Consider the following 144,179-nt stretch of genomic DNA (forward strand, 5'->3'; position numbering starts at 1 on the left):
ACAGTAATCACAATAATTATTCATGAAAAGCTTAAAGGTCTTGTGTATTAGCTTATGGTCTATTTCAGAGTAAACGCAAACAGTTTATTATTTTGCTATTAGCACTATCAACGACGTTTAAACTCATAATAAAGACTGTATTCACTAGATAAAGAAAACTATCAAACTGAAAACAGAAGTGTTATTGTCAAAATAATTAGCCTGCTAATTGCTAATAGACATCTGTGATAAATTCAACATCAGCATTCAACAGGCAATTCACTAGTAAAGTTGTAGAAATTTGAGTTAACCTTCTCTACCAGTTATTAAATTGCTTCTAAAGCAACATCATTATATGCTTTTAAAATGGCAACTTTCCATAACACTTTGTGGCAGTGCTGGTGAACTTCACTAAACTATTTTAAATTGCTCTGAAGGTTGAAGTGCATGACTTTGTATGGTAACCAGCATTATATACCTTGTATGTAAGTGCTTTTATGTCTCCTTGTATGGCTTTCACAGAGTCATAACTTACAAAGATAATTTTAGATTGTTTTTTAAAATTTTACAGTTAAGTAAAATTAGTCCTAGAACGATAAATACCCATCAGTGCAATTTTCCAGTTAAGTCTTAAGGTAATTTGCTAGGGAGGGGGGTGAGTGGTCTAGTACTTATTCAGTGTTTTTAAAATTTTGACTGTGGAATACCTACATTAGACTCACTTGGAAGTTTATTAAAAGTGAAGATTCCTGGGTCCTACTACCAGTCAGCCTGAATCAAAATTGGAGGAATATATATAGGAATTCACATTTTAAATAACTCTCCAGGTGATTCTTACACACTTTACAATTTAAGAACTTTAGATCGTACAAGTTGTACATGATGAATAGTACGGGATCTAGTTGTAGTTTTTTTTTAATTAATTAATTTATTTTTGGCTGCACGTGGGCTTTCTCTAGTTGCGGTGAGTGGGGGCTACTCTTTATTGTGATGTGCGAGCTTCTCATTGCGGTAGCTTCTCTTGTTGCGGAGCGCAGGCTCTAGGCACTCAGGCTTCAGTAGTTGTGGCGTGTGAGCTCAGTAGTTGTGGCTCACGGACTCTAGAGCGCAGGCTCTACTGAGCACACGGGCTTAGTTGCTCCGCAGCATGTGGGATCTTCCCGGATCAGGGATCGAACCCGTGTCCCCTGCATTGGCAGGCGGGTTTTCTTAACCACTGCACCACCAGGGAAGTCCTAGTTGTAGTTTTGACAGATTAGCTGCTGTCATTTTATTTCAACCTCATCGTGCTTCAACTTCCAATCTATAAAGGTCTGATGTTTTATTTGTACTTTAGGTGGTTCTCTGAACTTTTCTGAAGTTATCTTAAAAACCAAAAGGTTGGGCTTCCCTGGTAGCACAGTGGTTGAGAGTCTGCCTGCCGATGCAGGGCACACGGGTTCGTGCCCCGGTCCGGGAAGATCCCACATGCCGTGGAGTGGCTGGGCCTGTGAGCCATGGACGCTGAGCCTGCGCGTCCGGAGCCTGTGCTCCGCAATGGGAGAGGCCACAACAGTGAGAGGCCCGTGTACCGCAAAAAAACCAAACCAAAACAAAACAAAAAAAACCCCAAAAGGTTGTGCAAATGCTGACACTGCAACAGCTAGTGTTATGTCCTCAGGAAAATAATAACCTCTCCTGGACTTTTTCTTCTTTTACACAATGAAAGAGATTGGTTTAAAATTTATCTATCAAGTCTTTTCCAGATCTGCCATGCTAGAACTCTATGAAAATGAAAGTTATTTCAAAACTATCAATTTTTAATTTTTCCTTATCAGAACAATTGAAGAGGAAGCTGCATCGAGAGCAGATGAAACTATAGCACCTAGATAGGAGGTAAGTTCAAAGTACTGGGTGAAGCTTGATCTCTAATAAAACTAACAAGTGCTTGAAACAGGACTATATACCAGTGGTTTTCAAACTTGTCTGCACATTAGAATCATCTGGGGGAGATGTTGACTCTCTTGACGCCCAGGCTACACTCCAATCAGAAACCTGGGGTGGGGGTGGCACGTAGGCATAGTAATTTTTTAAAATTAACTAACTAATTAATTAATTTATTTATTTTTGGCTGCGTTGGGTCTTCATTGCAGCACGTGGGCTTTCTTTTTTTAGTTGTGGTGAACGGGGTCTACTCTTCACTGCCCTGCGCAGGCCTCTCACTGTGGTGGCCTCTCTTGTCGCGGAGCACCAGCTCTAGGTGCGTGGGCTCTAGAGCGCAGGCTTAGTAGTTGTGGCGCACGGGCCTAGCTGCTCTGCAGCATGTGGGATCTTCCTGAACCAGGGCTCAAACCCGTGTCCCCTGCATTGGCAGGCGGATTCCTAACCACTGTGCCACCAGGGAAGCCCAGGCACAGTCATTTTTAAAACTCCCCAGGTGATACTAATATGAAGCTAAGTTTGAGAACCACTGTTATGTTTCAAACATTTAAAACTACTGGACTTTTTCAACTACTTGTACCTTAATAAATATTAAGTATCTTAGCAAAGGTACACAATATTAATTAAGGCATAGAGAAGTGAATCACTCATCTCTTAAGCAAGGAACATTTCAATTTTTTCCATATGATTGAATAACAGCTATGGCAAACCTACCATTTAAAGATGACGAGGACTTCCCTGGTGGCGCAGTGGTTAAGAATCCGCCTGCCAATGCAGGGAACACGGGTTTGAGCCCTGGTCCGGGAAGATCCCACGTGCCGTGGAGCAGCTAAACCCGGGCACCACAACTACTGAGCCTGCGCTCTAGAGCCCGTGAGCCAAAACTACTGAGCCTGCGCTCTAGAGCCCTTGAGCCAAAACTACTGAGACTGCGCTCTAGAGCCTGCGTGCCACAACTACTGAAGCCCGTGTGCCTAGAGCCCGTGCTCTGCAACAAGAGAAGCCGCCACAATAAGAAGCCCGCGCACCGCAACGAAGAGTAGCCCCTGCTCGCCGCAACTAGAGGAAGCCCGCACGTGCAGCAACGAAGACCCAACGCAGCCAAAATTAATTAATTAATTAATTAAAAATAAAAAATAAAGATGAGGAAGTACAGGGCTGTGTTTCTAATAGAATACAGGTACCCCTTGATTATTCATAGCAACTTCCAATTCTGCCTTGGGTGACTCTGACTTGGTGTATGTTCAAAAGAAATTACTTTTAGTATTAGCCCAAGCCAAATAAAAGAAATAGTTACAAGGCCATATCCAGCTACAAAGGAAGCAAGGAAAAGTATTCTTTATTCTAGGTAGCCATGTGCTTAGCTAAACATGGAGAGAAGAACTATTACTATAGAATAGGTATTAGGGTACAGCTAGCAGTCTCTGCTAACCTTCTTATAATCCATTCTCCTTCCAGGAGACAGTGACCACTCTAAAACATGAATCGAATCAAGGCATATCACTGGCCACAAACCACTTAATGGCTTCCTAGTGCTCTGAAGATACATACTAAAATCCTTACCATGGACTATAAAGCTCTGTGTAATTTGCAAGAGCCTTTGCTTGTCTGTTTGTCTCGTCTTGTATCCTACTTTCCACACTCCAGCCATATCAGTTCTCATTCAAGTTCTCAAGCACACGTTGGGCTGCAAGGCTTTTTCACCTCAAGTTCACTTCCTCAGGAAAAACTTTCCCAATGCACCCTGCCAGCTTCCTTTGTGAAATTTATCTTATTTATTTGTGCAATTATTTGAATGTCTTTCTCCTCCACAGCACTGTAAGCTTTATGACAGTAGGGGCCATGTCTGTTTTTGCTTGTATTGTATTGTGTTCCTAGTGCAAACCCAGTGCTTGCCATAGAGTGGGCATTCAAATACCTTGGATATATGCTGCAATAACTGGGCTCATTATTTTATGAGCCCCAGGATTTAGAGAAGTTTATCTCACAGTAATCTACTAGGTGAAAATTTATTATTATTCAAACGTTTTACTTTGTGCTCAAATTAGAGTTTAAAGAAACAAACATTGGAGTTATAAGCCCAACCTTAAAATTTAATTGCCTTGACAATTTTTTTTTTTTTTTTTTTTTGCGGTACGTGGGCCTCTCACTGTTGTGGCCTCCTCTCCCATTGTGGAGCACAGGCTCCGGACACACAGGCTCAGTGGCCATGGCTCACGGGCCTAGCCGCTCCGCGGCATGTGGGATCTTCCCGGACGGGGGCACGAACCCGTGACCCTGCATTGACAGGTGGACTCTCAACCACTGCGCCACCAGGGAAGCCCGCCTTGACAATTTTACATTAAATCATTTAGTCTTTTTCTGTTTCAGTTTCCTATCTACAAAACAGATATTAAAAACGTTGTTAGGGGCAACTCCTAGATCTTAAGCGACTAGAAGTCACATGCAATAATCTCAGAATAGCATCAGAAGTACTCAAATTTTTAAAAAAAGGGTTACTTGATTTTCAATGAAAATGTGCATATGATTAAAAACACCTAAAATATTTCAGATTTCTGTTCTGAAAAAAAATACATATATGTATCAATCACTGAAAAGGCAACAAATTAGGAAGAACATTAGCAATAAAAATAACTGGGATTTAAATATTTCAATTTTTTTGTTATAATGAGCTGCTATAATTGATAATGGTCTAATCATAACTTTAAAATGTTCTTCATAGAAAACCACATTTTCATGACACACATGATAATAACACAAAGGCATTTTTACTGTTCTAATAACTATATTAACATACCAAAAGAATCATACAATTGGATGGGACCATTATTTTGCAAATTTTACAGATAAGAAAACTAAGGCCAAGCAGTTTAAGTGGCTTTCCTTAAAGTTCCACAGGGATTTAGGGACAGACCTGTGGTTAGCTTTAAATCTATTTTTTCAAAATCTACTTTTTATTTCTTTAGTATAAAGGAAAGCAAAACTTAGGGCTGGAAGTGGTATCAACATAACAATGTAAGAATGAGGGATAATATTTAGTGGGTGGTGTGACCTAGACCAAGAGATAAGTTTTTATCTAATGTTTCCATTTTGGAGATGTGACACTAATGTAATATGACTTGACTCAAATATAATCTCAAATAACTGAAATCTTCAGATAATCCCCAAATCTAGTTTTATGTATTCATTTTAACACTTTTCCCTAAAATTTCCTTACTAAAAACAACAGATTACTGAAATAAGCTGTACTGAGTAATACATATTTCACCTCCCATCGATTTACCTGCAAATTCATGGGTAGCAATGCTTAAAAAAAAAAAGGAACTGTACCTGAAAAGGTAACTAGTAAAATAGCAACCAGCTCAATTATAAACCATATAAATGACTTCAGAATAATAGAATTGGTTATAATCTATAGTCCATGTTGGCAGAAGGTATCTAGCTAAAAACAACAAATATTATTAGTGTCACCAAATAAGGGTTTCAAATTTTTAAAAAAGACCTTGTCCTAATATGAATAAAATTAGTGCAGGATAATTCCAACAAAGAAAAGTGGCAGGATAAACATGTACTCAGATTCTTCTTTTAATAGTTTATCAAAGTATTTCAATGTGTAGATCTCATGTACCATCTAAAATTAGAAACTTCAGTGAAAGATTGTGGTCTTGTGGTAGACTATGTAATATTTCATAATTTACTAACTGATTTGTTAATAAAAAAGTGACACCACAGTAGTATATTTGTGTTGCTTTGGAAAGAATCAACACATATTGTCACTTGAAGATAAGGTCTTCTGATGTAGTTTGCTATTTTTCTTAGGAAACTGCCACAGTAGCTATCCAATTTTGCCATAAACTGGAAATGTGGACACAGATGTTTAACTCCAAATTTGGATAGAAACATTACTATAATATAAAACAAATTGCCATGGAAGTTGTTTTTAAAGATCCTAAATCTTTTTTTTAATTAATTAATTAATTTATTTATTTATTTTTGGCTGTATTGGGTCTTCGTTGCTGTGCACAGGCTTCCTCTAGTTGTGGCGAGCAGGGGCTACTCTTCATTGAGGTGCGTGGGCTTCTCATTGTGGTGGCTTCTCTTGTTGTGCAGCATGGGCTCTAGGCACCCAGGCTTCAGTAGTTGTGGCACACGGGCTTAGTTGCTCTGTGGCATGTGGGATCTTCCCAGGCCAGGGCTTGAACCCGTGTCTCCTGCATAGGCAGGCAGATTCTTAACCACTGTGCCACCAGGGAAGCCCAAGACCCTAAATCTTAATAATGAGTTCATATTTCTCATTCAATATAAGAACAGAAATTACACCTGTTAAAGTGTGTAGTTTTGCAATCTCGGCCTGAGTTTTTCAGTCAATAGCCATTTAAGTATTAACTTTTTCCCTTCTCCAACTTTTATGAGGCACTAAAACTGAATTGCCTGTTAAAGTTATAATAGCTTAATACGAAAGCCCAGATTCTGTTTGATAAACAACAGTTTTCAACCCAGATGGAAGAATCATATTCACTCATTTAGCAAGCACGTGTAGGTCTAACATAGGCCAAAAATATGAAGGAAAAACATCAAATACATTCAAAATTAGATAGGTTTTAACTTCTTTAATAATACAGTCAAAATTTTAACATGAGAAGGATTCCCTATTTTAATTAATGTTTAAACACAATTTTAAAGAACAAAAGATCGAACAAGTTTATGAGAAAGCTGTAGCATCTGTCTTTAGGTTCCTGATGCCCAACACATTTAAAATGTATAGAACATGGGGCTTCCCTGGTGGCGCAGTGGTTGAGAGTCTGCTTGCCAATGCAGGGGACATGGGTTCGTGCCCCGGTCTGGGAGGATCCCACGTGCCGCGGAGCGGCTGGGCCCGTGGGCCATGGCTGCTGGGCCTGCGCGTCCGGAGCCTGTGCTCCGCAGCGGGAGAGGCCACAACAGTGAGAGGCCTGCACACCGCAAAAAAACAAAACAAAACAAAACAAAATGTATAGAATATGAAATTACAGAACCACAGGGCTAGAAGGAAGCCTACAAGTTAATAGCTTAACTACAATCAGATTCATCTTAAAACAGTACTTTTTTTTTTTGTGGAACACGGGTCTCTCACTGTTGTGGCCTCTCCCGTTGCAGAGCAAGGCTCCGGACGCGCAGGCCCAGCGGCCATGGCTCACGGGCCCAGCCACGCCGCGGCATGTGTGATCCTCCCGGTCCAGGGCACGAACCCACGTCCCCTGCATCGGCAGGTGGACTCTCAACCACTGTGCCACTGGGGAAGCCCGAAACAGTACTTTTTAACTCAAGTGATGGTCATTTTGGCTCATCTAACTAACCACGTAGATGTCAATCACAGAATCTTGCACATGTGGAATGGCCATTTACAGTTAAAATGAAGTAAGATAGACAATCAGAATAAAATCAATTCCCTTAGCTACTCTTTTATACTTTCAATATGAGCACTTAAAATGTTAATTTCAGATAAATTTTCACTATTTAAACTCACATTACATGTAGCAAAATTACAAATGAACATAGAAAGAATACAGACATACTGTAGCCTCTGGCTTTAAGACCACACACCGGTCAAAACATTTAGAAATTCAAAGGATATGAAGTCACATTAGGGAGTAGAAAACCTTAAAACACTTTAATTTAGCATGCTCTTTGTACAGCTGACCAAACTTAAGACCAAGGCAAATGGAACATAACAATCCATGTGTGCTTTTGAAAATGACAGAAACTACCTTGGTTTTGAGAAATTCAGGTTGACCACTTTAGGAGAATTTAATTCTCAAATCAGCAATTCAAAATTCCCCATTATAGCCGAATAAAAATAGAAGGATGTTAAATGTCCATGAAAAGTTACTCTTAAGTTGGGATGCTTTATGCTGAGGCTTTAGAATAAAAGTATACTTCACAAATAGAACAGTGAACACAAATTATCACAAGTCAAGATAACAGTCATATAGAAAGAAGATGAACTTTCTTGATACACACAAATTGTTTCAATGACCTTTCCAAAGAATGAATTTAAAATGAAGTGTGTTAGCTCCAAATACAAGATGAACATAAAACCACTTAACTTTAGAGTGTATGTAATATTCTTTCTGAGAAACAGTTACTGAAATTACCAACAAAATGACAGAATATCCTTAAAGCAATGCCCTCTTTATAACCTTTAATAATTTCATCTTCCAATTTTTAAGAAGTTTTATCTGGTCTATAAATTTTGTGCAAATAGACTTCTGTTTTACCGTTACCTAAATTACAGATATCCAAGATACCGACGATATGCACTTTATCCAATTCAGTTGTTGCTTTTATAATATCACCTAAAAGTAAAAAGCAGATGGTAAGTATTGTAAAATAGTTAAATATTTACTTGGATTTAGTATCACATAAGCTGATTTTTTTCTTATAATTAACAGTGTCTCTCATCTTCTCCCTCTTCCCTCCAATTCATCACACACATTCATCAAAGTTATAATATAGTAATTTCTGCCAATAACAGTGAATACATCAAACAGATGCTACCAAAAATGTCAAGATACAGGCTGTTACTCCAAAGCCTTATTTATTTGTTTGTTTATTTATTTATTTAGTGGAGCAAAGTAAATCTACATATTTTCAAGGTCATTTAGGTGCCAAGTAAACAACTGCTTACTACCGTTCAAGGAAATACAAAGATAAATTTTTCTATTTTGAAATTCAATCATCAATTATTTGCAAAATTTACAAGACATAAAGCAAAATTTTAAAAAAGAAGCTTCTTTTAAAGTATGTTTCCTTTTAAGTGGCTTTATTAACTAACACTTAGCTTTGGATATTCTTAAGAGCTTTATCAAGAATGGATCGGGTGAGTGACACTGATGAAAATGGCAGGGTACAGAATTTCAGGGCTCTGTTCCTCCACTAAAGCAACTTATAAGCTGGCAAAAAACTCTCAGATCAACTTTTCCAGAACTCTGGAATCGAGATAAAAACTTAACAACGTGGTGAAAGATTAATGATGAATGAAGCTGCTGCACTGTGGTAAGAGTGTGCTGTGGTGTTTTAAGTTGCCCACCTACTCCCCAGATCAGTAGCAGCCATGAAGATGGCAGCTCATACTCTTGGTGCAGGTTGCTAGCACCAGAGGGAGCTACGCAGACCTTATTCTCAAAGATGTGGTTGTGTATTTTAACCTGTCACGCAGCTCCCTCAAGGTCAGATGCAAGAGCTTGCTTGTGTTTCACCCAATTTGGAGCATCCCATGACTAGGGTAGCTTTCCCTTTTGTTAAAAGCATATAAAGGCAAAAGCATTTGTCAGAGCAGATAGGGCAGGGTATAAAGTTGGGACAAGCAATAGACAGACCAAAAAGCCTTGGGAGGAAGGGGCTGGGAAAAGAGATATGTGGGGGAATATGGGCTTTTAAGAGCTCCTGTGTATTCCAAGGAATCAAGAAGGCCACATATATGCCCAGTGCTGGATGTATGTTCAGAAAAGGCCTAAGAAAACTCTCATTGTTCACCTCTGGCTGACCATCAGTCTCTGTAGAGCAGGAAGTGAGGGCTAAGACAGAGTCATAAACATCTTGGCTAAGCACTGAAGGGGTGCCACAACACAGAGACAATCTGCAAAAAGTGAGAAAGTAATGTTTTTCTTTTCTTCTTCTTCTTGGCTAAAATGGTATTTATGGAATCTCTTTCAAAACACTAACTGACCACTACCAAGCTACTGTATCACAGACTCCAGTGGTTACACATGACAAAGACCTCATTTTAAACATGAGAAAGCTAAAACATTTAGAGGTTAGGTAACTTAAGCGAAGTCACAGGGTGATTCTAATCCAGACAGTCTGGCATCAAGACATGGGCTCTTAACCTTTTGTGCTAGAGCTACATCTCTATAAAATTGTGACCAAGGGCCAGTAGTGGATCTAGATTTTGTGGGGCTTGAAAGGTATACTATTTGGGGGCCCTCTTTATGAAAGAGAAAACAAAATACAACAACAACAACACACACACACACACACACACACACAAACCCAGAAGGGCTGTGGAAGGGATTTACACAAGTGAGAGCTCCTCACACTTAGGCTTCATTAGCTGCACAGGACAGCCACATCTGCTAGGCATGTCACAAAATCTGATGAATGATTTAAAATTGTGCAAGTTCACTAAAGCACAATGAATATAATAACAACTGCTGGTACTATATAGTTTTCTTCTTCTTTGAATGGGATGGACTTTAATCCAGATGCTTTGGAAAGATTTCAAGATCTTCAGATTTGATGCTAACAGCAGAAACCCAAACCTTAATAATTCTAATTGTCATCATATCATTCTACAAATAATGACTTACGTAGTACCTGCAACATAACGTATAATTAAGCCTTCTGTTTAGGTAACTCTGCCTACTTGTGTAAATGACAACCTATCTGCGCCTCAATCTGCTCATCTAGTACCTATATCATAGGCTGTTGTGAGGATTAAATGCATGTAAAACATTTAGGATGGTAGCTGACACATAGTAAGCACTTAATTAAATGCCAGCAACCATAATTTTCTACTTAAGAAAACCTAGTATTAAATTAAAATATTATTATTTATATTACAAAGGAATTGTTTTAAAAGGATTATAGATTTTACCTATAAAATGAATTTCTCTACATGTCACTTTAAAATGTTGGAAGTACTAAAATTGTACATTTTTAGGAACATCACATATGCAGAAGGTGAGTGTGACAAAGGCAATGCTGTGTGTTTGCCACTCCATTTCCTCTTCATGGTCACATGGGAGACAAAGTGTCCTGGCCTCCCTTGTAGTTAGCTTGGGATCATGTAAATAAGTTCTGACAAATGAGATTGTGAGCAGAAATGATGTGGCAGTTTGGGTCCAACAAAATTAAAAGTCAGTGTCTCCTTCATCTCTTTCTTCCTCTGCCTAGACAACCCTAGAAGCCATTTGTTCCTGTTGGAGGTGCAACAGGATGGAAGCATGCTGGATTCCTGAATCACTGCTGGGGAGAAAGCTAATAACTGATTGCATCAGACTTGACTTAAGCAAGAAATAAATTACTACTGTATTAAGTCACTGAGACTTAGGAATTGCTTTGTACTGCAGCACAGTCTAACCTATCTTGTAATACAGTGTGGTATTCCTGCCTCTGAAAATAATATCGGAAACTCTGATTATCTAGAGAATAATAAAATTATTTCTTACATGTGTTAAAACCTTTCCATATCATGTTATGCTTCTGAAATGTTTATCAATGAAAACAATGCTTTCAAAGAGGTGGGATATATATATGTGTGTATATGTATGTGTGTGTATATATATATATATATATATATATATATATATATATATATATATATATATATATATATATATCTCCTTGTACTTCATAGTTAAATATAATACCAATTACAACACCATAACAGTAAATATTATTCAATAAATGATTTGGGAACTATGGCTAATCCCTTGGAAAAACATTAAGCTGGATCCTTATCTCATTCTCTATACCAAAATAAAATTCCAAATGGATTAAAATTTTAAATTATAAAAATGAAGCCATATCATCAAAAGCAAAAAACCCCCCAAACAACCCAATTCAAAAATGGGCAAAGGACTTAAATCGACATTTCTCCAAAGAAGATATGCAAATAGCCAACAAGTTCATGAAAAGATGCTCAATATCATTTGTAATTAGGGAAATGCAAATCAGAACCAAAATGAGATACTGCTTTAGGATGGCTGTTATCAACAAACAAACAAACAGAAAATAATGTGTTGGCGAGGATGTGGAGAAATTGGGATCCTCATGCATTGCTGGTGAAAATGTAAAATGATGCAGCTGCTGTGGAAAATGGTTTGGTTGCTCCTCAAAAAGTTAAATATAGAACTACCATATGACTCAGCAATTCCACTCCTAGGGATATTCTTAAAACAATTGAAAGCAGGGACTTCTTAAACAGGTACTTGAATACCAATATTCAGAGCAGAACTATTCATAACAGCCAAGAAGTGGAAACAACCCAAATGTCCATCAACAGATGAATGGATAAACAAAATGTGGTACATACATTCAACAGAATATTATTCAGTTATAAAAAGAAATGAAATTCTGATATATATTACAACATGGATGGATCTTGAGGATATTATACTAAGTGAATAAGCCAGATACAAAAGGACAAAACTGCATTACTTCACTTATATGAGATACCTAGAATAGGCAAATTCATAGGGACAGAAAGTAAAATAAGAGGTTACCAGGAGCTAGGGAGAGGGGGGAGTGGGGAGTTATTGTTTAACAGGTATAGAGTTTCTGTTTTCGGATGATGAAAATGTTCTGAAAATGGGTAACAATGATGGTTGCACAACACTGTAAATGTACTTAGCGTAAATGTACTGAATTGTACAATTAAAAATGGTTAAAGTGGTAAATTTTACGTTATGTATATTTTACCACAGTACAAATTATATATGAGTAAAAAAAAAGCTATAAAAGTATCAGAAAAACACATAGTGAATTAAAAAAAAAATCTTGGGGGCTTCCCTGGTCGCGCAGTGGTTGAGAGTCCGCCTGCCGATGCAGGGGACATGGGTTCGTGCCCTGGTCTGGGAAGATCCCATGTGCCGCGGAGTGGCTAGGCCCGTGAGCCACGGCCGCTGAACCTGCACGTCTGGAGCCTGTGCTCCACAACGGGAGAGGCCACAACAGTGAGAGGCCTGCGTACCACACACACACACACAAATCTTGGACTGAGTGATGCCTTTTTGAGTATGACATAAAACCAGCCGCCATAGAAATGAAAGATTGATATATTTGAGTACATAAAAATAAAATTACTTAAAATATCAAGATTCCCACTGAATAAATGTCAAACTGGTAAAAGTATTGCAACACACAATAAAGGGTAAATTTCTTCAATATGCAAAGAGAACTTACAAATTTATAAGAAAAAGAATGCTCATGGAAAAATGGAAAAAATAAAGCTCTCATAGAAAGTTCATAGAAAGAAAAAATATAAATGGCCAATAAACATAGGAAGATGTTCAAGCTTAGAATAATTAAGATATGCAAATGAAGATAATGATATAATACTTTTTTGCCTATCGTCTGCCAGAGATTAACAAGACTGATAACACCTAGTATTTTTAAGGGTGTGAGTAAAGTGGCACTCTTTCTTTTGGTTAAAGTGTAACTTGTTATAACCTTTTTGAAGGACATTTTGACAGTATCTACCAAAATTTTAAATGCATATATCTTTTGAGTCAGTGACATCTAAGAATTCATCCTACAGATGTGTAAGTGCACAAAGATTATATTATATACACACACACAGATAGATATGCTCATTGCAGTACTGTTTGCTAATATCAAAAACATTTGGAAACAATCTAAATGTCCATCAATAGGGGACTGATTAAGTAAATACAGGTATATCTACACAGTGGAATATTTATAGTTACTAAAACGAAAAAGGTAGCTCTCTCTATACTAATATGAAAGTTATTCAAAACACAGTGTTAAAAGGAAAACGTAGGTTATGAGACCATGTTTATTATAATTCCATTTGTGTGTACTTAAGAGAGAGAGAGTGTGTATGTTTGTGTATGCGTGTGTGAGAGACAGAATATAGTGTTATATGCAAAAATAATTTCTTAAGGATTCAAAGAATACTGGTTACCTCCAGAGAGTGGGTGAGTGGGTTGGCAGAAGGGGATGGACCTTCAAAGGCAGGGAGGGGAACTTTCACTTTTACCCTGTGCCTTTTGGTATTGTTTGAATTTTTAAATTGTGAACATGTATAGCTTTTATAATAAAAAAGAAACTAGTTCATAAAAATGTTTAAAAGATGAAACCAATGTTATACTATAAGCCACTGCATTACATTATTCTGTATATTTTTATCTTTCAGTTTGTAATTATGGAGGGAATAGAAATGTTTTGAATCAGACTGATCTGGGTTTAGATCCTAGCTGTTACCCATGCTGGTGAGTCTCTCTGATTTTCAGTCTAATCATCTATAAATAGGGGATAATAATGTTTACCTTGAAAGTCTCTTGTTAGGATTAGTTGTAACTTATGTAAAATGTCCAGGCACAATGCTTTGCACAGAGATAAACGGACACTATCATTATGTCATGAAAAATACGGTATTCCATGTTCAAAACGAATCACCTTGCTTTTGATTACATCACTTTTCTGGTGATTCTTGCCCTTCATGTTCCAAATACTAACTTCTTTGGCAGAATGGTACCAGGTATTTTCACTTGACCATGTTAGTGACTGCTGGAAGACTACTGGCACTAGCAACTAGTAGATACCTGAGGATTTTGCCTTGATTTTTTATATCAGTAATAACATACACATATAGCAGAAGAAACGTGACAGAAGTGGATACTGCAGGAAGCAAGAACATGAGTGCACAAATATTTAAAGTACATATTAGGGCCCTAATTATTAAATCTGGGTTACTGTAAGTCTAAGGAGCTGAAATGTAAGAAGTAATATTGCAAGTTAACTAATATACCATCTTTAAAATGGACTGTGGAAAAATAAAAAACCTCATCTCTTACAAAATTAGATACTCAATTTAGTTTGCAGTAACCATTACTGCCAAAAGCTACTTCATCATCAGGTACAGCTCATAAGACTTGTTTAAAAACAACATCCACTCAAGGGTTTCATTAGCTTAGAAAGACCCACCACAAAAATCCCAAGATAACAAAGGCTTTCTTTAAAGCTTTTTAAAATGTAATATTCTTATAAGCTCAATGAAAATGGCTAGAAACTTTACCACATGCTTAGGAAATAGAAATGACAACAGAAAGTGAATAGGATAATTATAATTGGACACATAATTTTACTGGTATACAGAAATGATTTAAAGTTCAGGATATTATGTAGCAGCCTAAACAATTAGTTGGTTGAAGGGTTTCACTACTGGGCTTACATACACTCCTAGCAGTCCTGAAGAAATTTATTGCATAGCACTTGAATAACTGAACATTTATAAGAGAAAACAATTGTACTCTACTATACTATGGAGGTATTGAGATTTCAGGCAAATATAAGGTGAAAGGCCTGAATTAAAAGGAGAGAAGAGTAGAAGTTGCACTGCTCCATGTGCATACCACTTAGGTCTAAAGAATACTTACATTTAAAAATGTATTATAAGAGAACATAGTTAATGCCTGCCTGGAATAGAGCCATTAATCTATCCAATTTTATTTAAAAATATATTCTCATTTATAAGTCTTTGGGTACTTTTACCTAATAACTCTTTAAACTATATCAAATGTTAAGGCTAGAACTATTTATATAAAAACATCTTAAGGTTAGGACTGTTTGCAATATTAATTTTATTTTCTGAGTGAAAAGATCCTGAGATTGTCTTACCTGTAATTGCTTTTGAACCTTGCAATCTGTCATTGCCAGTTAATTCCTGGGGAAACACACAGCTGTAATTCATGCAGGTTAATAATGTGTCTATTTGAGATGTTCGGACATCTTCTGGAGAATACTCGGGGAGGAATGCAACACTGATTGCTATCTCATGATTCAGACCTGTTAAAGAAAAATCACACTTTATTAAAAGTGCAGTGGGTTAGTACATGGTGCTAACGTGGCCAGATTTGCTGGTTTGATCCGCACATGTGCCAAATAGCTTCAAAACTGTAAAAAAAAAAAAATTGAAGCAATCTATCTCCACCGCTGGAAATAACAATCCCATGACAGAAGGCTTAAATTTCAATATCCAGAGGATAGCCTGGTCACATAAATGAAGACATGTAGGGTGTTTTCTTCATCATTCATGACAGGTGCCATTACAGGATAGGAGAATTCAGAGGTAACTACTGGTTCACTTACTGCCATTTGGACTTAAGGATATAAGATTCAAGCAAGGTCAGGGATGGTAGTAACACGGTTCCATTTGTCCTCAAATATACAAGAAAAACTTTAATCACTCACCATTAGGGCTAGAAAAGGTTGCAGTATGGGGAAACAACCAACATGAATCCTGACCTGTGTCTGTTATCTCTTTATGAGAGTCAATGTCAACTAGGGTGGATAAAAAAAGACTTCCTAGAGTCAAGGGTTTGAGCTGGGTATTAAAGGATGAGTAACATTTAAATAGACAGAGAGAAGGGTATTTCAGGCAGGACAAGGAGAAGCCAAAAGTAAAGACCAGAGTTAAGGAGACCATCTTGGCTGGAGCAAGGGTAAATGCACAGAGCACATCTGGAAAACTCTGAATTCCACCCAGTCACCCAAACCAGAAACCTAGAAGTTATCCTTAACTGCTCCCTTTCATTCTTCCCTGATATTTTAGTCAGCAAGTCCCATAGATTCTATATCTCTCCTATTCAGCCTTATAGCAATGTTGAAGTATGGAGTAGGAGCAAATGATAAGTAAACAAGTCCTTCCAGTTAAGCTGTAAACTGATCCAGAAATGCAAGTCCGTTCTTTGTTTTTTATGGGCAAATGACACTAAGTTCCATAGCTTTAATTTAACAAACAACTAAGGGCTACTTAAAGCTTTTTAAGGATTACTAAAATCTGGTATTCATAAACTAAAATAGTCATGCCATCTAGAACTTACTGTGGATTCCAATTCAGTATTATAAGTATAGCTACCTCAGAACTCTTAGCAATGCTGCAAAACTCATGTCAGTGTGCACACGATGGCATCCCATTTCCTTGATTCTAATACCAAATCTAACTCTAAGACATACCATCAATTTAGTAACAGTTTTTTAATGAAAAAGGAAACACTGTATTAATGTACCCATTGACCATAAGATGCATTCCAACTTGCAAATGTAAAAAAAAAAATGTATGCTTTAGAATTGAGAAAATATCAGAAGTTGGAAACCCTGATATTTTCAGGAAGATAGCTTCATTATCAGTGTGTTACTGATACTATTATGAGTTGCTTTCTAAATTACAGAATGCTGTGAGTTTAGCTTCAACATTATTGGTAAAATTCATCATGAGTTGTTTGGTTAAAACTAGAGTTCAGAGTGCAAATGTATAAGTAAACACGCCTAGGCCCTCTGTACTTGATGTTCCTGTACATAGAACGTTCTTTCCTCAGATAAACACATGGCTTGCTCCTTCACATCCATCAGGTGTCTGGTGAAATGTTATTTTCTCAGGGAGACCTCCCTTGACAACTCTATTTAAAATTTAGCCCTTTCCTACAACAGCACTCTCCAACCCTTTTCTTCTAGCACTTATCACCATCTCATTTTACCATAGGCTCGTTATCTGTTGCATTAACGCATGTAACCTCAGCCCCCAGAACAGTGCTGGGCATGCCTTAGGTGCTCAGTAAATATTTGTTAAATTGAGCAAAAGAATGTATATGTGTGTATTTTTAACCTATAATTTTCGAATATTAGACTTCAGGACATTTGTGCATTGTGTTCAAATATGAATTCATCCATATTCCCAACAGCAAAAGAGATGAACACAAACATCCTCCCCACAATGTACATGTATAATGCACTTCAATGGTGACTTACTGTTTATGTGTTACTTAGATAACTTACAATATACTATTTAGGTAAATGTGATAATATATGTGGACTATATTAAAAATTAGAGGCAGATATAAAATCAAACAAGCTCATATTCCTCTTTTGTAAAGTGTATTGTATGCAATTTATATATCTTCCTCTCAAATTCTTTGTTGTCACTGAATTTCTTTTCCAGTGAAAAGTGTGTATGTGTGTGTGTGTGTTGTGGAGGAGGGCAATTTGTAATCCCAGCACACAGCTAAGGGTACTTGGCATATACCATGTTTCATGGAATCTAAGATACCATTGATTTTTAAGATAATCATTATTTTATATACCACTAAGAAATAAAAATGCTACCAACAGAGGCATGACATCGATTATAAGATCCATATCAATTTTCAAAGATGTTAAAATATGGGGAAAAAAGTGTGTCTTACACTGATGAGATCTGATAGTAGCTACTTAAGGTTTAAGGATTAAATTACTTTTATTATGCAATGGAATAAGGGACAGAATTAAGGGGTGGCAACAGTAACCAGCTCTGGAACCCATATAATCCAGTGTGCTGCTCCATTCAAGATACAAGAATGGGAAGCATGCCAGTGGGATAGAATATCCTAAGGATATAGCTAGATAGGGAACCAAGAGTGAGGGAACCCAGTGCTACTCAGTTAATGGTTCAAGTAGTCTTCAGTACGGAGGGAGGCATACCTCAGGGGTACAAATATTTGGTCCTGAGCTTGTAGGCCAGTACCAAGGAGGGCTGGAATTATGTTGGCCTGCTTGGTTGCTTTAATAGGAGAAAAAAATCAAGGTAAGTAAAGCCTTATGATTTCCATGTAACTATAGCATATTATATTACTTTGATGTTACAATTAATGCTATTAAAATTTTTAAATTATCATTTAAATGCATTTTTCAGAAAAGGAAAAGAACCATATAAAAATTTTTTGACAAAAAATCTTTTGACAAAAAGTCTAGAAAATACTGTCTTGACAGCTCTCCTTAAATTATACCTATTGTTACTGGGGTTTGTATCTCTTGATTTCCAAGAGATAAACAGATGGCTTTCAGAGGTTTACTAAAGACTGGCTGAATATTTTCCTTATTGTCTAAGTCAAATGCAAATTGAAGAGGGAACTCTTAAGCTTTAACTGACTCAGCATTTCATGGGTAACTAAATTAGTGTTGGCAGAGTCATTGATATACTAACACCATCTATGAGTCCAATAAAGCTTTTGAAAAATACCTTCTTATATTTAAAGTGAGAAATAATTCTTAAAATTGACCAATAGATTAAAAATTTTGTACCTGGGCTAAAGGCATTGAAAATTTAGTCTGTTACTCCATCTCAATATCTTCTCTTTGAAGTGTGTTATTACATAATAGGCAATGGGCTGAGATTTTAGCACTTATTAATACTATCTACTTAGTTGAGTCAAGTGAGATGGCATAGCAAGAATTTTAACACAAGAATTGGTACTTCTGAGATGGGTTTCTGATATTGCCACAGTACCCAGGTGGTTGTTGGGAGCCATTAGAATCGTGGGAGGTAAGATTACAAATTCCGTTCAATATTTTCAATAATGATTCACCCTAGACCAGTCAGAGCTAATGACCAAGTAACAGGGTTATGGTCTGAATAACCTTTCTGGCTCCCAGAATAAGACACTTCAAAATTACTGGGTCCTCCAGAGATCAGCAAGATACAGCAGAGGGACAATAAACCACTAGAAGGTAGTATCAGTGTAGGCTGGACAAACTTCATGTTGGAAGAACTTTAAAAATCATACAGGGGCTTCCCTGGTGGCACAGTGGTTGAGAGTCCGCCTGCTGATGCAGGGGACACGGGTTCGTGCCCCGGTCGGGAAAGTTCCCACATGCTGCAGAGTGGCTGGGCCTGTGAGCCATGGCCGCTGAGCCTGCGTGTCTGGAGCCTGTGCTCCGCAACGGGAGAGGCCACAACAGTGAGAGGCCCGCGTACCACCAAAGAAAAAAAAAATCATACAGACTTATCTGCCTTGATTGGTTTAATCAGTTTCATCTAAAAGCAGGAATCTAGAAGAGGGGTCAGCAAACTATGAGTTGGTGGGGGGAAGCGCCAAATATAGCCTCTACCTGGTTTTGTACAACCCATGAGCTAGGAAACTTCTTAAAATTTTAAATGGTTGAAAAAAATCTAAAGAAGAATATTTTGTGATATGTGAAAATTACATGCAACTCAGATTTAAGGGTCTAAAAATAAAGTTTTATTCAAACATAGCCATGCACATTCATTTACACATTGTCTATGGCTGCTTTCACACTAAAAGAGCAGAGCAATGAGATATCACCTCACACCTGTCAGGATGGCTATCATCAAAAAGAACACAAATAACAAATGTCAGCAAGAATGTGGAGAAAAGGGAATCCTTGCATACTGATGGTGGGAATGTAAATTGGTGTAGCCACTGTGGAAAACATTATGGCGGTTTCTCAAAAAAGTAAAAATAGAACTACCGGATGACCCAGCAATTCTACTTCTGGGTATATATCCGTAAAAAACAAAAACACTAATTTGAAAAGATACATGCACCCCAATGTTCATAGCAGCATTATTTATAATTGCCAAGATGTGGAAGCAACATAAGTGACCATCAACAGATGAATGGATAAAGAAGATGTGGTATACGTGTACAATGGGATACTACTCAGCCATAAAAAAGAATGAAATTTTGCCATTTGCAGCAACATGGATGGACTTGGAGGGCATTATGCTAAGTGAAATAAGTCAGATAGAGAAAGACAAATACTATATGATATCACTTACATGTGGAATCTAAAGAAATACAACAAACGAGTGAGTATAACAAAAAAGAAGCAGACTCACAGATATAGAGAACAAGTTAGTTGTTATCAGGGGGGAGAGGGAAGTGGGAGGGACAGTATGGGGTAGGGAATTAAGACATGATTTTTAATCATGGCCTGGCTTTTACCTAGTTAGGGGGAAACGACTAGAAGATATCCAGGCTTCTTTTACCTTTAAAATTAAGTACCTCATTAGGAACAATCCTTTTTCTCCCTTCCTTCCAGAAAGCTCACAGAAAATTACTACCGAATGGTAATAATTTTTTATTTACAGGCACCTAGTAATACCTACTTTTTCTGTCTCCTTTTAAATGCTCTGTTTTGTTTTATCCATACATAGCGTATTTTTCACTGTCTTTTATCCCTGTAAACCACTTATGTCCTTGAAAAATGGTAGGATATAAAACAGCCCAATTCTAACATGGATTACAGCTGGTTGGGCAGAATGACAAATCTGCCTTCTTTATATCTGATTCTTGCTTTTAGGTGATGCATAGTAAAGCTACAAAGGTTCACAATACTTATAAGACAGCTGAGATGTTTAGAGGATCAGTGACATGTTGAAAAGAAGAAAAGAGAAGTATTCAATTTCTGTGATTCCAGATGAACTCATGGTTTTCATGGTTACTTTTTGTGATGTATGAAAAATCTCCGCTATAATTTTTGTTTCCTAGATATAAAACTAAGATTGATAAGTTACCCAAAGATACCAAGCAATGCAGTCTAGGAAAAAGAAGCATTTGAAACTTAGGTCTGAGAAGGTCGAACAGAGTCAGTGGGAATTTATACTTTTCATAGATTATATACATATACACAATCACATGTATATACATATTTATGTGTGAGGAGGTAGGGAAGAAGGAGTGGGAGAGAGTAAAGGGGAAACAGGAATCTTGATAAAGGGCAAGGTAATTCACTTCAGTACTGTAGGTGTAAAACTCTATGAAATGCATCTTCTTTCAGGCATTTAATTAATTTACTAATGGCACTTCATCATTCTTTCATTTTAAGGTAACAAGATCTTCCTTTCAAGTACAAATAAAAAACCTAGAGAGTAGCTCATTTTGGTTAAGATTTTATTTTATAATTATTTTTGTGTACATTTTTCACTCATGAGAAACAAACTTTAAAAATAAACGTAAGTTGGGCTTCCCTGGTGGCTCAGTGGTTGAGAATCTGCCTGCCAATGCAGGGGACATGGGTTCGATTCCTGGTCCGGGAAGATCCCACATGCCGTGGAGCAACTAAGCCCGTGCACCACACTCTAGAGCCCATGAGCCACAACTACTGAGCCCGTGGGCCACAACTACTGAAGCCCACGCACTTAGAGCCCATGCTCCACAGCAAGAGAAGCCACCGCAACGAGAAGCCCGCGCACTGCAATGAAGAGTAGCCCCTGCTCGTCGCAACTAGAGAAAGCCTGCGTGCAGCAGTGAAGACCCAACACAGCCAAAATTGAAAAAATAAAAAATAAACATAAGTTTAAAAATGTGTTGACTTTAAATTTTTATAAGTTCTATAGCTACCTGTCAGTTTAGAACAACCTGAGAAAATCAGTTTATTGTCCCTTGTCAGACAAGATAGTTTTTTGAATAGCTTCCTTCTGTTCAACCTGTTACTTGAGAATTTTATTTTCTTCACAGGCTAAACAGACGTCTGTTCATAGGATCTTCTCTCAATTAGTATGCCTTTCTCTTTAACCTACATTTTACCCTTCAGTGGTTCAGATGCACTGAGAAAGAGGCAGAGAATATGAGCAAGAAAGTGGTGGCTAAAGGAGAAGAGAATCAGTTTTAGAGGTAGTAGGAGAGTCAGGGCTAAGGAAAGTTCCCTTGGTTCCCATTCTTCTCTCCCCAGTACTTTCCAAGGACTTGCCAATATTTAAAAGCCCACAATTAAAGCTTAATGTATTCCAGAATTACTGCTCCATTCCTTTGGTTTGAGCCAAACAGGAGTTCTCCTTGGGCTTAACTTTTTTGGTGGTGGGGAGGTGGAGCACTTAATTTTTTAAAGCAAAATAGTATCATCTATATTTAAATTATGTCAAATTAACAATATTTAAAGAGAAGAAAAGGTGACTTACCTAAGATGGTTACTTCAAAATGTCCAACGACTAGGGCATTCTTAAAATCATAAAGTTTTGGGGGCCTTCCTTCTTGTGGTATGTATTTTGCAGGCTGAGAATTATACTGCTGAGTAAGAAAATTTCTGTGTTCTAAAACAAATCTCCGTGTAATACTTTCAGGATAAATACAGCTGTATTGTAGGTGATCTATTAAGCCGAACTTCTTCTCTCTCCACATCTGACTTTCCCATTTATCAGTTATAGTTTTTCTGGCTTTCCCTATGCTACCAGTGCTTATGCTTTCTTGACCTGTTAAAGAAGCGAGATGAACACAATTGAGACCTATAAACTAACCAAATCAGGTAAATCACTACAAAAAAGGACAGACTAATGAGAAATAGCTTAATTAACTTTAAAAATCAACCACCTACAAAATGTAAACTGAATGTCCAAAAGGTAACTCTTATTAAAGTGAGGAAAGAACTAGAATTCACCTTCAAAATAAATTTTTACTCCAAAATATAAGTAATATTGTTTTTTCTGTTGCTGGAATTAATGAGATTTGTAATTACCTTCTTTATACTTTTTCTATATTTCCTAAATGCTCTTAAATAAACAAACATTCCTTTTATATTCAGTGACAAATTCAAGCTAAGTAAAATTCATGAGAATAATAACCTTTAGAGATTGGACCTCCACTCACTATTGGCGGAATTTAAGCTTAAAATAAAATTTTGTTAATCTTTGCTAAAAGTATCCTGAACACACACAGAATGCAGTCTATTTTTTGGATATAACTCTCTTTCAAAAGGACCGGTGATATAGTTTTTTATATTCCTTTCAGATATAAATAACATATGGAAAACAAAGAGGGAACTAAATTGAAATGAAAGACCACTTCAACTCTTAATTGTTCTCTATCATCAAGTCAGTTTATCATTTATATACAATTTATCTAACATTTAGTTTCTAAGGCAGAATATAATTTCCCTCTTACACATTATGACATTTATCCATTCATTCAATACACTCAGCAAATAATTATTGAGCACCTATTATGTGCCAAATACTGCACTAAGGAATTTGGTAAAATAATATTTTAATTAAATAATACACCCTGGGAACTGAAGACATAGAGAAGAATCAGAAAAAAAATAGATGTTGGAACTTCTCACACTGTCAGTTCTGCTAGCTAAGGCAAGCTGACAGCAACTCTGTTCCAGAGTTTTAGCAAGGTTGCTGAATTGCTTCCTTGTAGGCTGCCTATGCCTTGGCATTTATTATTTTCCTAGCACAAAAAAAACCATGCTGAGACAGAAGGTGTTTCAACAGCAAGGTTTCAGTGTGGTTAATATATTACTTCTGTTTTTGAACTTTATACCATATCCCCAGACTACTTTCTTGGTTTCTTAAACCTAGACAGAGACTGAAAATTTATTACAAGGTAAAATACTACATTGAATTTTTAGAGAAGATGAAGAGGTGAACTTCTTACCAGGTATTCAAAACACTGTGATATTACAGAGCATTTTTTTAAACTTAAAATTTAGTTGATGAACACACTTAACTTCCTATAATAACGCTTGATAACAAATGAAAAGGATAAAAAATTTAATCACACATGAAAAGGAAAGGAATCAATAAAAGCCAAGAGAAAAACTCAAAGTTAATAGGAGTAAAGTGAGGATTGGGCAATGATTTATCCTTTTTATCTTCTAGAAATGAATTTCCCTTACCCAAACTAATAAAAGTACATAATTAGATTAGCAATAAGTAGCTATTACAACCCAAGTTATAGGGAGAATTCCTGACTGATTTGTTCTAAAATAATGCATGCAAAGAACAAGTTATGGGCCATTCCAATCTTTAAAAATTAAGTAATTACATCCATTGCATAGGGAAAAAAATCCTATGATTGACACTGTCAGGAATAAGTCAGAATATTTTCTATGGCTGTTTTCTTATTTGAGTGTTAAGAACTGGCAAGGTTTAATGTTTATATGAAAAGTTCTTCTGAAAAAATCATGCATTGGTTTTTAATTTAGTAACTTGGGACTGTAGTTAACTATCCCAATTATACGTTCATAATTAATACAAATGGGTATGAAATCAGTACAAGAGATATTGGCAGTCACTGGTTGTGAATAGCAAGATTTCAAAGGCAATAATTAGGAAAGAGACAAAATGCATCTAGAGCTCAGGTTTTTCTAAAAATAAGATGGAAAATTATACACTAGAATTCTTTTATTTTTAGCTTGAATATTACTAAAATTACCAAATGAAAAACATTATTGTTTAGGCCTAATGCGTAACTAAGATACAGGTTAATTACCTAAAAAAATTATATTTTTGTATATATCTAATTGTATGTCAGAATTATAGTGATCACTGTTATTTTAATGATTCATTTTACCCTTATTTCTGGTGAGAAGGGGTTTATGTTTTAATAAGGAAAAAATTCAGGAGAAGACCACATTTAGGTTGTGAAGTGAAAAAGGACATGCTATAAATGTATGTGTATAGGCATAGTGATTTTGCTTCTTCACAAAATCTACTCTAAGCATTTCATTATGTGGATAAGGGTGATAGGTAGGGGTGTATGGAGGCATCAGGGTGGGAGAGGAGCTATTTCCTTTGCTTCTTTCCCCCTTGCCTTCACTGACCCCATGCTGGTGCAAGATCTACAAGTCTAGAAAAAAACAGAGTATTTCAATCAGTGATCAGGTCTATTCTTGGTAGCAAGTATGTAATAGACTTTTTAAAGAATTGTGTAAGTCAGAGGCTACCTATAATGTCTTATGATCTCAGTAGTACTGTTATTGTTTATTGTGAACTTTTCAATGTATGTCTTACTTACTTATCTAAGTTACCAGATACAAATGATAAGATGTTATACATTGTAGTCTTCAAAATAACTAGCACAATCAAACCACATACACAAATTAGCTATATATTCACAAAATGAGTGGCTTTTGAATTTACAGACACAGTAATTTCCAAAGCTATCATGAAACATATCTGGAAATACATCAGTAACCATGTTAACACATATAGATCTAATTCATTCATTAAAACTGCAGTATAATAAGCAAATGGGACTATATCAAACTAAAAAACTTCTGCATGGCAAAGGAAACCATCAACAAAATGAAAAGGCAACCTACAGAATGTGAGAAAATGATTGCAAATCATATATCTGATAAGGAGTTAATATCCAAATATATAAAGAACTTGTTCAACTTGATAACAAACAAACAAACAAATAAACAATGTGATTAAAAAGGGGGCAAAGGATCTGAATAGACATATTTCCAAAGAAGACATACAGATGGCCAACAAGTACATAAAAGAGATGTTCAACATCACTATTAGGGAAACGCAAACCAAAACCACGAGATATCATCTCACACCTGTTAAAATGGCTATTATCAAAAAGACAAGAAATAACAAGTGTTGGTGAGGATGTGGCAAAAAGCAAACCCTCATACACTGTTGGTGGGAACGTAAATTGGTGCAGCCACTATGGAGAACAGTATGGAGGTTCCTCAAAAAAGTAAAAATAGAACAACAATATGATCCAGCAATTCCACTGCTGGGTATTTATCCAAAGAAATAAAAAAACCCTAACTCAAAAAGATATATACACCCCCCTTCGGGGTGGGGTGGTGCTGTGATGAATTGGGAGATTGGGATTGACATATATATACTAATATGTATAAAATGGATAACTAATAAGAACCTGCTGTAAAAAAAATAAATACAATAAACATAATGGTTATAAAAATAACATTAAAAAAAGATATATACACCCCCCCTGTCCACTGTAGTACTATTTACAATAGCCAAGACCTGAAAACAACCTAAAGGCCCATCAATGAAATAATGGATAAAGAACAGGTGGTGTATATACAATGGAATATTATTCAGCCATGAAAACAATGAAATCTTGACATGGAAGAAACTTGAGGACATTATGCTAAGTTAAATAAGTCAGACAGAGAAAGACAAATATTGTATGATCTCACATGTGGAATAAAAAAAAAGACAGACTCCCCCCAAGAAAAAGACAAGCTCATAGATACAGAGAACAGATTGGTGGTTGCCAGAGGTAGGGGTTTGGGAGGGGGTGGGTGAAGTGGGTCAAAAGGTACAAATTTCCAGTTATAAAATAAGTAAGTCATGGAGATGTAATGTACAGCATAGTAACTATAGTTAATATCATATTGCATATTTGAAACTTACTAAGAGAGTAGATCTTCAAAGTTTCATCACAAGAAAAAAAATTTTGTAACCATGTATGGTGACAAATGTTAACTAGACTTACTGTGGGAATCGTTTTGCTATATATACAAATATCAAATCATTATGTTGCACACGTGAAATTAATATAATGTTACACGCTAATTATACCTCAATTAAAAAAAGAAAAAGATAATGAACGTAAAAGAGTTTCCCTATTTTAAACAATGCTCCAATACTCATCTTAGAACATGTCTCCCAGTGTGCCCAACATATAGGTCACAAGGTGTAACATTTTCAATAAATTAGGTCTTGTCAAATTGCTCTCAAAGGTAGTTGGACATTTATCTAAGAAAGGGGGGGTGGCGTGACTCTTTCTCTCTCTCTGATATACATACATACCTTCTTATATTATAAAACAAACAATGCAAAGACATACCATAGAATGAATTAAAAAGTTACCTATAATGGGGGAGAAGGAAGAGGATGCAGGGAACAGGGGTAGAAGTTAAACTTCTCTAAATATATATTTATACCACAACAGTTGAATACACATTCTTTTCAAAAATACACGAAATATCTCCAGGATGGACCATATGTTAGGCCACAAAATAAGCCTCAATAAATTTAAAAAGAATCACATAATACAAAGTATCTTTTCTGACCACAATAGAATGAAGCTAGAAATTAATAATAGCAGGAAAACTAGAGAATTCACAAATATGTGGAAATTAAACAACACACTCTTAAGCAACTAATGGGTCAAATAAGAAGTCACAAGGGAAATTATAAAATACCTTGAGATGAGCAAAAATGAAAATACAACATAAAAACTTATAAGATGCAGTGAAAAGTGGTGATCTGAGGGAAATTTACAGCAGAAATACTGATATTAAAAAAAAGAACTATGAAGAACAGTATGGAGGTTCCTTAAAAAACTAAAAGTAGAACTACCATACGACCCAGCAATCCCACTACTGGGCATAGGCCCTGAGAAAACCATAATTCAAAAAGAGTCATGTACCAAAATGTTCATTGCAGCTCTATTTACAACAGCCAGGACATGGAAGCAACCTAAGTGTCCATCAACAGATGAATGGATAAAGAAGATGTGGCCCATATATACAATGGAATATTACTCAGCCATAAAAAGAAACAAAACTGAGTTATTTGTAGTGAGGTGGCTGGACCTAGAGACTGTCATACACAGTGAAGTAAGTCAGAAAGAGAAAAATAAATACCGTATGCTAACACATATATATGGAATCTTAAAAAAATGGTCATGAAGGACCTAGGGGCAAGATGGGAATAAAGACACAGACCTACTAGAGAATGGACTTGAGGATATGGGGAGGGGGAAGGGCAAGCTGGGACAAAGTGAGAGAGTGGCATGGACATATATACACTACCAAACGTAAAATAGACAGCTAGTGGGAAGCAGCCGCATAGCACAGGGAGATCAGCTTGGTGCTTTGTGACCACCTAGAGGGGTGGGATAGGGAGGGTGGGAGAGAGGGAGACACAAGAGGGAAGAGATATGGGGACATATGTATATGTATAACTGATTCACTTTGTTATAAAGCAGAAGCTAACACACCATTGTAAAGCAATTATACTCCAATAAAGATGTTAAAAAAAAGAAAGATCTCATTCAATAACGTAACATTAAACTTTGAGGAACTAGAAAAAGAGAAAACTAAACCCAAAGTTAAGAAAAAGAAGTAATTATGCTTAGAGTAAATATAAATGAAATAGAGAAGAGAAAAAATAATAAAATCTAAGAAACCAAAAGCTTGTCCTATGTAAAGACCAACAAAATTGATAATCTTTACCTCAACTGACCTTCTCCCCAAGGAGAGAAGACACAAAAACTAAATGCAGAAATGAAAATGTGATTTATTACAGAAATAAAAATGATTATAATAGAATACTATGAACAATCATACACCAACAAATTAGAAAACCTAGATGAAACAAACTCCTAAAAGCAAAGAAATTACCTAAACTCACTGAAAAAGAAAAAAAAAATCTCCACAGACTGGTAACAAGAGATTCAAAAGGAAATTAAGAAACCTATGCCAAATATAATAGCAACTAAAAGAATAAAATACCTAGGAATAACTTTAAGCAAGGAGGTGAATGACTTGTGTACTGAACACTACAAAACATTGTTGAAATAAATTAAAGAATGTCTAAAAATGAACAGAATGAAATCCCATGTTCATGGACTAGAAGAGTTAATATTATTAAGATGTCAATACTATCCAAAACAATCTGCAGACTCAATGCAATCCCTATCAAAATCTCAAAAGCCTATTTTGCAAAAATGGTAAAATGGATCCTTAAATTCATATGGAATTACAAGGAGTCCCAAATGCTAAAGCAATCTTGAACAAGAAGAACAACGTTGGAGGACTCATACACCCCAATTTCAAATCTTGATACAAAGCTACAGTAATCAAAACATTGTGACACTGACATAGGGGCATACATATAGACCAGTGGAATAGAATTTGATGTTTAATAAGGGTTCTAATTCAATTCAGTGGGTACTAAGTCAATTCAATTTTTCCTGCCCATTGTCCAGGGAATACAGGAAGCTTCTTGATACTTCCCCATGCTGATGGGAATAATTTTTCTGGACCTTAATAACCTTCCAACTTTATATTAGTTCTACTTCACATGTAAGAGGCCTGTGGTCTGGACTCTCTTTTCCATGTCGTTATTACACCTCAGCCTATGATCATTTAGGCCGCTATCTAGTTCTGAAATACCCAGGAGCAGTTTTAGTTTTAGTTCCTACTCGCCACTAAATTTAAATTCTTTTGTTTCTGCCACTTAGCGATTTTTCACTCTTGCTTTCAGCTTGGTTATATATTTATATTATAATGATCTTCCCCTTATTTTCTATCTTTTATTTTTTGGGGGGTATAGACCAGATCCCTTTGTGGGTTCTTAATCTGTCAGACTGACTAGAAGTCAATCCCCAAATAAGAGTAACTCAAAAAGCAAGAAGGATCTAAAGTGCTAAAAAGTCTAGAGAGATGAGCCCTTATAACATCTGATCTAAACAAAACCACTCTAAGGATACCCTACCAAAACTAAATTGTGTCATGAAATCACTTCAGAAATGAACCCAAATATTCAAACCAGTCAACCTAACATCAAAGAAAGGAACTACAACTATCTTTTAAGCTTTACCTATATTTATTGTCAAATAAAAATTAAACTTCCTACTTTAGTATTCTTCTGTTAATTCAAAATAGTACATTTGAAGAGATGTGCTACCAAATAAACAACTTAATAAGTGCTTAATATAAACAAGTTTATTTATATTTACTTGCACTTTGGTGATGATACCAAATTGTTCTAAATTTGGGACCAGTACTTTTGACAAGGACTTAAGCTAATATAAATAAAAATAGAAACAAAAATAACTAGCTACATATAGTTTAATACAAGTACTTATATTATGCTAGTGGCAGGCATGACCCAAAAATGCAGAATCAAATCAAACAGCAATCTGTATATAACAGTGTTCCATAAAGACTTTATAAATCATCATCATCATCATCGTCAAAGCAACATACGTTGGAAGGTGCTTCGCATGCCTTGTTTATTTCCTTTTGTTTGTGCAGAAGTTTCTAGCTGAGGCACAGGAATTCTACAAAAGATTTAAAAAAAGATAACAAATAGTTAACAATAGTTATAAAAAGAGACTTGAATGGGAAAAAAACTAATTGGTTCCATTCAGAGTTTATTCTAATTCAATACATTTAGAAAATTTATAGGTTTAGTTTCTTAACGTAATGCATTAGGAATTTAAGGAAAACACATTCAAACTATGAACAAATATCCATACTAACATAATTCAAATACTGCAACAGATTTAAATGTTCTCTTAAGGAGTATTACACAAAAGAAAGTATTCAACTTTATTAAATGTCAACTAAAGATGGATATATATTTCATTCCCTATGATAGGAATTTAAAAATTTGTCCAATGGCTTATTTTCATCTTTGCTTTGTTCAAATACTCTGGAAAACTATTTGGCCTAACTCTCCAACTTCATTTCAGAGTTTTCTATAAGCCTCATGTTGGTTCAAACCTTCGTGTTTTTCTTTCAGCCAGGAAAAACCCTATGCTCCTTTTCCTTTGCCTAGTTAACTCTTCTTCCTCTTTCAACATTTAGCTCAGGCATTATTTCCTATAAGAAGCCAACCTTGGGCTTCCCTGGTGGCGCAGTGGTTGGGAGCCCGCCTGCCAATGCGGGGGACGCAGGTTTGTGCCCTGGTCCGGGAGGATCCCACATGCCGCGGAGCGGCTGGGCCCGTGAGCCATGGCCGCTGGGCCTGCGCGTCCGGAGCCTGTGCTCCATAACGGGAGAGGCCACAACAGTGAGAGGCCCACGTACCGCAAAAAAAAAAAAAAAAAAAAAAGCCAACCTTGATCTCTAGTCAAGGCTCACTGATCCTTGTATATGCTGTCATAGCACCATGAATAAACTTTATCATAGCATTCATCACACTGTATTAAAATTACTGGTTTTTCAATCTGTCTCTTCTACCAGTTTCTACCATAAACTCTACAAAAATATATACTTTATTTTTTTGTATCTCCACAGGATATCCACTCAATAACTGTTTATTGAACTGAAAAAAAAAGTGAAAAGGGAAGCATCTTATTTTGAAGCTGAGGAGAGAAGCTTGCACTTATAATAAAGACTTATTTCTTACAAACTTTCAGTATACTTCTATGATGAGCATTTTCCTTTGTTGTATTCCCAAAACTAAAAGCATAAAGCAAAACAGAAGTGTCATGTTGTAGAATGCCACATAATATTGCTCAACTTATTTTATCAATAGATTTGTCTCTTATAATAGTATTCTTTATTTTACTAATGAGTTATTAATGAATACAAAGAACTAGCTTTCATGAAGACTGCATCCATTTCAATATAAAACTCCAGCAAATAAAAACACATTTTACAGTTGTAATTTAAACTTTTTTTCTGAGTATTGAAAAATGGTATTTCTAGAGATTAGTAAACTGAAAACATCAACTCTGAGAGATATTTAAATAAATAAAAAATAGTTAAATTACATGTATTTTGAGATCATTAAACAGTATGTATATACTTTTAAATACATGGTGTTATAAAGTGATTTTTTTATCTGAAATAAATTAGAAGAAATAATTTTCCAAACTCTAACAGCATCATTATATTGTATAGAATTTTTTTAAAGTGGCTTAGGGAATTTTTACTGGAATATACAATCATTCATTTGTATGCCTTAAGTGTCTTAAAGGTGAGGGGCTTCATAACAGAAGTGGAGGTATACAATGTCTACGGGTATCAACTGAGGAAACTGAAAAAAAAAGAGATGAAAAATGAAAATATAAGAAATAAAAGGATACCTGAGGAAAGAAAGGGAAACAACGGTTAAAAGAAGAGGCAATAACATTACATATGATGGATAGCGGCCGAATATTATAAAAACTGTCAGAGGCAATAAGCTGTACTCTAACTTTTCCCTTTACACCAACTTACTGACCTTAGATAAAAGTCATATAGATTGTATAGTATGCCATGCCCTCATCTATATAACAGTATTATAGTTAATATTATTGTAGTCTTTCCTATAATAACTCTGCTTTTCTTAGAAGGAGACACTGATAACGATTTTTAAGGATTCAGATAAACCTGGTATGGTTCATTTTCTATCTTTATGGAGTAAATATTACCAACAGAATGCAAAGAGTAAGTTTTAATGTCTCATTGTTATATTTTATTTCTCAGTGCTAACTTTTGAATGAGTTGATGTATTTTGACTACATTTTACTATCTAACATAGAGCACCATGGTTTACTATCTACCATTTGGATTAAAATGTTCTTTAATACAACCTCTTAAATGGTCATATTTGTTACTATCATAAATTGTACAAATGGAAGCCGACCAACAGGTAATACAGATATTGGAGTCAGCAAGCCAGGATTTAAAATACAATGATGTGCCAATAGAGTAACATGCCCAGATTCCACAAGGAGAGGGCATAGAAGCTCCATGTTCCCTCTCAGACCTTTCTCTATGTGTCTCCATTTGGCTCTTCCTGATCTGTATTCTTTACAATAAAACTGTGATTGTAAGTATAGTGTTTTTCTGAGTTCTTTGCATCATTCTAGTAAGCTATTGACTCTGAGGGGGACATGGGAACTCCTGAATTTGTAGCCACTTGGTTGGAAGTGAGGGTGGCCTGGGGACCAGCTGAATTGTGGCTAGCATCTGAAGTAAGGTCAGTCTCGTGGAGGACTAAGCCCTTAAGAGTCTGATGTTAAGTTTGGGTAGTTAGTATTAGAAATGAATCACAGTATAGCTAATTGGGTTGGAAACCCAACAAGAGCTCAATGAACCTAACTGATAGGTTTAATAGCAGATTGTACATAGTGAAAAAGTAAACGGAGTGACAAGTCCAAACTGAAACATGGAATCAAAGACAAAAATGAAATATGTATATGAATAAAAAAGAATGTAGTGTAAGAAACTTGTTGGTCACAGTTAGAAGTGCTAACAGAATCATGGAAAGAGAGGAAATAATGAGGAAGAAAATATATTTGAAGAGATAATGGCAGATGGTTTTCCAAAACTGATGAAAGATATCAATACACAGATTCAAGAAGCTCAGTAGTATAAAACAAAGAAAACCACTCCTTGGCACATCATATTTAAACAGTTGAAAATCAAAGAGAAAATCTTAAAAGCACTCAGAGAAAAAGGACGCAATATCCTTGAAGGAGCAATTAGAAGACACTAGCCTGATTCTTAATAGAAACAATGAAAGCAATAAAACAGTAGAATCAGACATTTAAAAAAATCTGCAACCTAGTGAAAATATCCTTTTAGAAGTAAAGGTGAAATAAAGATGCTTTTAAGCAAACAGAAAGAGAGAATATATCATCAGCAAGCTGTACTGAAATAAATGCTGAGAGGAATTCTTCAGTCAGAAGGAAAATGATCCCAGAAAGAAGTATGAAAATACAAGTAGGAATGAAGAGAACCAAAAACAGTGTGGTTAAATATAACTGAAAGCTAACCGTATGAGAAAAGCAATACTAATAATGTCCTACAGAATTTAAAATACATGTAGAATTAAAATACAAGGCAAAAATAATGAAAATGGAGACAAATGGAATTGAAGTGTTCTAAGGATCTAGCATTATCAGGAAATGGTAAAATAATTTGTATTTAACTTCAATAAGTCAAGTGTTCAGGTTGTAATTTATAGCGTGACCACTGAAGAATATATACCTATCAAATTAAAAGAGGGGAAATTGAATAATTAAAGCTATTTGATTAAGCAAATAGTATAAAAATTGATATAAGCCCCAAATACATATCTTCCTCAACTTATGATGGGGTTAAATCCCAATAAACCCACTGTAAGTTGAAAATACCGTAACTTGAGAATGAATTTAATTCACTTGACCTATCAAACATCATAGCTTAGCCTCGCCTACCTTACACGTGCTCAGAACACTTACAAAAATAGTCTACAGTTTGGCAAAATCACCGAACACAAAGCCACTGTTATAATAAAGTGTTGCATATCTCATGCAATTTATTGAATACTGTATTGAAAGTGAAAAACAGAACGGTTGTCTGGGTACAGAATGATTGTAAGTATATCAGTTGTTTACGCTTGTGATCGCATGACTGACTGGGAGCTGTGGCTCACTGTCACTGCCTCACGTCACAAGAGAGTATAGTACTGCATATCACTAGCCCGGGAAAAGATCAAAATTCGGAACTTGAAGTATGGTTTCTACTGAATGTGTATTGCTTTCGCATCATTGTAAAGTTGAAAACTCATAAGTTGAACCATCATAAGTTGGGGACCACCTGTATCATTAACTCCATTAAAAGTGAATGGAGGGGAGACGCAAGAGGGAAGGGCTATGGGAACAGATGTATATGTATAACTGATTCACTTTGTTATAAAGCAGAAACTAACAAAAAAAAGTGAATGGAGAGTGATATCAGCATCATGGCAAAGGGAGATGCTCTCTTTGTCTCTCTCCTTCTATCTACTATCAGTAAAGCATCCACGACTTAACAAAAGTGCCTCTGCCCAACACACCAGGACACTGGAGAATTCCACATATCTGTACACCTAAAGGTGGGTGGACTAGAACACACAGAGGAGGTGGAACTTGGGGAAGAGTGGAGGTGGCACCTGCCGTCCTGGTCCCCCAGCCATGGCAACTGAACCTGCAGTCCCAGAAAACCCAGTAGTGACAGGGGAGGGGGTGAATACAACTCTGGCCTCCTGGCTGCAGTGGTGCCCACAGCCACAGATAACTGGGCAGCAGTGGCAGTAGGGTCTGGGACCCTGTCTCTCCAACTGTGGAGGTGCCCATGACTCTCTCTCCTCGCCCCCTGCTTACAGCGGCAGAGTCCTCAAACCTGACAATACTGAACACAGCAGAGGTTCCTGTGCCACCTGAGCTATCCCCCATCCTGCAGTGGGAGTGCCTGCAACTCAGGAGGTCCTAAACATGGCAGAATTGTCCACCATCCTGGTGTGCCAGGCAGTGACACCAGCCACACCAGCAGCAGCATGGCACTAACGACACTGGAGGCATAAGCAGTGACAACTAGGGCACTGGCTGATACCTCTGACAGAGGCGGTAGAAAGTGGAAAGTGCTGACTGTCAAACATAACTAGAGGCAGCTCAGGTAAGAGAAACCAAAAACTTGTGGTATAGCACCACCTACTGGAAGATAAAAGAAGGGCTTAACCTGTTGAATTGTTAGAAACAAGAAAAAAAAAAAAAAAAGCTTTACCTAAAGAAGGTGTTTGCCACTTGAAATGAGCTAGCAGAGGAACAACTCATCAAGCACCATGAAGAACCACAGTAACATTGTACCACAAAAAGAAAATGACAATTCTCCAGAAACCAAACTGAAAATCACAGAATATTGTGATCTAACTGATAGAAAATTCAAAATGGCTATTATAAAACTCAATGAGCTACAAGAAAACTCAGAAAGTTCAATGAGTTTAGGAATAAAATTAATGAACAAAAGGAATACTTTACCAAAGAGACTGAAACTAAAATGAACCAATCAGAAATTCTGGAGCTGAAGAACTCAGTAAACGAGTTGAAGGATGCATTACAAAGCACTGGAAATAGAGCAGACCACATGCAAGAGAGAATTAGTGAGCTTGAAGACAGAAATATAGAAATGATACAAGGAGAAGAGGAAAGATAATTAAAATATATTTTTTTAAATGAGTAAATTCTACAAGAGCTAGCTGACCCTTTTAGGAAGGGCAATAGTAGGGTAATGGACATCCCAGAAGGAGAAGAGAGGGAGAAGGGAGGAGAGAGTTTATTTAAAGAAATAATAGCTGAGAATTTCCCAAGTCTGGGGAAGGAGGTGGATATACAAGTCCATGAAGCTAAGAGAAAACCTACTTGCCTCAATGCAAAAAAGACCTTCTCCAAGACCCCTTATACTAAAACTGCCAAAAGTCAATGACACAGAAAGAATTTTAAAGGCAGGGGGAAAAGGATGGTAACCCACAAAGGAACCCACATTAGGCTATCAGCAGATTTCTTAGCAGAAACTTCACAGGTCAGTGGAGGGAGTCGAATGACATTCTCAAAATACTGAAAGATAAAAACTGTCACCCAAGAATACTCTATCCAGCAAAGTTATCACTCAGATATGAAGGAGAAATAAAGAGTTTCCCAAACAAAGCTGAGGGAGCTCATTAACACTAGATCTGCCTTATGAGAAATGTTGAAAGGAACTCTTCTACCAGAAACAAAAAGGCAAAAAAGGACACAAAACTTTGAGTAAGGTAATAAATAGACAGAATCAGAAAACTGTAACTCTATATCAGAATAGGGTTTTTGTTTTTGTTTTTTAAAATTTTTTAGGCCATGTCTCACGGCATGTGGGATCTTAGCTCCCCGACCAGGGATTGAACCCATGCCCCCTGTGTTGGGAGCGCAGAGTCTTAACCACTGGACTACCAGGGAAGTCCCCAGAATAGGTTTTTTAACAATTTATTATAGCATAAAGGTTAAAGGCGAAAAAAGAAGAAAACATAACTATAGCTACTTCAATTTGGTAACAAACTCACAACATAAAGAGGGGTAATTTGAGAAACAAAAACACGAACAGGGATGAGGAAAAGGACGTAACTTATATAGGTAAATGAAGATAAGATGCTATCAGCAGAAAAGGAACTATTTTATCTATGAGGTGTTGTATACAAACCTAATACATAAAACATAAATCTAAAGCAGAGACACAAAACATAAAAAAATAGGAAACTGGGGCTTCCCTGGTGGCGCAGTGGTTGAGAGTCCACCTGCCGATGCAGGGGAAATGGGTTTGTGCCCCGGTCCGGGAAGATCCTACATGCTGCGGAGCGGCTGGGCCTGTGAGCCATGGCTGCTGATCCTGCGCGTCCGGAGCCTGCGCTCCGTGCTCCGCAACAACAGTGAGAGGCCCGTGTACTGCAAAAAAAAAAAAAAAAAAAGGAAACTGAGAAAAACATCATAGAAAACCACCAAACCAAAATGGTAGATTGAAATACAAGGAAAAAGAAACAATGGAGATATAGAGCAACCAGAAAACAAAAGAATAAATGGCAGTACTAAGTCCTCATCTATCAATAATCACCCTAAATGTAAATGGATTGAATTCACGAGGCAAAAGACAGAGTGGTTGGATGGATTAAAAAACAAGACACAATTATATGCTGCCTCCAGGAGACTCATCTTGGCTCTAAGGACAAACATAAACTCAAAGTGAAGGAATGGAAGATGATGCTTCAAGCAAATTGCAGCCAAAAGAAAGCAGGTATAGCCACACTCACATCAGACAAAATAGACTTCAAGACAAAAAAAGGTAACAATAGACAATGGACAGTATATAATGATAAAGTGGACAATTCATCAAGAAGACATAACAGTGATTAATATATATGCACCTAACATTAGGACCACCAAAATACAGAAAGCAATTATCAACAGATTTAAAAGGAGACATTGACAACAACACAATAATAGTAGAGAACTTTAACATCCCACTTAACATCAATGGATAGATCATTCAGACAGAAAGTCAACAAGGAAACAGTAGCCTTAACTGAAATATCAGACCAGATGGATTTGATAGATTTGTATAGAACATTCCATCCAAATGCTGCAGAAAACACATTTTTCTCAAGTGCATGGGAAACCTTCTCAAGGACAGACCATATATTGGAACCCAAAACAACTCTCAATAAATTTTAAAAGATTTGAAATTATATCTTTTTGAAAGTATCTTTTCTGATCAAAATAGTATGAAACTAGAAACCAACTACAAGAAGAAAGCTAAAAAAAATCGCAAATGTGTGGACACTGAACAACATGCTAATGAATAACTATTGGGTCAGTGACAAAGTCAAAGGAGAAATCAAAAAATACCTGACAACAAATCCAAATGAAAATTCAACAAAGCAAAATCTAAGGGATGCAGCAAAAGTGGTACTAAGGGCTCCCCTGGTGGAACAGTGGTTGAGAGTCCACCTGCTGATGCAGGGGATGTGGGTTTGTGCCCCGGTCTGGGAGGGTCCCACATGCCATGGAGTGGCTGGGCCTGTGAGCCATGGCCACTGAGCCTGTGTGTCCGGAGCCTGTGCTCTGCAACAGGAGAGGCCACAACAGTGAGAGGCCTGCATACCGCAAAAAAAAAAAAAAAAGTGGTACTAAGATGGAAGTTTACAGCAATACAGGCTTACCTCAAGAAACAAGAAAAATACCAAATAAATAATTTAACCTTACATCTAGAGGAAGTAGAAAAAGAAGAACAAATGAAGCCCAAAATCAGTAGATGGAAGGAAGTAATAAAGATCAGAGCAGAAATAAATGAAATAGAGACTAAAAACAAAAAACAATAGACAAGATCAATCCAACAGAGCCAGTTCTCTGAAAAGATAAACAAAATTGAGAAACCTTTAGCCAGACTAAGAAAAAAAGAGAAGACTCTGATAAATAAAATCAAAAATGGAAGAGGAGGGACTTCCCTGGTGACGCAGTGGTTAAGAATCCGCCTGCCAGTGCAGGGGACATGGGTTTGATCCCTGGTCCAGGAAGATCCCACATGCCGCAGAGCAACTAAGCCTGTGCACCACAACTACTGCGCCTGCGCTCTAGAGCCCATGTCCCGCAACAAGAGAAGCCACCGCAACGAGAAGCCCGCGCACTGCAACGAAGAGTAGCCCCCGCTCGCTGCAACTAGAGAAAGCTCGCACACAGCAACAAAGACCCAAGGCAGCCAAAATAAATAAAAATATTTTTTTTTTAAAAATGGAAGAGGAGAAATAACAACAGATACCACAGAAATACTAAGGCTTATAAGAGAATATTATAAAACAGTTATATGCCAACAAATTGAACAACCCAGAAGAAATGGACAAGTTCTTAGAATCATACAACCTTCCAAGACTGAATCAAGAAGAAACAGAAAATCTGAATAGACTGATCACTAGTAAAGTGATTGAAACAGTAATCAAAAACCTCCCCCCGAAACAAAAGTCCAGGACCAGACAGCTTCACAGGTGAATTCTACCAAACATTCAAAGAGGATTTAATACCTATCCTTCTCAAACTCTTCCAAAAAATTGAAGAGGAGGGAACACTTCCTAATTTTAAATGTCCATATCACCTAAAGCAATTTACAGATTCACTGCCATCCTTATCAAAATCCCAAAGGCATTTTTCACAGAAATAGAACAAAGAATTCTAAAATTTATTTGGAACCAAAACAGACCGCAAATAACCAAAGCAATCACGAGAAAAAAGAACAAAGCTGGAGGTATCATACTTCCTGATTTCAAACTATATTACACAGCTATAATAATCAAAACAGCATGGTATTTGCAGAAAAACTGATACATAAATCAATGAAATAGAATTGAGATATCAGAAATAAACTCATACATAAATGAACAATTAATTTATAACAAGGGAGCAAAAGTACATACAGTGGGGGAAGGAATCTCTTCAATAAATGGTGTTGGGAAAACTGGACAGCCACATGCAAAAAAATGAAAATGGACCATAATCTCACACCATACACAAAAATCAACTGAAAATGGGTAAATGAATTGAATGTAGGCCCTGAGACCATAAAACTCCTAGAAGACGACATTGGCAGTATGTTCTTTGACATTGGTCTTAGCATTATCTTTCTAAGTAGGTCTCCTCAAGAAGGGAAACAAAACCAAAAATAAACACAAATGGGACTACATCAAGCTAAAAAGCTTCTGCACAGCAAAGGAAACCATTAATAAAATGAAAGGACAACCTACCAAATGAGAGAAGATATTTGCAAATCATATATCCCATAAAGGGTTAATATCCAAAATATATTTAAAAATGAATACAACTCAGCCTCAAAAAACCAAACAATACGATTAAAAAATGGGCAGAGGACCTGAATAGACATTTTTCCAAAGGAAACATACAGATGGCCAACAGGCACATGAAAAGATGTTCAACATCACTAATTATCAGGGAAATGCAAATGAAAACCACAGTGAGATATCACCTCACACCTTCACACCTGTCAGAATGGCCATTATCAAAAAGACAACAAATAATAAGTGTTGGTGAGGATGTGGAGAAAAGGGAACACCCCTACATTATTGGTCAGAATGTAAATTGGTGCAGGCACTATGGAAAACAGTATGGAGATTCCTCAAAAAATTAACAGAACTACCATATGATCCAGCTATCTCACTTATGGATATTTATTCAAAGAATATGAAAACACTAATTTGAAAAGATATATGCACCCCTATGTTCTCAGCAGCATTATTTGCAGTAGCCAAGATATGGAAACAACCTAAGTGCCCATCAACAGATGGATGGATAAAGATGTAATATATACAATGGAATACTCCTCAGCCATAAAAAAGATGAAATCTTGTCATTTGTGACAATATGGATGGATCCTGAGGTTATTATGCTAAGTGGAATAAGTTAGACTGGGAAAGACAAATACTATATGATCTCTCTTATCCGTAGAATAAAAAAAAAGAGAGGCAAAAAATGTTTATTTTTTTGTAATTCCCCATTTTAAACTCACATTCAATTAGTCCATGATGAGCATGGCAGATAAGAGAGCTTCTGTTATGTGTTGAATTGTGTCTCCTGAAAATTCATGTTGAAGTCCTAACCACCAGTACCTCAGAATGTGACCTTATTTAGATATAGGGTCACTGAAGATGTAATTAGTTAAGATGAGGTCATGTTGGATTAGGGTGGGCTCCTAGTCCAACATGACTGATGTCCTTATCGAAAGGTGAAATTTGGACACAGATACACATTGGAGTGATGTTTCTACAAGCCAAGGAAAGCCAAAGATGGCTAGCAACCCACCAGATGCTAGGGGTGAGGCATGGGGCAGATTCTTCCTCACAGCCCTCAAAAGGAATCCACCCTGCTGACATCTTGATTTTGGACTTACAAAGCTGTGAAACAAATTTCTATAGTATAAGCCAAACAGTTTCTGGTACTTTGTTATAGCAGCCCTAGAAAATTAATAGATTTCGGTACCAGGAAGTGGTGTGCTGCTGTAACAAATACATAAAAACGTGGAAGTGGCTTGGAATTGGGTATTAAGTGCAGGCTGGAAGAGTTTTGAGGTGCATAACAGAAAAATCCTAGATAGCCTTGAAGAGAATGTTGGTAGAAATATGGATTTTGAAGGAGAATCTGTTGAGGGCTCAGAAAGAAAAGAGCTGTAGAGAAAGTTTCTGCAGTCTTAGAGAATACACTCATCGTCATGAACAGAACTAGATATATGAATGTAAAAGGTACTTCTGGTGAGGTCTCAGACAGAAATAAGGAATGTGTTATTGGAAACTGGATTTCTAAGCAAAGTATTGAAGGCACAGCCTGGTTTCTCCTTGCTGCTTATAGTAACATATGAGAGGGGAGAGAAAAGTTGAAAAGGGAATTGTTAAGAAAAAAAGAACCAGAATTTCAATACTTGGAAAATTCTAAGCCTATCCATATTGCAAAACATAAGAAAGCTTGCTTTGGAAAGAACACTAAGGGCATTGCTAGATAACCATTTGCCCAAGAGACTGTGATTTGTGGATCCAGTCAACCATCTCAGTAGGCATGCTGTTAGTTTGCCTGAAAGAAACATAGGTGGGAAGAAATGAAGGAATGCAATTCCTTTGGACTTCTGGGATTCTACAGTCAGGAAATGAGCTGCTAGAGATATCCAGCTGTGATCAAGTATTATCCTTCAAGAAAAGGGAAGAATGACCCTGAGGGTGAGGCCATTTCCTCAGTTCTAGAGGGCAGGGACACCTCCTCAATTCTAAAAGCCAGGGCCACCTTCTCAGTTCCAGAGTGCAAGACCACCACTCAGTGCCAAGGGGGTGGGGCTGCCATCCCAGTGGGCCCAGAGGACACAGTATTCTGCCAGGGAGGATAATTCTGGGGCCTTAATGCCAAATGGAATTTGCCTCATTAGGTTTCAACAAGGTTTCTGTGACCCATAACCCCCTTATTTCCAGTTTCTCCCTTTTGAAATGGGAATACCTATCCTATGTCTGTCCCACCATTGTATTTTGGACAGAATTAAACATGTCTAGTTTCATAGGTTCACAGATGGAAAAGAATTTTGCCCCAGGATCAATTACCCTGCATCTCGTCCATGCATGATTTATATGATATTTAGGACTTAAGAGTTGATGTTGGTATAGATTAAGACTCTTGGGGATGTTGTGATGGGATAAATGTATTTTGCATGTGAGAAGGACATGAATTTTTAGAGGGCAGACTGTTATGGATTGAATTATGTCCCCACCAAATATCACTGTGACTACCAATATGTAACCAATTACATCTTCAATGACCCTAAGAATATGACTTTATTTGGTTGTAATTGGTTTAGATGAGTTCATACTAAAGTAGACCAGTACTCCAGAGTGGGTCCCTAACCCAGTATGGCTAGTGTCCTTAAATAAAAATTTGGACACATATACACATAGGGAGAATGCCATGTGAGGATGAAGGCAGAGATTGGGGTGATACTTCCATAAGCCAAGGAATGCTAAAGATTGCCACTAAACCACTAGAAGCTAGGGGAAATGCATGGAACAGATTCTTCCTCATAGCCCTCAGAGGGAAACCACCCTGCCTATATCTTGGTCTTGGACTTTGGCAGCCCTAGAAAACTAATACAACTTCTAGTAGAATTGCTCATTTTACAGGACAGAAACAAATTAAAAAGTATATGCCATGTATATACTTAATACAAATGACTTACGGTTTGGCACATGGCCCTTGTAGAGCTCTTTTTTTCTTGGGAGGGCTCAAACTTGCAGATGTAGTATGACAAGACTGAGAACTCACAGGACCATCATCTTGAGGTTTTCCATCTCTTTCTTGACTTTGACTTTCTCTTCTAGCTGCTTGGGATGTTGAGGGTCGGTTAGCATTCTAAAACCAAAAATTTGAAGAAAACGTTTAAAACTGATTCACAAAAATTATTTCTCTCTTAAAAGACTCTATAATTTTAGTTTACCCATTTTTCATAACTTAAGAGTTGTGACAAAACTTTGCAATCGTAACAATGTTTTTATAAAGTTGATTTATCTTAATCTATCTGCTATTAAAATATTTTAATAAGATAAAAGTCCTTCTTATATTAGTATAACTGTAAAGTTGGATTAGATGCTTATTTCCATAAGAACAGTAATCTTAGAAATAACTTTTTAAAAGATAAGCTCATGGAAAAAATTAACTTATTTGTCTTGATTTTGCCTAGATTCTAGAAGTGGCCTTTTCTGTAGCATTTATCCTACAAGAGTCATTGCTACCTCTTATAGAACCTGGGTAGAACTGCCAAGACTGACAATAGAGCTAAAAACTTCTGGTGGGAGTGTGCCTATACCTTTGGCCTAGACAAAAGGAAGGAAAATAAAACATAATCATACATACCACCTGGAAATTTAAATAAAGACAATCATGATAAGCTCATATTACACAGAAAACAAAAACAAGATACCAAGTTTTGAGGGCAGCCCAGACTGCTCCAAAATAAATGACATAAAAAGGAAACAAACTAAAAATCATTTTTTTCCTTTTAGGTTTACATCATTAAGGGTTAATACATGTGAGTTCTGAATGAAATTTATAAGATACCAGTTGTGATTATAAACACAGTGCTTTCAGAGATATACTATTAATCTTCTGGCACCATACCCGTAGTGTTTCAGATGCTGAGGCACTTGCAGTTGCACCGCTATAGGGGACATACTTTATAACAGTAATTATCCCCTGTATTGCAATGCGCTTTTGTTCCCTATACTGCAAGTTTTCAATCTCCTTCCTCACTTCACTTATAGCTATGAAGAACGACTCAACTGCAAAAGAGTAATTCCAAGGAAACTGTAAGTTTTAAAGAACTGAAATGACAAAAATAACAATTAGATTTGCAATGTAATTTCACAACATGAAAATTATAAACTTGCTACATAACTTAAATATGTGAGACTTTGTGTTTATATTTGGCAACCCCTTATGTAATTTTGGCAAAATTGGCAAAGCACATTTGTCAGTTAAATTGTGATACAGCCTTCTAGTCTGGCATCTTAATTTGAAACAGAAATTTTACATATTGAACGTAATTTATATATCATACTTCAACTATAAAGTGTTGCCTAGCCACTGCATAGAAACACACATTTTGTTTAATATTTTCTGTATTCTATATGCTATTTACAGCATATATTACATATTGCTGGCATTATGAAGTACAGGAGGGTGTCAATATTTAGATGATGATTGCTGGCATTATGAAGTACAGGAGGGTGTCAATATTTAGAAGATGATAGGTCAGTATTTCAAAGTTTCTCTTTTTTCCAAAACCATGCATTATCCCATAGCTTTTTAAAAAATAATATACTTATGTTAAAGTTTTCAACTGTCATATCTTAATTCTACTAAAATAATGTTAGGCCTCTCATTAATACTTATTCTGAATCTCACTGATTTTGGTATCATTTTTATTTAAAGGTAGAGCTCAATTGTGTTATATCCAATACACAGTTGGCCCTCCATATCCACAGGTTTTGCAAACGTGCAGATATAAAGGGCCTACTGTATTCATTGTAGTGAGCCATTTTATATAAGGGACTCGAGCATCTGCAGATTTTGGTATCCATGGGGCTCCTTGAACCAATGCCCTGCAGACACCAAGGGATGTCTATATATCATTCCACAAGAGTGGCCTAATACAGTTGTCAGTACCTTGGTACCAAATTGTCCAGTGTCTCCTCTGATATCTTTAATCTAAGTAGTGTTATAGGAGTTGGGATCTACCAACTCAGATTTGATCTCAATGACTTTAAGTCAAGATATTACCTCCAGTTAGTCATAGTCTATTTAAACTCCTTCTTTTCTTGCAGTCTAATAAAATAAAAATATTAACCTTTATGGGTCATGACATATGTTTTTAGATCTTGATAAAGATCAAATTATTACCAGTGAGTGTTTCTACACTTTGGCTCACTCCCATTAAAGAATAAAGATGACTAACTGATATGGCATATACCATACATACCACATATAAACATATAAGGGACTAGCAATTACATCAGTACCTTTAACAGAAATATTATACTTCAAAAATGTTTCCGGCACTGGTGGATAGGGGTAATATCCACCAATAACAGTGTTCTTCAATTCCCCAGAATCGGTCTTTGTTTTAACCCACTGAATAAAGTTTTTTACCTTGGTATCGTTGGTATACGGCTGGCCTCTATGACCTTGCAGGAAGGGTAAAGTGCAAAAATATGAGGAATAAAAAAAAAAAAAAGACAACTCACTGTAATAAACCACCTGGACATTTTTGGGTATAAAAACAGTTTAATATAAAATCATTCTTATAGCACCAAGAAAAGAAGTTAACTTATTCACTATGTAGCAGATAATTATACTGAATATGCATATGAAAATTATCAGTTAACAAATCCTAAGTCAAGAAGGAAATCAGACATATTAGTTTACGTGGATTAAACTGTAACTGTCTACAGGACACTGAAAAGCCAGAAGAAAAAGAAAACTAATAGTCTGGCTTTTGCTAACTATCCAACTGTTTAGCATCTTCTTAGAAAATTGATTATGTTTTAACCTGAAGGTATGACATCATGTATTAACTAAATTGCCTATGAATATAGCTCAGCATTTAAGTTCATGTTTTTGAAACATACTTAAAAGTGTCATTCATATCTGATATTATTAGTATATATTAGATCTGATAGTATTCATATTTATAAAATGAGGTATGGACAAAGATGTGTGTTACATCCTTCCTAGGACTCTTCTTCTGACAAATTTCCTAATTACCAACATGGTAGCATTCTAGTAAATACATCATTCCATAGTACTCCCTCACTCATCCGAAAATTTTTATCTTTATTATTTTGCCCCCCTTATCCGAGGGAATAGAGAAAAATAGTACACTTGTAGATAAGTAGTGAGACTTTTCTTGCTATATAAGTAAAATGTGAGATCTGGGGACCAAAATTTAATGCACATTTTTGTTTTATTTAATATTTAAAAACTGTTGTTAATTGAATCCATATTGTGATACAGGGCCCAACAGTCTTCAATCTATGAAGCAATTTATGGTTATTTAACTTCTTATGTCAAGCAGGAATTAAAGTTATCCAAAGGACATAAACAAAATTCTTCAGTAAGTCACAAAATCATTGCTCTAACTGTAAATAATCTGGAAGCAATAGATTTCATAGGCTAAATATTCTTTCTTAAACCATTCTTAAAGTGAGAAAGGAGTTCAAAATAAAGCTATCTTGTGGTTGAATCTTATAACAGAAAAGTTAATTTAATGAAGAGAAAATACATTACATTTCCAATAAAGTATATACAAAGAAATTGCTCACCAGTAATAAACATGTGACTCTCATTTGTAGTAGTAAGGTAAAGCAATTTAAGTACTTGAGTGTCATTTCTGACAACTTTCAACTGTGTACACGTGAAATGTGCCACTGTAGAAAATGAAAACACTTACGAAATTATTTCTGCATTTCAAATGGGAATACCAAGAACAGGATCTAACAGAGTGTTTCTCAAAGTTTAATGAACTGAGGAATCACCTAGAACAATTGTTAAAATGCAAATTCAGATTAAAGTAGTTTTAGTGTAGGGCCTGAGATTTTCCACCACTAATGAGCTCCTGGGTGATACTAGTGCTGCCAGTCCTTTGACCACACTTGGAGCAACAAAGATCTAACACTTAACCTTTTCCTTTAAATAAAGGATCTAACGCTTAACTTTTCCTTTAGAAAGTACAAGGTCTCACCAAGGTCCATACAAACCTTTCTTAAAAGATATATTTCACATTTTCACAAGAAATAGAACGTGCATGGATGGCAACATTTCTGTGAAAAATCGTTATCCAAAACCTGTGTCAGTTTGTTGTTTAAAGTGGCTACAAAGAGAGAGGGACCTGGCCCTAAAGCCCATCTAAATTGTTATCAGAGATCATCATTACCAATCATCTGTGACCTGAGAGAGGTTATATGAAAGGTCATGGCCCCACTTACCTTGGAAGCCCATGCCTTGGTTTTGGCCAAAACTCTCTTTCTGCCCTCTCCTCCAATAACACTTGGGGTGATGTTCAGTTCTACTCATATATGTTTAAAAAATTTAATCTCACAAGCACAGGGTGGATTGTAATGAGGTAATATCCGAATGGTGTGTAATACTGTTTTATAACAGAGAATAAAGGGGTAGCAGAACAGCCCTGTATATGGTCTCTAGGTCTCCTGATATTCTACAATTTCTATCTTGTTGCTCATTAAAAAAAAATACATGTAGTCAAGATTGGGAATTTCCCCAATGTTGACAAGCACTTAACAATCAGTATTTTATTCACATAATCATTTGGAAAATAGGAAAATAGCACACCAATACCTAAAATAGCTTTATGTTACGAATTCAAATAAGAAAAAATTCACTGAAGTTGTTAAAAAGTATTAGATATACTTTTATCCTTATCATAGTAGATCTGAAGACTAACTTGTTATATAAAACACATAATAGGACAAACTTAAAATGTCTTCAAATAAATAAAAGTAGTGGAAAAAATCAACACCAAATTAAGTAAAATATTGACCAGCTGGTATAACACCACCAACCTAATATTAATTCCATACTCAAATGACATCATACTTACCAATGTCATTATTTAATTACACAGTATCCTAATCCTCTACTACTTAATTCTACATTAGTAAAGCCTTCACTGTGTTTAATGGGGTCTACTAAGTCAATTTCCAAATGGATACAAAGGAAATGGACTATCTATGTTTTAGTTTCACTGAATTTTAAGTTTTTATGTCTAAAATGCTAAAAATGGGAATTGATAAGAGCACATGTTTTCTGAAAAACTAGTATAAATCCCAAATTAATTCTGAATAGAAAACCAGAAGGTGGTTAATATCTGTTAATACCAATTATAATATTAATATAGAGAAAACTTAAACATGCTATCAGACTGCTTGAATTTGCTAACTCAATATCATGGCATTCTGTAAGTAAGTCAGTATACTCTATCATTTTTTTAAGTTAACGCCCCCACTTCCAAAAATAAAATGATAAAAATATTGAAACTGAGTACTTGGGTAAATATTTTCAAAGACTTCTGGCTGAGATGTAGAAAACAGTCCCATCAGCAATGTGAATCCAGCGATATGACCAAAGATCTTCACGGCTTTCTACATGGATAGAATGTTAGAATAAATGAAGGTAACTGATTATGCACATATGAACACAGAATTATTCACTGAAATACTTTTTATGACTTTCAGTATCAAAAGCTTACCCTTCTTTTTTGACCGCTGGACTCTTCCTACAAAAACTAAAACGCCAATAACATCACAGATACTCTTTTCTGGCATATCATCCAGTTCAGATCTAAAAAAAGCAGAATTATTAAATAGATATTGTATTTTTAAACAGTGAAAAAGCATTCTGCAAATATGACTGTGAAAATGCACATCTATCTAACTGCTACAGCATAATTTTGGGTAGATTCTGAACAAATTACAATACATTGTTTCAGTAACTAACATTGAAAATTAATATTTGAGATATTTTACAAGAAGCTATTTTACCTTGTGATAAAATGGTAGTTTAATTTTGGCAATCTCCATTCTGGTTTCACCTGCTTTTCTGGAATGATAATTATATTAGTTGGAGGATCTCGAAGGTTCAGGCAGATTTCTGAAAAACAAATATATTACTTTAGTATGATATACATATAAAATAATATATGCATATAAATCACACAGCAAAAAATAGATTGAACACTTTTGAGCCCACCACTAAACCTAACAACTAGATCATTATCAATAGCTTTCTTCTACCTATTCCGACATTATCACATCCACTTATCTCCCCAACTAAAGGTTAACCATACCTTAAATTTTGTGTTTCATCATATACTTAATTTAAAAAAGAGGTTTTTTTTATCACTTATGTGTTCTTGCCCAAATAGTATACTGTTTGAATTTCTTTGTTTTTGAACTTTAAATGAATGGAATTTTACCATAATGCAGTATTCTAGGGCTACTTTTTTCACTTAACTTTATGGTCCTAAAATTCATCCATGCAGCTGCATGTAGCAATTTTTTTCTCATTTCTACTGCTGAATAATGTTCCAGAGTGTTGATATACTACAATTTTATTTACTCTTTATTGTATTGCTGGACATCTGGATTATTTCCAGCTTTTGTTTTTACAAACATGGTCACTATGAGCTTTTTTCTACATATCTCCTTGTACACACAGGCAAAAGCTTTCTAAGGTATTATATCCAGGAGGGAAACACTGGATTGTAAAATATTCAGATGTTCCACCCTATAGGATAATTTCAAACTATCCTAAAGTAGTATTTATTATTTATTTATTAATATTAATAAATATTTACTAATATTTACTGAATATTAAATATTTATTTAAACTATTAACAGTTCCAGCAGCGATGTGCAAGAATTCCCACTGAGCCACAGCCTCTCCAAATTTTGGTACTGTTAAAAAATTTTTTTTTGGCCTCACCACGCGGCATGCGGAATCTTAGTTTCCTGACCAGGGATCAAACCTGTGTCCCCTACAGTGGAAGTGCAGAGTCTTAACCACTGGACCACCAGGGAAATCCCTAAATTTCTTAGTTTTTGTCAGTCTAATGACAGAAAATGACAATTTGCTGTGGTTTTATTTTGCACTTCCCTTATTACTAATTATGTTCAACAACATTTCATTTACCTATGGTTCATTCATGCATCCTCTTCTGTGAAATACCTGTTCATATTTTTGCCCATTTTTCTACTAGATTGTCTTTCTCTTATTTATTTGTATTACTTCTTTCTATATATGTTGAATACTAATCCCTTGTTGATTATACCAATGCAAATATCTTCACCCAGTTTTGGGATTGTTTTTTCATTTTGGGGGGCTGTCTTTTGATGAACAAAAGTTCTTAATTTTAATGTAGTTAGGTTTATTAATCTTTCTTTTATGGCTACCATTTCTGTGTCCTATCCAAAAAATCCTTCCTTATCCCAAAGTCAAACAGATACTTTCTATAAGTTCTTCTAAAAGTTTTGCCTTTCACATTTAAGTATTTGATATACCTGAAATTTATTTTTATACGGTATGATTTAGGGATGTAATGTCATTTTTTTCTCATATATAATCAATTGTCTCAATACTGTTTACTGAATGGCTCTTCCTTCCTTGATGATCTGCACAGCACATCTGTTGTATATCAAAATGTTATATGTCTAGGGCTGTTTCTTGACTTTGTATTATGACTTGCTGGTCAGTTTGTCTATATCTATACCAATACTACATGGTTATGCTTTATAATAATTCTTGATATTTGTAGGATAAGTCCTCATTCCCTCTTCAGCCCCTTATTCTTTTTCTTCAGAGGTGTCTTAACTATTCTTGATAATTATGTGCTTCCATATAAATTTTAGAATCAGTTTGTCAGTTCCAGAAAAAAATCCGATGGAATAGCACTAAATTTATAGCTCAATTTGGGGGGACTTGACATACTTATGAAACTGAGACTAACCTCCTGCCTGGGAACATGGGATATTTCTCCATTTATTTAGGGACTCTTTAGTGTCTTTAAAAAAGAATTATAATATTCTCCAAATAGGTCTTACATATCTTCTGTTAGATTTATTTCTAGATAATTTATAGTTATTTTTGACAAGGTAAATTATGTTTCTAAAATTATAATTTCTAACTCTTTGTTACTGGAGTGTACAAAATCAACTGACTTTGGTATACTGCTGTTACAGCTAGCTTTGCCAGTATCTTATTTTTTTCTCTCTCTCTTTTTTTTTTTTTTTTTTGGCTGAACCATGCAGCTTGTGGGATCTTACTTAGTTCCCCGACCAGGGATTGAATCTAGGCCCTCGGCAGTGAGAGTGCATAGTCCTAACCACTGGACTGCCAGGAAATTCCCTATATTTTTCAATTTTATTGAAGTATAGTTGAGTTACAATATTGTGCTAGTTTCAGGTATACAGCAAAGTGGTTCAGCTTTATATATATATATATATATGTGTGTGTATATATATATATATATATATATATAAAGTATATATACATATATTAATTTCTAAATATATTTCTAAATATATATTTATATATATATTTCAGATTTTCCATTATAGGTTATTATAAAATACTGAATACAGTTCCTTGTGCTATACAGTAAATCCTTGTTGCTTATCTACTTTATGTATAGTAGTTTGTATCTGTTAATCCCTTTTTCCTAATTTATCCTTCCCCCGCTCCCTTCCACTTTAGTAACCATAGTTTGCTTTCTATGTTTGTAAATCTGTCTCTGTTTTGTAAATAGATTCATCTGTATTATTTTTTAGATTCTACATATAAGTGGTATCATATAATATTTGTCTTTCTCTGTCTTACTTTACTAAGTATAATATTCTCTAGGTCCATCCATGTTGCTGCAAAAGGCAATATTTCATTCTTTTTTATGGCTGAGTAATATTCCATTGTATTGATATATATGTAAATATCTCATCTAAGCCAATCGTCTGTTGATGGGTACTTGTTTCCATGTCTTGGCTATTGTAAATAGTGGTGATATGAACACTGGGGTGCATGTATCTTTTTGAATTAGAGTTTTTGTCTTTTCTGGATATATGCCCAGGAGTGGGATTACAGGATCATATGGTTAACTATTTTTAGATTTTTAAGGAACCTCCGTACTGTTCTCTATAATGGCTGCACCAATTTTTTTTTAAATTTCTGTCTCAATTATCCTTTATTTGTAGTTTACCTTGAATTACTCTGGTAACCTATTGAGGTTTTTTTTTTTTTCTCCAATTCGCGCTGTCTCGGCGCACGTACGTGTCACCAGCTCTTTTTTTTTTTTTTTTAATTTATGGCTGTGTTGGGTCTTCGTTTCTGTGAGAGGGCTTTCTCTAGTTGTGGCAAGTGGGGGCCACTCCTCATCGCGGTGTGCGGGCCTCTCACTATCGCGGCCTCTCTTGTTGCGGAGCACAGGCTCCAGACGCGCAGGCTCAGTAATTGTGGCTCACGGGGCCAGCTGCTCCGTGGCATGTGGGATCTTCCCAGACCAGGTCTCGAACCCGTGTGTCCGGCATTGGCAGGCGGACGCTCAACCACTGCGCCACCAGGGAAGCCCCAGTGGCTGCACCAACTTACATTCCCACCGACAGTGCAGGAAGGTTCCCTTTTCTCCACACCCTCTCCAGCATTTATTATCTGTAGACTTTTTGATGATAGCCATTCTGACCAGTGCGAGGTGATACCACATTGTGGTTTCTTATTATTTTTAATACTTTGTGTTATTTAGGATTTTCTTTGTAGAAGATCTAACTTGTGAATAATGACAGTTTTGTGTTTTTCTTTAAAATTCTTATGCCTTTGGTGGGTGGCCAAGATGGTGGAGTAGGAAGACCCTGAACTTACCTCCTCTCGTGGACACACCAAAAGTACAACTTACAGAGAAACTACCTAACAGAATGACCTGAAGACTAGCAGAAAAGATTTCCCACAGCTAAAGACATAAAGAAGAAGCCACAACAAGTCAGGTAGGAGGGGCAGAGATGTGATATAGTCAGGAAGCACCCCCCTCAGGTCGGTGACCCACTAATAGGAAGGATAATCATAACCACAGAGGTCCTCCCCAAGAACAAGGCATCTGAGCCCCACACACTGGGCTTCCCAGCCTGGGGGTCCTGCGCTGGGAAGATGAGCCCCCAGAACATCTGGCTTTGAAAAGCAGCAGGGCTTATGTACAGGAGAGCCAGAGGACTACAGGAAACAGAGATTCCACTCTTAAGGTCACATGCAAAATGTCACATACTCTGAGTTCCAGCACAGAGATAGGTAGTAGTTTTAAAGGAGCCCGGGTCAAACCCACTTGCTAATTTTGAAGAACCTCCTAAAAAGGCAGGAGGGAACTGGGACTCTCTTGGGGACACAGATGCTGGTGGCAGCCATTTTGGGGAACTCCTTCTACCAGGAGGACACTGGTGTTGACAAATGCTAATTTGGAGTCCTCCCTCTAGCCTATTAGCTCCAGGGGCTTACCCACCCACCAGCTGGCCAGCACGGGTCCTGAGACACACCCGACACCAAGCAGCCAGTCCTGTAGTGACGCAGCCCCACCCACCAGCAGGATGGCACAAGCCACGGCCCCACTCAACACCCCCCCAGGGGCTGCCCCGCCTACCAGCATGCCCAGAGTAGTCAGCTACAACAGGAGGGCCCACACAACCCACAGAGGGGGCACTCCTAGAGCATACAGCCCTGGTGACCCATGCTTATACAGTCAATTAATCTATGACAAAGGAGGCAAGAATATACAATGGGGAAAAATAGCCTCTTCATTAAATGATGTTGGGAAAACTGGACAGCTATATGCAAAAGAATCAAACTGGACTACTTTCTCACACCATATACAAAAATAAACTCAAAATGGATTAAAGACTTAAATGTAAGACCTGAAACCATAAAATTTCTAAAAGAAAACAGAGGCAGTATGCTCCTTGACATTGGTCTTAGCATATATTTTTGGATCTGTCTCCTCAGGCAAGGGAAACAAAAGCAAAAATAAATGGGACCACATCAAACTTTAGCACAGCAAAGGAAACTATCAACAAAATGAAAAGACAGTCCACTGAATGGGAGAAGACATTTGCAAATGATAATCCAACAAGGGGTTAATATCCAAAATAGACAAAGAATTCCAACAAACATCAAAGAAAAAGAACAACCAAATAAAAAAAAAATGGGCAGAGGACCTGAATAGACATTTTTCCCACAGAAGACACACAGATAGCCAACAGACACATGAAAAGATGCACAACATCACTAATCATTAGGGAAATGCAAATCAAAACTACAATGAGCTACCACCTCACACCTGTCAGAATGGCTATCATCAAAGAAGACAACAAATAACAAATGTTGGAGAGGATGTAGAGGAAAGGGAACCCTGTGCACTGTTGGTGGGATTATAAACTGATGCAGCCACTACGGAAAACAATATGGAGGTTCCTCAAAAAATTAAAAGTAGAACTACCATATAATCCAGAAATTTCACTTCTGGGTATTTACCTGAGGAAAACAAAAACACTAATTCGAAAAGGTATATGCACACCAATGTTCACTGAAGTGTCATTTATAATAGCCGAGATATGGAAGCAACCTAAGTGTCCATTGATAGATGAATGGATAAAGACGATGTAGTCTATATATACATACAATGGAATATTACCCAGCCATTAAAAATAATGAAATATTGCCATTTGCAACAACATGGATGGATCTAGAGGGTATTATGCTAAGTGAAATAAGTCAGACAGAGAAAGATAAATACCATATGGTCTTACTTATATGTGGAATCTTAAAAACAAAACAATCAAACAAACAAAATGAAAAACAGACTCACAGATACAAAATAAACCAGCTGTTGCCAGGGGAGGGAGGATGATATAGGTGATGGGAATTAAGATCTCCAGTTATAAAACAAGTAAGCCAAGGGAATGTAATATACAATAAAAGAAATATGGTCAATAACATTATAATAACTTTATTTGGGGACAGACGGGTACTAGACTTATCATGGTGATCACTTCATAATGTATGCAAATGTCAAATCACTATGTAGGACACCTGAAACTAACATAATATTGTACAGCAGTATGTCAACTATATTTCAATAAAAAATTCTTATGCTTTTAATGGATTTTATCTTCTCACATTGGCTAGGAGAGCCTGTACAACATTAAACAGAAATAGTAATAGGAGGCCATCAATGTTCCCCATGTAAAAAAGGAGTGTTTCTAAATTTTCCCCATTAAAAGTTGTGTTTGTTGGGCTTCCCTGGTGGTGCAGTGGTTAAGAATCCGCCTGCCAATGCAGGGGACACAGGTTCAAGCCCTGGTCTGGGAAGATCCCACGTGCTGTGGAGCAACTAAGTCTGTGCGCCACAACTACTGAGCCTGTGCTCTAGAGCCCATGAGCCACAACTACTGAGCCCACGTGCCACAACTACTGAAGCCCATGTGCCTAGAGCCCGTGCTCTGCAACAAGAGAAGTCACCATGTTGAGAAGCCTGCGCACCCAACGAAGAGTAGCCCCCACTCACCGCAATCAGAGAAAAAGCACGTGCGCAGCAATGAAGACCTAACACAGCCAAAATAAATAAATAAATAAAATAAAATAATAAAATTAAAAAATTTATTTTAAAAAAGTTGTGTTTATTGTTATGTTTTGATTTTGCAAACATCCTTTATCAGTTTTGGAAGGTTCCTTTTCTTGCTATTTTCTTTTTAAAATTTATGAATGTGTGTAAAATTTTAGCAAATGTGTTCTGTGCCTCTATTAGGATGACCTTCTTTAATCTGTGTGGTGAGTGACACTTATAGATTTTCATATGTAAAACCAACTTCACATTGCTGGAGAACAATGCAACTTAGTCACAGCGTGTGATCATTTTCCACATATAACTTAATTCAGTTTGCTAATCTTCAATTTTGAATATCTGTACATATGTTCATAGCTGAAGCTAGCCTTTAATTTTCCTCATTCATAATATTCTTGTTTGGTTTTGATTATCAAAGTTATACTGGTAGCAAAGAATGAGTTAGAGAGTATGCCCTCTTATTCTATTCTCTGGAATAGTTTTGGAATGGTACATTCCTTGAATGTTTGCTAGAATTTGCCTGTAAAATGGTATCTGCCTGGTATTTTCTTTGTGAGATGATTTTAAACCTCTGGTTCAATTTCTTTAACAGTTATAGAACTATCTGGGCTTTCTATTTCTTTAATGCCAGTAATATTTTTTTAAGAATTTGCTATGTAGCAAAGATTAAACCAGGATGAAAATAATTGCTTTCTTATTTTACCTATTACCATCCATGTGACTACAAAATCACTTTTACCTTTGCATATATGAATGAGGAAGGTTTGTATTACACCTGCACCTAGAAAATGGTTTGCATTTTACAAAGCACTTTCATAGCCATAGTTACTCAGTTATATTCAAGGTCACCCCCTGCTCTAAAATGCTAGGATTTTGAATAAATTAAAAACCTCCTTTGCCCCAAACCAAAAACACTTGATGCTATTATCTCAATATGTATTATGCCATACAGTCTGAAAATCTCAAGACTTTAAAAGGTTTATTTTTTGTGTATGCTGACTGAATACTATTTTGTATACGGGGACAGAATGATATACAAAATGGCAACATACAAAGCATACATTACCAGCAAATAATATGTCCTTTTTTTTGCATAGAATTTTCATCTTTATAAGCTTCCATTTATTTAGTTTTTTTAAAAAATTGCATCTTAGTTTGTATAACTTGGAACTATATGTGTAAGTATGAAAAAATAAACCAAGCTAAATTACCCCAATAATTTGTCTTCCAACATCGACACCTAGAAGGCAGTGATGCTATCACAGATCTTTATTCCTAAACTGACCAAACCGGCCCCAACTACATATGCTCTCTCATTTTTCCTCTCATAACATTTAAACTACCCTGTTATTATTCCTAACCCTCACTTATACTTTCTCCAATTCAACCCATTCTCCCACTCTCCAGACCATTCATTCTTTCCTCAATTTCTGTTCATTTCTTCTCCCCTTCCATTCATTCTTTTTTCTTACTGTTTACTGTCAGCAGTCTTTCATTTTACTGTAATTTGTTCATTTTACATATGTTACCCCGTTAGACTAATTTTAAGGGTAGAGTTCTGTATTACTTATCTTTGTGTCCCTTGTGCCTAGCATGGTTTACAGAACTTTTTTCCCTTCAAAAGATCATTAATCATACTGAGGTTTTAAAAGATCATATATCAATAGTTTTCAACCCTGGCTGTACATTAGAATCACCTGAGGAGTTTTAGAGACACACCAACGTCTTGGTCCCCTCCTCAGAGTAATTAATTCAGAATCTCTGAGGGTGGGGTGCTCGTGATTCTTTAAAGCTCCCCAAGTGATACTAATGTACAGCCAGTATTGACATCTACTTATACACATAGACTTGGCAAACTATGGCCTGTAGATGGCTGCCTGTGTTTTGCAAATAGAGCTTTACTGTAACACAGCCAAGCCCATTCGTTTACATATTATCTCTGGCTGCTTTCACTCTATAAAGGCAGAGCTGAGTTGTTGTGAAGAAGACTATACTGCCTGCACAGCTTATAGTACTCACTGTCTGGTTCTTTATAGAAATAGTTTGCTGACCCCTGATAAAGAGGAAAAAAGTCCTATTACTTACCAAAAAGGTACGGGATAACAGAGACTGATGCTAACACTAATAAGTAAGACTGTTGTAAAGGCTAAAAGGCACGTTTTCAATATATTCTCATCAAGGCTCTCACTTTAAAAACGATTTCTATATTTGCAATTATTCACTTGAAAGTGTAAATAGCTTCTCGTATCCTAAAAAGAGAGTTTCCATTATGAAAATCTGGCCCTATAATTCTATGTAGCAGAGGTAGCATACAGCTCAATCAGTTTCACTGTTACATTCTTATGGCTGTTTATCTACTTGTCACATTCTGTCTATTGTCCCACTTTCCATATGTTTTTAAGGTTTAGAAGCAGCTATTAGTACAGACACATTTCTAGATTTGTCCACAGACACATAAAAACTGTGATAGAAATTAATTTTCTTTACACCAGAAAACACTGTATTTAGTAAAAAGAACACTAGGTTAGGTATCAGGAAAACTAGGTTTCAATTTTCACTATGCCAGTGATTTATTATGTGACATCAACAAAGTTACTTACTTTATCTGTTATTGACAAAGAATGTCTCAATTTTTACTAAAGCAATTTTGTCACCTGGAGATACTTGGTTGTGGGAAAGAATTTATAAATTGGCAGACACAATAATACACATTTTGAATTAGCTTCCTCTTGCCAAATTTTACTACATTTTCTTAATTAAGTCTCAATAGCAATATGAGGTTAATTTCTCCTGTAATAAAGAGTAATGAGATTATGGACTGGTTGTACCAAACTATCTAAGTAATGACCTGTTCATCCAGCAAGACTGATGTCTACCAAATGCTTAAGATTTTAATAGAGAATCATATGAAATTTTCCTAAATATATATTTCAGTAAACAGTGAACAAAGGCTACATTATTTGCACATTCTTTACATAATTAAGCTTAATGGGTCAGCTGGGGAGTTCAGAATACACAGAAATAAAGGTCCAGTATAAAACTATGACAAGCCAAAAACAATGCTTAAAATTGTTGAATGATGTGGCCTACAATTTTGAAAAAGGGAAATGCAAAAAAAAATCACATCCACATCTTAAAGCAATCACTTACTATATTAATTCTAATGCTCCCAAAATATTTAGGATGATGCCAAGATGTCAATACTGTGATTTCAATACTAATCAGGAAGAGCCCTTTCAAGATTGTAGCAACTGGCAACATTTGAATATTGACCATAGGTTAGATAATAGTATTATATCAATTTTAAATTTCCTGATTTTGATAACTATACAGTGATTATGTAATAGAATGTTCTTGTTCTTAGGAAATATAGAGTGAAATACTACTGAAGTGTTTAGAGGTAAAGGGGTATGTATGATGACTGCCACTTACTGTCAAACGGTTCAGAGGTGATAAATACATATGTGTGTGTGTGTGTGTGTGTGTGTGTGCGTGTGTGTGTGTGTATATGTAGTGGAGGAATGATAAAGCAAAGGTAAATGTTACCAATTGTTGAATCTGTGTGAAAGGTATATGGGAGTTCTTCATACTATCCTTTCAAATTTTATGTAAGTTTGAAATTATTTCAAAATAAAATTTTGACAAAAGCCTTTTCAAATAGCACCTCGTAGTAACAAAAATTTATATTCAAGTCATTAATTTAATATTTTAATACAAAAAAATGAAAGAAAAATAAGTACATCCCAAGCGGCACTCATTCATTAATCAACAATATATATCTCAGATGATTTTTCTTAAAAAATGCAATAATAAATAAACATATTTATTAAGTGATTGCTCAAAAATTTTTATGGACAAAAGAATTTAAAGTGTGTCAGGTTCTAACAGCTTCAGTAATTTTTAAGGGCTTTTGACTGATATGGTACTTTGCAAATTTATACAAACAAAATAGCGATAAAATAACAAATTCATTGAATACTTAACCTATTGTAGAAATTAATTTCATGTGTGGATCCACAGGGAGAGACTGCACCTTGAAGGGGTGACTCTTTCTAATAGAATAATCTTGAAGCAGAAGAACTAAATGAACGTGCAAACTTTTATACCACTCAGGACACAGGGCATTCCACATAATCACTGACATGGTGCCTGAATTGTCAGCAACTTCCAAAAAGGTCTAGGAAAAAAAGAGTAAAAGCACATGCATATTTGTTACTTTAATCTACAGGGTGTTCAAATTTTATTTTAAGAATGAGGAAGCAAAACTATAGGAGAATCACTGAATAATTTATGATATGAGAGACTCTGTAATGATGAAAAGTTATAAATGAAGAATTTTTAGTAATATGAGAAAATACTTAAGAAAATGTTAAATGATACAAAATTTTATGTACAATATGATTCCCATTTTGTAAGATAATTTACTATGATATATGCCATAGTTATATGTAATATATGATAGGCATACATATATGCATAGATGTGCTATCTATGACATACATAAGATATCACAGATATGTGTATATATATGATATACACATACAAAAAAGGGGAATAAAATACACTTTAATATTAACAGTGGTCCTCTCTGAGTGGTAAGATTTGGCTTGATATTATTTATCAGCTTAATATATCTTTATACATTTTCCAAATTCCCTGTAAATATGTATAACTTTTACTATAAAAGCTTAATAAAGCACCTAAAATAATTCTTGATAACGTGGAAATACAGTAAAATGTTAAGTTTAAAAAAAAACACAGGACAGAAATCAGCACCATATGGCATAGAGAGTCAAGATAACAGAAAAGTGTCAGATAGATTGGACAATTAGGTCTCTGGTGAGTGACCAGCTGAAGCAAAAAGTCAAACTAATTGTGTTGAGAAGTAAAAGGGAGGCAAGAAAGTGAAAACATATAGTGTAGACTACTTCTTCAAGGAGCTTGCCTGAAGAGAAGGACAGAGGGAATACAGGAGTCCTGATGTCAAAGGAGATTTTTTTTCCTCTTTTAAAATGGAAGACTAGACTATATTTATATGCTGGTGTAGAAAGCACAGTAAAGAAGAAGAAGTTGAAGATACAGAAAAAGGTGTGAAGGAGACCAGCTGGATCAAGGGAACGAAAGGGCGCTAATACAGAAAGGACTTCTTTTTCTATAAGAAACTACATAGAAAAATACCTTGAAATATATATTTGTTCATTTTCAAAATTATTAAATTGAACTTTAAAATATGTTATTTAAACATAAATTATCCTAATAAAGAGTCAGGTCTGTAAGTTATAATTTATGAGTGCTAAATTAACATATAATATCTTATCACTACTTATACCAGGTATGGCTCAATCATCTTTTTATTGGGTTTTCCATAGTATTGCAGTTTTTTTTTTAATTAGTTTCTGCTTTATAACAAAGTGAATCAGTCATACATATACATCTGTTCCCACATCCCCTCCCTCATGCATCTCCCTCCCTCCCACCCTCCCCATCCCACCCCTCCAGGCGGTCACAAAGCACCGAGCTGATCTCCCTGTGCCCCGTGGCCGCTTCCCACTATCTATCTACCTTAAGTTTGGTAGTGTATATATGTCCATGCCTCTCTCTCGCCTCGTCACAGCCTACCCTTCCCCCTCCCCATATCCTCAAGTCCATTCTCAAGTAGGTCTGTGTCTTTATTCCCGTTTTGCCCCTAGGTTCTTCATGACATTTTTTTTTTAAATTCCGTATATATGTGTTAGCATACGGTATTTGTCTTTCTCCTTCTGACTAACTTCACTCTGTATGACAGACTCTAGGTCTATCCACCTCATTACAAATAGCTCAGTTTCGTTTCTTTTTATGGCTGAGTAATATTCCATTGTATATATGTGCCACATCTTCTCTATCCATTCATCCGATGATGGACACTTAGGTTGTTTCCAGCTCCGGGCTATTGTGAATAGAGCTGCAATGAACATCCTGGTACATGTCTCTTTTTGAATTATGGTTTTCTCAGGGTATATGCCCAGTAGTGGGATTGCTGGGTCATATGGTAGTTCTATTTGTAGTTTTTTAAGGAACCTCCATACCGTTCTCCACAGTGGCTGTACCAATTCACATTCCCACCAGCAGTGCAAGAGTGTTCCCTTTTTTCCACACCCTCTCCAGCATTTATTGTTTCCAGATTTCTTGATGATGGCCATTCTGACTGGTGTGAGATGATACCTCATTGTAGTTTTGATTTGCATTTCTCTAATAATTAATGATGTTGAGCATTCCTTCATGTGTTTGTTGGCAGTCTGTATATCTTCTTTGGAGAAATGCCTATTTAAGTCTTCTGCCCATTTTTGGATTGGGTTGTCTGTTTTTTTGCTATTGAGCTGCATGAGCTGCTTATAAATTTTGGAGATCAATCCTTTGTCAGTTGCTTCATTTGCAAATATTTTCTCCCATTCTGAGGGTTGTCTTTTGGTCTTCTTTATGGTTTCCTTTGCTGTGCAAAAGCTTTGAAGTTTCATTAGGTCCCATTTGTTTATCTTTGTTCCCATTTCCATTTCTCTAGGAGGTGGGTCCAAAAGGATCCTGCTGTGATTTATGTCATAGAGTGTTCTACCTATGTTTTCCTCTAAGAGTTTGATAGTTTCTGGCCTTACATTTAAGTCTCTAATCCATTTTGAGCTTACTTTTGTGTATGGTGCTAGGGAATGATCTAATCTCAAACTTTTACCTGTCCCTGTCCAGTTTTCCCAGCACCACTTATTGAAGAGGCTGTCCTTTCTCCACTGTACATTCCTGGCTGCTTTATCAAAGATAAGTTGGCCATATGTGCGTGGGTTTATCTCTGGGCTTTCTATCCTGATCCACTGATCTATCTTTCTGTTTTCATGCCAGTACCAGACTGTCTTAATTACTGTAGCTTTGTAGTATAGTCTGAAGTCAGGGAGCCTGATTCCTCCAGCTCCGTTTTTCGTTCTCAAGATTGCTTTAGCTATTCGGGGCCTTTTGTTTTTCCAAACAAATTTTGAAATTTTTTGTTCTAGTTCTGTGAAAAATGCCATTGGTAGTTTGATAGGGATTGCATTGAATCTGTAGATTGCTTTGGGTAGTAGAGTCATTTTCACAATATTGATTCTTCCAATCCAGGAGCATGGTATATCTCTCCATCTATTTGTATCATCTTTAATTTCTTTCATCAGTGTCTTATAGTTTTCTGCATACAGGTCTTTTGTCTCCTTAGGTAGGTTTATTCCTAGATATTTTATTCTTTTTGTTGCGATGGTAAATGGGAGTGTTTTCTTGATTTCATTTTCAGATTTTTCATCATTAGTGTACAGGAATGCCAGAGATTTCTGTACATTAATTTTATATCCTGCTACTTTACCAAATTCATTGATTAGTTCTAGTAGTTTTTCGGTAGCATCTTTAGGATTCTCTATGTATAGTATCATGTCATCTGCAAACAGTGACAGCTTTACTTCTTCTTTTCCAATTTGGATTCCTTTTATTTCCTTTTCTTCTCTGATTGCTGTGGCTAAAACTTCCAAAACTATGTTGAATAAGAGTGGTGAGAGTGGGCAGCCTTGTCTTGTTCCTGATCTTAGTGGAAATGGTTTCAGTTTTTCACCATTGAGGACAATGTTGGCTGTGGGTTTGTCATATATGGCCTTTATTATGTTGAGGAAAGTTCCCTCTATGCCTACTTTCTGCAGGGTTTTTATCATAAATGGGTGTTGAATTTTGTCAAAAGCTTTCTCTGCATCTATTGAGATGATCATATGGTTTTTCTCCTTCAACTTGTTAATATGGTGTATTACATTGATTGATTTGCGTATATTGAAGAATCCTTGCATTCCTGGGATAAACCCCACTTGATCATGGTGTATGATCCTTTTAATGTGCTGTTGGATTCTGTTTGCTAGTATTTTGTTGAGGATTTTTGCATCTATGTTCATCAGTGATATTGGCCTGTAGTTTTCTTTCTTTGTGACATCCTTGCCTGGTTTTGGTATCAAGGTGATGTCGGCCTCGTAGAATGAGTTTGGGAGTGTTCCTCCCTCTGCTATATTTTGGAAGAGTTTGAGAAGGATAGGTGTTAGCTCTTCTCTAAATGTTTGATAGAATTCACCTGTGAAGCCATCTGGTCCTGGGCTTTTGTTTGATGGAAGATTTTTAATCACAGTTTCAATTTCAGTGCTTGTGATTGGTCTATTCATATTTTCTATTTCTTCCTGAGTCAGTCTTGGCAGGTTGTGCATTTCTAAGAATGTGTCCATTTCTTCCAGGTTGTCCATTTTATTGGAATAGAGTTGCTTATAGTAATCTCTCATAATCTTTTGTATTTCTGCAGTGTCAGTTGTTACTTCTCCTTTTTCATTTCTAATTCTATTGATTTGAGTCTTCTCCCTTTTTTTCTTGATGAGTCTGGGTAATGGTTTGTCAATTTTGTTTATCTTCTCAAAGAACCAGCTTTTAGTTTGGTTGATCTTTGCTATCGTTTCCTTCATTTCTTTTTCATTTATTTCTGATCTGATCTTTATGATTTCTTTCCTTCTGCTAGCTTTGGGGTATTTTTGTTCTTCTTTCTCTAATTGCTTTAGGTGCAGGGTCAGGTTGTTTACTCGAAATGCTTCCTGTTTCTTAAGGTGGGATTGTATTGCTATAAACTTCCCCCTTAGAACTGCTTTTGCTGCGTCCCATAGGTTTTGGGTCGTCGTGTCTCCATTGTCATTTGTTTCTAGGTATTTTTTAATTTCCTCTTTGATTTCTTCAGTGATCACTTCGTTATTGAGTAGTGTATTGTTTAGCCTCCATGTGTTTGTATTTTTTACACATCTTTTCCTGTAATTGATGTCTAGTCTCATAGCATTGTGGTCGGAGAAGATACTTGATACAATTTCAATTTTCTTAAAATTACCGAGGCTTGATTTGTGACCCAAGATATGATCTATCCTGGAGAATGTTCCATGAGCACTTGAGAAAAATGTGTATTCTGTTGTTTTTGGATGGAATGTCCTATAAATATCAACTAAGTCCATCTCGTTTAATGTATCATTTAAAGCTTGTGTTTCCTTATTTATTTTCATTTTGGATAATCTGTCCATTGGTGAAAGTGGGGTGTTAAAGTCCCCTACTATGATTGTGTTACTGTCGATTTCCCCTTTTATGGCTGTTAGTATTTGCCTTATGTATTGAGGTGCTCCTATGTTGGGTGCATAAATATTTACAATTGTTATATCTTCTTCTTGGATCGATCCCTTTATCGTTATGTAGTGTCCTTCTTTGTCTCTTCTAATAGTCTTTATTTTAAAGTCTATTTTGTCTGATATAAGAATTGCTACTCCAGCTTTCTTTTGATTTCCATTTGCATGGAATATCTTTTTCCATCCCTTTACTTTCAATCTGTATGTGTCTCTAGGTCTGAAGTGTGTCTCTTGTAGACAGCATATATATGGGTCTTGTTTTTGTATCCATTCAGCCAATCTGTGTCTTTTGGTGGGAGCATTTAGTCCATTTACATTTAAGGTAATTATTGATATGTATGTTCCTATTCCCATTTCCTTAATTGCTTTGGGTTCGTTATTGTAGGTCTTTTCCTTCTGTTGTGTTTCTTGCCTAGAGAAGTTCCTTTAGCATTTGTTGTAAAGCTGGTTTGGTGGTGCTGAACTCTCTCAGCTTTTGCTTGTCTGTAAAGGTTTTAATTTCTCCATCAAATCTGAATGAGATCCTTGCTGGGTAGAGTAATCTAGGTTGCAGGTTTCTCTCCTTCATCACTTTAATTATGTCCTGCCACTCCCTTCTGGCTTGTAGGGTTTCTGCTGAGAGATCAGCTGTTAACCTGATGGGGATTCCCTTGTGTGTTATTTGTTGTTTTTGCCTTGCTGCTTTTAATATGATTTCTTTGTGTTTAATTTTTGACAGTTTGATTAATATGTGTCTTGGTGTATTTCTCCTTGGATTTATTCTGTATGGGACTCTCTGTGCCTCCTGGACTTGATTAACTATTTCCTTTCCCATATTGGGGAAGTTTTCAACTATAATCTCTTCAAATATTTTCTCAGTCCCTTTCTTTTTCTCTTCTTCTTCTGGAACCCCTATAATTCGAATGTTGGTGCGTTTAATGTTGTCCCAGAGGTCTCTGAGACTGTCCTCTGTTCTTTTCATTCTTTTTGCTTTATTTTGCTCTGCATCAGTTATTTCCACTATTTTATCTTCCACCTCACTTATCCGTTCTTCTGCCTCAGTTATTCTGCTATTGATCCCATCTAGAGTATTTTTCATTTCATTTATTGTGTTTTTAATCGATGCTTGATTCATCTTTAGTTCTTCTAGGTCCTTGTTAACTGTTTCTTGCATGTTGTCTATTCTATTTCCAAGATTATGGATCTTGGAAATAGAATCTTGGATCAGCTTTACTATCATTATTCTGAATTCTTTTTCAGGTAGACTGCCTATTACCTCTTCATTTGTTAGGTCTGGTAGGTGTTTATCTTGCTCCTTCACCTGCTGTGTGTTTTTCTGCCTTCTCATTTTGCTTATGTTACTGTGTTTGGGGTCTCCTTTTTGCCGGCTGCAGATTCGTAGTTCCCGTTGTTTTTGGTGTCTGACCCCAGTGGCTAAGGTTGTTTCAGTAGGTTGTGTAGGCTTCCTGGTGGGGGGGACTAATTCCTGTGCTCTGGTGGTTGAGGCTCGATCTTGTCTTTCTGGTGGACAGGTCCACGTCTGGTGGTGTGTTTTGGGGTGCCTATGGCCTTATTATGTTTTTAGGTAGCCTCTCTGCTAATGGGTGGGGTTGTGTTCCTGCCTTGCTAGTTGCTTGGCATAGGGTGACCCGCACTGTAGCTTGCTGGTCGTTGACTGAAGCTGGGTGCTGGTGTTGGGATGGAGATCTCTGGGAGATTTTCGCTGCTTGATATTATGTGGAGCTGGGAGGTCTCTTGTGGACCCGTGTCCTGAAGTTGGCTCTCCCAATTCAGAGGCACAGCACTGGCTCCTGGCTGCAGCACCAAGAGCCTTTCATCCACCTGAGCTTCGGCTGCTCGGGTCTGCAGTTTTGATTTATACAAGATTCTCACAAGCAATGCAGGAAAATTCCTTCTGTTAGACCAGGTCATTTCAAGGCGAGAAAGGGAAATTATTCTGGTATCTAGAACACAAAAAAGAAAAAAATCCTACTAAATATGTCATGGTAATTTCAAAATTCTATTTTATTGGTTAAAAACTGTAGCCAGATCATACCCAAAGCAACTCCTTCTCACCAGCTAAACGAGTCTGTATACTTCTCACATATAAAACTTAGTAATAAACATTATCCCTAATAATAATAGCTAAAATATATATATGACTTACTATGTGACTAGAATATAGGTAAACACCTATGTTAACTAACACATCTAGATGGAATGTTCCATCTGGAATGCCCTCTACCTCATCAAACTGCGTGATTACTTCCTGGAAGACTTGGATCAAAACTTACCTCCCTTAGGAAAAAACTCAATACCATGGAATATTTTCCATGGCACTTATATATTTAACTGATAGAATTGTTTCATGATATATTTCTTTACTGCCCTCACCTTAGTCTCATATGTATAAGTTCGAACTTTCCCAAACATTCCAGACATGGTCCTGTAACAGGGCCTTTGCACTTGCTGTTCCCTGGGTCTGGAATGTCTTCCTCTTAGATACACGAGTGACTTTCTCTTCTCCTTCAAGTTTTGCTCAAAGGTCACTTTCTCAGTGATGTTAGCCCTAACCACCCTATAGAAAACTGACCCCCTTACTTATCTTCCATCCCATTTTCTTTTTCTACATAGTACCTATTACCTTCTCATATGCCATATAATTTACTTTGAAATGTTTTAATGTCCAAGCCTGCTAGCAAGTGCCAAAACTGCTTAAAAGCTATTCACCATCTTTAAAAGATTAACTTGTATTTCTAATTTTATTCTTCCTTAGTTAAGAGGGGTTCTATCTGCAATTTTCTCCACATTTTGCTCTCTCATAGCCCACAGCCCCAACTTTTAAAATGTGTATTTGTATTTTTTCCAATATTTATTTCTCTAAGGCATCCTCCACTTCCATTTTTATTTATATAATGTATCACCTACTCAACTTTGGCATGAAAACCATTCTTGTAATTTCTTTTCAATAAGAGTTTAAATGGCCTTTTATAACTACAACTGTACCATTAACACTGCCCCCCCCACACACACTATTTTCAGTATTAGGATATCTTGTGTAAATTTCCCTCCAGATTCTCCCAATACATTACTAGCCCAGGATCACAGGTCCTAATATTTGATGTGACATAATTAAGTGATCTCCTTTTAAATATGGTCAAACAAGTTGTAGATCACCTCTGAATTATCTAGAAGGTATGTGGAACACTCTTCATCAATGAAGGCACATACACCTCCTTTACCAGCCTGAATAAATTCAAGAGCTACATGGTTTTATAAAACCACAGTTGTGGGCTTCCCTGGTGGCACAGTGGTTGAGAGTCTGCGTGCCGATGCAGGGGGCGCGGGTTTGTGCCCTGGTCCGGGAAGATCCCACATGCTGCGGAGTGGCTGGGCCTGTGAGCCATGGCCGCTGAGCCTGCGGGTCCGGAGACTGTGCTCCGCAACGGGAGAGGCCACAACAGTGAGAGGCCCGTGTACCGCAAAAACAAAAAACAGACAAACAAACAACAACAAAAAAAACCCCCACAATTGTAAGAGCCACTGTTTCTGCTACAACTGAATCCAGACAGTTAGCCATGATCAGACATGTGCCTGGTTAACATATTCCCAGATTGGGTAAAAACCAAAAAAAAAAAAAAAAAAAAAACCTCATTAACTTCATAGAATATACATATCTCTGAAATCTAAAAAAAAATTACAGGTTATACATAGACAATGAGGAATCTGTGTAAATTCATAGAAATAAGTGGGTTCATTATCAAAAGAAAGAATGAAAATAATAATAAACTACATATTCAGTATAAAAAGTTAGTAAGCAATACAATAGTGTTTCTCAAACTTTGTGGTCCCAGGACCCCTTTACAGTCTTAAAAATTACTGAAGACCTCAAAAAGCTTTTGTTTATGTGGGTAATATTTATCGTATTTACCATATTATAAAGTAAAACTAAGAAATTAAAATATCCCTTAATTCCTTTAAAACAACAAAAATAAACCTGTTAATGTATAATAAAAAGGTATATTTTTGAAAAATGACTATATTTTCCACAACCAAAAATGTAGTGGGAAGAGTGGCATTGTTTTACATTTTTGCAAATCTCTTCAGTGTCTATCTTAGTAGAAGACAACTGGATAAATCATATTTTCTTTGGCATTTATTCAGTCTGTTTCAATGTCACATGACATGTACCCTCTGGAAAACTCCACTCTATACTTCTGAGAGAATGAGAGTAAAAAAAGATAAATAAAGCCTTAATATTATTATTATGAAAATACTTTTAACATTGCAAATCCTCTGAAAAGATCTTGGAGAAACACCTAGGGGTCCTTGGACCGTACAGTGAAAACCACTGCAAAATAATAAATCTAAGGAATATAGAAAGGAATAAAGATTAAAAACTGAAACTAATGAATTACAAAACAGTATAACTGGCAAATCCAATTCCCTGGAAAAATTAATAAAAAGATAAAACTTTAATAAGTGCAATCATGAAGAAAGCAAACAAAAAATAATGTTTGGAATGTGATCAACTATAAACATAGAGAAAATCATCTTAAAGATTACTATATATAATTATATATCACTAAATGTGAAAATATCAGTGAAATAGATAATCTTCTAGAAAACTTTTAACTACCAATATTGTTGCCCTAAGGAACAGAAGAACACTGGAACAGGTCAATAACCATGCAAGAAAATGAAAAAGTTCACAAATAATGACCTCCCAAAATTGCACCAGGTTTATATGGTTTTTAACAATTTTCATTTTAATAATTTTCAAAGAATAGCTCTTTCTCTTAACTATAAGTTGTTCTAGAGCACAATAAAATATAGAAATTATACCAATTCATTTTATAAACTTAGATAAATCCTGAAAAATTATGACAGAAATAGTACAAAAGAGAAAACTATAAACCCAAAACATTTACGATGGCAAAAATCCTAAATCAAATACTTTCAAATCCAATGTAGCAGTATGCCAAATTACATTATGATCAAGTAGAGTCGTAAACCTCTTGTTCAGGAGGAGAATATTATAAATTCTAAATAATTCTGGAGATTGACATAAAATGTAAGTTCAAATGATTTTGTTAAAACATTAAAGAGAATAAAAATATAATATATTACTTCTAAAGCACTAGAAGAAAAAAAATTTTTAATCCTGTGAAAGCAAAGCAAAAAAAATAGTAAAAAATATAAAGCATGGCATATAGTAAACAAAGTAGGACTGCAAGAACAGGTACAATCATTAATTACATTAAATTTAATTGGATTAAATTCATCTATTGAAAGAAAAAGAATTGGTTTGGGTCAAAAAGCAAAATCTTGGCTATAGAAAGAAACCTAAAACAAAATGGAAATAAAGTGATGAACAAAGATACATACACTAGGCTAGTGGTTATCAAAGTGTGGCCTTTGCACCAGCAGCACCAATGTGTTAGAAATGTAAACTCTAGGGAAGAAGTACTGAATCAGAAACTGGTGATGGGGTGCAGCAATCTGAATTTTAAAACACTTTTGAGGCAATATGGATGCCCAGTCATGTTTGAAAATCATTGCCCTAAATGCTAACTAAAAGACAGTGGAAGTGGTAAACAGTACTATCAAAATATACAAAATATAATTCAAGGCAAAAAGGGACTAAGAGGGACTTCCCTGGCGGTCCAGTGGTTAAAACTCTGGGCTTCCACGGCAGGGGGCAGAAGTTCCATTCCTGGTGAGGGAACTAAGATACCCCATGCGGTGCTGTGCGGCCAAAAAAAAAAGGGGGACTAAGAGATAAATTCTATATTGATAGAGTAAAATCCACCAAGATATTAACAAGCTATGAAACTTTACACATTACAGCAACATCTAAATCGAAAACTTAGATGTTGAGAAATGAACAAAACCACCATCATAAAGAGAAACCAATATTCCTCTCAAAGAAATGGGCAAATAAAACAGATTTTAAAATAAGGATATGGAATACTTTAATTTAAAAACTTCATATAATAAGGAACTTCATGTCTAATAAGTAAGCTTTTTCTAAACTATTGCGGGTAAAGAGGAACTCAAATTTAAAATCAGAAAATATGAGTAAGGAGTAATAATGAAATTTCTATACTTCAAAACCGGGGGGATACAGCCAAAGCAGTACTCATGGGAAACTTCAGAACTGTTAAAGCTTTTGGAAGAAATAAATAAGGAAATAAATGAACCAAGCATTGGACTCAAGAAGGTAGAAACCCCTCCCCCCGCCAAAAAAAGAACAAAGGAAGGAAAAAGAATTAAAGAGGACAGCAAAAATAAAGTAGAAACATCTCCCCGATACAGACTTCTTAATTAGTAAAGCCATAAGTCTTTTTTAAAGGTGTTTTTTTAACTTTATTGGAGTATAATTGCTTCACAATGGTGTGTTAGTTTCTGCTTTATAACAAAGTGAATCAGTTATACATATACATCTGTTCCCATATCCCTTCCCTCTTATGTCTCCCTCCCTCCCACCCTCCCTATCCCACTCCTCCAGGCGGTTTTTAATTTTTATCTTTTTTTTTTTTTTTTGCGGTACGTGGGCCTCTCACTGTTGTGGCCTCTCCCATTGCAGAGCACAGGCTCCGGACGCACAGGCTCACGAACCCGTGTCCCCTGCATCGGGGGGGAGGGGACTCTCAACCACTGTGCCACCAGGGAAGCCCCTTTATTTAAAATTAATTAATTAATTAATTTACTTTTAGCTGTGTTGGGTCTGCGTTTCTGTGTGAGGGCTTTCTCTAGTTGTGGCAAGCAGGGGCCGCTCTTCATCACGGTGCGCGGGCCTCTCACTACCGCAGCCTCTCTTGTTGCAGAGCACAGGCTCCAGACGCGCAGTCTCAGTAATTGTGGCTCACGGGCCTAGTTGCTCCGCGGCATGTGGGATCTGCCCAGGCCAGGGCTCAAACCTGTGTCTTCTGCATTGGCAGGCAGATTCTCAACCACTTCACCACCAGGGAAGCCCTAAAAGTCTTTTCTTAGTTTTGAATACCAAGAAAGTAGACAAACCTCTGGCAAGGCTGACCATAAAAAAGGGTGAAGACACAAACATTAGGAATGCATCAGGGGATGTAACTGACAAGACAGAGATTTAAAAATGTAGACTACTGGGCTTCCCTGGTGGCACAGTGGTTGGGAGTCCGCCTGCCAATGCAGGGGACACAGGTTCGTGCCCCGGTCTGGGAAGATCCCACATGCCACGGAGTGGCTAGGCCCGTGAGCCATGGCTGCTGAGACTGCGCGTCCGGAGCCTGTGCTCTGCAATGGGAGAGGCCACAACAGTGAGAGGCCCGCATACCACAAAAAAATAAAAAAAAAAATAAATTTTTTTAAAAATGTAGACTACTATGTACAACTTTGAGATCTAGGTGAAATGAGATCTCCTAGCGAAATATCAACTCTCAATAATGCACTAAAAGCGTTATTGGTTTTACCACTTTTTTAAAAAACTGAAAAGGAATCATTCTCCCAACTCCCAATCCCGGCCCAAGGTCCCAGGTTCAAATCGTTTTAGGGGTAAGTTCTACCAAACTTTCAATGAACACATGATTTCTGCTAAGTACAGAAAAACAGGTAACATCCTACTAGGCTAATATTAATTAACCTGCTATCAAAATTGAACTGAAATAGTACTCTCCTAAAAAATAACAAAACTTATGGACCAAATTCACTTGAATATACAGATATAACAACAACAAGCATGACCAAGTCGAAACAAAAGTGGTTCAACGTTAGAAAATCCAGGAATGTAATTTATTTCATTCATTCCTTTATTCAGTGAACCTGTATTGGATGCCTACTATGTTCCAGACATTGTTCTGGGTATAGGAGAAACAGCCCACAGCAGTGAGGAAAAAAAAAAAAAAGAGTGCTTGCCCTCCTGGATCTTACAAACTAGTGGGAGGAGAAAGAAAATAAAATAATTTCAGTGTGTTACCAATTCTATGAAAGGCATTTGCAAGGTGATGTAATAACAATAAATGCGGAAGGAATGCATATTTTAGAGAGCCCCTTTCTAATATATTTTATATATCTGAGTTGAAAACTGAGGATGGGAAGGAACTTTCCAGAAAGAGGAAAAAGCAGGAGCAAAGTACCTGAGGGCAGGACAGAGCTTGGAGGTTTAAAGATTTAAAAGGCGCCTGGCGTGGCCAAAACAAAATGGCGGAGGAGAGCGGTTAGAGAGGCGCATACGGGCACCTTTCTTATAGGGCAGGTCTCCGCAAACTGCGGCCCTCAGGCCAAATCCAGGCTGCTGCCCGGTTTTGTTAATAAAGTTCTAATTTTAACACAACCAAATCCATGCAATTACATATTTTCTGTAATTGCTTTCCATAAACAATGGCAAAGTATAATAGCTACAGCAGAGACCATAGGTCTCGCAAAGACAAAAAGATTTACTATCCGGCTTTTTACAGACAGTTTGCCAACTGCCGTAGGGCCACGTGGACCCGGGTAGGAGGTCTAGATTTTCTTGCAGTGCGGAGCTACTGGAAGGATTTAGGCAGGAGAGTGGCACAGTCTAACTTCCTTTTTATTTTATTTTACTTTTTTGGCCGCGCCCTCGGCTTGCGGGATCTTAGTTCCCCCACTAAGGATCGAACCCTCGCCGCCAGCACTGGAAGCGTGGAGTCCTAACTCGGACCACCAGGGAATTCCCCTAACTTCCCTTTTAAACCGCTGCCTCTGAGATCGTATTGGTACCTTTAGAATAGGGTATTGAACGAGGAGAGGGAGCCTTTGGGGGTTCTTGAAATGCTCTATATCTTGATCTAGGAGGGTGGTTACATGGATATATATAGATAGCTGTATTTTTAAGACTCTTCTATTTTACTGTGTACACACTACACCTAATAGAAAAGTTTTAAAAGCACAAAATCGCACCATAAAACTAAGAGGAACGGAGTGGGAGAAAATAATTTGCAAAATACGGCAGACAAAACTTAATACCCATTAGCAAAGAAATCCTACAAATTAATTAGAAAAAGTCGAAAGATATAATTAAAAATAATAATACAGGGAAATGGGCACTGTCGTATATACGTTAGTGGTAATGTAAATTAGCAAAACCTTTTAAGAAGTTGCTTTGTCAATATCCATTTAATTATAAAAGTCAAATACTCTTTAACCCAGCAATTTCAGTTCTAGGAAGCCAACCATTCAACAGAAATACTTGCACATAGTGAACAAATACAGGTATATCCTAATGATGCTCAGCACTGGATCTAAAACTGAAAAACCAATAACTGCCTAAAATTATAATTACCCATTAACGTGGGCATGGTTATATAAATCATGGTACGTCCATACAATGGAAAAGTGTATAAAAAGATGTACGTTAAAGATGTTTGAGAGAAGTGGAAATAACAAATCATGCAATGTAATATAATTCATTTTTCCCCATTTTAGGAGGAAAGTTGAAGGCATACGAGGACGCAAAAAGGGTCTCTTACTCCACCCAAACATTATATTATTAAAAATTTCAAACATACAGCAAACCTGAAAAGAACACCAATATACCCACTTCTATATTTTGTCATCAACACTTTACTGTACTTGGGTCTTACACTTTTTTTTTTTTCTTCGGTACGCGGGCCTCTCACTGTTGTGGTCTCTCCCGTTGTGGAGCACAGGCTCCGGACGCGCAGGCTCAGTGGCCATGGCTCATGGGCCCAGCCGCTCCACGGCATGTGGGATTTTCCCGGACTGGGGCACGAACCCGCGTCCCCTGAATCGGCAGGCGGACTCTCAACCACTGCACCACCAGGGAAGCCCAGGGTCTTACACTTTTAATACAATATACTTTTAAATATAAAGTTTGGATTTTTTAGCACATGGACATTGCCTTTTGTAATAAAAATATGGTTTCAATAATGAATAGATATTACTTTCACAATCAGAAAAATGAAATGTATTTTTACAAATTATTGTTCCCCTCAATTCTTCTAGAGCACGAATTTTTCATTTGTATATTCAATTCTAAAAATAAAAATGATCAACAGAGTACTAATGCACTACTGCCTTATTCCATGCTTGAGATAAAAAATCACTCCATTATTTCATCCCTGAAGCGAATATCTTGTTTTTAAAGTTTAAGTTATTTAATCATCCTTAGCTACACAATTTTACAGCCATCTTCTTTTCCTTATTACTGGATATTACTTTAATTGCATATTTTCGTCCCAGGTATCTTTTCACTTTCAAGTTTGTTGCTGTTACACGTCATAATGATTATCTACGATCTAGCATTATCACTGCAATGTTTTAAAAAAAACCTGAAAAGTAGTAAATGTAAAAGAAATCTTTCTCACTCCACTACTTTCGCCTTATATTTTTTGCACTTTATTTCTTCCCCATTCCATACACGTACATGCCTATAGTACTATCATTCCCCTTATTCCATCTCTTACAGATAAAAATATATTTTAGAGCATTTGCTGATGACGGACGAGCTAGCATTATCAGGTTAACTTCCTACTTCTGAAACAGAAGAACTGAACTTCTCAGGTTAGTGTTGTTCGTGGTAAGTAATAAGAAACATAAAAATGAGAATTCCAAGCTTTCCCACAAAATCACACATTCAAAAAACATTTACATAATTGCCACACTCAAAGGTATAGAAAATGGCATTTCATTAAATGTGAATTATTAAGGAATAAATCACGGAACATCCTTTTTTTTTTTTTTTTTTTTTTTTCTTTTTGCGGTATGCGGGCCTCTCACTGTTGTGGCCTCTCCCGTTGCGGAGCACAGGCTCCGGATGCGCAGGCCCAGCGGCCATGGCTCACGGGCCCAGCCGCTCCGCGGCATATGGGATCCTCCCAGACCGGGGCACGAACCCGTATCCCCTGCATCGGCAGGCGGACTCTCAACCACTGCGCCACCAGGGAGGCCCCGGAACATCCTTTTTTGAACGAAAGTTAAAACAGGCAAAACCACAAATATTTACAACCTTTACGCCAAATTCAAATCTATACACTTTCCAACCAACACAGAAAGTACTACTTCCACGACTGGAATGGGGACTAAAACTAAGATGAATTCCACTGTAGTCAAACGTATAACGAACACATGAGGAATACTGACTGCAACATCACTACGTTGGTCAGATTAAATTTAAGATGTATTCGAACACTTCCTGAATGGCCACTTTTACAATCAAAGCAAGACGCGAGCTGGAACCCCGTCACCCATCAAAGCTTGTCTCTTACCACTCCCGGCTTATAATTAACAATACCAAAGCACCTTCGTTTCCTTTCCTGTTAAAGCAAGCTCCCGAAAACCTTAACCCCTCCGTCGTTCCCTCCAATTACTTACCGTTAAAATTGTGCTCTTCAGGTTGCTTGTTGCTTAACCAGATATCTCCATATGGATCTTCGTTATTCCACAGGGCCAGGTAATGGCTCTTTCCGCCTCTTAACGGTCTCTCCGGGATTTCCCGGTGCGCTCTATTTCTGAAAGGAATTTCTAAAGAAATAGAGTCCAAGGACCCCCCACAGTGGACATTATCTATGCACAGGATCCCCTGGCCTAATCTTTTCTCATTGTAAATACACGAGACTCGGGAAATTTTCACTTCTATGCCAACTTTGAGAATATTATTATATACGAGAAAATTCAGTCTGGGGTCCAGATAGCACTTCTCACGGAACACCCCGTCCGAGATCGTCACATCATAGCAATAAAGCGGACATCTAGGTTCCATGTTACCTGGCTCACCCTCTAACAGGTACCTCTAGACGGCCAAAACAGCGACAGGCACCATCTCCGACGGGGTGATACATTGGCGAGGTGAGTCCGTTATTTGCTCAAGAACCTTTTGGATCCAGGACCTGCGCCTTGGGGCACCGACACTTTGGATCACACTCCTCTTTACCTCAGCCTCATTTCTCTCAGGTTTCGGCAGATTGAGCCCAGAATGTGACGGGCCTTCCTGCGGCTGACCTAACTCAGCAGACATTGCGGGGTGACTGTGTACCCTCTTCGCTCCCAAAAGCTAACTTTCCCTGTCAGAGGCTGAGAGAATGCAGAGCGCGCATTGCGCAACGATCGCTACCGGGCCCGGGCTGACTGGAAAAGCTCCGCCCAGTCGAGAAGCTACGAAGCCTATACGAGGGCGTGCGACGGCTCTCTGGCTCCGCCCCTCGCTCGGCGCGTTTCCGTCTCCCCGCACTGTTACTAGTCAGTCACTCCCGGGGTTACGTACGGGGTCGTCTAACCTAGTGCCCGCCCATTTGCCAGGATAGGAGAAGCGGGAAAAGTGTTGGTCACCATGGTTTCCAAAACAAAGTAGCAAGAGGGAGGGGTAGGAGCCCTCGTGGCTCTTCTGGAAAGGAGGGTGCAGAGAGGCAAGAAAAGAGAACGTGTAAGCTGTGACAAAGCGAGAGAGAGGCATGGACATATATACACTACCAAACGTAAGGTAGGTAGCTAGTGGGAAGTAGCCGCATAGCACAGGGAGATCAGCTCGGTGCTTTTGTGACCGACTGGAGGGGTGGGATAGGGAGGGTGGGAGGGAGGGATACGCAAGAGGGAAGGTATATGGGAACAGATGTATATGTATAACTGATTCACTTTGTTATAAAGCAGAAACTAACACACCATTGTGAAGCAATTATACTCCAATAAAGTTGTAAAAAAAAAAAGAGAGAGAGAACGTGGCTGGAAGCGGGAGGCAAGTAGCCATAGCTCAGGAGTTCTGGACTTTTGGCCTTGGGCCAGCCACAGAAGGTAAATTAGAGTTTGATATACGTGAATGTGATAATATGGGTCTCCTGTAGTATGAACAAAACTAGATAATGTATGCACAGCCTTCAGGACAGTTCCTAGCACAAAAAGTCCTCTATAAACATTAGTTGTTATTGTTATTAGCATTTGCATAATTGTAGTGGCTCACTGAGTGCAGGGTGGGCGAATTCGTGATTAAGTGCAAATGAAGCCAGAAAATTATAGAGCTGGCTTGGTGGAGAGCTGCCTTTAGATTACACTTCTGAAAATATACTTATGGGGCTTCCCTGGTGGCGCAGTGGTTGAGAGTCCACCTGCTGGTGCAGGGGACACGGGTTCGTGCCCTGATCCGGGAAGATCCCACATGCCGTGGAGCGGCTGGGACCGTGAGCCATGGCCGCTGAGCCTGCGCATGCGGAGCCTGTGCTCCGCAACGGGAGAGGCCACAACAGGGAGACGCCCGCATACTACAAAAAAATAAATAAATAAAAATTAAAAAAAATATATATATATACTTATGTTTTATACAATACCTGGCTTAACATACAGGTAGGATATAGAATTTCAGAAGCTGTATTTCTAAACAAGGATTGTATACGGAATGAATGTAATGTGAAAAAGCTGATAAGAATAGTCAGAATTAAAAATAAAACATTTATTCCATGTACCCAGATGTGCCAGTATACACAGAACATAGTAATTGTCCTAAGAATACTTTTCAAAGACAGAAACAGTCATGTTTTGATTATATTAATCTCCCTTGGCTGTCTATTTCATCATTCATTATTCACGATTTATGAAGTCCCTACCATGAGGCAGGCACTGTTCTAGGCTCCTTTACTCAAGCTTCTTCTCACTGCCATTATTAATATTTAACTAATTCACTAATTCTACATATATTTCTTGAGTGTCTGCTCTAGGCCTGGTACACTCTTGCTTTGGAGACCAAAAAACATGTTAAGGGGAAAGGGAGGGGAGGGGGCAGGAGTTAATCTTTTATATACAATATGATTAGGGAAGGGTTCTCTATTAAGAGATTGAATAGAGCAGAGATCTGCAGGAAGTGAGGGAGTGAGTGGACTTCTTGGGAAAGGACACTTAAATCAGAGGGAACAGCAAGAATAGATTCCATGAGACAGAAGCATGCTTGATATTTTAAAGGAAATGCAAAAAGCCAGTTGACTGGAGTGGAGAGGTGAGAGGAAGAGTGGTAGGAGATAAAGTCAGAGAGGTAGAAGGGCCCTGTAGGCTTTCCTCTGTTTTGAGCAGAAGAGTGACCTAACACTTCAGCTTGAGCCCCACTTCCTTCATGAAGCCTCCCATAATCAATTTATTCTAGAATGATCTTTCTCTTATCTGTATCACCTTGTATGTATCACTCATTTAACATTTATCATCTAATACCTTTTAGTTAAAAACAAAACTTCTAATGTATGTAGCTCATCTCCTTAACTTATGGTTTCTCAACCTGGACACTGTTGACATTTAGGGTCAGAAAATTATTTGTTGTGAGAATGTCTTGTGCACTGGAGGATGTTTAGAAACGTTCCTGGCCGCTACCCCCTAGATACCTGTAGCACTACTCTTCCCTCCCAGTTGTAACAACCAAAAATATCTCTAGATATGACAAATGTCCCCCGGGGGTAAAATCACCCCTTGTTAGGAGCCACTAATTTAGCTAGACTGTAAGCCTTTTGAGAGTAGAAATTCATTTTTTCTTTATTGTTTCCTGTAGTTCTTTCACTATTGCTATAAGTAAAAGGCATTCAAATATTTTAAATAAATGAAACGTAATTTCCACTGCCTCTCCACCAAAGGGAATATGTATATTTGCCTCTCTATAAACAAATATAATAAACAAAAATACAAACTTACAAAACACAAAATAAGTAAGCTCCCCACGTGTAGGTACTTTGTTATGTTCGCTGCTGCATCTCCAGTACAAAAATCAGTATTCTAGCAGATAGCAGGTGCTCAATAGTAATTGTTGAATGAATAAATGAAATTATGGGTTTTTATTGGATTTACTGCAGGAGTCATTAAATATCAGCTATCTCTGTTGTTTATCCAAGAAGAACTGGTTTTAAGTCTTTCAAATCTTTTCCATCAGCACCCCCTAAACTATATACTCAGTGGAATTTATACATAATAGTATTGTATCATCATATTCTGAGTCTATCTAATTCATAAAAGATGAATATTGGCAATGGTGCTCAGTAGTTGAATAATTACTGGAATTGGGAAGAAATAGCACCCATGTTTGTTTTTACAATACCACACAATAAAGATATACATTAACTATCAGAACACAGTTGAAGTCTTTTGTATTGTTCTACTGACAATCTGCTGATAGTGCATCTCCCTGAGAATTAAGGTGTCTTTTGAATAGTTATCACACCTATGTATGAATGTTCTATGAAGGCATTATAAGCACCTGTTTTGGGATTAATTACACAATAATAGAATAAGTAAGAGAAATGACTTTTAGAGCCAATAATAGGTATCCTTTAGGTTATTGATTTTTTCTCTCCCCTGAGATCTGGACAATTTGTTATAGTGCCCTCCAGAGCTTAAAATAGTAAAAGCAGGTGCTACACTACTTTTATTTCATGAAACGGTGATGTTCTGAGATACTCAAAACACTTCAAATACAACGTGAAATTTATTTTGGTAGTCCATTAAATTTGGTGCAGATTATCTGCCACATTGATTTTTCTCATCTTTAAAATTGGACTAATGAAAGTATTCACAGTAGTTGAAAAATTAAGTTAGTTCATATAGATAAAGTGCTTAAAACTGTGTTTGGCACATCCTAAGAGTTCAGTAAATGCTAGCAATTGTTATTATTATTCTGAAAAGAAGATAGAGGCATAACATAAGATCATAGAATTCTAGAACTACAGGAGCCATTATATACCCACTAACTAGTTCAGTGTTCTTCATACTGTGGGTGGTAAGGCATTAATGATGTCATGAAGTCAATTTATTGGGTTACAACCAGCCACTAAAAATATGAAAAAGTTTAGAACAGAAAATGTCAGAGTACCTCACACATACATAGTCATGGTAAAGATTGCTTCATAAAATTTTTATTTTAGATTTGTTGGTAGGTACATGTGTATACTGCATCATGATGTAAAATGTTTTTCTTACTATAGATTGTGACCAGAAAATTTTTAAAAAACGACTGCTATAATTCAACCCTCTTTTACTACAGTGAAGGAACTGAGGCCCAGAAAACAAGACTCTTGTGACCAGGATCACACAGTGGTAAGTGACAGAGCATCAGAACTATTAGCCAAGACTCCTGCTTATTAAGCCGATGTCCTTTCCACGACATGAGGTTGCACAGGTCCTGGATTATCCCCCTGATATATCAGTTTTTTATTGAATAATCTTGTTTTGGTTATTTTTATTTGAATAATCTTGGTTGATCTTCTCATTCATTTAACTATTCTTTCATTTATTTGCCTCATTCCCTGGCCATGTGCATTGGGCATTGGAGGTACACTTGTAGGTTCATCAAATTCATAAGATTATAACAGTATGAGTAGAGATGTGGGGGAGGAGGAAAAACAAGTGTCATGACTAGTTGGTGCTAAAAGGATGTGTAGAGTTCAGATGCTATCTCAAAGAGTATTTAGGTAAGCTCTCCAAACATCACCACGGTAACAAAAGAGGGCCTGAGGGTGGCTGCCTGGCAACCAGAGCACTACAGCCTCCAGCATAATGCTGCCCTTTTCCAACATATTTCCCTTTTAATGCTGCTTATGATGATTTTATTAACTAAATTGTCTCTATATACAAGGATGTATCTGCACAGCTTATAATACTCCCTACCTCATTGGAATCAAGGATGTTCCTATGTTACCTTTCTATCAGATGGCAAATCTGTTTTGATTTACTTGTCGAATGTACTTAAACAGAAGTCTCTAACACAGGCTCACCATAACAATGGTTCCAGACTCCTTTTGCCCCTCTGTATCTCAAACAAATGTTCCTGTTTGTCTGCATTCCTTTGCTTATCCTGAGCACATATTAGATGCACGATAAATGATTGCTGCTGTCCTCACTTCTTTTCTGTTCATTCAAATCCTACTATTTTCCATAAATATCTCAGTGTGTTAGCTTTTCTTCTGAGTCTCAATATTATATATCTGTAAGAGAGTTGGATTTTAGAATATGGATTTGATCATTTTCTTTTTTTAAATATTTATTTATTTGGTTGCACCAGCTGTTACTTGCGGCTCGAAGGCTCCTTAGTTGCGGCAGGTGGGCTCCTTAGTTGCGGCATGTGAACTCTTAGTTGCATGTGGGATCTAGTTCCCTGACCAGGGATCAAACCCTGGCCCCCTGCATTGGGAGCGCGGAGTCTTAACCACTGAGCCATGAGGGAAGTCCCGGATTTGACCACTTTCAATTTATTAGGTCTCTGTTTCTCTGATTATTAGATGAAGGGGGACTGACTGTAAACTCTCAGTATTCTACAGATTAATTTATTCCCATTTGTCTTCATTGGTCATCCTAACATCATGTATCTAGCATGCTTCAATGTTTACATTCCTCCTCTCAAGAATTTCTGTTTGTTGAAATGTGTGGCTACAATTTGATGACATTTTGGAAATCCAAACACCAGTGTTTATGCTGGGTTGCCTTACATGAAATAGAGCTGGGTCAGAAAGTTGGTTCTCAGTAGGCTATTTATCTAAAGATGTTTGTGTTAGTTTATTATTAAAATAACAGCTTTATTGGAATATAATTTACAAAACACACAATTCATTCATCGAAACTGGAGAATTTGATTGCTTTTTGTATACTCAAAGAGTTGTACGTCTGTGGCCACAGTCTAATTTTAGAATATTCTATCATGCCATAAAGGAACTCTATACATATTAGCAGCTACCCCCAATTCCAGCTCCCCGCCCCAGCCACTGGGAACCAGTTATCTACTTTCTGTCACTATGGATTTGCCTATTCTAGACATTTCATATGAATGGAAACATACACTGTGTCTGAGTACTTTCATTTAGCATAATGGTTTCAAGTTTCATCCATGTTGTAGCATACTTCATTTATTTTTTTGTTTGCTGAATAATATTTCATTTTATGGATATACCACATTATGTGCATCAGTTCATCAACTGATGGACATTTGGGTTGTGTTCACCTTTTGCTACTATGAATAGGCTGCTATGAATTTGCTACTATGAATATTAGTGTATGAGATTTTGTGTGGACATGTGTTTTCAAACCTCTCGTATAGATACCTAGGATTGAAATTGCTGGCTCATATCGCAATTCTGTTTAACTTTTTGAGGAACTGTCAAACTGTATTCCAAAGTGTTGTGTTATTTTATATTCCCACTAACAACATACAAGAGTTTCAATTTTTCCACAACCTTGCCAACATTTGCTATTGTCCGTCTTTGTTTACCTTAGTTTATCTTAGTGGATGTGAAGTGATATCTCATTGTGGTATTGATTTGTATTTCTGTAATGACTAATGATTTTTAGCTTCTTTTCTTTGTGCTTATTGGCCATTTTAATATCTTCTTTGGAGGAATGTCAATTCAGATCCTTTGCATATTTTTATTTTTTATATACTTATTTATTTTTTTTCCTTTGCCTATTTTTAAATTGAGTTGTCTCTTGATTATTGAGTCCTGAGGTCTTTATATATTTTGTATGTTCTAGGTACAAGTCCCTTATCAGATATATGATTTACAAACATTTTCTTTGAAGATGTGGATTGTATCTTAATTTTCTTGAATGCGTCCTTTGAAGAATCTGCTTTTCCTTCTCCTCCTCCTTATTCATTTTACTTATCTTATTCTTTGCCATTTTCATCTTATAATATTGAACCTGTTCATTTAAGGCATCATTATCATCTCTGATAGCTTCTCTTGAGTGATGTTCTACTGATCCTGGGACTCATAGAAAATGTGCTCCACTTCATCTGCAGTAAGGATAGCTTCAGCAGCAGCATTTAGGGATCCTTTCTTGGGAACTTCAAGAGGACAAAAGCAATTAAAGAACGAATCATTATATACCCACTTGACTGGCAAAAATGAAAAAGTCTACAAATGCCAAGTTTTGTAAAGGATGTCATGCAATAAACCACCGGTGGGAGTGTAAATTTGTTCAATTAGTTGTAAAGTTAAACATGCGCATACCATATGATCCATAAATTCTCCTTTGTATATACCCAAGACTAGTGTTTGTCAAAGGAGAAGATGGTATTAACATTTCGTGGGGGAATGATTTTTATTTGTACTGGGTAGTACGAAACAGTATAGGATGTTTAACATCTGGCCCTAACCCTCTGAATGCCAGTTGTACTCCCTAATCACTGTGACCATCAACACTTCCCAGGTGAGAACCACTGGCCTAGAGAAACTTTAATAGCTGCAGTAGTACATATGTAAAAGAATGTTCAGTAGCATTATTCATAGTAACTCCTAACTGGAAACAGCCCAAATATTTATAGTAAGAGAATGAATAAATAAATTGTGGTGTAATCACACAATGGAATACCCTGATAACCTCATGATGCCAGCATACCAGCCCTCACTTGATTATATCCAGGCTTTTTAATTTAAGAGTAAAATAATCTTTCTATCTTGTTTAGCCACTCTTTTTTTTCCAGTCTCTAAAAAACATGGGTTTGAAAATTAATGTGACTTGGAAATGAGCCCTGGTCTTTGGTAAGGACCCCATTAAACAAATGTGGTATTGTAATGAAATTTTCTTCCCCTTTAATCACTAGGTTGTTCCCTAAAATATATGAAATGTGTAGGACTTAGACATAATGCTGGCTGATGCAATTTCATTATGATATAGCATTCTGAATTTAGGTGCTGCTCTTATTTTTGAAATTAAAGTGTAAGTTGGCTTCTAGCTATATGATTTATAAGGTGGATTACTATGCCTTAACAAACCAGCCTTTGAATGTCTGGTCTTTTTTTTTTTTTTCTTTTCTTTGCGGTACGCAGGCCTCTCACCACTGTGGCCTCTCCCGCTGCGGAGCACAGGCTCCGGACGCGCAGGCTCAGCAGCCATGGCTCACGGGCCCTGCCGCTCCGCGGCATGTGGGATCCTCCCGGACCGGGGCACGAACCCATGTCCCCTGCATTGGCAGGCGTACTCCCAACCACTGCACCACCAGGGAAGCCCTGTCTGGTCATTTTTGATGTAGTTAAGTTGTTCAGATCCTGGATATCTGGAGGTCCTCCATGTGCTTGGATAGCCTGGACCTTGAATGTTTTGCTAATTTTCATAAAAACCAGGACTTGGCTGGCTTCATAAGATAGAAGCTTTAATGGATTTCTCTCTTAAACAGCTTGGAAAAAATTCATATCACTAGTCTGTGCTGGTGCTGTTTTAACATCTGACACATGGTTAAGGTCATGTTGTTCCCTCCCTGACTAGACACAGTTTTCTGGAGGACCCAGTTTCTTTGGTGGTATCCCTAGGCTGCTGAAATTATTTCATGTACCCTTATCCTTTTTCAAAGTAGCCTATATTCTGGAGAATGATGAGAAATTGTAACTCATAATTTCTCTTTGGTTGGGGATCTTTCACCTTCTTCCCTACCAGATCTCAGAAGACAGGCATCAGCAACAATATATGTATGTTCTTTATCTATAGTTTGCTCCTAGTTTAACTACTAGAAATGGAAAGCTAGCTTTTAATTAGACTAATACAAATTTGAATTCTCATTCTCCTATTTACTAGTTGTTTGATCTTGACCAAGTTACCTAAACTCTCTAAACCTGATTCCTCCTTTTAAAAATGGGGTGGAGGGAATTCCCTGGTGGTCCAGTGGTTACAACTCCTCACTCTCACTGCCAAGGGCCTGGGTTCAATCCCTGGTCAGGGAGCTAAAATCTCACAAGCTGTGCAGTGCGGCCAAAAATAAATAAATAAAAATAAAAATGGAGTGGAACACCTACCTCACAAGGTTGTTATGAGATTTAAAACATAGTTTACCTAGAAGGTCTGGGATGTAGCCTGTTAGAAAGTTTATACTATTTACATGGTACAGATAATAATTCTTAAAGAGCAAATGGTCAGTAAAAAGCTGTTTCATAATTTAATGTGCAGTATATAACACAAGCTAGAAGATGTGTTAAGAAATAAATGAGGGACTTCCCTGGCAGTCCAGTGGTTAAGACTCCGATGCTTCCACTGCAGGGGGCACAGATTCGATCCCTGGTTGGGGAACCAAAGATCCCACATGCCGCATGGCACAGCCAAAAAAAGGAAAGAAAGAATCATATGAAAAGTATCCTAACTTCTTTAGTAGTCAAGAAAATGCCCATTAAAATTACTTACAAAACTGCCAAAAATTTTTTGAAGCATCATAATCGGTTATTCGTTGGCTGCCATTTTGTCTAACCTCCAAGTTGGATGCTAGTTAGGCCAGAGGAACAAGAGGAAGAAGTTCATACTAACTGAACTGTAGGGAAGGTGCCAGTCTCAAGGATACTGAGCTTCACTGGAATACGGCCAGACTGCTCATGTATCTTTTATGCATTTCCTCCTCCCATACTATGGGACTGATCTAAACTCTCAACACCATGACAAGGCCAGGAGATATCTCTTTTCTTCTCTGTACTATAGGAAGGTGTCTCTAACACAGTGACATATTTTTAAATATAAAAATTATAACTTGGAAATCATGCATCGGGCTTTTACTTTCAGCTACAATGGAGCAGCTGGTATCGAACTAATTCTACTGCTGACAATAACTATAAGTGCTTGACAAAAGTTTTACAAAGCTGTTTGGAGACATTAGAGAGAACCAAGGCAGCCAGGACATGAGAGGACACATTGTAGTGTATGGAAAACTTTGAGATGAGTCTTCCATTTGCTGCTACTTTTCTCTCCTCAAAAACTTTTTCAACTCATAGAATGTGTGGCTTAAAGGACAAACAAAAAGCAACAATTAGAGATTAGTGGATGGGATAATAGGACAGTAGACAACATCCAAACTAAAGCTCAGAGAGAAAAACATCGGAGAATACAGAAAAAAGAATGAGACTCGGATAACATGGTGAAAAAGTCTAACGTGTATGTAATTGGAATCTGAGAAGAAAAGAAAAAGAGGGCAAAAACAGTATTTAAGAAATACTTGTTGAGGATTTTCCACAAACTGAAGAATGGTCTCAAGCTGTATGTTCTAGATGTGATATGAATCTGAAGCAGTATAATGACTGTTTCAGACAGAATACTGAACCGCCAAAGATGTCCACATCCTAATCCTCAGAACTATGAATATGTTATATTACATGGTGGAAGGGAATTAAGGTTTCAAATAGAATTTAAGTTGTTAACCTGGATCCAGCTGGGCCTTTAAAGGTGGACGAGGCAGGCTTCCCTGGTGACGCAGTGGTTGAGAGTCCGCCTGCCAATGCAGGGGGCACGGGTTCGTGCCCCATTCTGGGAGGATCCCACATGTCGCAGAGCGGCTGGGCCCGTGAGCCATGGCCGCTGAGCCTGCATGTCCAGAGCCTGTGCTCCGCAAGAGGAGAGGCCACAACACTGAGAGGCCCACGTGTCGCAAAAAAAAAAAAAAAAAAAAGGTGGACGAGGAAAGCAGCAATTTTGGTTAGTGAAAGATGTGGCATGAAGACTTGAACTACTGCTGGCTTTAAAGATGGAGGAAGGAGGTCATGAGTCAAGGAATGAAGGTGGCTTCTAGAAGCTGGAAATGGCCCTCAGCTTACAGCCAGCAAGAAAACTGGGACCTCAGTCCTGCAAGCACAGGGAATTGAATTCTGTCAACAACTTGAATGAACAAAAAAATGGATTTTCCCTTAGAGCTTCCAGAACAGATCTCATCCCTGCTGACACTTTGATATTGGCCAGTAAGACATATACTGGACTTCTGACTTATGAGACTAAAAGATAATGAATTTGTGTTAAGTCATTAAGTTTGTAGTAACTTTTTATGACAATGATAGAAAACTAATACAGTGAGAAAGAAAACCAGACATAGGTGCATCAAAGCAAAACTGACGGATAGTGGAAACAAAGAAGAAGTTTAGAGAAACTAGAAAACAAAGACACATTATCTTGCAGGAACATCAATTACCTTGACAACGGAATTTTCAAAAGAAATAATGGAGGAAGACAATGGTCTGACATATTTAAAGTGTTGCAAAAAAAATTTCCAACCAGGCAAAAATTCTTTCAAAATGAAGGTGAACCAAAATTGCTTCAGAGAAACAAAAATTGAGAGAATTTATAACCATCAGACATGCACTAAAAGAAATACTAAAGCGAGTTATTTAGGCAAAAGGAAAATGATCCCAAATGGAAACAAGGTAATTCAAGAAGGAATGAAGAACACTAAAAAGAGTTAATATGGGTAAATCTACATGAATATTGGCTATTCAAAACAACAGCAATAATATCTTTTGGAGTTTAAAATATATGTGCAATTAAAATACGTGATACCAGCACATAAGGTAGGAGGGTGTAAATGGAGTTGAAGTGTTGTAAGGTTCTTACCTTGTCTGGAAAGATGAGATCAAACCGGACTAGGACAGGGCCTAATCCAATATGACCAGTGTCCTTATAAGAAGAGAAGAGAAGAGATGCAGAGACAGAGAGAAAGAGAGGAGGATAACATGGGAAGGCACAGACACAGAGGGGAGAGAATGCCATGTGAAGACAGAGACAGATATTGGAGTGATGCATTTACAAGCCAAGGAATGCCAAGAATTGCCAGTAACCACCAGAAGCTAGAAAAAGCAAGGAAGAATTCCTCCCCCAGAGCCTTTAGAGAGAGCATGGACCTACCAGCAATTTGATTTTGAATGTCTAGCCTCCATAACTATGAGAGAATAAATTTCTCTTGTTCTAAGTCACCTAGTTTGTGGTGTTCTGTTGTGGCAGCCCTAGGAACCTAATACACTATTGATACATTTTTAATAAACTATTTGAAAATAATTTTAAAACTCCACAGCATATTTAACATCCTTCCATGCTTGTACTGTCTACATCATTATTTTGTTAATAAGTTACAGAAGGAATAATTTCTGCATATCTTCAAATTTTAAATTTCATTTACTTTTCTGACTACAAAGGTAGTATATGTTTTAGATTAGAAAAGAGTAGGGGAAATCTGTAAAATAAGATTTAATTGCCCTGTAACCCTACTCCTAGGGCCCTTTCTAAGATATTGTCTATAAATAGCTTTGGTGTATATTATTCCAGGTATTTTTCACTTCAGATTCAGATTCAGTATCAAGAGAAATGTAATTCTCTTATTCTCTCCCTCCCTCTCTCACTGTGAGATGCATGTGATTTACTGATATAGTATATCAGCAAAGAATGCTTACTGAAGCCTTGCCTATAATGGCAAAATGCTAGAAACTAATCAAATGTCCACCAATGGGTAGAAGCTTGAACAAATTCATATATTCATGGGTATATATTCATATATTCAATGGGTAGAAGCTTGAACAAATTCATATATTCATAATAGAGCATTTTTTTCAGCTTTTAAAGGAAGGATAAGTTATATCTATATTAATGATGAAATATTCATGATGTATTCAGCGAAATACACACACACACACACACACACACACACACACACACCAAATATGAGAAAAGTGTGGAATAATACATAGAAGGTTATTTGGAGTTTGCAGGTGAAGAAGGAAAGGGGTGGGTGTGGGTGTGGGTGTGAAATTATATATATTTTTAATGATATCATTATATTATTTCATTTCAGTGAACACATGCTAATTTTATAATTCTGGAAGAAAATTTGATCACAGATTGAAAAAATATACAAATTTGAAAACTTTTAATTTAATATGAATATATCAGTTGAAAAATTTATTTTTATTATTTATCAGAAGCTTAAAACTTATAATAAACTTATCACATAAAAGTAGAAAAAATAATATATTGCATAAACTCTGAGTATTTAGTGCCATGAACATAAAACATATGTTTAATTTAGAGTCATTTCACAGAAAAATTTCTATTTGTAATATAGACTTATTTCTCTAAAAAGGCCAAACATCATTCCTATAATATGAGTTACGAAATTTTATTTACTAAAAATTACTAATTGATGACAGATAAAGGTTGGATAAAATTACTTAGGAGATATGGTAATATAGCATTTGCAGAAGCCAGATAAAAGGATGTTACGAACAGCTCTTTTGAGAGGTTCTTCAGGGTCATTTACTTGCTTTTGCTGTGTGTTTCCTTTTCAAATTTCTATTTCAGCTTGTAATTTGGGAGTAGCTCCTGATTATAGTAAATGACCATGGTTCTACAAAATTTATGACGTTTTAGCAAAATGAAATAACCTCTGTCACATTAATTTTCTTCCCGTCAACACATTATATCATCATGGTCTTCACTCTAATCTACTGTGGGGACTACAACAGTGTCAACATTTTTCCAGTCTGTCAAAAACTGGTAAATGATGGAGAACTGTAGTAATCCATATGTTACAAGTGGTACTGCTATGATGTCCCTGAGATTATCTGCAGCAGATTTTACTGGTCATAATCACAGCTTAGTGGATCACAGTGTCATTATGCACCATGCAGCATATAGAATAATTAATTGAATGCTTCCTGTGTGCCAGGAACTGTGCTAAGCATTGTACAAACATAATATCATTTAAGATAAATAATTATTTAATTGGATAGGCATTATTATCCATACTAAAGCTCAGGGTTTAAGCCATTTGTCAGGTGGCAAATAGCAAAGCTAAGCCTTGAATTTAAGGTGTGTGACTCCAGATGTGCTCTTTACCTATAAGCTATGCTACTTCCAGTAGTATCTGAGGTATACATTACTAAAGTTCAAAAATATCTGGTTTTCTTCCATTTCATATGCATTGCAAGGGTATATTTCCTAGTGTTCTTGTAATTGGTAAGGGCTACCTAACTAGTTCTGGCCAAGGGGCTGTGAGAGCTTTTGTTTCCAGGTGAAAACATTTAATTGCTAATGTGCAACTCTTGCCATCTCTCTTTCCTAGCTGCAGCAACTGAAGATGGCTTGTGTTGAGATGCTAGAGCTTCTCAAATTTGAAGAAGCCTGATTACTCAGTCACCATAGAGAGGGAAGATACTCTGGAGAGTTATCTGAATCCACAACATAATTTGTGTGAGTCAGAAGCATGCTTTTGTTATGTTAAGCTACTGAGATTATACGACTGTTACCATAGCTTAGTTTAACATGTCCTGATTAATACAGAAGACTGGTACTGCGAGTATTACCACAACAAAAACCTGAACTATGACATTGGCTAAGTGGTTTTGTGGTAGTATTTTTCAGTGGCAAAAATTTGGTGAAAAAAAATTTGGTGAAACTGTAACTTGCAGTAGACTCAGCATATATAATTAGAGAATTTGTAACTCTAAGAGAAGAGATTGGAAAGCAATGTTAGTGGAGAAATATAGGGGAAGAAGCTAGAAAATAAAATGTCAGTACTGTTTTTAATAGTGATGATAGTGTTTGGCAATAGCTGCTGGCTTTGACTGGTGTGACGGTTAATTTTATGTGTCAACTTGATTGGGCTAAGGGATGCCCAGATAGCTGATATAACATATTTCTGGGTGTGTCTGTGAGGGAGTCTCCAGAAGAGATTAGCATTTGAATCAGTAGAATGAGTAAAGAAGATCAGCCTCACCAATGTAGGTGGGCATCTATCAATCTGTTGAAGGCTTGGATAGAACAAAAAGTTGGAGAAAGGGCAGTTCATTCTCTCTGCTTTGGTGAAACACTCATTTTCCCCTGCCCTTGGATATCAGTGCTCCTGGTTCTCAGGCTTTTGGATTCAGACTGGGAATTACACCATCAGCCCCTTGATTCTTAGGCCTTCAGACTCAGACTGAGTTACACCACTGGCTTTCCTGGTTTTCCAGCTTGCAGATGGCAAATGGAGGGACTTTTTGGCCTCCATAATAGCATAAGCCAGTTCCTGTAATAAATATGTCTCTGTCTCTGTCTCTCTCTCTGTCCCTATCTATCTATCTATATAATTTGTTCTGTTTCTCTGGAGAACCTTGATTAATACAATTGGCAAGAATAGCTCAAGAAAGAATTAGCTGGTTTGCAAACAGAAATAAAGGAGAATAGAGAATACAAGAATTTCAAACATTTTATGGTTGGAAAACCCAACTGGGTTTCAACCTCAAACTGTAAAAAATAAGACTGAGAGATCTTTGGAAGGACAAATGCTCAATGAAATGTTTCAAATTATCAAAATGTATCACGGGAAAATTAGACTAACGGTGTGACACCCTATAAAACTTTTCATTTAAATAAAATGCTCGGGTCAAAGATTACCTTAATGTTGTGGTTTTTCCACAGAAGACTGACAACCTCAAGTTAATCCACATTAAAGAAACAGGGAGATACAGAAGCAAGCAAGAAAAAAAAAGCTATAGCAAATCTGAAAACTACGCCTGCATAAGAAGTGCAGGTGTGGTTATTGGCACATATGGCTGATTGAAGCCAAGCCTGTTTTTGAGACAATGGAACTGTTAAACAAACCATAAGCCTGAACTAAGAATGCCTGTGAAAAAGACTTAAACCAATGCTTGGGCCACCAGGATTAAAATAATCTAGGTTATCAGACTCAATTTAGGCCATAAGACTTAAAACAACCTTTAGGCCACCAAAATTCTATAGACAAGAAGCAGGCATAACCCCCAAGGAAGACATATTCCATAATGCTCACTTCAGATATAACATACACACAAACGTGTATAGAGATTCAATTAATTTTATGAAACGAGGATAACCTTAACACAAACTTTGTAAAGATAACTCAGAATAGTAGACTAATTGCATTTATGAATAAAGGTACATAAATTTCTAATAAATGTACTAGATATTGTGGATTGATTAACTCAACCTCCATTCTACCTTACTAATTGCAGTTAGAGTTCTGATAGTAAATTCAGTTGTGCCAATTAGATTGACTTGTTGGATATTTGTAATATGTGTAAGTGAGATGGAGGACATATTCCTGCTGCTGTTGCTGAGGGCAATGTCATGGATAAGAGAATAGTGACTCCATTCAACAAAGACTACTTTGGGCCCAGGTGTGGCAGACACATTTGGTGCCTAATACTGCTTTTGCACAAACTTATCTGTGACTTGCCCTGTGCATGTCAGCCAGCCTCCATCCTTGGCCACCCCAGCATGTGCACAATGGGCCTATGAGTGGAGTAGCCATGATGGTAAGGATGGAGGCTATACACGGGCTCAAAAGCATGGAGTACTCACCAAAACAAGCTACCATCTTGGTGGCAAGTTGATTATTTCAGAACTTTCTACCATGGAGGATGGTGTGATTTGCTCTTAACAGAATTGACATCTTCTCCAGATATGAGTTTAGCTTGCTTTCTCTGCTGGCATCACAATTTGAAGTTTACAGAATGCCTGATTCAAGGGATCCATTTTATGGTGAAGGAGATGTGACAATGGGTACACGACCACAAGGATCTACTGGTCCTATAATATAACATAGAACTCAGTATTAGCTGGTCCAATAAGCTGATTGGATGGCCTGTTAAAGGCACAGCTGAGGCACCAGATAGAGGAAAACACCGCAGTGTTGGGATATTGTCCTTCAGAGTGAATATTATATACCTACATATCAACAAATGATATGCGGTATTATATTTCTAATAGCTAGAATACACGTCCGGGAACCAACTCAGTGACCCACTTACAGAATTTGTGTTTCTTGTTTCTACATACTCATGTCTGCTTCTCAAGGGTGATGCTTCCACCAGGAAACACTTTAAGCGTTCCTCCTAACCCGAAACTACAATTACCACCTGGTCACTTTAGGCTTCTCATTTTGGTAGAGCAGAAGGCAAAGAAAGGAATTACTCTACTAGTGGGCATAACTGTCCCTGATTATCATAAGAAGTTAGGGTTTCTGTTACCTAATGGAGGCAGGGAAGAATATGTTTGTCAGTCACTCAGATGATCCACTGGGGTGTCTTTTAGTGCTTCCATGCCTGATGATAACAGTGAATGGACAGTTACAGTAACAATGACCTAATAATGGCAAGGCAACAAAGGGCTCTAACCCCTCAGAGATAAAATGTTGGGTTGGCCCAAAAGGTAAATGACTTAAACTAGCTGCAGTGTTGGTCAAGAGAAAGAGTAATCTAGAATGAATGATAGAAGAGAATGTATAGACTATGGCTTCAAAACCAATTGAAGCAGGGGGACCATAGCCTGTTCAGTTAACTCTCCTGTATTACTTAATTTTAGAGACTATGGCCTGTACCTCCTTGAAAATTTTGATGTCAGAGTATACTTAACATAGGGTATGAGTGTATCTGAGTAGTGCAAAGGGTGAACCAAGGCAGACACACATATGTTGTGCAAAGGGTAAATTGTTGCACATTAGAATCTTTCTTGATTATTTTAAATTTAAGATTTCACTTTACATAGCAAAATTGTACTTATTCCTTTTCGCCATTGGACTCTTCATGGCACCATTAAAATGATTTCATTGTCAGTTGATCAATATTTTATTTACTTCTATTTTTAGTGCTCCTCCGAAGTCTCTTTTTTTGGAGGTTACTCGAGATGGGGCTCATAGACTTAGCTGCAACTGATGTTTAACATTAAGTTTTTAGGTATCAACATTTTGTTTTTAAAAATAGTTAAACCATTCCAATCCATGATTATGCAACTAGTTTACTCTTCAGAACACTCTGTAAGGCATGCATACCAAGATGAATATACTGATAGACAGATAAGTAAAAATATAGATATAGACAGTTGATTTTACTTCTGGAAACTGTAAGCAACAACTTGTGGGAAGAATTAATTGTTGCTAATTGGAATCTTGATTTTTTTTTTTTTTTTTTTTTGCGGTACGCTGACCTCTCCCTGTTGTGGCCTCTCCCATTGCGGAGCACAGGCTCTGGACGCACAGGCTCAGCAGCCATGGCTCACGGGCCTAGCCGCTCCGCAGCATGTGGGATCTTCCCGGACTGGGTCATGAGCCCATGTCCCCTGCATCGGCAGGCGGACTCTCAACCACTGCAGCACCAGGGAAGCCCCAGAATCTTGATTTTTTAAAGTGAGATTCAAATTAACCTTTTCATTTTGTTCCACTGTGCTCCTCGTCATTTCTTTAACCAACGCCATACTTTTAAAAAGTATGTACAGCAGACCCATTATATACTTTGGTGCCTGCTACTGCCAATGCTCCATAGCAAGCTCCTTTTAGAGGTAAATCTAGGAGGTTGTCATTATGTAAAGACTTCATGTGATACTTAACTAAATATTGCATAGCATTATGGACTGAATATTTGTCCCCTCCCCCAAATTCATATGCTGAAGCCCTAACCCCCAATGTGATGGTACTTGGAGATGGGGCCTTTGGGAAATAGTTACACTTAGATGAGCTAATGAGGGCAGTCCCTATTCTGATGAGATTAGTGTCCTTATAAGAAGAGAGACCAGAAAGCTTTCTCTCTTCCTGCTTCACTGTGTGTGCACAATGAAGAGGTCATGTGAGCACACAGTGAGGTGGCTGCCAAGAGAAGAGGCCTCAGAATGAAACCTACCTTTGGTGACAACATTGACATTCTTGGTATTCTGTTTGAAAATCAATCAACCATAAATATACAGGTTTATTGTTGGGAAAACCTCTGGAGGATCCCCCAACCTGGCCCATGAGCACTCCCAATGCCCTGAGTGCCAAACCCATACCTATCTCAGTCCGAAACCAGCTCCTTGTCCGTACTTCTCAAGGGCAGAAGCAAGAGCAAGTCCTGGTAGACAGGGAGTATGCTCAGAAAATGCACTATGGCAAGGGAGAAAACACAAATGTGAGCCATAGCACCACTTATGAGAAGACAAAAAGGAGGCTATCAGCACCAGCCTGGTGTATTGTGAAATGGAGAGAAGATACACAAGATGAAGAATTATGCCACAAGAGGGAGCAAGAAGCAAGGAGAGGAGGTGTATCCAAATAAGGTCTAAGAAAGCTTCAGAGTTTATAGCAGGACTGATGAAAGGTTTTTCTCCCTTGAAGACAGATATTAAAGATTGGAGGAAGTGACTCCTATTTCAAAAGCAAAAACAGCAATGGAAAACTCCAAGGAACATGAAAAATCAAGGGAACATGACATCACCAAAAGATCACAATAATCTTCCAGTAACCAAACACAAAGACATGGAGATTTTTGATTTACCTGATAAAAAATTCAAAATAGCTATTTTGAGGAAATGCAGTGAGCTACAAAAAACACTGAAAGACAATTCAGTGAAATCAGGAAAATAATGCATGAACAAAATGAAATTTAACATAGAGAAAGAAACACAAAAAAGAACCAAACAGAAATTTGGGAGCTGAATAATTCATTGAGTGAAACAAAAAATGCAACAGAGAACATGAATAGCAAAATAGACCAAACAGAAGATAGAATCAGTAAGTTAGAGGACAGGAAGCTGGAAATAACTCAGTCAGAGGATAACAAAGAAAAAAAGAATGAAAGAGTGAAGAAAGCTTATGTGATCTATGGAACATTATAAAAAAGAACAAATTTCAGAATCATTGGAGTTCCAGAAGGAGAAGAAAAGAAGAAAGGGTAAGAAAGTTTATTTAAAGAAATAATAGCTCAGAACTTCCCAAACCTGGGGTGAGATCTGGATGTCTAAGTTCATGAAGCTAATAGATCACCCCATTATCTCAATTAAAAATGACCTTCTCCAGGGCTTCCCTGGTGGCACAGTGGTTGAGAGTCCGCCTGCCGATGCAGGGGACACGGGTTTGTGCCCCGGTCCGGGAAGATCCCACATGCTGCAGAGCGGCTGGACCCGTGAGCCATGGCCACTGAGCCTGCACGTCCAGAGCCTGTGCTCCACAACGGGAGAGGCCACAACAGTGAGAGGTCCGCGTACCGCAAAAAAAAAAAAAAAATGACCTTCTTCAAGACACATTATAATAAAACTGTCAAAAATCAAAGACAAATAGAGAATCCTAAAAGCAGAAAGTAAAAAGGTTGTAACCTACAAAGCAACATCCATTAAAGAGTCACTAGACTTCTAAGGAGGAACTGTATAGGCCATTAGAGACTGGAATGATATATTCAAAGTGTTGAAAGAAAAAAATTGCCAGCCAAGAATACTCTACCTGTCAACATTGCCCTTCAGGAATGAAGGAGAAATAAAGACTTTCCCAGATAAACAAAGCTGAGGGAGCTCATCACCATGAGACCTGCCTTACAAGAAATGCTGAAAGGATTTCTTCAACCTGAAATTAAAAACACTAATTGTTAACATGAAAACATATGAAAATATACAACTCAGTGATAAAGAGTGACATAGAGTCAGATTCCAAAAATTCTAATTCAGTGATATGATGGTGTATTAACCACTTAACTATAGTATAAAGTTTAAAGGTAAATAATATAAGGAATAACTATAGTGACTATAATTTGTTAATGAATGCACCATATAAAACGAGGTAAATTGCGACATCAAAAACATAAAAGGGGGGAGTAAAAGCGGAGAGCTTTTGTATGTGATCAAAGTAAGTTGCTATCAGCTTAAAGTAGACTGTTAAAAATATAAGACGTTTTATGTAAGCCTTATAGTAATGACAAAGCAAAAACCCATCATAACTTCACAAAAGATAAAGAGAAGTGAATCAGAGAAATAGCTACTATGAAAAGTACCAACTCACAAAAGTAGACAGAAAGAGAGGAAAAAAGGAACAATGGAACTACAAAACAGCCAGAAAACAATAACATGGCATTAGTAAGTGCTTACATATCAATAATTACTCTAAATGTAAACAGACTGAATTCTTCAGTCCTAAGGCATAGAGTGGCAGGATGGATAAAAAAAAACACGACCCAACTATATGCTGCCTACAAAAGACTCACTTCAGCTCTACGGACAATCAGAGACTAGAAAGGAAGGGATAGAAAATGGTATCCCATGTAAGTGGAAACCAAAAGCAAGTGTGGGTAGCTATACAACACCAGACAAAATAGACTTTATGCCAAAAATGATTTACAAGAGACAAAGAATATCATTATATAATGATAAAGAGGTCAACTCATCAAGAAGATTTAACAACTGTAAATACATATGCACCCAACATCAGAAGACCTAAATATACTCCCTAACACCATACACAAAAATAAGCTCAAAATGGATTAAAGACCTAAATGTAAGGCCAAAAACTATCAAACTCTTAGAGGAAAACATAGGCAGAACACTCTATGACATAAATCACAGCAAGATCCTTTTTGACCTACCTCCTAGAGTAATGGAAATAAAAACAAAAATAAACTAATGGGACTTAATGAAACTTCAAAGCTTTTGCACAGCAAAAGAAACCATAAACAAGACGAAAAGACAACCCTCAGAATGGGAGAAAATATTTGCAAATGAAGCAACTGACAAAGGATTAATCTCCAAAATTTACAAGCAGCTCATGCAGCTCAATAACAAAAAAACAAACAACCTAATCCAAAAATGGTCAGAAGGCCTAAACAGACATTTCTCCAAAGAAGATATATAGAGTGCCAACAAACACATGAAAGAATGCTCAACATCTTTAATCATTAGAGAAATGCAAATCAAAACTACAATGAGATATCATCTCACACCAGTCAGAATGGCCATCATCAAAAAATCTAGAAACAATAAATGCTGGAGAGGGTGTGGAGAAAAAGGAACACTCTTGCACTGCTGGTGGGAATGTGAATTGGTACAGCCACTATGGAGAACAGTATGGAGGTTCCTTAAAAAACTACAAATAGAACTACCATACGACCCAGCAATCCCACTGCTGGGCATATACCCTGAGAAAACCATAATTCAAAAAGAGTCATGTACCAAAATGTTCATTGCAGCTCTATTTACAATAGCCAGGAGATGGAAACAACCTAAGTGTCCATCATTGGATGAATGGATAAAGAAGATGTGGCACATATATACAATGGAATATTACTTAGCCATAAAAAGAAAGGAAATTGAGCTATTTGTAATGAGGTGGATGGACCTAGAGTCTGTCATACAGAGTGATGTAAGTCAGAAAGAGAAAGACAAATACCGTATGCTAACACATATATATGGAATTTAAGAAAAAAAAATGTCATGAAGAATCTAGGGGTAAGACAGGAATAAAGACACAAACCTACTAGAGAATGGACTTGAGGATACGGGGAGGGGGAAGGGTAAGCTGGGACAAAGTGAGAGAGTGGCATGGACATATATACACTACCAAACGTAAAATACATAGCTAGTGGGAAGCAGTCGCATAGCACAGGGAGACCAGCTCGGTGCTTTGTGACCACCTAGAGGGGTGGTATAGGGAGAGTGGGAGGGAGGGAGACGCAAGAGGGAAGAGATATGGGAACATATGTATATGTATAACTGATTTACTTTGTTATGAAGCAGAAACTAAAACACCATTGTAAAGCAATTATACTCCAATAAAGATGTAAAACAAACAAAAGAAAGACTGAACCTCATTCAAATCATTCATTCCTGTGGTCAGATCATGAAAGACTACCATTATTCACCTTGTAAATCTCAGCTCATCCTAGCAAACTAGGAATAGAAGATAAGTTCCTTAACTTCATAAGGGTTAATCATAATATATCTATAGTATTATCTCAATAGGGAAAGTTTACAGCAGAATTTCTACTAAATTGGGGAAAAAGACAAGTATTTTCTCTATCATTGTTTCTATTAAATATTATACTGGAGGTCTTAGTCAACGCAGCTAGATAAGAAAAAGAAATAAACATTATAAAAGATGGTGTGGAAAGGAGGAAACAAATCTTCCTACACAGAAAAATGAAGAAAAATCTATGGGTAAACTCTTAGAACTAAAAGGAGAAAACTTGTTGGGGAAGAAGGTACAGAAAAGTAGTGGTATATATAAAATAGATAAGCCACAAGAATATACTGTATAGCACAGAACTTATAGCCATTACCTTGTAGTAACCTGTAATGGAGTATAATCTGCAAAAATACTGAATCACTTTGCTGTACACCTGAAACTAATATAATATTATAAATCAACTGTACTTCAATTTTTAAAAAAGAGTAGTGGTATGGAGCATGGAAGTCATCAACTCTGTTTTCCTTTCACCACTGTAAATAATAGCCACATGGCTCCCCTGATATATTACATTTCTTAGCCTCTCTTACAATTAAAGGTGCCCATGAGACTAAGTTCTCATCAATGGAATAGGAGTGTAAGTGATGTGTGACATTTACTGGCCAGGGCATGACAACTGTTGAGTCCCTTCTCCACTCTCTTTATGCCTCCTTTGAGCTAGATCACAGACTTACACCATGGATCCAGCTTTGACTGCCAAGTAAGTGAAGAATTCTTTGGCAGTCTGGTGAAAACTATGCATCTCTTTTCAGAATATATTTTAAATGCCAAAAAAATTATTTAGGATAACAAAGGGCACCAATAATGTTGAAATGTAATTATAAAAATACTACAATGACAAATTAGTGATATACTGTTGTGTCAGTCTCATCCCATCAATAGTAGTCCTATCGGCTAAGACTGCCTGAGGCACTCACCCACTGGTACTACCTGTGAGGAGACCCCCACGGACATTTCCCCAACCAGAGCCACTGTTGTAGCTGCACCGGCCCTTGTGGTTCTTATTATGATTGTAACATACACCTCAGCAACAACCATCAGGAAACTTTGAAAAAGCAAAGTTAATTACTCACAGGTCATGGAGGGTATATGGCACACCTGAGGGACATACAGCAAGGTCATGGAGAGAGAAAGAGAGACAAAGAGAGACAGAGACAGAGAGAAATTAACTTGAGGTTTGCATTTATTAGGGTCCAAGGGCAAGGTGGCTAGGTTCTCTATTTATTGGTGAATTTATTTTTTTTTATTTTTATTTTTTTTTGAAGTACGCGGGCTTCTCACTGTTGTGGCCTCTCCCATTGCAGAGCACAGGCTCCGGAAGCACAGGCTCAGCGGCCATGGCTCACGGGCCTAGCCGCTCTGCGGCATGTGGGATCTTCCCGGTCCAGGGCATGAACCCGTGTGCCCTGCATCAGCAGGCGGACTCTCAACCACTGCGCCACCAGGGAAGCCCTATTGGTGAATTTAAAACATAAGAGGTGGGACTTCCCTGGTGGTGCAATTGTTAAGAATCCGCCTGCGGATCTGCCTGTTTAATCCCTGGTACAGGAAGATCCCACATGCCACAGTGCACCACAACTATTGAGCCTGTGCTCTAGAGCCCGTGCTCCACAACTACTGAGCCCATGTGCCACAACTACTGAAGCCCACGCACCTAGAGTCCGGCACTCCGCACCAAGAGAAGCCACCGCAATGAGAAGCCTGTGCACCACAACGAAGAGTAGGCCCCACTCGCAGCAGCTAGAGAAAGCCCGCACACAGCAATGAAGACCCAACACAGCACTAGAAACTGAGCCAGTAGAGGATGGGAAGCTTGGGGAGAGAGGAAACGAGGGAGGATTTCTGAACAACAGTGGGAAGTTCCTCTTTACCAAGCAGCTTGAACCCATAGGCATCCCACAGTTTCACAGTCCAGTTGGGTCACCACTTAAGTCAATACAGGCTGCATTAACACCTTCTGCTATGAAATCTTCCCCTCAGATTCCTCATAAAACATACAGCAGCATTCTGAAACATCTGAACTAAAACACTCAGCAGACATTTCCTTTTGTATTCTTCATGAAATGTGTTTTGTCTTTTTTTTTTTTTTTTTTTGCGGTACGCAGGCCTCTCACCATTGTGGTCTCTCCCGTTGCGGAGCACAGGCTCCGGACGTGCAGGCTCAGCGGCCATGGCTCACGGGCCCAGCCGCTCCGCGGCATGTGGGATCTTCCCAGACCAGGGCACGAACCCGTGTTCCCTGCATTGGCAGGCAGACTCTCAACCTCTGCGCCACCAGGGAAGCCCGTGTTTTGTCTTTTTTATTACTAGTGTTTAAGTCATTTTTTTACTTGAATCTGATGGTGTCATTTAGAAAGGATTTTTTCTTGGTTTTTAAAATCCAGACTTTTTTTCTACATATGAGATGGTTTTCACTTTAACTGGCATGTCGTTTGCACACAAAAATAAAGAATAGAGCAAAATAATGCAATGCAGGAGGAGACAAAAGAAATGCGCTAAGACAAGTAAAAATCATTCTCTCATGGAACAATGATCTGTTTTACAGGAAACAAAAATTTTGCCTTGAAACCTACACAGTGAGACTGTACATAATTGGATGAAAATATCTATTTTTTTCCTAAAATATTTTTCATTCATGAGTATTTTCAAGTTTTTCGTATTGTACACATTTCTTAAAAATACATGATACCAGCAGCAACTGAAAATGAATGCCAAATTTGGTACACATGTATTATCTACCTCAAGGTAACAAAAGTATGTGGCAAAACATATACCACCCATGGTGCTTCACAATATGCACTTCTATTTAGCCATTGTTTATTGTAGCAAACTATTCTTAATAAGATTCCCTCACCATTTATAAATCTTCTGGTATGCATTCATTGTTTGGGGGGTTTTTTAAAAGAAATTTATTTATTTATTTATTTATTTATTTATTTATGGCTGTGATGGGTCTTTGTGCTGTGCATGGGCTTTCTCTAGTTGCAGCGAGCGGGGGCTACTCTTCATTGCAGTGCGCAGACTTCTCATTGTGGTGGCTTCTCTTGTTATGGAGCACCAGCTCTAGGCACATGGGCTTCAGTAGTTGTGGCACGCGGGCTCAGTAGTTGTGGCTTGCGGGCTCTAGAGCTCAAGCTCAGTAGTTGTGGCGCACAGGCTTAGTTGCTCTGGGGCATGTGGGATCTTCCCGGACCAGGGCGCGAACCCGTGTCCCCTGCATTGGCAGGTGGATTCTTAACCACTGTGCCACCAGGGAAGGCCCTGGTATGCATTCTTTATAGTGAAGTGTTACTACATCACATCTTATTTATTTTAGCAAATCATTATATTTTCTGTAATTAATTATAAAAAGTTAACTTAGTTTTTGAAATTTATTTGCAAATACACTTTTTTACATTTGGCACTATGCTTTTTTGCCTACTTAGCTGAATATTATAATGTCAGCTTATCCTAAGGCTGTCTACATACTTAATTTACTTAAGTATTCATTTTAAGTGAAGCGCTCACTGTGTATAGGAGTTTGTATTTTGGAGGTGCTTGATCTATCTACAAAGAAAAATTAGGAATTACTTTATTGTAAAATGCTCGTAGAAGTCTCAGTTGTGTTTATTTTTTTAAAAAAACTGTAATGCTAGACTTGTGTGCATGGAAGTAATTAAGGTACATCATTATTGTATTTTAAAAGTTGTACATGTCAAGACATATTTTGTTTTTACTTTATGTGTTTACTGAGTGATCTATTCCCCATCCCAAGGCAAGCATGAATAAAATTAGGTTAAATGTAAAAAAAAAAGACCCAATGCAGCCAAAAATAAGTAAATAAATAAATTTAAAAACATAAGAGAGGATTTAGGCACAAGAAGGGAAAAATGAGGTCACTCACCTGGTCAGTTATCTAGGTTACCCAGAGCTTTCTAAAAGAAGAACTTAATGGGTGTCATGGGTGGGTGTAGCCTGGGTGCTTATCTAGTTGTGTAGCTGCCATACAGCTGGCATGTGTTTATTCTAGATGGATGTCTTTGAACTTGATGACTTAGCAATCAAAAGCTTAATGTCAGACACTTAACACTGCATATAGTAAGATATGTGTTCTATACTAAAAACATCATTCAGCAGCTACAATAAATACAGTACTTCCGAAGTCATAGGAAGTATAAATGATATTTTGAAATCTCTACAACAACTGAAATGTTCCTTGAGATTGTGTGTGATTTTGTAACATGCATTATGATTTTTGGAGTATGTACTGTGATTTTTTGTGAACAGAAATTACAGGTATGACTGCCACTACAGTGGTTCTTTTTTTTTAATATGTTTATTGGAGTATAATTGCTTCACAGTGGTGTGTTGTTTCTACTTTATAACAAAGTAAATCAGCTATACTTGGCTTGTACACTCGGCTTGTACATGCATGATTCCAGTCCCTTTCTTCATCTTTACATAGTGTTTTCCCCTGTGTCTCTGTTTCTATGTTCTTTCTCTTCTTATAAGGACAGCAGTCGTATTGGATGAAGGGTCCACCCTAATCCAGTATGACCTCACCAGATCTATATTACACCTGCAAATACCCTACTTCCAAAGTACATCTGCTTTATAACAAAGTAACTCAGCTATATCCCCATATCTCCTGCCTCTTGCATCTCCCTCCCACCATCCCTATCCCACCCGTCTAGGTGATCACAAAGCACCGAGCTGATCTTGCTGTGCTATGCAGCTGCTTCCCACTAGCTATCTATAATGTTTTTATTTTTTTTTATAAAGTAAATAAGAAAAAATTGTTGAAATTTAGTTTTGGAAAAACAGTTTAATGTTAATAATGTACTTGTATTCTAGATGATATAGAAGGAAGTGTGTTCTGAAATGTATCTCATTTACAGCCACAAGTCCTTTGTCCTGTAGCTTTAAGTCTACTGCAGATAGGAAATTTATCAGACCTGGAAATAGAGACCTATATTTTTTTAGAGGTCTAAAATATAGAGACCTATAGTTTTAGAGACTGGTCACCAGGAGAAGCAGCTAAAGCGCCTAAGCTGTGCACTAGCTGTACCTTCATCACCTGGCCACAGAAATGAAGTCTCTTGGAATAACAATGCCTTTGAGAAGGTGACTCCTTAAAAGTAGTAAAAAGTTAAGGATTTCAAATAAGACTGCATTTCATGAGTAATTCACAAATATTAGTTCAATTTAGATGTTTTATTCAAAAGGAAAGAAAATTAGCCATAGTATTATTATTGGCTATCACTGAGTTGGTAATTCAATCCTAGTTTCTCTTTCCACTACCCATTCATCTTTTCCTTTCTCTCTCTCATCTCTCTCTCTCTCTCTCTCTCTCTCTCTCTCTCTCTCTCTCTCTCTCAGTATCACACTCTTTCTTTCTCCCTTTCTTAATTTTCACACCTGTGGACGTTTGATAACAGCCTCATTCTCATTTTACAGATACGGAAACAAGGTCTGGGAATATAAGGGATTTATGATTTGTGTAAGGAGCATAGGCTTTTAAGGGGGAAAGACATTTAAATCACAGAGTGGCCTTTCAAGAAAAAAAACTAGCATTTATAGTGGTAGGCAAGAGAGAGATGAGGTTGGTGTGATGAAATGATGTGCACCCTGATAACCAAGGGTCTTGGTTACAAGAAGAAAACATTTTGTTTTTGCCTTGGAGAGCCAACAGATGTGCATAGTATTGACTCATATTTAGAAAGTCCCTGGTGCATGTTATTGGTGTACAATTGTTAATTGACTCTTATCCCATCCTACAGTTGGAAGACATAAAAAGAAGTGTACAGCGAAAGAAGACAAGAATTTGTTCTCCATGGATATTCTAGTTTTCATTAGCCCACAACACAGATTTTGTTTCAAAGTTCAACATTCCAAAATGATATTAACTGCTATCTGACTTTATTCTTACCTTTTACATATAAATTTGACAGTATTGTTCACATTGAAAATAAAAGCTTGTTTGACATGAATAAGCTGCAGAGGTTTTTTTTTTATCATAAATAACACGGACTCCAATGTATCTTTGTTCTATATATTTCGGCCCACCTTACTGTCATTGAAAGGGATTTCTTTCAAGTATTTGGTAAGCCTGTTTGACATCCTTTTATAGCAGCCTCAAATAAATTAAAATATTAGATTATAAACAACTTGTGTGACGATAGAGATGGTGACCCAGCCTCTAGTATATGTTATTGAAAGAAACTGATGGATGACCTAGCTTGCCTGGGGACCAGATGGTGCTATTGGCCTGCCATGGAGCAGCAGCATCAGCATCAGCATCAGCTGGGAACTTGTTTGAAATGCAAATTCTCAGACCCTGTTCCAGACCTACTAGATTGGATATTCTGAAGGTAGGCTGCTAGCCATCAGGGTTTTACAGGTCCTCCAAGTGCTACTGAAGCACACTAAAGTTTGAGAACCACTGCTTTAGAGCAATGGTGGAAACATTTAACTACACCTACAGTAGAACCAGCCTTAATTCACTGACTTGGTACTATTGCAGGTAAACTGAACAGGATGGTAAGATCTGGACTGAGGAAGGTACTAGAATTCTCAGGGGCCTGAGACACAAAGACCTCCCGGAGGGAGGTGTTAGTTTCCTAGGTTTACCGTAACAAATTACCACAAAGCAGGTGGCTTAAAACAACCGAAATTTATTCTCTCACAATTCTGGAGGCCAGAAGTCTGAGGTTAAAGCGTCGGCAGGGCTGGTTCCTTCTGGAGGCTTAGAGGAAGCATCCGTTCCATGCCTCTCTCCTAGTTTCTGGTGGTTGCTGTCAATCCTTGGCATCACTCGGCTTGTACATGCAGATTTCCAGTGTCTTTCTTCATCTTTACATAGTGTTTTCCCCTGTCTCTGTTTTTGTGTTCTTTCTCTTCTTATAAGGACACCAGTCATATTCGATGAAGGGCCCACCCTAATCCAGTATGACCTCATCTGATCTTTATTACACCTGCAAATACCCTATTTCCAAATAAGGTCACATTTACAGGTTCCGGGGGTCAAGACTTCAACATATCTTTGCGGGGACACAATTCAGCTTATAACAAGGGGCAAAGATTCAGTAGTGGAAGGGTCAAATAGATAAAGGAAGAACCTAGTTCCAACACGATAAAAGCATTATGATACCATGCACATATGAAGTTTAAAGGCATTCAAAATTATTAGATTGATTATACATACATCTATTAGTAGTAAAAGGCATACATAGGAGTAATGCATGCATATGTAGAATGCAGAAAGGTGTGTATGAGAACAATAAACTTATTTAAGACAGTGGTTAAATGTATGGAAAGAGAGGGAGAATTCAGTTGGGGAGGGGAATACTGGGTTTCAATTTTATTTGTAAGCTTACGTTTCTTAAGACGGCTGATGGTTACATGGGCGTAGCATTCTCTGTACCTTTGTCGAGGTCTGAAATATGTCCTAATTTAAAGAAAATTGAAAGAGGAAATGGGCGTAGTATCTGGAACTTCTTTAAGGGAAAAGAGTGAAGTGGTCCTTGAGCAGAGCAGACGATCAGAGAAGGGGAGGACCAGGGGTTTGAGGGTACAAAGCCTTATTTCTACATTTAGTTAAGGCTGCTTGAGAGCTTCCTGGTTAGCATCAATACATTTTCTGTTTTCCATGCTAGTTCCTCTCGTATCCTAGAGTAGATTAACATTATTTATGTGTATATCGCCCCAGCTCCCTAAAATGTGAGCTTCTGACTTGTTCAGAACGTAAAGGCATTTATTGATTTCTCTCTTCTAAAGCACTGTGTTTTCTTCTTCATAGATGCTTGATAAAGTTCTGTTAAAGTGAAGTGAGTGTAATGTATCCACAACCCTTTCCCCTGTCAGTGGGGTTGACATTTAAAAATGCATTGTAATGTAGTAACACAGAGTATTCCTCATAGCTAGAACAGCAACAAAAAATGGCAGAAGGCCTTTTGTCACCATTGTTTAATGAAAGAACAGTCCAAGTAGAAATTTATCCATGTATGGTCCCTCAAAAGTCCTCAGATTGGTTTGGTTCTGTATGGTTCATGCCATGCCAGCAGGGGACGTGTGTGTGTATTTCTGTGTTAATATAGTTAACATATTAACTATAGTTAATAGTTAATATTAAAGGCCTTTACCTGGACTTAAGAATTTTCAGAGGTTCACTTTATTTATTATTTATAATATTTTTTTGGCCACGTCGTGTGCCATGCAGGATATCAGATCCCCTACAGGGTTCGAACCCGTGCCCCCTGCATCGGGAGTGCAGAGTCTTACCCACTGGACCGCCAGGGAAGTCCCGGGAGGTTCACTTTAGACAAACACATGCACACGTCTTTTTGTGATAAGCCTTTCTTGGTGCATGCTCGGAGTCCATGTCCCTGCCCCTTACCGAGCTCCAGTTACCTAGGGCCCTGAATTTACTCCCCAGGTGGCCCCATGTCCCAAACACCAAGAGGCATGTGTGTTCCTCTTCACTGAGTCTGTGCTTCTGAGGACTGAGTGGCACTGTCAGGGTTATACATTTATGGCTTAGAGGTATCTACGAGGTGATGGCCGTGTATACATGTAACAGGACAAGTGGGCTACGTTATCCACATGTATGCACCTGAAGCCTCTCATGTTGAGGGAGGAAGCTCAGGCTTGCTGCTCTGACGGTTTGCTGTAGCTCTAACATATCAGGCTTCTCTGAGTCTCTGAGAGACGGTCCCTAAATCAGGTCAGGGACAAATCCTGCATTTCCTGTTTCTCTGGGTGTCTGTGGGTTTTTCTGTATCCACATGTATAAAATATGTTCTCAGTGAGTCCTTCAACCATGAAAATGTGTGCTCCTTGTAGGAAAGACCTGTCTTGTCCCTCTCTGCCTGGTCCAGGAAAGGTTAGGATGTTCTGATATTTTCCTTGGTTATGGCTCCATCTTCTGAAAAGGTTTGATCCAAAAAATCTCCTTCTATTCCACTACCTGAGAGGGACCATTAGGAGAAAAATAGAGGGGTAAGGTGGGTGCCGGAGTTGGAAACAGTTATCTGTACCAGTTAGGGATATGCTAATGACACTAAAGTTAGTGATGAAGAATCACTTTTACTGTAAGCCATCTATTTTCAGATGCTTATAACTCCAAGGAATACAAATGAGTACAGGTTTACAAGTCTAACAGGGCAGGATTCTCAGACAATGGTGTTTTGTGAAATGTGGTATTATCCACTCCTGAGAATCACATCATATAGTAGGATCGGTTTTGAGGCATAAAATGTACATTTCTTAGAAGTCTGAGCAATGAATTATGTGTGTTTATAGATAAGGAATTGATTTCATCCCCAAATCTATGAAGAAAATGAGTTTGAAACGATTCAGAGAGGCAAGTAAAAGATGGCTCTTCCCTCTCTCTCTCTGTCTCTGTCTCTCATCCAATTAGTTATTTACTCTGCTGCCTTTCTCTCCATTTTCCTGCGTTATTTTAGACCACATCACTTCCTGACAAATTATGAACTGTTTCATGTATACAGAAGATAATACAGCATATATGTAAGGTGTATCTTAATAATATGTAAACCTGTGTACTCACCACCAAGCTTGAGAACTAGAACATGGCTAATGCCTTGAAAGCCCACCTGTGCCCTTCCAGGTTCATCTCCTCATTCCTTCCCAGAGGTAACCACAATCCTGATCTTGTTAATACTTCACTTTTTTATACATTTACTGTAGAGGAATGTTCCTTTAAATAACGTTATTTCTTCTTCATTTTGGACTTCATGTAGATCTAATTATACTGGATGTACTACTTGTCTTACTCTTTCTCTCCCCCCCAAATTTGTGTTTGTGAGATTTATCCATGTTGATGTGTAAAACGGTAGTAATCAGTTTTCATTGCTGTATAGTTATCCATCATATGAAAATTCCACAATTTGTCTATTTCCTGTTGATGGACATGTGGCTTGTTTCCACTTTTATGCTTTTGCAAATTATTTTGCGATGAACTTTCTCATTCATATCCCGCTATGCCCATATACAACAGCTTCTCTAGTTTCTCAGTTGAGAGCAATTTTCCGCACTGCCCCATCCGCCCCAGCCAGGGTGATATTTGATAACGTCTGGAAACGTTTTGGGTGTCATAATTGAGGGTGTGCTACTGGCATCTAGTGGGTGGAGGCCAAGGATACTGCTAAACATCCTACAATGCACCCGACAGTCCTCTACAACCCAGAATTATCTTTTCAAAATGTCAACAGTTGAGAAACCCTGATCTACAGTATAGGCCTAGACATGAAATTTCTGGGTCCTAGGTTCTGCCCAAGTTCAGTTTACTAGGTAACACCAATTATCCTTCAAAACGGTTGTACTAGTTCATATTCCCAAGAGCAGAGGATGAGATTTCTATTTGCTCTACATTCTTGCCAACTCTTAGTATCATTACCTTCATTACTTCTTGCCTGAACTTTGTCCTAGACTCCTAATATTCTCCTACCCCATATCTTTCCCCACAGATACATGCTTCATATACTTGCTAAGTTAACCTTCCTAAAACCCAACTCTGGCCATGCCAAATTCCTGTAAGACAATTTTGATGACTCTACTGCATACACAATAAACTTGGCATTTAAGATGCACACAAAAGGGCCCACTAGCTCTGTAGACCTAGTAATACCAACTTATTAGGTGGTTTTCAAATAAGCCTCGCCCTTTCTCTGCTCTCTGCAGCATGTGTGTTGTTGAAGACTTACCCTTTCTTATGTCAGTTCTACATTCATTTCTATGTCCATTAATTCAGCCAGTTATTAATTCTTTTTAAGTTACTGAGTATTTGTCTTTCTCTGTCTCACTTATTTCCCTTAACATAATACCCTCCAAGTCCATCCATGTTGCTGCCAATGGCAAAATTCTTTTTTATGGCTAATTAGTATTCCTTTGTATATATACCTCACATCTTCTTTGTCCATTCATCCATTGAAAGACACAGAGTGCTTCCATATACTGGCAATTGTAACTGACACTGCTATGAACATTGCGGTGCATGCATGTTTTTGAATTCGTGTTTTTGTTTTTTACAGATGGATGCCCAGGAGTGGAATTGCTGGGTCGTATGGTAGTTCTATTTTTAGTTTTCTGAAATATATCCATACTGTTTTCCACAGTAGCTGGACCAGTTACAGTGCCACCAACAGTGTAAGATCGTCCTGTTTTCTCCACATCCTCGCCAAAATTTGTTCTGTGTGTCCTTTTGCGAGGTGATATCTCATTGTGGTTTTGATTTGCATTTCGCTGATGATTAGTGACGTTGAACATGTATGCATGTGCCTATTGGCCATCTGCATTTCCCCAGAGACAGCAGTGGAGACTTCATTCTTAAGGCTACAAGAAGCCATCAGGGAGGTCTAATTTGGGAAGTAATTTGTGTTTTAGACATGTCACTCTGAAAGATATGTGAAGAAAGGATCAGACAGGAGTAAGAATGCAGTGCTCATTACAGCACTGATTTATGTGAGAGATGCTGAAGTCCTAGACTAAGGTAGGAGTAGTGACACACATGAAGAAGTGTATAGAACTGAAAGTCAACAGTTGATTGGCTATGGGTGATAACTGGATGTGGAGATACAGAAGGTGTTATAAACATAGAAGAATAAGCGGTGGTACATGTATTGACAATGTAGTATGCCTGAGTGTGAGCAGGAAAAGAAGGAAAACAGGAGAAACCCCAGGGAATTCCCTGGTGGTCCAGTGGTTAGGACTTGTCAGTGGCCCCAGGCCCGGGTTCGATCCTGAGTCAGGGAACTAAGATCCCAGCAAGCTGCGGGGCACGGCCAGAAAAAAAAAATAGGGAGAACCCCAAACCAAATCAATAGTGACAGGAGGGAGAGACAGAAGAAGGAGAGTGCAGATGGGCAGAAAATAGAGAGGCCAAGGAATAGGAGGGCTCAGTGAGATAAAAGAACACGTGTAGCGAGAGTAAAAGAATGAGAGAGCAGCATGGCCAGGGGCTTGCGGTCCAACACTGGGATATTTTCCTTTTAGATGTGAGAGGTAGAGTAGTTTAGGGTGAAGAATAAACCAGAGTGTGTCTGTGAGAGGGGTTGGCTAGTATGTTGTAAAGATGTTCATTGGAAATGAGAACGTCAAATTGTTGAGTGATTGATGTGGACGTTGGAGTCATGTAGAAGGTGGTAGGATGGGGCAGAGAGCAGTGGATGGCTAGGGTCAGTGGATGATAGTGTGAGGGAGTTATAGAAGGTGGCGTAGCAGGATAGCTTAAACCTCAATGATAAATTTTATGACTGTAGGGACTGATAGATACATTAACAATGAGAACTGGAGATTTTAACCCACCACTCTCAGAACATGAAAGTCCAAGCAAACAGAAATAAGCAGTGATATCAAAGGCCTAAACACAGTAATACATTTGAGCTATTAGATACTATAAAACTTTATACCCAACAAGCAGAGAACATAAATTCTGTTGAGCATATTGACCATTTACAGAAATAGACCTTAATAAGAAAAAGGAAGCCTCAATAAACTGCAAAGGATCACTGGCATGAAATCTAGGCTCTCTGATCATAATGCTTAACGCAGAGGGTAATAACACAGAGATAGCTTTAAAACACCCAAATGTTTGGAAACAAAATAGCATACTACTAACTAATCCTTGGATTGGAGGAAATCAAGAAATATGTAGAACTGAATAACGGGAATATTCAGTATCCCTCAAAGTTTAAGATATATTTACCCTGGACCCACTAATACTACCAGTAGGAGCTTCGCCTAGAGAGCCCCATGCCCACGCAAAGCAGATGACAAGGCCAAGGATGCACAGAGCTGCATTGTTTGTAATAGTACAGAACTGGACACAACCCAAATTCAAAAACTAGTTGGGTAGGTATATGAAATGAGATATGCATCAGTGGAATGTCATACAGCAAAGAAAATGAACAAACTTGGCTACATACACGTTAGATGAATCTTATGAATCAAGATATCAAGCTAGAGAAAAAAAGAACAGACACACACAAGAATACATTCTATAGGAGGCCATTTTTACAAAGTACAAAAACAGGCATGCATAAATAAATTACAAGAGCCTACAAAATACCTGGATGTATGAGAGAAAAGCACGAGAGACTTTTGCACGGGGGTGGTGGTAGTCATGTTTGTTTTAACTCAAGTAGTAGTAATAATTTCCAGAATTGTTTTCTTGAATAATACCCCAGAACTGGGACAATCAGGAGGGTGGAAAGTGAAGAAGACATTGGACCACTCTGTTTCTGCTGAGAGCATCACAAATTGTGGCTTTGAGACCACATTGCCTCCTTCTCCATCTATACAAAGTTGATGTCCCATGCCTTGCCTTTTGATACCCACAAAACTAGGAACTGTACCCTGGGACCTCTATTATTACTGCTGCAGGAGAAGCGAAAGTTTCTGAGCCCATTCTCACTAAGAGAAACCAGAAACCACAGAAAAAGCAGCATAGACTCCACCTTCCTGCTCCCACCAAATCTCATGGGGGTTTATTATCTGCTTGGCAGAGGCTAAGTATGTGTAGAATCCAGGCCATAAGGGCGGGAGTTCAGGAAATGTAGACTTGGTCTGCAACCTTGACCGAGCCTTACCTGCTGTGATTGGGATTGTAATGGAGTCAACTGAGCTAACCTACGATATTCGCCACAGGATATGAAACTGGAAGTGGGGAAGCCAATTAGGAGGCTATTGGAGTAGTCCACTTGAGAGACGATGGGAGCTTGGACCAGAGTGACAAAAGCAAGGTGTTAGAAAGTGGTTGGATTTGTATTTTACTCAGAAAATAGGACTTGTCTATAAATTATGGCAGGGTTGAGGGAAAGACATAAAAGTGTGAAGATTAATACTTCCTTTCACTCCTGCCCCAGACATCCAGGTTTCTCTGCAAACCCTCAAGCCTGGTTCAGGAGTCCCTCTTATGTATATCACTGCACCATGTGTTTTGGAACTCCTTGGCTCATCATCTATATTTCTACTAAGGAGTCATTTCCCAGTGGGCAGACCGTGTGTGTGGCTGTGCATGGCACAAGACCTGGCATATGGTTCTCTCTCAATAAATACTGCTATCATGAGGAATGGAGGAATATCGGATCACCTTGAGTTCACCAACTCAGTGACCTGGGGAATTCCTCTGTATTAAGGGGCCCTATGACTCCTTGCTTATTTCCAGTGTTGCCAGATGGGGCTACATCTTCCAGTGTGCATTGTGAACACATTTGGGTAGTCAGAAACTGGAATCCAACCCCAAGGGAGGGGCACGGGACTGAGGCTTACTCAAGTCAACACACATTATGTTCCGCTAAATTTCCCCTTTGCTCTCCATGGGAGTGATTGCCTTAAGCACACTTATCCCTCATTATAGTAAATCAGAAACACAAAGACATTCTGCATTTTGCCCTGGGCTCCAGTGTGAACAAGGCTGTATCCACATGAATATCTGAGACAAAGCTGCTGACAGAAAAGTATAAATGCTGAAGCTGCTCTAGGAACTACTTAAGAGTACTAACTGAAAAGTAAAGGGGAAGGTAGTTTGATATGGACTAAGGGCTTTGAACAAAGTAATAGTTGAAACCATTTACATTCTGTGATGACAACGGAACACGAAGTCCAGCCATTAGAAATTATAAGGTAAGGTGATAAGGTGGCTGTGTGTCACTCAGGGGTTTGACATCCGTACTGGGTAAGCCAGAAACTGCTTCAGGTCTCCCAAAGAAAAACTATGATGAACAATCAGTTTCTTCATACATTGCCACTTGTAAATTAAGAGGGTAAACTAGTACTTTTAAAGTGAATTTATTGTGATTCATTGAGCTTAGTAATTTGTATATTCCTTGGGGTTCTAAATGCTTCCTGGAGCCTGTGTGGGAAAGGGCCTTCTCTCATCTCCGGGATTCCAGGAGCTTCTGGCTGGGCAGACACATTTGGGACATATCTTAGGCACTGGCTCCCCATGGAGTGCATTCTCCAACCCTTGTAGACACCTACCCCTGCCCCCAGTCAGGGTCACACAGCTCATTTCAGGAACTATGGATAATAAGGCCAGGCTGCTCCCATGACCCATGTTTCTTCTTCTAGTTGGCTTCAGTGATGCATATTTTTCCTTCTCATTCGTGCTATTAATTGGCCACAGAAAAATGGCCTTGTAACTCTAGAACAAGTAGATTTTCCATTTTTTGAGCACTGATTGTATGATTGGCCATAATAATTTAGGTGCTTTCCAGGAATAAACTCATTGAAGCCTCTAAAGAAGTCCTATTATTATCTTACTCTAGAGATGAGGAAACTGAGGCACCGAGAAGCTATGTAACTTGCTTAAGATTCCACGGCTAGTGGATAGCACAGGTGAAATTCCAACCCAGGCAGCCTGGCTTCAGAGTCTAACCTCTGACATATACTATATCATCTCCCCTCCTGGCTGGAAAATGGGAAGAATAATACCTACCTTACAGAGCTGAAGTGAGGATTAAATGATTATTATTCGTCCTCTGGTGGAGGGTGGCCTTTTTCTGATCAGTGGGATGGGGTAGAGAGTACATTTTGTAAATTAATATTCACACATAATCCTCAAGGTGAAATAAGCATTTCCATTTACTTTTAATATATTCAAAGTGAATTTCTGTATAAGCAAGTTGCCATAATATTGCACTTGAGTGGAAAGAAGCTCTCTTTATATGTTTGCATTAAATGGAACACAAGAAAGGTCACTCTTACTTCATTCCCACAGCTGACTCCTAAATAGGATCTGCAGGTCCACAGAGAAGCTTTTCCAGACCTAACAGCTCCTGGAATAGGTTCATGCACTTGAAATTCTTCCTTATCCCAATCAAGGTGACACATAAAATTAACCATCATAATTCCTATGGAGAATACCCACCCCTTTTGTAGCCCATGAGATGACATACTTATAGGATGATGACCATTCATGAATGACTAAGACAATTTGAACAGCTCCTAGGTGTCACGTTGCTCTAAGAAATAGATTTGTTAGCAAATGTATTTTATTAATGAAGAATGAAATGGATAACGTTTATAAAATAGTCTTTCATGGTAAGTCTGAGAAAAAGGTAATCTAAACACCAATGTCTAGAGGCCCATCCCCTTGTCTTTATTTCTTCTGCTCCTGCCCAAGGTCAAGATTCATTATCTCTAACTTGGATCCTTAACATAGCCTTCATTCTTTCTGATGTCCTGCACTCACATTATGATGCGTCTAGGAGTGAATTTCTGTTTTGTATCCTGCTGAGAATTCACTAGGCTTCTAGAATCTGTAGATTGGTGCATTTCATCTGCTCTGGAAAAATTTTTGGCCATCATCTTTCCCATTTCTCACTCCTTTCCTTCTAGGATTTAAATTAAATGTATATTAGACTTCTTCACTCTATTTATTGTGTCTCTTATCCTACATTTTTTTTCATATAATTCATTTCTCCAGGCAAAATTCTGGATGATTTCTTTGGTCTATCTTCGAATTCAGTAATTCTCTCTTAGGTTTATTTCTCTTCATCACATTTATCATCATGTAATGATTATGTATAGCCTTCTGTTAAACTCATCCATTAAACCCTCAATCGCTTTATTGTTTAGTCCTAGATGTCCTATTTGATTCTTTTTCAAATTGGCTATGCCACTTTTTAGGATTTTCTGTTCCCTGAAAATATTTTAAAGCTTATTTTTTAATTTTTTGAACTATAGTAGGCCATAGTGATTATAGTCTGTGTCTCATAATTCTGATATCTGAAATATCTGTGAATTTGTTTTCATTGTCTATTTTTTCTTTGGGCTGTCACTTACAATGTATTTTTTTGCTTATATGTCCAATTATCTTTGACTATGTGGCAATATATTACTGAAAAATTATTTATCAGACTGATTTCAGGCATAGGAAGACAAAACCTTCCTGCAGAGAGCATTTTTACTTGCTGCTGTGAAATGCCTGGGGTCACTACCTGTCCAAGACCACTTTAATCCAATTCAGGGCTTGAAGTTCCTTGGGTCACTCTGGTGATGGATATCTAGATTGCAATTCCATGCCAGGGCTTGTTGCTTCTGGTTCACCATTATCCCAAAGGGTTAGCCACTTATTTTAGAGTGGCTGGAGGGCTTATCAGAGCTACTCACTTGGGATGAGAACTTCAACTTTTCATCTGTTTTCCATGAGGCCACCAAAACCACAGCTCAATGTCACAGTTCTTTCCTGTGGATTCAGCTAATGCCCTCAGGCAAAAGTGGGTTTGAGTGCTGGGCTTTCCTATTTGGTTTTTTCTTTCTTCTAGATTTTAGCCTCATAGTTTCTTAGCACTTAATGAAGACAATTTCTATTCAGATTTCACCCAGTATTTTTTTTATTTTTATTTTATTTATTTATTTATTTATTTATTTATTTATTTTGAGGTACATGGGCCTCTCACTGTTGTGGCCTCTCCCGTTGCAGAACACAGGCTCCAGATGCGCAGACTCAGTGGCCATGGCTCACGGGCCTAGCCACATGGCGGCATGTGGGATTTTCCTGAACCGGGGCATGAACCCGTGTCCCCTGCATTGGTAGGTGGACTCTCAACCACTGCGCCACCGGGGAAACCCCATCCAATATTTTTCACTTGTCCTCATTTGGATGGTGAGTGCAAATGACTTAGCCTTCCGTTACTGGAAGCAAAGGTGTGCACCACCCTCCTATCTTCTCTCCTTGTCCCCATTCTCTCTTTCTTCCAGTTCTTCCTCCAGAAGGTAACTGAAAGATTCTTCCTGATGGTGTCATTTTCCTGCCCAAATTCTCCAAAAGCTTACTGTTGAATGTAAGATAGAAATCAAATTCCTTAGTTTGGACAATCAGGTCTAAAACTCTCTTTCTGAGAAACTATTGTATAGCACAGAGAACTCTACTCAGTACTCTGTGGTGACCCAAATGGGAAGGAAATCTAACAAAGAGGGGATATATGTATACATATAACTGACTCACATTGCTGTAGAGCAGAAAATAAGACAACATTGTAAAGCAACTATACTTCAATAAAAGTTAACTTAAAAAAAAAGAAGAGATGCAGATAGAAAATGGAGTATGTGGAAAAGGTTATGGAGAGAATGGTTGAAGAAGAAAAGTTCTCTGCCAGTCAATCAGAAGACTTTGAACTTATTAATGTAAGAAAATGATGTGATTTTATTTGGGTTTAGACATGGCACTTTGTGCGCAGTATGGAAATTGCTTAGGAGTTCTAAATAGAATGTTTGCATTCCCCCCAAATCTATGTGTTGAAATCCTAATCCCCACGATAACGGTATTAGAAGGTGGGGTCCCTGGGAGGTGCCTAGGTCTTAAGGGTGGAGCCCTCATGAATGGCATTACTGCCTTATTTAAGAGGGTCCAGAAGGATACGTTGCCCCTTCCACCACGTGAGGACATAGCAAATAGTTGCCATCTATGATGCAGGAAGTGGCCTTCACCAGACACCAAGTCACATGGTGCCTTGATCTTGGACTAACCAGCTACTAGGATGGTGAAAAATAAATGTTTGCTGTTTATAAGTAAAAAAATAAAATAAAACTCTCCTCCTTAGCTTCACTTATTCAACGAGGAGGTATTTTCTGTGCACTGACTGTGTGGCCCTCATTAGGGCAGGTGCTACCTATTCTTTTGCTTCTTATCTATTTTACCTCTTACCTTACCTCCCAATCCACCTGATACTCTAGACAAACTGGAATATTTGCAGTCCTGTGTCAGAGCTGGGTCAGAACTCAAATGGGCTAACTCCTAGGTCAGTGCTATGTCCTCTACACCATGATCCCATATTCATGTTTAATTCCATTCAATGTGGTTATTTATATACATTCTAATAAATGAACTAGACAAAACTCAACAAGTACAAATTATACTGGCTTTTTCATATTCCTTGCTGCCTTTTGGGCTCTTTGTCATGTGAGTGTGGGACGTAAGCTCTGGAAATAAATTCATTCTTGCCATCAAGTTTTTGGCCGTATCCATAATCACAAGGACGCCTAGGAGAAAAACTTGAGGCTTGCTTTTCCTGTCAGTTGAGACACTGATTGAAGAATTTGATTCCAGGAATAGGAATAACCTGCTTTCAAACAAAACAATTCCCACATGCCTGTGGCTGCCGGAAATAGCAGTCAAAGCTGAGTTTCACTAGAAAAACACACTTTTCTAGAAGTAGGCCAACCTGGAAATAGAGTTCTAGTTTCGCTCTTTGCCACTGTGTAACCTTGGGCCCATCGACCCTCCTTCTCTAGGCAGTCCCCACACATCCTCGCCCATATACAATTCAGATGCTCAGACAAACTGAACTGAAATGGCCTTTTCATTTTTAACCAGCAAGCATTGCCTGGACGAGGATGCCTGGGTGACCAGAGACAAGGGGTGCAGGATTAAGAGCAGTAGGGCTGGGCTCAACTGACCCACTGCTGTTGTGATGGTTCGTCATAGAGGGATCCCCCACCTAAGTAAGTGGGTTAGTTCTATGTGGATCTGCCCCGTAAGTGAGAAGAGAGCACTTACTGCAATAGAAGGAAAAAGAGGGGGAAAGGAGAGGGAAAACGAATGTGTGAAGATGCTCTGCTGGTGAAGAGAAGGAAGGAAATTAAGAGACACATTTTAAACACATGTGATTCTAAAATCGTTTAAAAAAAGACAGAAGAAGAAAGAGGGTGCTTGAGAAGAGGTCGAGGTGGGGTAAAGAGTTAAATTTTTAGCTGTACAAAACACTCAGCCACCCCAGAGAGTTCCATGCAAGTAAAGCTGTGCAATATGCTGGACACAAGCAGTCCCAGCTCTTTTCACCAAATACTGAAGGAAAGGGGAAGGGGAAGAGTGTTTGTTTGAATATTCTTGTTGACCGAGTGAACCTGAAATCCATTTTGATTTCAACACTTTTACATGACAGGCCTCACGAGGTCCAGCGCTGGTGAATATGACTGAGGTCTATCTGTTCATTGCCCATGTGGCTTATGTGCTCTGAAGAAGCCTCTTTCTGACCTTGCTTCATCAAGGTACCTGAGATGGGAAGGATGAAGGGTAGTGAATGAGTGGAAGCATCTCCTCTTTCTCTGAGATATTTCTACTCTATGTGGCAATGTTCAGGGTAGCGGAAAGAAGAGAAGCCCTCTAGAAAAAATGTAAGGCTTTTTTTCCCCCACATGCAGGGCCAGAATGCTGGAGCATTAGAGTGGCCTGCTCTCCAGGGGCTCACTGCCTTGAAGATCCGATACACTGACCGTTGCCTTCTTTTCCCCTTCAAAGCTGTCAGCCAAGAACCCTCACTTCAACTGTGCATCCCTTAGCTATGGGAGGGGGGCTCCTGGAGCCCAATTTCGGTCCTGATGATGGGCCAGAACCGTGTCACAAAACGCACTGGTTGAACCTCCTCTATGCCTTCCAGAGGACAGGCAGTCTGGTTCACTGGAGGCCCGAGGGTCAGGGAATGACCACCAGTCAACTAGGTCCTGATTCCTCAAAGGTGTCCAGTATTTTCAAAACGCAGATTGAGCCTGGGTGGTCAAATTACTACTTTCACCACAAAAAGCAAACTCTTGGGGATACGCTGTTCCAAGTGAAAGGCACATTTTGCCTTTTTGCAGAGGGGAGGCGCAGGACGGGGTGCCCCACGCCGCCGACCCCCGGCCCAGCTCTCCAGCTGCAGCTGACCTGGGAATGACTGCAGACGCCAGAAGGAGCAGAGGGCTGGGCGGCACACAGGCTGTGGTAGGAGGCGGGACTATGCATCTCGTTAAAAGGCTCCAGGCGCCTGCCTGATTGGCGAAGCTCGCTTGCCATCGGGGTGGGCGGAGCCAGTTGTGCGCCGGGCCTCAGGCCCGCCCAGCGGCTGCCAGAAGTGTGTCAGACCCCGCGCTGTCTGCAGCGGCTGGGTTCGTGGTCGGGGTGCTGCGTGGAGTGAAGTTGCTGGGCTGCTGCTCTTCTTGCCCCTCCCTGGCTCAGGGCCGCTGGTCGACCCGCACCCTCCGCGCTCCCCTTGGCCTCGATGTTGTCACCTTACAGGCGGCTCTTTGCAGAAGCACGACCTCCTCGCCCCGCTCCTCTTGGTTATCCCGCGCCGCCCCTCGTCTATCGGCCTCCTACTCCGCAGCGGTCTCCAGGGTTCTCGGACGGTCGGAGCTATGGCGTCCCGACATGCGGCGGGCCGCTGTGTGCCTACTCCTCATCAGGACCCGGCCCTTGGCGGGCGACGACCCCAATCCCAGGTGGAAATTCCACTTTGGCTTCTGACCTCCCCTCGCCTGATGTTCCTGACGTCGTTCTGGACTTCTTTGATTGGTGAGCGGGGTCGCCAGGCTGCCATGAGCTGGGCGGGCAGAGGGTGAGTGGGCGACCTCTTAGAAGGAGACGGCTGGAGCAGACGTGGGTCTGGGCTTTTGAACCGCTGCCCACGCGCGCTGCCTGCTGGCCAGTCCGTAGAGGAGTTGGTGGTGGGGCTGGGCACGTGCAGCTGCGATGGAGCCCCCTTGTTTCAGCCCCTGTGTTGCTGTGGTACCTAATAGCGCTGAAATGGCGGGGGTCGGGGAGCTACCGCCCCAGGGTCCACCCCTCCATCTCCAGGGACTGAGTTCTCCTCAGCCAGGTATACTGGCCCCTGTGTGTGTGCGCGCGGGGGGAGGGGGTGATGGTGCGGTGAGGGCTAAAGTTAGTATTCCGTGCTGAGTTGAAGGCTGGTAAAACTGGGAGGGCCTCGAACGGCCTAATCCCAGATTCCGCTCCCCACTCTGCTCCGCCAGATAGGGTCCTCTAGCAACGACCCTTCTTATTAAATGCACTGGATGCATTCCTGCTTCTTACCCCTGAATAGTGTTTCCTTGTCAGCCAGCAGAACGATTCAAACAAGCCAATCACATCCTTGCTTAGGCACCAGGGCGTACCTCACCCTCTTAGTACTGCAAAGCCCGCCTCCCACAGAGCCTTCTGGTTCACGCTGTTCCAGAATGCAACCCCCACGTGTCCTGCATGGCCTGCGATGTCCTCCTCTCCTGGGCTGCCCAAGAGGTGGGTCAGTGTGCCTCCGAACCTGTCCCCATAAGCACCGAAAAGGTCTGGACCACTCATGATTAAATGGAGATAAAACCCAAAGCTGTAAATTTGCCCTGGTAGAAATCTAAAATATTCTGAGGGAATTTGTATAGAGAGAAAAGACAAAATAATAATAATAATAATTCCATGCAGCGCAAGTGGCAGCACCATAGCAGAAGATGGTTTCAGTCCACCCACCTCTGGCTTGGGGGCCCAGCAATCTTCTGCTGTGCCACTCCTTTGCGTATGCCTCTGTTGCAGTAAAAATCCTGATCATCCTAATGATAGGGAAAAGCAACCATGGCACTTTTGTGACACAGTGATGAAATTAAACCCAACTTAAGCCAGAGTCCTTAAGACTTAGTAAGCAACCATTGCCATAGGGGAGGCTCCTAACCCTAATGAAACTGGTTTGATGCTCTCTGAAGAAATCTATAAATATGAGCAGATTAGAGAGGAGACCCCCTCACACACACACACACACACACACACACACACACACACACACACACAAAGTGCATCCAGTGACAAACAAACAAGCAAAAAGAATCAGAGAGAAAGAAATCAGAAAACTTGAATACAGAGGGAGGAAACAATTTAAATTGATACAAAAGTCCACAATTCAATCCAGTTGGAAGTCTAGAATTTGCTGAAAGAATTTATACCCTGGTGAGACCTTTGTCCTTGGCAGATAGCTGGCTTCTCACTGTGTCCTCACATGGCCTTTACTTTGTTCAGTGTGGCTAGAGAGAGAGCTCTGTGGCGTCTGTTCCTCTTTTTATAGGGATACCCCCCTATTGGATTAGAGCTCCAAGCTTATGAGCTCATTTAACCTTAAGGCCATATCTCCAAATATAGTCACACTTGGGTTAGGGCTTCAACATACGAATTTGGGGGGAACAGAATTCAGTCCATAACATCTTTTTTTTTTTTACTTTTGGCTGTGTTGGGTCTTCGTTGCTGCGTGCGGGTTTTCTCCAGTTGCGGCAAATGGGAGCTCCTCTTTGTTGAGGTACACGGGCTTCTCACTGCGGTGGCTTCTCTTGTTGTGGGGCACGGGCTCTAGGTGCGCGGGCTTCAGTAGTTGATGCATTCGGGCTCAGTAGTTGTGGTTCATAGGCTCTAGAGCTCAGGCTCAGTAGTTGTGGCGCACGGCTTAGATGCTCCGTGGCATGAGGGATCTTCCCGGACCAGGGTTCGAACCCATGTCCCCTCCATTGGCAGGCAGATTCTGTTTTTTTTTTTTTTTTTTTTTTGATTTGCGGGCCTCTCACTGTTGTGGCCTCTCCCGTTGTGGAGCACAGGCTCCGGACGTGCAGGCTCAGTGGTCATGGCTCATGGGCCCAGCTGCTCCGTGGCATGTGGGATCTTTCTGGACCGGGGCACAAACCCGTGTCCCCTGCGTCGGCAGGCAGATTCATAACCACTGTGCCAACAGGGAAGTCCCAGTCCATAACACCTTTTTTTAAAAAATAACATGTTTATTGGTGTATAATTACTTTACACTGGTGTGTTACTTTCAGCTTTATACCAAAGTGAATCAGCTATACATATACATATATCCCCATATCTCCTCCCTTTTGCATCTCCCTCCCTCCCACACTCCCTATTCCACCCCTCTAGGTGGTCACAAAGTACTGAGCTGATCTCCCTGTGCTATGCGGCTCCTTCCCACTAGCATTCGGTTTTACATTTGGTAGTGTATATATGTCCATGCCACTCTCTTATTTTGTCCCAGCTTACCCTTCCCCCTCCCCAAGTTTTAAAGTCCATTCTCTGTTAGGTCTGCGTCTTTATTCCTGTCCTGCCCCTAGGTTCTTCATGACCTGTTTTTTTTAGATTCCATATATATGTGTTAGCATACAGTATTTGTTATTCTCTTTCTTTTTTTTAATAAATTTATTTATTTTAGGCTGTGTTGGGTCTTCGTTGCTGCACATGGACTTTCTCTAGTTGTGGCTCGCGGGCTCTAGAGCGCAGGCTCAGTAGTTGTGGCGCACGGAGTTACGTGCTCTGCGGCATGTGGGATCTTCCCGGACCAGGGCTCGTTCCCATGTCCCCTGCATTGGCAGGTGATTCTTAACCACTGCGCCACCAGGGGAGTCACTGTTTTTCTCTTTCTGACTTACTTCACTCTCTGTGACAGACTCTAGGTCCATCCACCTCACTATAAGTAACTCAAATTTGTTTCTTTTTATGGCTGGGTGATGTTCCATTGTATATATGCCACATCTTCTTTATCCATTCGTCTGTCGATGGACACTTAGGTCGCTTCCATGTCCTGGCTATTGTAAATACAGCTGCAGTGAACATTGTGATACATGTCTCTTGTTGAATTATGGTATTCTCGGTGTATATGCCCAGCAGTGGGATTGCGGGGTGGTATGGTAGTTCTCTGTTTAGTTTCTTAAGGAACCTCCATACTGTTCTCCATAGGGGCTGTATCAGTTTACATACCCACCAGCAGTGCAAGAGGGTTCCCTTTTCTCCACACCCTCTCCAGCATTTATTGTTTGTAGATATTTTAATGATGGCCATTCTGTCAGTCCCTAACATCTTGATCTATATTTTGGGTATCTGTGAGGCAAGTGATTCCCAGAGTTCTTTACCTCAGAGGGGACAACGTTTAGGCAGTGGCCCAAGAGTTTATAAAAATGTACAGGTGGGCCCATTTGTTAGCCAGGGCATCCAATACTAAAATGACTGAAGTTTGGTCAATTGAGCTGACTCTTTGGTCCTGTCCTTTAGCATAGGCATCTGGTTAAGGGATCGACAGCAGTAATATGGATGATGGTGACTATACCATATGTAGTGTACAACGCCCAATATTGCCCACTCACTTGATTCCAAGGGGCTCCCCAGGTAGCCAAGAGGTCTGGGAGAGAGGTGATTTCTTCTACCACTGTCTCATCTGGCAAGGGACTAAGGACAGGTGAGGCCATTCCCTCTTGCAAGAAAGATATGCCAGAAAGCTATCCGGTGTCAAGGAGGCCTCAGTAACCATGCTGAGGTTTTGGGGTGCTGGTTCCATGATCCAAGGCATACTGGGCACCTGGGTACAGAGGGTCACAGGCTCAGGGTCTGTGAGAACCTCTATTTTGAGGATGGCCCGGTATGTGGCTGACAGTTGCCACTCTGATGGTTTATAATACAAGGCCATGAAGGGCAGTTTCTTGCCTCAGTAGCCCATGGGCAACGTACAGCCATCATGTGTGGTTCAGAGATGCCAGGGAGCAACAGGAGAGGTTACTAAAGCCTCAACAATGAAGGAACCTCTGGAGACACTACTGGGAGTGTCCAGTGATTTAGACTTGGACAGATTCTAGAGTTATTTTGTTGGAAGACACTTTTAGCATTTTGTTAATACACATTTTTTTAGTAAATTCTGGATTTCTAATTGGATTAAATTGTAAATTGAAACAGAAACAGACATAAAACAAGTTTATATATTGATTGGTTGATGAAAGTGTTGTAACCAGAGGCTCGCAGGAACCTAACCCTGTATTTCCCCTAGGAGCAGTGGTTTAGTAGTCAGTGATTCATGACTTGTGGTGACTTTATAGGACATATAGTAACACGCACACACATTGCAGGGACTGATGTTCCTTGGTCAGCGTGTGAGAGTACATTAGGATGACAGTGATGCTCAGGGCCTGTTCCCATTCCCATGCCCTCTGGGAGGAGACAGCCCTGCTGAAGGTCTCAGGTGTGTTGGGTGAGCACATCAGAGAGCTTTGGAAAGGCCAGCTGTCTGCAGGGCTCTGGCTGGCTACTTGCATATACTCAGCCAAGACACCTCCAGGCTGGAAATACATGATTAGTGAGAGAAATGCCAGCTCCCAGAGTGAATGTCTTTGAGAAGACAGCCTTGAGGCCTAAGAGTGTGAAATGACTTTGTTGGGCGAGGGCCAGAGGTTCTCTCTCTGTGTCAAGCCATATGCCCATCCCTAAAAACAGAGGTGTACGAGAGCAAGGATGACATGGGTATGACAGCAAAATGCGCAGGTGGGGAAATGTGAGTTTGTGCTGGAGAACGTAGACTGGTTAGCTCAGCTGAGGAGGGCACTGAGGGTGGAAGAGTACTTTTCCTGGGGCAGTCAGCTTCCCCTGAAAGGACGGCCACCGGCCTGGAGAGCTGTGTCCATTGCTGATTACAAACTGGGGCTCTTTAGGGGGTTGAGGTAATGCATTTTTCTGAGGGCTGCCCCCTGCCTGCTTCCTCTCCTCTCCACTTCCCAGAATGCCGGCGCCCGCTCCCCCAGCCCCTCATCCTGCTTGGTAGTGTGGACCCAGTCTTTGTGCCCCATCCTCTGGATAAAAGCTGGGGCGGGGGAGGAGGAGTCTGCCTCACTGCGTGCTTCTGGCTGACTCACCGTGGGGAGAGAAGGGGGTGGGGGAGAGAACGTGTACACATACGACTATACATGTCTGCATGTGTGCAGGAGAAGGGAAAGTCCTGGAAAGGTGACAGCTGCGGTATTCTCTGCTGTTTGTCCTCTGGGAAACAATGTGGCCTTTACTGATGACCAATGACTTCTCTGTTTCAGCAAAAACTATGCAAATGAAAGTGGTTCAGAAGGTTTTGGACAGGGTGCTGATGAGATATGGTATCCATCTGAGTCCACATATTGGAGGTAAACAGCTTATAGATGCTTGAGGGTGTTTTTTTTTTTTTAGTGAAGTACATTTGATTTACAATGTTGTGTTAGTTTCAGGTACACAGCAGAGTGATTCAGTTTTATATATATATATGTATATATATATATATGTATATATATCTCCTTTTTCATATTCATTTCCATGATGGTTTATCACAGGATATTGAATATAGTTCCCTGTTCTATACAGTAGGAGCTGTGGTTTATCCATTGTGTACATAACAGTTTGCATCTGCTAGTCCCCAACTCCCAGTCCTTCCCTCCCCTACACCACGCCCCCCACCACCTTGGCAACCCCAAGTCTGTTCTCTTTGTCTGTAAGTCTGTTCCTGTTTTGTGGATAAATTCATGTGTAGACACCTGAGGTTCTTCTGTTGACTAGAGCTGAAACACAGGAAGACAGCCCACCATGTAAGCTTACCAGTGGTCCTCTCCCAGGCTCTACACCTTTGCCTCTCGAGATCCCACCTTCCTGACTTGCAGAGACCTGCACTGGGGATACTCCTGGGCTCCCAACTTCCAGGCCTTTTGCTCTGACCCTGCAATTTCTCCCACTTCTCTGGCTTCACGTGCACGAGGCCTTCTGCTCGCTCCACACTTCCTTGAGAAGGTCCCACACGTGTAGTACACTCCCTGGTGTGAGTGGAGGAGCACTACCCACAGAAATGGGTGTGCAGGCTGGAGGGCGCTGTGGTGCTCGAGGTAGAATTTTCTGCTCCATCTGTCAGGCTCCATGGGGAGGGCACTTGAACACACCTTCTCTGCACCCTGGGTACTCACCCTATGGAGTTTGTTCAAAACTGAGCACATGATCTCTGTCTAGTCTGCTTCACCTACCCGGGCCCCAGGTGCTTGCCCCTCTGCCTCCCAGGCCTTCAACTCCCACCAGGTTGTATTGGTTCTACCTCCAGAAAACATCCCAACTCTGTTCTTATCTGTTGATCATGAGCCAGCCCTGGATCAGGCCTTGGGCATCTTCCTAGTGAATTTCTGCAACAACTTCCCAACCTGTCGTCTCCCCAATATTAGCATTCGTCCCTCTAATCCATTCAGCACACTGTAATCAGCATGGTCTTTATAAATCAATCCTGATTATGTCAAGAACTTCTGATGACTTTAGCTGTCCAATAAAATCCAAATCCTTTAGCCTAGCATTCAGATTTCTAGAGCAGAAATGAGAAATGACAAAGAAACAGAAATACAAACCACCACGAAGGCAATGAGTCAGTGTCTTTCTGTATTCCCTCCTAGCCATCCCCTTGGATGTGGCTAGGCCACACAGCTTGAAGTGACAGGAAACCTACCCTAAGACCCTAAGACCAGTATTCTGTCCAGTAGTATCCTTTGGCCCAGGGGACACCCAGGAACCCTAAGCCAATGACAGAGAAAAGGAAGGGTACATTAATTAGAGGTTCTATGGGAGGTTGAACTAGATACTAACTCTGAGGGGCTAATGAACACTCATAGTTCGTATTTGTGGAAATGAATACAAGTCTTTTGAATATCCGGTGCCTCCACCCTAAAGAGCACACAGCTGTGAGGATTTGGCGCTTGGGGGTAGACCAGTGAGGGCACCATGTTTGCCCTGGGAGCTACCTTGAAAACCAAGGCCATTGCCCTGGGCCCTGAGCTTTGGAGGTGGGTCACTTGACTGCTGCTTTCCCTTTGCTGCATTGTTCTCGCCAGCGTGTGAGAGGTTAAGGTGTAGCGCGCATGTTCCAAAGTGCGTGTGTGTGTACCTAGGGGCTGGGAGGCTGGGGTGGGGAAGGCAGAAAGCAAGCTCCTTCAGTAGCCTTACGTTACAAGGACAGCAGTGGCTCTAGGTGGAGACCTTAGGGAGGAGAGCGAGGGCTAGAGGGCTGGGTATAGAGGAATTCAGGTGTTAGAGCACAGCCCCTGCCCCTTGTATGATATTGTTTGGGTCAGTTGGCCCAAACACTGGTCGGTGTCAGGGAGTGGCTGCCTCATTTCCTCCTTTCCATGTTCTCCTATATCTCAGCAGAGACCAACAACCACAGTTTAAAAACACCAAGCACATTCTACCATTGTTTTAAGCAAGATAGCATCTCAGCAGGCATCCTGGGCCAGAAGGAGGGAGCAGGGGCAAGGGTCAAGCTCTGGGGATTGTGAGGTGTGGATAATCTGCATTATCTCTGAGGCACCTCATCACCATCTTTCAGACTCTGATCTATTTACACCTGATGCCTAAGGTGGGAGGGGGTGGGTTACATTAACCATTTTTGGAACGCAGACGTGGGACATATGAGGAAAAGGAGGCACCTGGATAGCTTTGGCCAAATATTCGATGAAGAGGGCAGTACAAGAACAACTTTGGACTTTCTTTAGACAGAAGTGGGCACCGCAGGCGCTAAGTCTGGGGCTGTCGCGTGTGTGAGTGTGTGTCTGGGTATGTGCGTGTGTCTGTGTGTGTGTGTGTATTTGGGGAGCAGGGAAGCCAGTTGGTGGGGCAGCTGCTCTCTGATTGGGGTGCCTGGCAGTGCTGGGGGAAGCGGAGAAGGAAGCCGAACACTGTGGTGCAAGGTGTGTGTCCTAGGAGGTAACTTCCCTGCCTGGCCTGCAACGGCAGCATGCATGCTCTGGAGAGGAAGGAAGCTCAGCCCATTGGGGCAGGAGAAGAGGAAGGTGAGCATCTTCCAGGGACCCATAAGTACCACGGGGACAAGGTTACAGTTGCTGGGGGTGTCACGCTGGGAGAAGAGCACCAGGATAGAGATTTGCAACCTGATTCTGGAAGAGAGTGAGACTCTAGGAATCAAGGAGTGAACATACTGGCTTACATTTTGAATTGATTTAATTGAAGGAAGAAAGAGGCAGCAGGAGAATGAGAGCTGACACTAGACAGAGTTGAGTAGAGAAGTCAAGACAGAGAGGATGAGGGATGAGGGTAAAGAACAGTGAGGACAGGAAGGAGGACACTGCCTGGAGATAAGTGGTAGTCTCAAGAGCACTAAAAACCCATGTGAACCATTGCCTGCTCCACGGGCAAGTTGAGCCCGAGCCCATCCCCAGGTCTGTGAGGTTACCAGCGGCAAGCAGGATCCAGGCAGCGGCACCTACCCTGTGAGAGTCACCTGCCATCACACCTGTTCCTCTTCTCAAGCAGGGCTTCAGGGAGATTGGGCCAAGGGCTTCAGAGTTTAGGGACCCCTAGATCTCCCTGTGAGGCCTCCCACTGGGCTGAGTCGAACCTGTCTTTGTGTGTGAGGTGGAGGAGAGCCTCAGGGTTTAACCCGTTCTTCCTCTTCCCCCACGAGTTCACAAGCAGAAGCCTTAGGAACTTTGTCCTGTTCAGGTTCAAACAGAAGCTTTATTTTTCCTTGAGAAGGAAGGGGCAGTGAGAAGAGGAGGAGGAGGAGCCAGGGAAAGCTAGCAAATCAGCTTCCAGGCTTCCGTCTGGGCAAGAGAACTGGAAGCCACAGTGTTGTGAAAAGCAGCTGGCTGAGGGCTTCACCCAGCCCAGCACCTGGTAGGACAGGGGCACTCCCATATTGTGGAGTGAAGGAATAAATGAGACATTTTTTATTCTTCCTTGCTTCGTCTTTCCTTTGAAGCCTGAACCTGTGATAGACACTGCGGAGAGAGAGAAGCTGGAGCAGTGAAGTTCAAAGAGGAAGGGAAGTGGTTACCCGCACAACTTTTCTTGCCTTCAGGGAGGACAGTGATAGCTTATGGAGCTGAGGTCATCACTGCAAAGATGGGATGCAGGCACCTTCTCTGGAGGCTTCTTGTCTTAGTTCTGGCCACTATAAGAAATATCCCATAGACTGAGTGGCAACAACAGACATTTATTTCTTATCCTTCTGGAGGCTGGGAGGTCCAAAACCAAGGTGCTGGACATTTTGGTTTCCTGTGAGAGCTCTCTTCCTGGCTTGCTGATGACTGCCTTCTGGCTGTGTGCTCACATGGTGGAAAGAGAGAGAGTTCTGGTGTCTCTTCCTCTTCTTGTAAGGGCACTAATCTCACCATGGGGAGTCCACCCTCATGACCTCATCTAAGCCTAATTACCTCCCAGATACCATCACACTGTTAGGCTTTCAACATGGATTTTGGGGGGTACACAAACATGCAGTCCATAACACTTTTTTTTTCCTTTTAATTTATTTATTTTTATTTATTTTCTGGCTGTGTTGGGTCTTCGTTGCCACGCACGGGCTTTCTGTAGTTGCAGCAAACGGGGACTACTCTTCGTTGAGGTGTGTGGGCTTCTCATTGCAGTGGCTTCTCTTGTTGCGGAGCCCGGGCTCTAGGCACGTGGACTTCAGTAGTTGTGGCACACGGGTTCAGTCGTTGTGGCTCGCGGGCTGTAGAGTAGAGGCTCAGTAGTTGTGGCACAGGGGCTTAGTTGCTCCACGGCATGTGGGACCTTCCCGGACCAGGGCTTGAACCCGTGTCCCCTGCATTGGCAGGCGGATCCTTAACCACTGCACCACCAGGGAAGCCCAGTCTGTAACACTTTTAATTTTCCTTTTAGAGATGTATGGATACTTTAGCTAAGTTCTCACACCGATCACTGCTAGCACATAAGGCAGCCCCTCTGGGCAGATAAAATAGAACAAGTTTCCCTTCTTCTGGGCTGCATTTCGGTGCCAGGGCACATGGCTTGAGAGGGGAATGTGGACTGCATTTCAGCTCCCATTTGCTGTTTTAGCTGGGAGCCCTTGGACAGGGCTCTGTGCTGGCCCTTTAGGGTCCTCAGGATTCCCCCAAAAGTGATGGAGTTGCCTGAGTGGCACTGAATGGTCTAGAATGAGAAGTATGACCCTGGGGTTGGTGGGGTCCCTGGCTCCCTGGCCCTGCTGGGGTTTGTTAACTGTCTTACACAGCTTCCATTCTCTAAAGGCATGTGAGGTGTGCCAAAGGTTGTAATAAAGGACTGTGTTTATAGGAACCCCTGTCCCTACAAAGCACATTGCTGGGGCTTGTTCACAGTAACCCTAAATGCTGGAGTCTTGGATTTGCCCTAACACAGAAACCCACTTACTTCTCAGTTGTCATTCAGATAATTATTCCCAGTAGCACTTTGCTTTCTGAAGCATTAGGCTTGGAGTAACACATTTCTCTCTTTGCAGCTCAGCTTCTGGGCACTTACCCTGCAGTGAAGCCAGCGGGTTGAATCACAAGAGTCACACATGTTTCTATAGCAGCACTGTGATGTAATACACAGAGAATAATGTGGCCTAGTTGTAGAGCTGGTTAAAGACAGCTTTGAGCCAGTAGAAAATAAAAACTTCTTTGTGCACAGTGCCTTACAGTTCACTCTATGGATATGGGGTTCTGAAAAAAAAGGAACACACTCAAACGCATGCTCACCCATTCACTCACACTTACACATTTAATCTGTAACACATATAAGCATTCCCACACATCCACTTACACAAACACACATGCTGACACATTCACGCACGAACTTACTTACACACGCTCTTACATTTTCACATCAACATGTTCACACATGTGGACATGCTCACACAGTTTTCACACAGGAACATGCTGGTACATTCACACATAGAGAGACTCATACACTCGTATTCATTCACGCATGATCCTGCTCGCACATGGACATACCTGCATATTTACTGAAAGAAATGTGCTCAAACGCATACACACTCACCAATCACTCACACGTGAACAAGTTCACACATTCACACACATGAACATGCTCACATGTACGTGCATATGAACTCAGTCACACACAAGAACGTGCTCACACCCTGACAGACACCATAACATCCACTCACAAACTCAGTCACTCGCACACAGACATGCTCACGTACACTCATACTCACACATCCACTCACACACGTGAACACACTGATGCTGTCTCACACACATAAAATCATATATTCGTTCCCACTTGCACGTGAACATACACCTACAGACTCACAAGCATTCCAGCATGAACACACTCATGCATTCAGTCCCCCATAGGAGCCCATTCTCACATTCATCCACACGAATGAGCGCACTCACATTAACACGCGTATATGCGCAAACATGCTCACACATTCACTCACACCTAGATGCACTCAGGTCCAATCACAGGACACTCACACAGTCATGCAAGCTAAGACGTTAACATTTTCACCAACGTGAACATGTTCTCACACACAAAACTCCATTTGCTCACACACAAACATGTTCATATATTAATCCACACGTGAATACAATCACATAGTCACATTCATGAATGTACACATATTAACACACATTTCAGTACAATTACACATATTCTAACATGTTCATTCACACAGATACCCATATTCTCGCATTCACTGAATGAACATATTCACACTTCAACATACTCAAACACACAAAAACCTTACACATTTATTTACACAAAGGAAAATGTTCACATAAATGCACATCCTTATGTTCGATCACACACACAAAGCTGCTGAGACACTCATGAGCACAAGAAGACATTAACACGTTCAAACAAACATAGTGACATATTCACTCACATGAACTTGCTCACAGATTAATTCCCATATACAGACACACCCACATACACTCACAACTTCACTTAAAATTGTACATCGTACTCACATACATGAACTTGCTTACACATTTAATTGCACACAGGAAAAATAATTATACATTAATACCTTCACACACACCAACTTGTTCATACATTAATTAGTACATGTGAACATGCTCCCTTACATGCATATGCTCACACACTCAGATATGAATGAACACACAAATTCATTTAAACACACACACAAACTTTCACACTTGCACATTACCATGCCCAAAACACAAACATGTTCAAACTTTCATTTGCATATGTTCATGCTCAAACACACAAGTATACTCATTCACCCACACATGAACGTACTTAAACATTAACATTCCCAGACACACAAACGTGCTCACATTAGCACACGAACAAGTGGACACTCCCACTTTCACTCACATGCACACATAAACACACACACATTCTCATCGATTTACATACAGACATGACATGACTGCGCACTCACACACTCACTCCCTACCTCCACTCACACATTCACACATGGACATGCTTTCACATTTATTTAAAAAACAACATGCGCACACACACACATCACTCATGCATGAACAAGTTCACACAGGTGAACACATTCACATATTCACACAGCCTACATGTTCATAAACACACATGCTCTCACATTTATTTAAAACACAACATTCACACACACCCCAAAAACACTCATGCTCAGGCATGGACACGATCACGCTTTCACATATACACAGGATCATATTCACTCACACAGCCTCTCACACACAAACTCACATACACACACTCACAGCTGCACACAGACATGCTCACATCACTTCCACACAAACGAACACACTTCATCACACACAAACGTAATCGCATTGACTCACACAACAGAACACACACATTAAAAGACCCCTACACACAAGCATGTTTACATATTCATTAACACACACATTCCTATATTGACTTAAACTTGCATTTTAATAATATGCACACATATGTGTGTGTATACGTATATACTCACGCATTTACTGACATAAAAATTTTTGCACATTTACTCAGACACAAATGTACAAAAACACATCTACAAAGCATAAATTCACTCACGTTCATGAACATACATGATATGCTTACACGTTCATTCAGACACTGGAACATGATCACATGTATATACTCACACAGTCATTTGCACACAAACATGAAGATGTTCACATATGCACACAGGGAACCTGCTCATAAACTCACAGGTACCCTCATTAACACAGTCATGTACATGCATCTGATCAACATTCACACATACACATGCACTCCTGCGTTGACTCAGAAATAGATGCACGCATTAACAAGCTCACAAAAATGAACACGGTTACACATTCACTTACAGATGAGCATGCTACCATCATGCACATGCTTACAAATTCACTCATACACGTGATCACACAGAAACACCAACACACATTAACACACTGACATGTGAACAGGCTCCACTCACTCTTACACACAGACATGATCACATACATCCACAAGTTACACATTCACTCCAATGAACGTGCTCACAGATTTACTCCCATTCATAGACACACTGACACATGCACACATTCGTTCCAATACAAACATACTCAATTAACATGGTTGTGCATTCACTCACCCACCCGAATATGCCTCACGTACACTGTGTCACTCATACATTTACTTACGTGCACGATGAGCATGCTCATCCTTAAGATGTTCACACCCACATGCACACTCATTCTCACACACAAACACGGTTGCAAATTCCTTCACCCACATAGACATCCTTATATATAATCATTTGCACACACACGTGAACATGCTCACATATACAAGTGATCACTATTCACTCACATCCACAGCGTATTCTTCACGTGAACACATTCACAGATTCACTGAGATATAAGAAATGCTCACATATATGCACACAGCCAAAAATTCTCTAACATTGGAACGTATTCACTGACTCACGATCATACTCACAAATTAACTCATAGGCATAGACACACTCATATATGATCATACCCACATTCACTGACACAAAATCCTCACATGTCCACTAACCCATGAACATGTTTACAAATTCATTCACATACAGACATTCATATATGCTGACAACAGTACACTCAGTTTCACTTATATGTGCACAGTAACGTGCTCACAAACAGCACACTTTCATGCATTCACTTGAACACAGATTTTCTCCAGTCATCACAAAGCTCACACCTTCACACACAGATACACTCAAACTCACAAGCATACTCTCTCAGATATTCACAGAAATACACTCACACATTAAGAAGCTTACACAAATGAACAGTTACACATTCACTCACTCATGAAAACATGCTTACACATGCATTCCCTCAAACTTGCTCCCACATTCACTCACACACACCCATATATGCTCACAGTTGCGTACTCATACATTTCCCCACACACAGCATGTTTACAAACAGCATCATACTCATACTCTCACAAATGCATATGCTCACGCTTACCATGGAGTTCAGACATTTTACTCACACACATAGAGATGCTCAGATATACTCCCACACACACACCTGCACATTAACTCACAGAAATCTACTCCACTTTCACATGCTCACAAACACACATTCACTCACACGCACACACACACACAGACACGAGTATGCTAACATCCATGCACATGCTCACGAATTCACTCATACATATGAAAAGTCCCATTTACTTCAACACACAAACTCATATTTTACTAGGCTCCCACGTTCGCTGTCACACCTGTGCTTATATACATGTGCAAGGTCACATTCACTTGCACAAACATGCTCACACACTCCTTTGCTTACAATAACTGCTCACATTTCACTAGAATGTGCTGACACATTGAGAGTCACAGTCACTTACACTTACATACTTACACTCATTCCCTCACATACACGTTAACATTCTCCCAACTAGGAATGTGCTCACACTCACCAAGAGCCTCACACATTCACTCACATACACTCACAAATTCATTCATTCAAATACACTAATGTGGTTGACCCTTGAACGACACAGTGGTCAGGGGCGCGGACCTTCCACGTGCAGTTGAATACGTATACCGTATAGTCTGCCCTGTGTATATGTGGTTCCTCCGAATCCAGGGTTCTGCATCTGCCGACTCAACTAATTGCATGCATATTTACTGAAAGAGATGTGCTCAAACGCGTAGTACGGTAATATTTGCTATTGAAAAAATCTGCATATACGTGGATCAGCGCTATTCAATCCCCTGTTGTTTAAGGGTCAGAAGTACTTTTAAAATGTCAGACAGGGGAGTTCCCTGGTGGTGTAGTGGTTTGGACTCGGCACTTTCACTGCCGTGGCCTGGGGTCAGTCCCTGGACGGGGAACTGACATCCTGCAAGCTGTGCCACAGGGCATGGCCACCCCCCAAAAATATCAGGCAAATAAACATGCTTACATTTTCGCTCACACAAACATGCTCATATCCATGCACATGGTCACCTGTTCACTCATGCGTATGAAGGTGCACAAACATTTACTTGATCACACAAATAAATTCCTATTAACGCAGTCGTACCATACTTGAAGAGGCTCACCCATTCATTCTCCAACATGGACATTGTTATGTAAAGGAGCCAAAGATGGCCTCTCTTTCCTTCTTCACAGCAGGCTGGAGCCCATTAGCTCAGAAGCCCGGCCGCACCAAACTCAATTTTTACACATTCATTGGCTTTGAATATATTCCAAGTACGTAGATTTTAATCCATTCAGAGCTTGCGTGCAGCCAACACCCGTTAGCTATAGATAAGATAAGGCCTGTAGTTATAAAAGACCCCACACCACTGCTGCCCTTTGGTACTCTCCGACCCAGAGGCTCCCCATCACGCTACGGAGTGGTATCACCTAAACCTGGCATTTCCCTTGCTTTTCTTTCCTGAGTGGTGCTCCCACACAGTAGCCTCTGGAAGTTCTCCTGTTATTAAGACACTTCCCGTGCATGCAAAGCTGTGAAAGCTTCCTCCAGATAAAGGTCATCTTGTGCTCCTGCCCCTTTCTGGTGATAGTTTAATCTTTGATCCGCCCCTACATCCCTCGCACTCATTGCTCGTGTTGATGAGGAAAGTGGAGGCTTTGGGTGACAATCAAGAAATCAATATAGGGTCCACCCAGTCAGGAGGACTATCCATTGGCAAAACAATCCTGGGCAGTCTTAAGTGGTTGGGACTCAAACTGTGGAACTCCCCCATGTCAGTTTGGCATGGCATTGCTCTGTGCTGTATTACACTTTATCTGTATTTATGGTGTCTCCCTGTGTGTCATGAACCTGATCAAGCAGCAGCAGCAGTATTTGAGCCAACCCGTGCCATTGTAACTGAGTTTTGGGGATCAGAGGCACTGGGCTCCCCAAGAAAGATCCGCCCACCCACCTGGGTCCCTCACTAGGCAGGTACTAGACGTTGTAAGACCTGTGGGCCCAAATAGGAAAAGGGGAGGAGTGCGGGTGTCTGGACCAAGAGTGGGCTACCTCTGATCCCATAACAGGCTCCCTGTAGCTGGGCTGGTGATCTGGGGTGCTCTGAGGTGAGAGGACATCCTCATGGCCGGGGTGTGGCTATGGCAGGTAAATGAGTCAATAAGGCAGAGGTGTCAGGCCGAGGCTGGTCTCTTAGGACATCTGTGTAAACAGCTAGCCTGTCTCTGCTGCTGTCTCACTCTGACCTGCTGTTGCAGATGGCGTCTTTCTAGTCCCTCCCACAAAGGATGTGGGCTAAAAAAAGCATTACTTAAAATGACCGAATGCATGGAAGTTAATATTCCTGCTGCTCCCAGGACTTGAAGGAGGTGGCTGTCTTCTTTGTTTTTTGTTCGTTTTGGCTGCACGGCACGTGGGATATCAGTTCCCTGACCAGGGATCGGAGCTGTGCCCACTGCAGTGGAAGCGCAGAGTCTTAACCACTGGACCGCCAGGGAAGGCCTGGAGGTGGCTGTCTTAATGAACACATGCTCCAAACCACAAGACGTGTCGGGCTCTGTTCACTGTTGTTTTTGCTTGGAGCCTTAACTCCTTTGGAAGTCGAGACAAATTGGAGAACCCTGGGAAAAGAGGTCTGGTGCCCTCTAGAAGAAAAGGCAGTGCAATACCATCCTGACAGTTATTTATCCTCTGTTTTGCTGGTAACCACTCACAAAGTAATAAAGACAGAAAAGACAAAGTAGGAGGGCTAAGGAGGTGAGGTGTGCTCTCAGTTGGAGGAGGAAACACATCCTTTCTCTCAGCCATCCCTGAGACCCAGTCTCTCCTTAGGGACGTAGTCGAAGAGCAAAATGAAGAAAGGGCTCTCTGGCTGTAAAGAATCTGGGGGACAGTGAGCTCCACCTAGCAGGGAATGTAATTAATCAATTGACTGCCATAATATGGGATGGGAAAATGGTGTCCCTACTGAAGTATGTCACGTAATTAGTGCAGAAGCTAGGAGTGTTCCCAGAGGAGGCCTTGGAGCTAGCTAGCTAGATAAGTAGGTAGATACTTTGTTGATGTGGTCTTTTATTTCTTAGAATGCCGCCCACCCTACGTTAGGCCTCATAGTGATCCTGGGCAGACTGTTGAAGGAAAACATTAGCCTCCACCAGCTGGGGATGTTGGGATGGGCTTATCAGGCGACAGATGGCATGCAGCATGGTGATTTGCCAAGTCTCGAGGAGGCTGAATTTAGTCCTGAGTCCACCAAGTTGTTTCTCAGGGGGCGCTCCTGAACAGTGTAAGTTCTCTTTCCTGACAGTGATGGCTCATGCTGAGACAATTCAAGAGGACATGGCTGCCCTGGATTTAACAGAAACTCCTGAAAGCCAAACTCAAAGTGAAGTGCTGCCTGTTAACAATACCCCACCTGGCCTAAATCAAAATTACTGTCCACAGAGCGATTGCCCCCTTCCTTGGCCAAACAAACCACTTAAAACCAGGCCCCCTCTTAAGCCTGAACCCTGAAATGAACAAGAGAGGTTGGTTGTATTGGACCCTGAGGGACAAGGAGCCCAGAGATATTAGATGATCTCTGGTAAATCTGTGGAGCAATTAAAATATTTACTAAAGTTAGATTCCAACCTGGCCAGGCTTTTCCTTCAGAGACAACCTTACCTTCCATGTCTGCCCCTGACCTCTGCCAGTGGCAAGGACCTGCTCCCACCTCAGGACCCATTGGTCTCAAAGCAGGCTTCTTCTGGCCGACAGTAGCCCTTTTACCATGTGAACTGTAAAATATTAACGACACTGGCTGGCTCTGGTGGACACAGGTGTCCAAAGCTCCCTAATCCCAGGAAGCACTCGAACTTTAAACCCCCACCCCCACCCCCTCCAGGAGATGCCGGGCTTTGGAGGAGAATTAATTGAAGGGATAATTATCTGCTTAGCTTTTTTTTTTTTTTTTACTTTTTGTGTGGCATGCGGGATTTTAGTTCCCCAACCAGGGGTGGAACCCACGGCCCCTGCAGTGGACGTGCGGAGTTGACCGCTGGACCGCCAGGGCAGTCCCGTCTGCTCAGCTTTTAATGTGGGCTTAGTTTTGCTAAAAGATGCTTCTGCGCTGGTTGTTCTCTGAGACTCTTTTCTCATTACTGGAATGGACTTCCTCAGTGAGCAGGTAACCTCATGAAACAAGCCTAAGGTTTTGATGCCACTGGTGGGCGCTGGCCAGTGGGAACCAGTACACCTTCCTCTACCCGTGTAAGAGGTACTGACTAAAAGGAAAGCACTGAAGGATTATGGCCTGTCCTAGCTGACTTAGTGAAAGAAAGGAATGGATTCCCACCTTTCAGCTCTCTGGTATGGCCTGTGGCTAAAGCCACTGCTAATGAGTACAGGCTATCTGTAGACTAGAGAGAGTTAAACAAGGCTGCTCCCTGTATTAGAGCCCCTCTACCATGTATTGTTCCCTTAATGAATGACATTCAGAATAACACTAGTAAATGGTTCAGAGTCATAGACTGGGTTAACATGTTCTCTTTGTTAAATATCACACTTTGCCTTCCCCTTTTAGGATCAACAGTACACCTTTTTCCCAGTGACCTGTGGGGTACTTGAATGCCCCCGTGATTGCCCGTGGGATTTGCAGTCGGGACCTAGATGCCTGTGCGGCACGAGCCACCTCCTGCAGAGACTCAGCTCTGGCATTGTATCGATGACATCCTGGTCACTGGACCTGGCCAAGACTCTGTGTCACACACCATCACAACTGTGAGTGAACACCTCCCTGAGAGGGGATGGGCAATTGCCCGCCATAAGGTACAGGGCACCTCCTAGGTTGTTAAATTTCTGGGCTATGTTTGAAACTCAAAAGGGTAAACTAGTCCCGGTTGGGTAAAAGAAAAGCTCCTAGTGCTCCAGCCAACCTCCCAGATTGGTAAAGGAGGCCCAATATTTGGTAGGCATGTTTGCATTCGGGTGCCAACCTCAAATATTTGCTGGCCCCCATCTATGGAGTCACCCATAGGACCTCCACTTTTCCGTGGGGACCTGAGCCACAGCAGGCACTAGATAAACTGAAGAAGGCTATCATTTCAGCTCTCCCACTAGTGCTCTGAGGGCAGGACTTACAATCGGAAGTTTTGGCCACCCTAACGTTCACTTATGGGAGCCACAGGACCAAATGTCCGTGGGCTTTTGGCATAAGTGACTCCCAGCCTCAGTGCAAAGGTATTGGCCAGTGAAGAGGCAACTTCAGGAGGTACACTGAGCCCTTCCTGAAACTGAAGGCTTTACTGGAGCAGAGCCAGTTATCCTGTGGATGGAGATTCCTCTTATATGCTGGGTCATAGCAGAAGCTCCCCGTAGAGCAACAAAGGCCTCTACTCAAATGATAATGGGATCTACTGGATTGAGCTAAAGCTGGCCCTACTAGAGTGCTACAACTCCATGAGAAAATCACCACATACCCTGCCACTGAAGTTAATTTACCACAACCTCCCGGCCTTCTATACAGGCCTTCCATTAGTATATCCATGCAAGGCACAGGTCTCCCCTCTCCTCATATCATTGAGGGCTTGACAAAATAGCTTTTACAGCCCTTGGGACTGCCACACAAGTTACACCGCCAGACCAAAGTTCCCACAATCAGCAATGGGCATTACAAGAAAACTTTGCTTGGGTTTGTCACCTATCCTATCATCTTCCAGTAGCAGTGATCATGGAAAGACATAATGGACTTTTAACTCAAGGGCTGTTGAGAGAACTTGGAGGGCAGTGGTCCTTCAAGTGGTCAAAAATACTGCCCACGGTCCAGATTATATTAAGTTCATGCCCCTGTGGCATAACTACACCATATTTAAATTCACAACAAATGACGAGACCACCAACAGGGACATTTCTATCTCTGCTGGTGTACACATCCACAGCAGACACAACCCAGTTGTCAGTTTTCACCGACATGGGAGCCCAGGCATGGCCATGCACAGAAAAGAAACTTTCACCAGGTACTGTCATCCTTCCTTTCTCCCTCATAGACAACCCGGAGCTTAGCCACTTCCTTCTTGATCCTGATGAGAACCTGACGTGGACCAGTGATTCTGAAACCATCCTTAGCCTGCGTTCATTCGTCATTTAGTATAAGCCAAGCAAACTACCCACCACTTTCTGGAGAAAGAGGTGTCCTTATCTGCCGTCCATGTACTTTGCTCCGCTAAAGGCACTGTGGAACACAGGAGGTGGAACGAAACCTCTCCCAGACCAGGTAACCCCATGTGAGCAATACCCAGGGACAATCAGGTCCCCTACTGATGGCTACAGGTGACCTCCAACCTTAATCCCTACCCTGTTAGTATGCCCCTTCTTACCTGAGGAGTTACTGCCCTTGCCATTGTTGACTGTCTGTCTATTTGTGGTACACCCAGCCCTAGTAATCTACACACTACTGTTGACAGGGTCTATTGGCAACAGTATACCATATGCACACACCACGGTGTCTTACAACATAGGTCAGACTGGGGACAATGGGAGCCATGCTGTTGGCTATTCAGGTTGCTCAATCCTACTGAGATGACCACAGATACCAACACTGAGGCTAGCGACCTTCTCCTGTCTCTTCTACTACTAACAACACCCATTCTGGCTAAGCCAGACTCTTTGGATAACGCTTATGACTCATCGATGCCTTCTAAACCCTCAGGGCCAACTTTTCCCTCAGATCAGATGAGACCCAGTGTTATGAGGTAGTGCCATTAACCAAATAGAGCCACTACCTCTTGAGTCTTATTTAAGGCATGCCCAGGGATAGTATGTATGCTCAGTGACACTCATAAAATATCTTGACACATTTATTCACTCAAACTGGCTCACACAGTCACTTAAATGAACATGGTTACAGTATCACTCATGCACAAGACATTCATATGTGTCACATGTACATACACATTCCCTCACAGGTGCACGTAAACACAAACAGGGACATGCTTACACATTCACCTGCAAATGAACATGCTTCCAAACACACACTCACACTTTCACTCCCAGAAATATATTCGTCCATTACGAAGCTCACATACATAAACACATTCACTCACACACCTAAAAATGCCCAAACATCCATTCACTCACATGATCACAAATTTATTCCAACCTACAGACATACTAATTTAGGCTCACGTGCACAAATCCTGCACCTACGTACACTCTCAAACCCTTTGCACGTGCAAATGAACACAAATGGGAACACACCCATTCAATTGGAAATAAACATTTTCACACTCATCATGAAGCTCACATGTTCAGACACCCACAGGTATACATACACACTCACAAGTAGATGCTCACATATTCACTCATAAGTTTACTCATCCATTAGCAACCCCATGCAAACTAGTATGCTTACAGATTAACTCGCACACATGAGCAAGCTACCATCCATGAACAAATTCACGTATTTACTCATACATGTGAATAGGTACAAATATGTGTTAAATACACAAGTATACTCACACCAACACACTTATGCCTGAATAGGCTCACACACCAGTCTCATACATGCACACACATTTACTCCCTGACATGATCATGCTCAGAGGTTTACTCACACTGGTGGAGACGCTTATGTACTCACAGATACATGCTCATTCACTCACTCAGACAAACAACTAGTACTCAAACCAACATGGCCACACACATGAAATGCTCACACCTTCACTCACTCGTGAAAATACGCTCATATAACCACATATTCTTTCACTCATACGTATCAACACTCATATATTTACTGATGTGTGTACTTTAATTTAGGCTCACACACATTGACATGTTCACTTACAAACACAAACATGGTTGAAAATTGGCTTGCACACGTAGAGTTTCACAAATAATCACTGGCACATATTCTCACACCCAGTGACAGATGCATATCAACATATTAAATATAAAACTTGATTACCATTCACTCATATGTGTGTTCAAACACACAAATAAACTTGTGAATTTACTCAGACACAAAAATTGATAATACACATGCACACATACACATTGTTACTTATAATAACATGCTCACAATTCACTCCAAAGGGCACAGTGACAGATTAACTCACAGTCACAGTCCTGTACTCACGAGCAGTCTTACACATTCTGTCACTTGCACAAACATGCGTGAACATTCACTCACATGAGCATGATAATACATGTATTCACTCACGTGAACATGCTCACAAAATCATTCACATACTAGACAGACTTATTTGCACTTATATGTACATACACTGTTTTCTAAAGATTTTTTTTTGATGTGGAGCTTTTTTTAATATTTAGTCTTTATTGAATTTGTTACAGTATTGCTTCTATTTTCTGTTTTGATTTTTTGGCCAGTGTGAGATCTCAGCTCCCTGACCAGGGATTGAACCTGCACCCCGTGCATTGGAAGGCAAAGTCTTAGCCACTGGACTGCCAGGGAAGTCCCTGTATATACACTTTAACTTCCATAAAATAACATGATCACAAAAGGAGCATGCTCATGTCTTCATCTGTATGTGAACATGCTCATACTTACAAACGCTCACACAATCACACCCAAATACGCTGACACATTAACATGCTTAAAGGTGAACACCTGTTCACTCACAACATGCTTACAAATTACTAACACACATAGACACACTTACATCTACATGGTCACACATTCAATCCCACAGACTGGGTCACACATTTATTTGTTCACAAGAACATGCCCACAAATTCATGCACACGCAAGACACACTCATACATGCTTATGTTCACTCGCTCACACCTTCTCTCGTTAATATATATAAACACGCAAACCAGGACATACTCATACATTCAGTCACACACGGGCATCCCCATCTTAACATGATCACACGCTCAAATGCTTAACACATTCAATCAAACACACACGTGTTAAAAAGTCATTTGCATATGTACTCTTAGATGTCATGATTTATACAAATCACATGGCCAGTCTTACTCCTGTATTTACTCATTCACATGCACAAACATCTCTGTTCAGTCACACACACCTACCTGTTCTCACCCATGACCATACAAATTCACTAAAACAAATTCATGCTGTTCTACAGACATATTCACGTATTCACTAACACAAACGTCCTCAGTCCTCACACACATGTAGACACACTCACATATGCTCCCACCAGTGCACATATTCCCTCATTCACCTGAACATGTTCACAAATTTATTCACAAAGAAGACACACTCACAGATCTCACATGAACACATTCCTTCATTTACACACATTAGCACACTCAAAAACAGGGACATGCTCACACATTTACTGGCACAACATGCATTCTCACAAACTCATACTTACAGAGACATAGTCATATAGACTGTGTTCACACTGAAGCCATTCACTTACACAGGCACATTAACATACTCACAAACAGAAATATGCTTACCTATTCACTCTCACACAAACATGCTCACACTCAGCATCAACTCAAACATTCACTCATACACAAAGATTCACTCACAGATTTAACATACAATACACTCTCAACAAGCTCATGA

The 144,179-nt window shown here is 39.2% G+C and overlaps 1 protein-coding gene across 1 annotated transcript; it reads right to left on the reverse strand.

The window, feature by feature from the left end:
* Window positions 1-8,103: 8,103 nt before the first annotated feature.
* Window positions 8,104-76,573, reverse strand: RADX (RPA1 related single stranded DNA binding protein, X-linked; the record flags this gene model as incomplete). The annotated part of the gene is given in 17 exon segments (XM_081221989.1): window positions 8,104-8,234; window positions 15,301-15,468; window positions 22,358-22,648; window positions 30,169-30,242; window positions 42,934-43,106; window positions 43,872-44,032; window positions 45,272-45,436; window positions 46,574-46,678; window positions 48,313-48,356; window positions 48,358-48,409; window positions 48,517-48,608; window positions 48,809-48,917; window positions 59,398-59,590; window positions 60,743-60,803; window positions 66,451-66,532; window positions 75,900-76,317; window positions 76,321-76,573. Coding segments are annotated over 17 exon segments (2,541 nt in total). The 5' UTR covers window positions 76,543-76,573.
* Between the last annotated feature and the right edge of the window lie 67,606 nt (window positions 76,574-144,179).

The sequence above is a fragment of the Mesoplodon bidens genome (genome assembly GCF_964165515.1).
Source record: "Mesoplodon bidens genome assembly, chromosome: X".
Lineage (NCBI taxonomy): Eukaryota > Metazoa > Chordata > Mammalia > Artiodactyla > Ziphiidae > Mesoplodon > Mesoplodon bidens.